This window comes from Ornithorhynchus anatinus, chromosome 2, assembly GCF_004115215.2.
Source record: "Ornithorhynchus anatinus isolate Pmale09 chromosome 2, mOrnAna1.pri.v4, whole genome shotgun sequence".
Classification (NCBI taxonomy): domain Eukaryota; kingdom Metazoa; phylum Chordata; class Mammalia; order Monotremata; family Ornithorhynchidae; genus Ornithorhynchus; species Ornithorhynchus anatinus.
This window is the reverse complement of record NC_041729.1, coordinates 141,531,794-141,675,972: the sequence shown is the minus strand read 5'-3', so window position 1 is coordinate 141,675,972 and position 144,179 is coordinate 141,531,794. Positions and strand designations below refer to the sequence as shown.

General features: G+C 48.6%; 1 protein-coding gene and 2 non-coding genes across 3 annotated transcripts; all 3 read right to left on the bottom strand.

Annotated features, from left to right (window-relative positions):
* Positions 1-43,704: 43,704 nt before the first annotated feature.
* Positions 43,705-122,917, bottom strand: CHRDL2 (chordin like 2). The gene is made up of 12 exons (XM_039914727.1): positions 122,907-122,917; positions 121,289-121,386; positions 112,647-112,834; positions 104,353-104,446; positions 92,955-93,097; positions 87,869-87,962; positions 76,048-76,103; positions 66,224-66,374; positions 64,534-64,728; positions 53,138-53,311; positions 51,545-51,637; positions 43,705-43,808 (listed from the first exon to the last, which is right to left on the bottom strand). The coding sequence occupies exons 1-12, from the start codon at positions 122,915-122,917 to the stop codon at positions 43,729-43,731; spliced, it is 1,377 nt and encodes a 458-aa protein (XP_039770661.1). The 3' UTR covers positions 43,705-43,728.
* LOC114809854 lies at positions 69,201-69,338 on the bottom strand. Its single transcript, XR_003757627.1, has one exon. It is a non-coding gene; the product is annotated as a small nucleolar RNA SNORA7 (small nucleolar RNA).
* On the bottom strand, positions 78,841-78,978 carry LOC114809345. The gene has a single exon (XR_003757132.1). It is a non-coding gene; the product is annotated as a small nucleolar RNA SNORA7 (small nucleolar RNA).
* Positions 122,918-144,179: the final 21,262 nt, after the last annotated feature.

Below are 144,179 nucleotides of genomic sequence, written 5' to 3'. Positions count from 1 at the left end.
CCTCTCACCCACATCCTACCTCTGGCCTGGATCGCACCCTCCCTGCTCATATCAGACAGATAATTGCTCTCCCTCACTTCAAAACCTTATTGAAGGCCCATCTCCTCCAAGAAGCCTTCCCTGCCTAAGCCCTCCTCTCCTCTTCTCCCACTCCCTTCTGCACCGCTCTTCCTTGCTCCTTCATTCATCCTCCCTCCCATCCCCACAGCACATATGTATAGATCTGTAATTTATTTATTTACTTATTTAAAACAATGTCTGTCTCCTCCTCTAGACTGTGAGCTTGTTGTGGGCAGGAGTGGGTCTGTCTTTTGTTGTACTGCACTCTCCTAAGCGTTTAGGACAGTGCTTTGCCCACCGTAAGCACTCGATAAATACGATTGAATGAATGAGTGAAGTGCTTAAAGGGTACAGTTCCCAGTGCGTAAGCAAACCAGAAGGGAGTGTACTCGCCCGTGATTTATTTATATTAATTGTCTATCTCCCTCTCTAGAGTGTAAGCCCGTTGAGGGCAGGGAACATGTCTACCAACTGAGTTATATCGTCCTCTCCCACACGCTTAGTTCATTGCTCTGCTCACAGCAAGCGCTCAATGAATATGCTTGATTGATTGATTGGAGAGGGGGAATGAGGGCTTAGTTGGGAAAGACCGCTGGGAGGAGATGGGACTTTAAGAAGGCTTTGAAGGTGGAGAGAGTGGCGGAGTGTGCGTTGGACTGTTGGTCTGTTGAGCGTCCAGAGGGCAGGCAGACTGTGGGCTCCAGAGACGGGCTCGGGCGGAGGGCCAGGGCGATGAGGCAGATTCAGCCGACGCTGTCACTGATGCTTAGGGTGGGTAGGAATATTCTCTCATTCTCTCAAAATATCCCGACTGGACAACTGCATCAGCCTCCTTTCAGATCTCCCATCCTCCTGTCTCTCCCTGCTCCAGTCTATACCTAACTCTGCTGCCCGGATTCTCTTTCTGCAGAAACGCTCTGGCATGTCACTCCCCTCCTCAAAACCCTCCAGTGGTTGCCTAGTAACCTTCGCATGAAGCAAAAACTCCTCACCCTTGGCTTCAAAGCTGGCCATCCCCCCTTGCTCCCTCCTACCTCACCTCCCTTCTCTCCTCCTCCAGCCCAGCCCGCACACTCCGCTCCTCTGCCGCCTCTCACCTCCTCACTGGGCCTCGTTCTCGCCCGTCCCGCCATCGACCCCGGCCCACGTCCTACCTGTGGCCTGGAACGCCCTCCCTCCTCACACCCGCCAAACTAACTCTCTTCCCCCCTTCAAAGCCCTACCGAGAGCTCACCTCCTCCAGGAGGCCTTCCCAGACCGAGCCCTCCCTTTCCCTCTGCTCCTCCTCCCCTCCCCATCGCCCCGACTCCCTCCCTCTGCTCTACCCCCTTCCCCTCCCCATAGCATTTGTGTATATTTGTACATATTTATTGCTCTATTTTATTAATGATGTGCATTCATCTAGACTTCTAGCCTGTGAGCTCGTTCTTGGGTAGGGATTGTCTCTGTTGACAAATTGTCCATTCCGAGAGCTTAGTACAGTGCTCTGCACACAGTAAGTGCTCAATAAATATGAATGAATGAGTGAATGAAAGGGGGGGGGGCTTAAGGAAGGGGAATGGGAGGGAGTCGTGGGGCATCAAGCAGCCTGCTTCCCCCGACCTTTCAGTCTCCTTTTCTGTCATCTGGAGACAGCGGGGAGGAAGGAGAGGGAGAATCCATGAGAAGGTAGTCTGTTCTCCCGCCTTGGTTCTCTATCGGCCTCCTTGCTGATCCTCCCTGCCTCCTGTCTCTCCCCACGCCAGTCCACACCTCACCCTGCAGCTGCCCGCATCATTTTTCTACTTAAACATTCAGAGCATTTTTCCCCACTCCTCAAGAAATTCCAGTGGTTGCTCCCCCTCCTCTGCATCAAACAGAAACTCCTCACCGTCAGCTATAAAGCCCTCCATCACAGCGTGGCTCGGTGTCAAGAGCCCGGGCTTGGGAGTCAGAGGTCACGGGTTTGAATCCCGGATCTGCCACTTGTCAGCTGGGTGACTGTGGGCAAGTCACTTCACTTCCCTGGGCCTCAGTGACCTCATCTGGAAAATGAGACTGTGAGCCTCACGTGACACAACCTGATTACCCTGTATCTCCTCCAGCGCTTAGAACAGTACTCTGCATGTAGTAAGCGCTTAACAAATACCAACATTATTATTCTGCATCAACCTGACTAGCTCCCTGTATCCATCCTCATCCCAGCCACACAGTGCTTATGTACAAATCTGTAATGTAATTTATATTAATGTCAGTCTCCCCCCCAGACCGTAAGCTCATTTTGGGCAGGGAATGTGTCTGTTATATATTGTTGTATTGTACTCTCCCAAGTGCTCAGTACAGTGCTCTGCACACAATAAGCACTGGACAAATACAATTGACTGACTGACTCTCCTATAATGGGTTTTTTCACGACATGCTTTAGCTAGAATATTGTTAGGAAATGAAGGAATGTTCATCCTATAACACATATAAGCTCAATGTGGGCAGGGAATGTATCTGTTATATTGTTGTGATGTACTCTCCCAAGAGCTTAGTACAGTGCTCTGCCCCCAGTAAGCGCTCTCAGTAAATGCAATTGGTTGATAAATAGGGCATGATGTCAGAAGAAACAGTTGCACTTATGACATTAAGTCAAGACACATGTATGTAGCTTTTCCTTACACAGAATTCTACTTAGACTGAGCATCCCAAGTGAGAAATTGACCGTGTCCAATCTTCACCACCATAGTAAGTGCCAAACGAATATCATTATTATTACAGGAGAGTTAATTGTATTTAATTGGGTAACCATTAGGGGAAACAGAGTGTAAAGAGGGGCAACATCAATCAATCAATTAGTGGTACTTATTGAGCGCTTACTCTGTGCAGAGTACTGCACTGAGCCTGGGAAAGTACAATACAACAGAGGTGGTAGATACACTCGCTGCCTACAGCGAGCTCACAATCTAGAGGGGGAGACAGATATTAAAATAAATAATTTATAGATGCATATGAATGTACATAAATCGATCATATTTAGTAATAATTATGACATTTGTTAAGCACTTACTATATGTCAAGCACTGTTCTGAGCGCTGGGGTAGATACAAGATAATCAGGTTGGACACAGTCCCTGTCCCACAAGGGGCTCACAATCTTAATCCCCATTTTACAGAGGAGGTAACTGAAGCCCAGAGATGTTATTTGACTTGCCCAAGGACACACAGCAGATAAGTGGCAGAGCTGGGATTAGGACCCAGGTCCTCTGATTCCCAAGCCCATGCTCTTGCCAATAAGCCATGCTGCTCTGTGTGCAGAACACTGTACTAAGCGCTTAGGAGAGTATACTATAACGGAGTCGGGTAGACACGTTCCCCGCCCACAACGAGCTTCCAAATTCTGTGGGCTGACGGTTGGGGGGTGAACACCAGATGCCCAAAGGTGACACGTCCACGTGCATAGTGCATAGGAAGCTGAGGAAAAGAGGGCTTAATCGAGGAAAGCCTCTTGAAAGAGCTTTGACATACCTGGAATACTAGAGCACTGTCACACGGAAGGCTCCAGGAGGCTTGTGTAGGAGGAATGGGATGGAGGGAAAAGGAAATAGCGCACCGGTTCACTGAGTCTGGAAATTGTTTAGATCTTTTTGGTCCTAAATCCCACTGAGACTATTTTAGCTGGAACCCTTGGGGTTTTTCACTTGTGTCTGAAAGAAGACCAGCTAATATAAAAGCTCTCAGTGCCCCGCTGTCTGCCATGGAGAGAATTCTGGACAGAACTGACGCCATAATATCGAGCTGGGCAATCATTTCATCTGGAGGGCTGTGTAACAAGCCTAGGAGGAAAATAGTTGATGCCTACAGTACATATTACTACTACTACTACTAATAATTTTGGTACTTGTTAAGTGCTTACTATGTGCCAAGCTCTAAATGCTGGGGTAGATCCAAAGTAATCAGATTGAACACATTCCCTGTCCTCTACAAGTCTTCAAATCCAAGTAGGAGGATGAAGGATTGATCCCCATTTTACAGATGAGGAGCCTGAGGCCCAGAGCAGTGAAGTGACTTGTCCAAGTCCATCAGCCAATCAAGTTTATTGAGCGCTTCCTGTGTGCAGAGCACTGTACTAAGCACTTGAGAGAGTACAATACAACAATATAATAGACACATTCCCTACCCACAACGAGCTTACCGTCTAGAGGGGAAACAGACATTTAACACATAAATAAAATGACAGAGATGGATGTAAGTGTTGTGGGGCTGGGAGGGGAGATGAACAAAGGGGGCAAGTCAAGGCAGCACAGAAGGGAGTGGGAGAAGAGGAAAGGAGGGCTTAGGCTGGGAAGGCTTCTTGGAGGAGACGGGCCTTCGATAAGGCTTTGAAGCAGGGGAGAGTCACTGTCTGGCGGATTTGAGGAGGGAGGACGTTCCAGGCCAGAGGCAGCCGTGGCCGAGGAGTCGGCGGCGAGGTAGACAAGATCAAGGTACAGTGAGAAGGTTGGCATGAGAGGAGAGAAGTGTGCTGTCTAGATTGGAGAAGGAGAGTACAACCCACGTCCTCTGACTTCCAGGCCCGTGCTCTTTCCACTAGGCCACGCTGCTTCTCTACTAAAATGGCTAGGGTGTTTATTGTTTTTTATTAAAAACACTTCATGGTGATTCCACATAAATTTACAACCCGTAAACAAGCTGATAGATTGACTCGGTACAGATATTTTTATATATTTTTACTCTTGCTGGACATAATAGTAGGCCAATTGTGACCTCAGCCCTCCTGAAATAGTATTTCCATTAGGCTTCATGGTTCTCAATCAGCACTCTCTCTCTTCTCTACTTATCCTTGCTCTCCTCTCACCACATCCCGGCCTTCACGCTTTGCTCCTCTAATACCAACCAAGAAGCAGCACTGCCTAGTGAAAATAGTCCGAGGACCTGGGTTTGAGCCCTGGCTCTGCCAATTGCTTGCTGTGTGAACTTGGGCAAATGGCTTAACTTCTCTGAGACTGTTTCCTCAACTGTAAAACGGGGATTAAATCCGACTCCCTTCTACCTTGACTGTGAGCTCCATGCGGGTCGGGGACTGTGTCCGACCCGATTCACTTGAACCTACTCCGACACTTAGAACAGTGATCGACACATAGTAAGCACTTAACAAATACCAAAACAATATAATAATAAAGAACAGCACAGTGGATAGAGCACAGGCCCGGGAATCATCATCATCATAATAATAATGTTGGTCTTTGTTAAGCGCTTACTATGTGCAGAGCACTGTTCTAAGGGCTGGGGGAGATACAGGGTAATCAGGTCATCCCATGTGAGGCTCACAGTTAATCCCCATTTTACAGATGAGGTAACTGAGGCACGGAAAAGTTAAGTGACTTGCCCACAGTCACACAGCTGACAAATGGCAGAGCTGGGAGTCGAACCCATGACCTCTGACTCCGAAGCCCAGGCTCTTTCCACTGAGCCACGTTGCTTCCCCAGAAGGTCAAGGATTCTAATCCTAGCTCTGCCACTTGTCTGCTGGGTGAGCTTGGCAAGTCACCTCTCTTCTCTGGGCCTCAGTTCCCTCGTCTGTAAAATGGGGATTAAGACTGTGAGCCCCACGTGGGACAGGGACTGTGCCCAACCTGGTTTACTTGAGTCCACCCCAGCACTCAGTACAGTGCTTGGCACATAGGAAGTGCTTAACAAATCCCATAATTTTTATTAACCTGCTCACCATACCTCGCTCTTGTCTCTCTCACCGTCATTTCTTTGTTCATGCTCTCCCTCCTGCCTGGAAATCCCTCCTCTTTAATATCCAGCTGACTATCGCTCTTTCAAAGCCTATTAAAATTATACCTCCTCCAGGAAGCCTTCCCTTATGAACTGCTCATCTCCCACACTGTTCTCCCTCCATAGCCTCACCTATATTTGGGCTCAAACTGGCAATTAAGGAGATGGAGGAGGGTGGGTGAAAATGTGAGCATTGAGCATCTCCAGGTAGAATAATAATAACAATAATAATACGGATGGTAGTTTTTAAGCACTTACATTGTGCCAAGCACCATTTTACGCAATGGGGTAGATACAAGCTAATCAAGTTGGACATAGTCCCTGTCCCACATGGGGTTCCCAGTCTTAATCCCCATTTTACAGACGAGGTCACTGAGGCACAGAGAAGTGAAGTGACTTGCCTGAGGTTAAACAGCCGGCAAGCAGCAGAGGCCGGATTAGAACCCAGATCCTTCTGACTCCTTAGGCCCATGATCTATCCACTAGGCCAAAAAGGGAAGATGTTTCAAGGGGACAACAAAATGAAGAGATAGATGGTCTGTATTCCCCTGTAGACTTTAAGGTCGTGGTGGATAGGGATCATCTCTACCAACTCCATAATATTGTACTATCCCAAGTGCTTAACACAGTGCTCTGCACACAGTAAATGCTAAAAATAGTCCATTATTTGATTGACGTGGCTGTCTGCCTCCACCTGTAGATTATAAACTCCTTGTGGGCAAGACATCATGGCCCGGTGAAAAGAGCATGGGCCTGGGAGTCAGAAGACATGGGTTCCCATCCCGGCTCTGCCACTTAATTTTTTTAATAGTATCTGTTAAGTGCTCACTATATGCCAGGAACTGTACTAAGCGCTGGGGTGGATACAAGATCATAATAATGGTGGCATCTGTTGAGTGTTTACTATGAGCAAAGCACTGTTCTAAGCTCTGGAGGGGAGGGATACAAGATAATCAGGCTGTCCCACGTGGGGCTCACAGTCTTAATCCCCATTTTCCAGATGAGGTCACTGAGGCACCGAGAAGTGAAGTGACTTGCCCAAAGTCACACAGCTGACATGCGGTGGAGCCAGGATTAATAATAATGTTGGTATTCGTTAAGCACTTACTATGTACAGAGCACTTGTTCTAAGCGCTGGGGTAGTTTCAAGGTAATCAGGTTGTCCCACGTGAGGCTCACAGTTTTAATCCCCATTTTACAGATGAGGTCACTGAGGCACGGAGAAGTGAAGTGACTTGCCCCAAGTCACACAGCTGACAGGTGGCGGAGCCAGGATTAGAACCCATGACTCCTGACTCCCAAGCCCAGGCTTTTCCCATTGAGCCACACTGCTTCTCTGTATCAGGTTGGACCCAATCCCTGCCCCACATTGGATCACGGTCTTAATCCCCATTTTCCAGATGAGGTCACTGAGTAACAGAGAAGTTAATTAGAAGTTAAACGAATTGCCCAAGGTCACACAGCAACGAGTGGTGGAGCTGGGATTCTTCATTCATTCATTCATTGAATGGTATTTATTGAGCACTTACTGTGTGCAGAGCACTGGACTAAGCGCTTGGAAGCCTGCAATATAACAATGAACGGACACATTCCCTTCCCACAACAAGCTTACAGTCTAGGGAAGCAGCGTGGCTCAGTGGAAAGAGCCGGGGCTTGGGAGTCAGAGGTCATGGGTTCGAATCCCAGCTCTGCCACTTGGCAGCTGTGCGACTGTGAGCAAGTCACTTCACTTCTCTGTGCCTCAGTTACCTCATCTGTAAAATGGGGATGAAGATTGTGAGCCCCACGTGGGACAACCTGATTCCCCTGTACCTACCCCAACGCTTAGAACAGTGCTCTGCACATAGTAAGCCCTTAACAAATACCAACATTATTAGAGGGGGAGACGTGAATATAAATAAGAAAATGACAGTTACGGACATAAGGGCTGTGGGGCTGGGAGGGGGGAAGAACAAAGGGAGCCTGTCAGGGTGGTGCAGAAGGGAGGGGGAGAAGGGGAAAGTTGGGCTTAGTCTGGGAAGGCCTCTTGGAGGAGATGGGCCCTCAATAAGGCTCAGAAGAGGGGGCAGAGAAATTGTCTGTCAGATATGAGGAGGGAGGGTGTTTCAGACCAGAGACAGGACTTTGGCGAGGGGTCGGCAGCGAGATAGGCGAGATAAAACCCCAGATCCTTCTGACTCCCAGGCCTGTCCACTTTTGCAGTGTGACCTTGCATAAATCACTTAACTTCTCTATGCCTCAGTTTTCCCATCCATAAAATGGGAATTCAATCCTAATCCCTCCCGACTAGACTGTGAGTCCCTTGTCTGTGTCCAACCTGATTATCCCAGAAGTTACCCCAGTGTTTAATACAGTGCACGACACATAGTAAGCATATAACAAATACTAAAATTATTATTATCACCAATTTTGTCATATCGTACTCTCCCAAGTGCTTAATACAGTGCCCTACACATAGTAAGCGCTCAATAAGCAGCGTCGATTGACTGCATGAACTCTAGTTCACCCCTTGAGCTCATGGCCATAATTACCATATCTTATCATAGCTCGCAATGTTCATCCCCACCTTACAAGGTGACAGGTGGCGGAGCCGGGATTAGAACCCATGACTCTGACTCCTTACTTTACAATTCATTCCTTCATTCATTCGATCGTATTTACTGAGCGCTTACTGTGTGCAATGCACTGTACTAATCGCTTGGGAGAGTACAATATAACAACAAACAGACACACTCCTGCCCACAATGAGCTCACGGTCTAATAATGATTGTATTCATTAAGTGCTATGTACCAAGCACCGTGCTAAGCCCCATGGTAGGACTTTGTTGGGTCGGCCCCCCGGGCAGAGGGAGAAGCTGAAGTGGGGAGCGGGGGCTGGTTGCCGGCTGGAGGCCTCTTCCTCCTCCTCCTTCCCTTCCTCTTCCTCCTCCCCCATACCAATCAATCGCTCAAAGATATTTAGTGAGCGCTTACTGCGTGCAGAGCACTGTACTAAGTACTTGGGAAAATAAACAAAAGAGAATTAGTAGTCACGTTCCCCCATCATCTCCCTCCCACCCCAGCAGCACCAAGACTAGACCGTAAATTCACTGTGGGCGGGGAATGCGTCTGTTATTTTATGGTACTGTACTCTCCCAAGCGCTCAGCACGGTGCTCTGCGCACAGTAAGTGCTCAATAAATATGATTGACTAGCCGATTGGTGGCAATGGCAGGAATAGGGGAGGCTGAAATCCCCTCCCCGGGCAGGGCCTGCCCCCGACCATCGGCCTGATGCTAAGCTTGGACTCGGTCTTCCCTGAGCCCTCAGGACGGGGCAAGGGTCAACATAATCCTTGACCTCCCAACACCCAGTGGATTTCTCCTCACCTCCTGCCCCATCACCTGTAAAATGACTGCAAATTCCCCTCTAATAAAAATGATTATTGTGGTATCTGTTAAGCGCTGCTGGAGTGGATACAAGCAAACCGGGATGGACACAGTTCCTGTCCCACTTGAGGCTCACAGTCTCAATCCCCATTTTACAGATGAGGGAACTGAGGCCCAGAGAAGTGAAGTGGACTTACCCAAGCTCACACAGCAGACAAGCGGCAGAGCCGGGATTAGAACCCAGGTCCTTCTGATTCCCAGACCCAGGGTCTATCCAATATGCCATGCTGCTTCTCTAAGCACTCAAAAAATTCGATTGAATGAAAATGGGGACGAAGACTGTGAGCTTCGTGTGGGCCAGGGACTGTATCCAACCTGATTAGCTTGTGTCTACCCCAGCGCTTAGTAATAATAATAATAATGATGATAGCACTTATACGCTTACTATGTGCCAAGCACTGTTCTAAGCGCTGAGGAGGGATACAAGGTAATCAGATTGTCCCACATGGGGCTCACAGTCTTAATCCCCACTTTCCAGATAAGGTAACTGAGGCCCAGAGAAGTTCAGTGACTTGCTCAAAGACACACAGCTGACAAGTGGTGGAGCCAGAATTAGAACCCATGACCTCTGACTCCCAAGCCCGGGCTCTTTCCACTGAGCCATGCTGCTTCTCAGGTACAGAGAGGCAGTGTTGCCTAGTGGATAGAGCATGGGACTGGGAGTCAGAAGGGCAGGGACTGTGTCTAACCTGATTATCTTGTATGAACTCCAGCACTTAGTACAGTGCCTGACACATAGTAAGCATGTAACAAATACCACAGATATTATTACTATTATTAGAGAAGCAGCGTGGCTCAGGGAAAGAGCACAGGCTTAGGAGTCAGAGGTCATGGGTTCTAATCCCAGGTCCGCCACCTGTCAGCTGTGTGACTTTGGGCAAGTCACTTTAGTTCTCGGTGCCTCAGTGACCTCATCTGTAAAATGGGGATGAAGACCGTGAGACTTACGTGGGACAACCTGATTACCCTGTATCTACCCCAGCGCTTAGAACAGTGCTCTGCACATAGTAAGCGCTTAACAAATACCAACATTATTATTATTATCATTTCAGTGCACATACCAAGTGCTTAAAAAGTACCACTAAAAAAGGCGATGACTATTTTACTCTCCAAAGCACTTAGTAGAGTGCTCTGCGCAGAGTCAGCGCTCAATACACGCCATTGGGGTTTTTTGTCTTTTTTATGGTATTTGTTAAGTGCTTACTACCAGGCAATGTTCTAAACCCCGGGGTAGATACAAGATAATCAGGTTGGACACTACCTTGCCCCACGTGGGGCTCACAGTCTTAATCCCCATTTTACAGATGAGGTAACAGAGGTACAGAGAAGTTAAGTGACTTGCCCACAGTCACACAGCTGACAAGTAGCAGAGCCAGGAACAAGTGCCAGTAAGCACTCAAAAAGTACAAGTGAATGACTCTCCTTCCTCAGCGTGAATGTCCATCTGTGCCTTTTCCTTTGTTTCAGTGGTATTTGTTGATCAATCGATCAGTGTTATTTATTGAGCACTTTCTATGTGCAGAGCACTGTACTGAACACTTGGGAGAGTACAATACAGCAGAACTAGCAGACACATCCCCAGCCCATAAGCAATTAATAAGTGCTGGGGGTAGAGAAGCAGTGTGGCTCAGTGGAAAGAGCACAGGCTTGGGAGTCAGAGGTCATGGGTTCTAATTCCAGCTCCGCCACTTGTCTGCTGTGTGACTTTGGGCAAGTCACTGAACTTCTCTGTGCCTCAGTTTCCTCATCTGTAAAATGGGAATTAAGACTGTAAATCCCATGTGGGACAGCCGGATTACCCTTCATCTAACCCAGCGCTTAGAACAGTGCTCTGTACATAGCAAGCACTTAACAAATACCAGCATCATCATTATCCAAGGTGATCAGGTCAGGCACAGTCCCTGTCCCACATAGGGCTCACGGTCTTCATCCCCCTTGTACAGATGAGGTAACTGAGGCCCAGAGAAGGGAAGCGACTTGCCTAAGGTCACCCAGCAGATGAGTGACAGGGCCGGGATTCAGGCCCGGGCCTTCTGACTCCCAGGCCCGTGCTCTTTCCACTAGGCCTCGCTGCATCTTATTGCTTGTCACGGTTACCTGAAATGGTAAGGTCTTCCATGGGGTGGTGATGGGGTGCTGAAATTTAGGGGGGAGGCCCTCCCCTTGTCCCCCACTATCGTACCTCTGAAAAGCGGCTCATGCCAGCACCCTCCCAACCCCCCTGCCCTCACGACCAGCGAAGGGCGTCGGGAGGGATGACCAGAAACCTCAACGCCCGGCCGATCGAAAAGCCCCGGAGGATCCAGGATCTCCGGCCCTCCCCACGCCTCGGCCGTCGGGGACCCCGCTCGACGTCCAGGCAGTGCGGTGGGGGGTGGGTGGGGGAGGCTCTTTTCTGGTCCACTCCCCCCCCCCTTGCCCCTCTGGTTCCCGAGGGCCGGTGGGAATAAATAAACAGGCCAACAGGCTCTGGCTGTTTACCTCGTGTGGCTCGCTCCTCCCGGTCACCGTGCTCTGGATCCCGTGGTGCCGCCTCAGCCGGCTGGCCCCCGGCCACGTCTCCGCCGGGCCCACGGTTCCCAGACTCCCGTAAAAGCCAGCTTTGTCTGGACCCCTGGAGCTCGCGGCATACGATTTTAATTAGAGTCTGGTTACACGGCTCAGCAGATGGGGAATGCATTGCTTAGCTGAGGTGGAATAAATCTCGGGCCATAAAAATCAAAGCCCCTGTTATTAAAACGGGGCGTGTAAATAGCACGGGATTGAAGGGGACTCTGACCACCCCCCACCCCCCACCCCCTTTTTCCCCTCCCGTCCCCCCGCCAACCTCATTCCCAAACCGGCCTCCTGTCCCTCATCCCACCAACCCCACCTCTGGGCCCTTAAAATGCCGACCTGTTTTTCTAAGCACTTAATAAGTTTTAATTTTATGATGTTTCCTCAGGCCGAAGCGGGCAGGGCTGGGCCGTGTGGGACCGGGAGAGAAGGGGGGAAGGGAGATGAGGTTGGGTGGAGGGGGTCGCTCCGGGGCGGGCCTGGAGAGGAGGAGGTCTGGGATTCCTCTCTCTACGCCGGGAGGGGGAAAGTGTTGCTTCTCAGAAAGCTTCGGAGGGAAGCTGAGCATCAGCCCACGCTGGTTTCCTCCCTCAGGGCCGGCTGAGGTCAGGAGCGATAGGTTCCCTGTCCTGGGAGAGCGAGGAGTCTGGGGGTCACTCAGACCCTGGAGACCCCAAATGAGGAAGCAGCCGTGAAACTCCCCACCGGTGCTCCAGGCTTGTCTCCCTGGAGCGGGGGGATCTGCTGGGCCTAAGTGGTCTGCAGGGAGGAGGACGAGGAGGAAAAGGACGAGAAGGGTGGCACACAGAGAGAGAGAGAGGGAGACGCAGAAAATACCAGATTCCCTCGCTATTTCGGGTTGGAAGATCCGAATGGGCAGGAACCGGGTCTGGAGGTTTGGCCCAGACCTGAGTCAGGCCCTGGGTGGCTGGGGACTTGGATCAGCAGACACATGTAGACTGTAAAATAATAATAATGATAATAATAATAATAATAATGGTATATGCTAAGCACCTATTATGTTCCAGGCACTGTACTAAGCACTGGGATGGATACAAGCAAATCGCTAAGCGCTTGAGCGGGTACTATGGGCTCACAGTCTTAATCCCCAATTTCCAGATGAGGTAACTGAGGCCCAGAGAAGTGATGTGACTTGCCCAAGATCACAAAGCAGACAAGTGGCCAAGCCAGCATTAGAACCCGTGACCTTCTGACTCCCAGGCCTGTGCTCTAATCTACTATACCAGTGCTCTGCACATACTAAGCGCTTAACAAATACCAACATTATTATTATTATTATTATTACGCTATGCTGCTTCTCTGCCGTAAGCTCACTGTGGGCAGGGAATGTGTCCGTTTACTGTTGTGCCCTCCCAAGCGCTTAGAACAGAGCTCTGCATATGGTAAGCGCTCAATAAATACGATTGACCGCCTGTATGACCTGCAAAGGAGTTTCAGTTTTCATTCATTCATTCATTCATTCATTCATTCGTTCATTCATTCAGTTGTATTTCTTGAGCAGTTACTGTGTGCAGAGCACTGTTCTAAGCCTTTGAGAGAGGACAATATATCAATAAATAGGCACATTCCCTGTCCACAATGAGTCTAGAGGGAGAGTCAAACATGAATATAAATAAATTAGAGATATGGATATAAGTGTGGTAGGGCTGGGAGGGGGAATGAATAAAGGGAGCAAGTCAGGGTGACACAGAAAGAGTGAGAGAAGAAGAAATGAGGGCTTAGTCAGGGAAGGCTTCTCGGAGGAGATGGGCCTTCAGCGAGGCTTTGAAGTGAGGGAGAGTCATTGTCAGATTTGAGGAGGAAGTTCTTCCACTTTTCCTTTGTTATTTTCTGTAACGACATTACCTGGCATTCCCTGGCTTAGTACGGTGTTTTGCACACTGTAAGCACTTAATAAATATTATTACGACTAGAAGCAGCATGGTGTAGTGGATAGAGCACGGGCTTGGGAGTCAGGAGGTCATGGGTTCTATTCCTAGCTCTGCCACTTATCTGCTGTGAGACCTTGGACAAGTCACTTCGCCGTGCCTCATTTTACCTCAGTTGTAAAATGGAGATTGAGACCGTGAGCCCCACATGGGACAGGGAGAGCGTCCAACCAGATTTGCTTCTATCCACCCCGGCACTTAGTACAGTGCCTGGCACACAGTAAGCATTTAACAAATATAACAATAATAATAAAACTGCCCAATCGGGGGGGGGGCAGGATCTAGGCATGATGGTTGTCCTCTAGACTGGGCACAGGATTGGCCAAGGAGCCAGTGTTCCTCCAGGGCAGAAGCACGTAAGGTACAGCAGATTAGCTGTGCAGCCTAAAGAGCCCTCATCATGCTAGCCAGGCCCAGTCTGACCAGAATACACCAGTCCATCCCAGTCCAAACCTGGGTAACCCCAGTCAACCAAGCCCAAACCAGACCAGAGAACCGAGCCCAGAGTGACTCAGGCCATCTCATCTCCCGTGATCAGACATCTTGCTGCAGGTGGACAGTCGTGATCTGGGGGGGAATCCGCCCACCTGGAAAGCTCTCATCAATCGGTGGGGGCCGTCGGGCGGAGCCTCTGAACAGGCCCTTCCTCCTCCTCCCCTGCTCCTCAGGGGATGGAATGGTGACATCCAGCACTGACCGGAAACCCGCCATTGCTCAACAGCAGAGGTTGTGTGGGTGGGAGTTTCACCTGCTCTGTGTGCGTGTGTGTATTTGTGGGTGTGTCTTTTTGCAGGGGATTCCTGGGTCTTGCCCTACAGAGTCAGTCAGTGAAATTCTCCATCTACACTCACTCCCTCGGCGAACTCATTCACTCCCACGGCTTCAACTACTATCTCTATGCGGATGACACCCAAATCTGTATCTCCTCTCATGTTCTCTCTCTCCCTCTCCCCAGGTTCGCATCTCCTCCTGCATTCAGGACATCTCTACTTGGATGTCCTCCCACCACCTCAAACTCAACCTGTCCAAGGCAGAGCTCCTTATCTTCTCTCCCAAACCCTGCTCTCTCCCAAACTTTCCCATCACTGTAGGCGGCACCACCATCCTTCCCGTCTCATAAACCCGTAACCTCGTTGTCATCCTTGACTTCACTCTCAATCAACCCAAATATCCAATCCGTCACCAAATCCTGTCAGTCTCACCTTCATAACATCGCCAAGATTCACCCTTTCCTCTCCATCCAAACTACCTCTTTAGTATAATCACCTCACTTCTCGGTGCCTCAGTTACCTCATCTGTAAAATGGGGATGAAGACTGTGAGCCTCACGTGGGACGACCTGATGACCCTGTATCTACCCCAGCGCTTAGAACAGTGCCCGGCACATATTAAGCGCTTAACAAATACCAACATTACTATTGTTATTATTATTATAATCACTCATCCTATCTTGCCTAGTTTACTGCATCAGCCTCCTTACTTTCATCTCAACTTCCTGCCTCTCCCAACTCCAGTCCATACTTCTTCCCGCTGCCTGGATTATCTTTCCACAGAAACGTTCAGGATATGTCACCCCCCTCCTCAAAAATCTCCTGTGGTTTTCTCTCCACCCCCCATCAAACAAAAACTCCTATTTGACTTAAAGCTCTCCATTACCTTGCCCCATCCTACCTCATCGCCCTTCTTTCCTTCTACAACCCAGCCTGCACTCTCCGCTCCTCTGCCACTAACCTTCTCTCTGGGCCTCCATCTTGCCTGTCTCACCGCCGACCACTTGCCCACATCCTGCCTCCGGCCTGGATCATCCTCCCTCCTCAAATACTCCAGATAATGACTCTCCCCACCTTCAAAGCCCTAATGAAGGTGTACCTCCTCTAGGAGGCCCTCCCAGGCTAAGCCCCACTTTTCCTCAGCTCCCACTTGCTTCAGCGTCACCCCGACTCGCTCCCTTCGTTCTTCGCCTCCCTCCCAATCCCACAGCACTTATGCACACACCTATAATTCTCTTTATTTATACTGATGCCTGTTTACTTGTACTGATGTCAGTCCGCTCCCCCAGACTGTAAGCCAATTGTGTGCAGAGATTGTCTCTCTGTATTGCTGTATTGTACTTTCCAAGCATTTAGTACAGTGTTCTGCACACAGTAAGCGCTCAATAAATATAATTGAATGAATGAACGAATTTATTGAGCGCTTACTCTATGCAGAACACTTGGGAGGGAGAGTACAATAGAACAGTATTACAGACACAGTCTCTGCCCACAAGGAGCTTACAGGGTGGGGGAGAGAAAAGTGTGGGTTGGCAGCAGTCAGCAAGAAGCCCTCTCCCTTTTTTCTTCTCTTTCATTCATTCAATAGTATTTATTGAGCGCTTACTATGTGGAGAGCACTGTACTAAGCGATTGGAATGTACAAATCGGCGACAGATAGAGACAGTCCCTGCCCTTTGACGGGCTTACGGTCTAATCGGGGGAGACGGACAGACGAGAACAATAGCAATAAATGGAATCAAGGGGATATAAATAGAATCAAGGCTCTGCTCCTTTCCATTTTCCCAATTCCTCCCTCTCCCTCTTTCCTTTCCTCCTCTTCCTATTTCCCCACTTTCCCTTTTCCCATCTCCCCACCATATCCTCCTTTCCTCCTATTTGCTCTTCCCCCCTCTTCTCCTTTTCTCTTTCTCCCACTCCTTTTCCTCCTCCTTTTCTCCATCTCCATTCCTCTTTCCTCTTTTGTCCAGCCCCCAGGCCAAACCAGCCCGGACCAGCACAGATCAACCGAATCCAGAATGCATTAGGTCTGGATGGATTATTCATTCATTCAATAGTATTTATTGAGCGCTTACTATGTGCAGAGCACTGTACTAAGCGCTTGGAATGTACAAATCGGTAACAGAGAGACAGTCCCTGCCCTTCGATGGGCTTACAGTCTAATCAGTCAGTCAACCTAGATTAGTTTAACACGGCCTAGCACACAGAGGCCAGAGCCCTGTGGATGGGTAGGGTAGAGTGGCCATTTGTCCAGTTTTCACTGGACACCTCCACGTCTGGTATTTTTATTTCAGGGCCGTCTTCCTCTCTGACTCCTTGATGCTTCTGTGTTCTGCAGGGCCCTGCTTAGGAACGTAAAGACCCTGGAGGACACTGGATCAAGCGATCAATCAGTCAATCAATGGTGTTTTTTAACGGTATTTGTTAAGTGCCTACTACACGCCAGGGACTCTACTAAGCACTGGAGTTGATCCAAGCTAATCAGGTTGCACAAAATCCCTGACCCACATAGGCCTCACAGTCTTAATCCCCATTCTCCAGATGAGGAAACTGACACACAGAGAAGTGAATTGATTTGCCCGAGGTCACACAGCAGGTAAGCGGCAGAGCCAGGATTAGAACTCAGGTTCTGTGATTCCCAGACCCGGGCTTGATCCACTAGATCACACTGCTTCTCATGGCCTTTTTTGAGCACTTACTGTATAAGGAACACTATATCAAGGATTTGGGAGAGTACAATATGACACAGTTGCTAGACACGTTCCCTGCCCACAAAGAGAGAGAGAAGAGGCGTGGCTTAGTGGAAGGAGCCCAGGCTTGGGAGTCAGAGGTCAAGGGTTCTAATCCTGGCTCCAACACTTGTCAGCTATGTGACTTCTCTGTGCCTCAGTTACCTCCTCTGCAAAATGGGGATTAAGACTGTGAGCCCTGTTTGGGGCAACCTGATTACCTTGTATCTACCCCAGCATTTAGAACAGTGCCTGGCGCATAGTAAGTGCTTAACAAATACCAGCATTATTATTATTTTTGTTAAGGAGCTTATGATCTAGAATGGGACAGACAGTAATAAAGGCATAGAATGTGTCTGCTTATTGTTGCACTGTACTCTCCCAAGCACTTAGTACAGGGCTCTGCACACACAAAGTGCTCAATAAATATGATTGGTTGAATGAATGAATGAATGTAAATGAATTAATTACAGCTATGGACACAAGTGCGGTGGGGCTGAAGTGGGTGAATACAAAATGCTCAATGAGTTCAGATTCAAGTTGGAGTGATGGGGAGTGACTGGGGCTGGGAATGTGATAAGTGCTTCCCAAATAGCACAGTTATTATTATTAATTATTATAAATTAAGAATTACGGTATTTGTTAAGCACTCCCTATACGGCAGGCACCTTACTAAGCACTGGGGTGGATTCAAGCAAATCGGGTTGGACACAGTCCCTGTCTCCCATAGGGCTCACAGTCTCAATCCCCATTTTACAGAGGAGGGAACTGAAGCCCAGAGAAGTGAAGTGTCTTGCCCAAGGCCACACAGCAGACAAGTGGCAGAGCCAGAATTAGAGCCCATAACCTTCTGACTCCCAGGCCTGTGGTCTATCCACTCACCATCCTGCTTCTCTTTGTTTGAGTTGGGTTTCCACAGAATGGAGTGTATGTTAGGATTGTGTTTTGCTGCGTGATCAGTCTGAGACATGTGCATCTGGGTGTCCAGTAGCCCACAAGGTACATCACTGGTCACCCTATTGGATAAAGTGAGACAGAAGGACTTGTGGGGAGTGGGGAGAAAGGGAGCTGCTGAGTGGGTAAAGATTTTGTGGGTTAATTTGAATAATTGAACCTAATTGGTGTATTTTGGTGATGATTTATGTTTCTGTGTTTATGATTTACTACTACTAATAAAAATGGTATCTGTTAAGCGTTTACTATATGCCAGACACTGTACTAAGTGCTGGGGTAGATACAAGCAAATCAGGTCAGACAGAGTCCCTGTCCCATGTGGAGCTCACAGTCTCAATCCCCTTTTTACAAATGAGGTCAGTGAGGCACAGAGAAGTAAAGTGACTTGCCCAAGGCCACACAGCTGACAAGTGGCAGAGCTGAGATTAGAACCCATGATCTTCTGACTCCCAAGCCTGTGCTCTATCCACTACATCATGCTGCTGATTTAGGATTTATGTTTCCCTTTAGACTGTAGGCTCGTTGTGGACCGGGAATGGGTCTGTTCATTGTTATATTGTAGTCTACCAAGCACTTAGTACAGTGCCTTAGTACAGTACAAGCCCTGCCCATTGACGGGCTTACGGTCTAATCGGGGGAGATAGACAAAAACAAGATTAGTGGGGGAGCTTACAGCCTGGGGGCAACGGGGGAATTGTCTCTACCAAATGTTTAGTGCAGTGCTCTGCATTTTTACCCTTTCATTCATTCATTCATTCATTCATTCATTCATTCAATCCTATTTATTGAGCTCCTACTGTGTGCAGAGCAGTGTACTAAAAGCACTTGGGAAGTACAATTCAACAACAAATAGAGACGATCCCTGCCCACTGACGGCTCACAGTTTTGCTGCTGAACCGTTGGCTACGAGTTAGTTCCTCGAATGAACCCCCCCGATAGTGATTTGGTCCAGCTTGGTTTCTCAGCCCTCCGCCTCCTACCTCAGCTCACTGCTCTCCTACTCCAAACCAGGCCCCACCCTCCGCTCCTCTACCGCTCACCTCCTCTCCATACCTCCACCCCATCTATCTCATCGCCAACCCCTCTCCCACATCCATCTTCTGGCCTGGCACTTCCTCCCGCTTCATATCCGATAGTCCACCACTCTCCCCACCTTCAAAGCCCTCCTAAAATCAGATCTCCTCCAAGAAGCCTTCCCTGACTTAGCCCTCATTTCCCTTACTTGCCTTCCCTTCTGTGTTGCCTAGGCGTTTGGATCTGTACCCCCTCTAGACTGCAGACGTCTCCCGCTGCACGTGAGAAGCAGAGTGGCCTAGCGGTTAGAGCCCAGACCTGGAGGTCAGAGGATGCGGGTTCTAATTCCTGCTCCGCCACGTATCTGCTGTGTGACCTCGGGCAAGTCACTTCGCTTATGAGAAGCAGCATGGCTCAGTGGAAAAGTCCGGGCTTGGGAGTCAGAGGTCGTGGGTTCTAATCCCGGCTCTGCCGCTTATCAGCTGTGTGACTGTGGGCAAGTGACTTCTCTGTGCCTCAGTGACCTCATCTGTTAAATGGGGATTAACTGTGAGCCTCACGTGGGACCAACTGATCACCCTGTATCTACCCCAGCGCTTAGAACAGTGCTCTGCACATAGTAAGCGCTTAACAAATACCAACATTATTAACATTATTCTCTGGGCCTCAGTTACCTCATCTGGAAAATGGGGATGAAGACTGTGAATCCCATGTGGAATAGGGACTGTGTCCGACCCGATTTCCTTGTATCTACCCCAGTGCTTAGACCAGTGCTTGGCACATAATAAGCGCTTAAGAAATACCATATTTATAATTATTACTGTACCTACCCCATCTCTCCCTCTAAACTCTTGATATTTACACGCCATTCTCAACCATAGCACTTTTATGCATATCCTTCCACTTAACCATTTCCCCTCTCTGTAATTTATTTTAATGTCTGCCTCGCCGTCTAGGCTGCAATCTCCTCATGGGACGAGATCACGTCCACCAACTCCACTGAAGCCTTCGATAAATACCGTTGATCGACTGATCGATTGATTCTCACCTAGCCCTCGGGCAGCGGCACCTGGGGCGGGGATGACTCTGTCCATCGCTCAGAGGGGGAAACTGAGACCCAGTGAGGCCCACTACTTGTCCCATGTCACACGGTAGTTCAGGGGCAGTTAGACCCAACTTTTCCGACTCTCGTCCCCCCAGTTTTCCCTCCAAAGCCGAAGACCAGCTCTCAGCGCTGTGGGAGGAATAGTATGAATTTTGTTATGTCTAATCCCGTGTTGAGTTCGGAACTAGACGGGGAGACAGCTGGGAGCCAGGTGAGAGCAGCTGGGAGTCTTTCTCTGCTGACCCTCTTGCAAAACCAGGTCTGGGCAAGCTGCTGAGTCACAGCAGCTGCGCTGGTGGGAATGCGAGCTATCTGGACGCCACCGATGAGGAACCGCCCTTCCTTCTCCCTCCCGTTGACCCCAGATGGTTCAGCTCATATAGGACTTCCAGACCCACCCAATCCATCCCCTTGACTTGGGAAAAGCCAGAGGCTTAGCCAAAAGAAGGAAGGGACCTGGGTTCTGATTCCGACTCCGCCACTTATCTGTTGTGTGAGCTCGTTGTGGGCAGGAATGTGTCAGTTTGTTGTTATACTGTACCCTCCCAGGTGCTTAGTACAATGTTTTGCACACAGTAAGTGCTCAAAAAATATGATTGAATGTTCCGTTGCTGAATTGTACATTCCAAGTGCTTAGTACAGTGCTCTGCACTTAGCGCTCAATAAATACTACTATTGAATGAATGACCTTGGACAAGTCAGTTTACTTCTCTGAGACTCAGTTCCCTCATCTGGAAAATGGGATTTAAGACTGTGAGCCTTGTGTGGGACATGCACTGTGTCCAAACTGATTAGCCTGTATCTACCCCAGAGCTTACTATTACTTTTTACTACTAATAGTAATAATGATGGTATTTAATAATAATAATGTTGGTATTTGTTAAGCACTTACTATGTGCAGAGCACTGTTCTAAGCGCTAGGGTAGACACAGGGGAATCAGGTTGTCCCACGTGGGGCTCACAGTCTTAATCCCCATTTTACAGATGAGGTAACCGAGGCACAGAGAAGTGAAGTGACTTGCCCACAGTCACACAGCTGACAAGTGGCAGAGGTGAGATTCAAACCCATAGACCTCTGACTCCAAAGCCCGGGCTCTTTTCACTGAGCCACAGCTGTTTCTCAAGTGCTTTAAGTGCTTACTATGGCCAAGCACTGTTCTAAGCTCTGGGATAGATACAAGAAAATCAGGTTGTCATATGTGGGGCTCACAGTCTTAATCCCCATTTTCCAGATGAGGTCACTGAAGCACAGAGAAGTGAAGTGACTTGCCCTTAGTCACACAGCTGACAAGTGGCGGAGCTGGGATTAGAACCCATGACTTCTGACTCCCAAACCCGTGCTCTTTCCACTAAGCCATGCTGCTTCTCTTAGTCCAGTACTTAGTACAGTGTCTGACACATAGTAAATGCTTAACAAATATTTAAAAAAAAAAGCTGGGGTGGGGGGTTTTGTAATATCCTCCCTGTCAGGAAGTTCTACCTTATCATGAGGGGCTTACAATCAAGTAGGGGAGACAGACATTAAAATCAATTCAAGGAAGGGGAAGCAATCAAATGTATAGCTATGTGCATAAGTGCAAGAGGGTTGGGGTGGGAACCTAAGTCTTAGTGGGACAGAGACTCAGACAGCATGGTGGGAAATAAGGTGGGGAGATGAGAAGTTAGTCATGGAAGACTCCCCGGAAGAGATGTGATTTATTCATTCATTCAATCGTATTTATTGAGCACTTACTATGTGCAGAGCATTGTACTAACTGCTTGGAGTGTACAATTTGGCAACAGAGACAATCCTTGCCCAACAATATCCCCGGCCTCTCTCTCACTGATTCCAAAAGAACCTGTCCCCGGTGACGGGTGACAACCATCCCCCGTTCTCGCCTATCTCGCCATCGATCCCTAGCCCACGTCCTCCCTCTGTCCCGGAATGCCCTCCCTCCTCACCTCCGCCAAACTAACTCTCTTTCCCTCTTCAAAGACCTACTGAGAGCTCACCTCCTCCAAGAGGCCTTTCCAGACTGAGCTTCCCCTTTTCCCTCTGCTCCCTCTGCTGCCTCTCTGCCCCCGCCCTCCCCTCCCCTCATCTAAGCCCCCTTTTCCCCCCCGTTTCCCTCTGCTCCTCCTCCTCTCCCTTCCTCTCCCCTCAGCACTGTGTTCGTCCACTCATGTGTATATATTTTTATTACCCTATTTATTTTATTAATGAGATGTACCTCCCCTTGATTCTATTTATTGCAATTGTTTTTGTCTGTCTCCCCCGATTAGACTGTGAGCCCATCACTGGGCAGGGACTGTCTCTATCTGTTGCCGAATTGTGCATTCCAAGTGCTTAGTATAGTGCTCTGCACATAGTAAGTGCTCAATAAATACTATTGAATGAAACACTATTGAACAACGGGCTCACAATATAAACAGGGGAGACAGACAACAAAACAAATAGTCTGGCATCAATATCATCAAAATAAATAGAATCATAGATATATACACATCATTAACAAAATAGAGAAATAAATAATATATACAAATATGCACTAGTGCTGGGGAGAGATGCAGCATGGTGTAGTGGATAGAGCACAGGCCCGGGAGTAAGAAGCTCAGAGGTTCTAATCCTGACTCTGCCGCTTGTCTGCTGTGTGATCTTGGGTAAGTCACTTCACTTCTCTGTGTCTCAGTTACCTCATCTGTAAAATGGGGATTGAGACTTTGAGCCCCTCATGGGATAGGCACTGTGTCTGAAACAATCTGCTTGTATCGACCCCAGTGCTTAGTACAGTTTCCGGCACATAGTAAGCGCTTCACAAATGCCATTATTATTATATGGAGGGGGAGGGAGTTACAGGCAGGAGGGAGGGTGGGAGCAAGAGGTTGACGGTGAGAGAGAGCTCCTTCCACAACCCAGTCCTCACACTGATTGGTTAGAGAGTCACCTGTTAGTTTGTTTGCCACCTGAACTTCATTAGTATATTTTTTTTGAGTGATCTGCTTCAATTTTTCATTTTCCACCAAGTGCCGCAGAACCTTTTGCTACTGTCCTCAAACGGATCCAAACTCACCAACTGGGGATCTGGGCCATCTTGGGGGTTAATAATTATAGTATTTAAGCTGTGTGACTGTGGGCAAGTCACTTAACTTCTCTGTGCCTCAGTTCCCTCATCTGTAAAATGGGGATTAAGACTGTGAGCCCCACGTGGGACAACCTGCTTCCCCTGTGTCTACCCCAGCACTTAGAACAGTGCTCGGCACATAGTAAGCGCTTAACAAATACCAACATTATTATTATTATTATTATTACTATGTGCCAGACACTTTACTAAGCGCTGGGGTAGAACAAGTTAATCAGGTAGCACACAGTCCCTGTACCACATGGGGCTCACAGTCACAATCCTCGTTTTAAAGATGAGGTAAGTGAGGCACAGAGAAGTGAAGTGACTTGCTCAGGATCACACAGCAGATAAGTGGTGGAGTGGGTTAGAAACCATGTCCTCTGACTCCCAAGCCTGTGTTCTTGCCACTAGGCCATGCTCCTTCTCTTAGCTCTCCCCCTGCTACCTTACTTCACTATCTCCTACTAACCCCCAGCCCGCACCGTGTTCTTCTAACACCAACCTACTCTCCATATCGCAACCTCATGTATTTTGCCACTTATTTCTTGCCAACACCTTCCCTCTGGCCTGGAACTCCCTCCCTCCTTCGTATCAAACAGTCCACTGCTTTCCCCACATTCAAAACCTTCCTAAAATCCCATCTCCTTCAAGAGGTCTTCCCCAATTAAACCCCTCATTTCCCCTCCTCTCTCTCCTTTCTGCATCCCTTTCCAGATTTGGCTAGAAGGAGGTTATTGGTGACTTTAGAGAGAGCAGTTACCATGAAGCCAAGAGGGCAGAAGCCAGATTGGAGGGGATCAAAGAGCGAATTAAAGGAGAGTAAGTGGAGGCATCAGGTGTAGACAATTTATTCAAGGAGTTTGGAGAGGAACGCTCGCGGGGAGATGGGGTGAAGACTGGAAGGAGCCGTGGGGATGGAGAGAGGGTTTTGATTTTTTTGAGGAAAGGGCAGGCATGAGCATGTTTGAAAGCAGTGGGGAAGAAGCCACAGGAAAGGGAATGTTTAAAGATAGTAGTCAGGGAGGGAAGAAAGGAGAGGGCAACTGTTTTGATAAGTTGTGAATGAATAGGATCAGAGGAGCAGGTGAAAGGGCTAGACTTTGAGATGAGGCAGGAGAGCTTCTCTTGAGATTCTGCTAGATACCTCAGTCACTGAGGTGCTTGAGAACAGCGATGGTGTTTACCTATATTTTATTGTATTACACTCTCCCAAGTGATCAGTCTCAGCCCTTGACTCTCTCCCTTGCCGTGGCTGCCCAGCACAGGTGAGTTTTGACTTGTTGCAGTTTGCCTGCCACTCACTAGCCACTGGCCAAGCTAGGAGTGGAATGGACAGGCCCCTGCTTGACTCCCCCTCCCAGAGCCGAGACCGGTAGAGGACTGGAAACTCTCCAGGTGCCATTCTGAGAGGGGATTTGGGAGAGTGAGAAGCAAATTGCTGGCCGGCAATTTGAGTGTGTATGTGTTTGTGTCCTTCGGTTTGTATGAGAGCATTTGTGTACATATGTGTACCCTGTGAACCTCCTCAGACTGTCGATATGTGTATGTCCTGTCTCTGGATGTGTGTATCCCGTGTTCCTCATCAAACTGTCAGACTGTGGCTATGTATGTACTGTCTTCCCCACCACTATGTGTGTGGGGCATGTGGGTGTGGGTGTGTCCTCTCCCCTGTTGAACTGCATCTCCTTGAGGCAGCATGGCCTAGGGGAAAGAGCACAAGCCTGGAGTGGAGAAGACCTTGGTTCAAATTTTGGCTCCACTACTTGTCTGTTATGACCTTGAGCACATCCTTTCAGTTCCCCAGGCTTTGGTTTCCTCATCTATAAAATACTCTCTGTTTTCTCTCTCTGACTATGAGATCTGGGAAGGACAGGAACTGGGTCTGCTCTGCTCATGTTGTATCTACCCCAGCATTTAGCTAATGATAAGTGCTTAATGAATACCATTATTAGACTCTTCCCTCTGCACCCCCTGGAGCCCTTTGAACCCAACAGGACCATGAGAGCCTCCCACCCTTCCATAAAAAAAATGTCACTTAACTTCTCTTTGCCTCAGCTACCTCATCTGTAAAATGGGAATGCAAGGCCTTTTCTCCCTCCTACTTTAAGTGAGCCCTATATGGGCTAGGGACTGTGTCTAATCTGATCCCCTGTGTCTTCCCCAGCGTTTAGAACAGTGTTTGACACATAGCAAGTGCTTAACAAATACCACAGTTATTTTTCCTTTGACTTAGATTTGAGCAGGAGAGAATGTCATCAGACTTAATATTTGATTGATATTATCTCTGCTCTCAGGAGCCTACAATCCTTATAGACCCTGAGCTCGACGAAGGCAGGTAATGCGCCTACCAACCCGGTTATATCGTACTCTTCCCAGAGCTTAGTGTGGTGCTCTGCACACAGTAAGCGATCAGAAAATACTATCGATCTATTGATTGAGAAGCACTATCTCTGCTCTCAAGGACCTTGCAGTTCTCCTACACTGTAATCTCGAGGAGGGCAGGGAACGTGTCTACTAACTTTGTTATACTGTATTCTCCCAAACACTTCAGTGCTCTGCACATAACACTCAATAAATACGATTGATTACAGTCTACTAGGGGAAACTGACATTAAAATAAAAATCATAGTTGAGGAAAACAATCAAGTATAAGGATATGTACCAAAATGCTGTGGGAGGGGTCGGTGAGCCTAAGTGTGGGTGAATCAGTGGGGAGGGAAAATAGAGTGATGAGATCTTTCTTAGTCAGGGAAGGCTTCCTGGAGGAGATAGGATTTCAGTGAGGCTTTGAAGATGTGGAAAATAGTGGTCTGTCAGGTAGGGGGTGGGAGTTCCAGGCAGGAGTCCACAGCTCTCCCCATCTTCAAAGGCCCCCTAAAAACTCACCTCCTCCAGGAGGTCTTCCCAGGTGGAATCAATCTACAAACATTCGTATAACCCAAGGGAAAGAATATTAAGCCAGCTGACCTGAGAGCCAGGTTATTAGACTGTAAGCCCGTCAATGGGCAGGGATTGTCTCTCTCTGTTGCCTAATTGTACATTCCAAGCACTTAGTACAGTGCTCTGCACATAGTAAGTGCTCAGTAAATATTATTGAATGAATAATACACACACACACACACACATATTTCTGTTAATTAACTCTTGTTTAACCCTGCCTTACTCCTACTATCAGTAGTTTCAGCAGCGTCTTGTCTCCGGATTCTACTATTTTAAATATTTTGGGTCTACCTGCTTCCCTCATTGGACTGTAAGCCCCTCGAAGGCGGGATCTATATGTTATACTTTGGTTATTCTCTCCAAAACAGTTAATACCTTGGTCTTCCTACAATACATGCTCAGTGAACACCACCAGTTAGCTGATTTGAGCGTAGGAAGGAGAGTCAGGGAGACAAAAAGGGAGTTGATTATCTTTAGGAGGAGCTTTAGAGGCAGAGGCCTTCTGCTATACAAAAGTAGCATGACCTAAAGAAACATGGTCGGTCAGTCAGTCAGTCAATCATATTTATTGAGCTCTTACTGTGCACAGAGCATTGTACTTAGTGCTGGGGAGAGTACAATATAACAGTGTTACAGACACATTCCCTGTCTATGACCTAATGGAAAGCACATTCATTCAGTAGTATTTATTGAGCGCTTACTATGTGCAGAGCACTGTACTAAGCGCTTGGAATATACAGTTCGGCAACAGATAGAGACAATCCCTGCCCAGTGACGGACTTACAGTCTAATCGCATGGGCGTCGGAGTCAGGGAACCTGAGACAATTTATTGTTATATATTATTAGAATAATAATATTTAAGCACTTACTATGTTCCAAGCACTGTTATAAGCACTGGGGCAGATACCAAATATTCAGGTTGGACACAGTCCCTGTCTGACATAAGGCTAACAAAAAGCCCCCCCAAAATTACAGTATTTGTTAAGTGCTTACTATGTGCCAAGCACTGTTCGAAATGCTGGAGAAGATACAAGGTAAACAGGTTGTCCCACACGGGGCTCATATTCTTAATCCTCATTTTACAGATGAGGTAACCGAGGCACCGAGAAGTTAAGTGGCTTGCCCAAGGTCAAACAGCAGACAAGCGGCAGTGCCGGGATTAGATCCCATGAGTTCTGACTCCCAAGCCCGGACTCTTTCCACTAAGCCACACAAGTATGAGGAGCAGGATTTAATCCCCATTTTACAGAGAGGAAACTGGGGCACTTCTCAGTGCCTCAGTTTCCTCATCAGGAAAAATGAAGATGAGATACCTTTTTATGGTATTCAAGCACTTACTATATGCCAGGTACTGTTCTAAATGCTCTTTCTCACCTCTTAGACTGTAAGCCCCATGTAGGACAGGAACAGTCTGATCTACTTATCTTGTATCTCCTCTAGCTCTTAGCACAGTGCTCGGCCTGTAGCAGGCACTAAACAAATTCCACAAGTATTATCCTTTGCTTCCTTTGCGTCCAATCCCCATCACTCAAACAATGGTATTCATTGAGCACTCACTGTGTGCAGAGCACTGAGACTGAGCCCTGCTCTCATGGGCTCAGATTGGGCACCTCAATCAATGGTATTGATTGAGCTCTTACCGTGTGCAGAGCACTGTACTAAGCACTTGGGAAAGCATGGTACAACAGAGCTGGTAGGTTCCCTGGCCCCAAAGAGCTCACAGTCTGGGGAGGGAGATAGACATTAATATGAATAAATAAATTACAGCTCTGGACATAAGTGCTAAGGGGCTGAGGGAAGGGTGAATAAGGATGAAATCAATTGGTCCCAGACATTTAGAGCCCATTTCCTCCAAGAAGCCCTCCCTGACTAAGCCCTCCTCTCTTCTTATCCCACTCCCTTCTGCGTCGCTCCGACTTGCTCCTTCATTCATCCTCCCTCCCATCCCCACAGCACATTTGGATAGATCTGTCATTCATCTGTTTATATTAATGTCCATCTCCCTCTCTAGACTGTGAGCTTGTTGTGGGCAGGAACGTGGCTGTTTTTTTTTTTTACTGTACTCTTCCCAAGAGCTAATACAGTGCTTTGCACATGTAAACGCTCAGTAAATACGACTGAATGAATGAATCAACCGATGGTATTTACTGGGCACTTATTCCATGCAGAACAGTGATCTACTCTCCCCAGACCTGGGGGAGGGTGGGTAGGGAGTGCGATAATTTCCCCCAGCTTCCAGTGGCCCTTCTGTGCAGCCTCAGAGTCAGGTGAACAAGGTGAGATGCGGGAGAGAGAGAATGTTAGGCAGTGTAGCCTGGTGGAAATGGGCATGGACTGGGAGTTAGAATACCAGGGTCCTAATCCCAGCTCTGCTGCAAATTATATTAATGTCTCTCTCCTCCTCTAGACTGTGATCTTATTGTGGGAAGGGAACTTGTCTACCAATTCTCTCGTATTCTCCCAAGCACTTTAAACAGTTCTCTGCACACAGTTAATGCTCATTGAATACCACTGATGATGATGATGTAAGATTCTGTGTGACCCTAATGTCTCTTTACTTCAGTTTCCTCATCTGTACAGTGGAGATTAAATTCTCATTCTCCTTCCTATGTCTACATGAGTCTATGTGGAACAGGGATTGGGTCCCACCTGATTATCTTGAAGCTACCTTAGTGCTCAGGACAGTGCTTGGCACATGGTAAGTGCTTAAAAAATCCATCAACCATTAGCACTTACTGTGTGCAGGACACCGTACTAAGTGCTTGGGAGAGTACAGTACAATAGCGTTGGTAGACACAATCCCTGCCTGCAAGGTGTTTACAGATTATTATAATAATTATTATTGTCATTATAATAATTATTACATTTATTTAGAGTCAAGCACTATTTTATGATTCCCTTTACCCCCAGGGTCCCCTCTGAGAGTCAGAGGATCAAGTGTACCAAGCACCTGGGTAGAATCAACATAATCAGGTCTGGCAGAGTCCTTGTCCCAGATGGAGCTCACGGTCTAAGTAGGAGGGAGAATAGGATAACCGAAACCCCATTTTAAGAATGAGGAAACTGAGGCCCAGAGAAGTGAAGTGTCTTGCCCAAGGTCACACAGCAGGCAACAGACAGAGCTGGAATTAGAACCCAGATCCTCTGGCTCCCAGTTCCGGGCTCTATCTACTAGACCAGGCTGCTAGACTAGAAGAAGAGACAAATATTAAAATGGGTATGTACGTAGTACTGTGGGGGTGGGGAAGGGTGAATATCAGTGTTTAAGAAATACAGAGCCAAGGGTAGAGATTAATCAGTCAGTTGTATTTATTGAGCGCTTACTGATTGAAGCAGCGTGGCTCAGTGGAAAGAGCCTGGGCTTCAGAGTCAGAGGTCATGGGTTCGACTCCCGGCTCTGCCACTTGTCAGCTGTGTGACTGTGGGCAAGTCACTTGACTTCTCTGTGCCTCAGTTACCTCATCTGTAAAATGGGAATTAACTGTGAGCCTCACGTGGGACAACCTGATTACCCAGTATCTGCCCCAGCGCTTAGAACAATGCTCTGCCCATAGTAAGCGCTTAACAAATACCAAGATGATGATTATGCAGAGCACTGTGCTAAGCACGTGGGAACAAGAGATGTAACAAGAGATGACTAGGAGGGAGGGCAAACAGGGGCTGTAAGGGCTTAATCAGGGAAGACTTCTTGAAGGAGATGAGGTATTTATTATTATTATTATCTTGGAAGAGATGTGATTTTTATTATCAGTATTATTGTCATTATTATTAATAATATTTTCATGACTAAACTTCTCAATGAGCATCACCAACAGCCCCCTTGCTGCAGGAAAAGGATTGCACTGATTTTCAGTCTCTGTCACAGGCACCTCCTCCCCCTGCCATCCCCTGCCTATGGGGGTCCTTCAAGGTTCAGTTCTGGGTCCCCTTCTTTTCTCCATCTGCACCCACTCCCTTGGAGAACTCATTCGCCTCCATGGCTTCAACTCCCACCTCTATGCGGATGATACCTGTATCTCCATCTCCTGCCCTGATCTCTCTCCCTCTCTGCAACCTCACATTTCCTCCTGCCTTCAACACATTTCTACTTGGATGTCCTGCCATCACCTCGAACTTATCTTGTCCAAAGCAAGACTCCTTATCTTCCCACTCAACCCCTGTCCTCTGCCTGATTTTCCCATCACCACCATCCTTCCTGTCTCACAAGCCCTTAAACCTGGCGTTATCCTTGACTCATCTCTCTCATCCAGTGCAGAAGGAAGTACCAGAAATGGAAAGTTTAGTCAGGGAAGGTCTTTTGGAGGAGATGTGCCTTTAATGAGGCTTTGAAGATGGGGACGGTCATTGTCAGATATGATTGTCCGGCATTCCTGACCAGAGGCAGGATGTGGATGAGAGGTCAGAGATGAGATAGGTGAGATCAAGGTACAGTGAATAGTTTGGTGTTACAGGAATGAAGAGTGTGGGCTAGTTTATAGTAAAAAAAGGATCAAGGAAGTAAGAATGGGGACAAAATGATCGAGTGCTTTAAAGCCAAAGGTGAGGAGTTTCTGTCTGATGCAGAAGTGCATGGGCAACCTCTGGAGTTTCTTGAGGAGGGGGGAAACGCGATCTGAATGTTTCTGTAGAAAAATGATCCGGGCAGCAGAGTGAAGTGTGGACTGGAGTGGGGAGAGACAGGAGATTGGGAGATCAGCAAGGAGGCTGGTGCAGTAATCAAGACAGGATAGGATAAGTACTTGGATTAACATGGTGTCACTTTGGATGGAGAGGAACGGACAGATTTTTGTGATGTGAACTGACAGAATTTGGTGACATTGAATATGTGGATTGGATCAGATAGGTAAATAGAGGGTAACACCAAGGTTATGTGCTTGTGAGACAGGGAGGGTGATGATATTGTCTATAGTGATGAGAGAGACTGTAGAAGGACAGGGTTTGGGTGGGAAGATGAGGACCTCTGATTTGGACGAATTAAGCTTGAGATGTTGGCAGGACATCCAAGTAGAGATGCTCTGAAGGCTGGGGAAAATATGAGACTGCAGAGAGAGAGAGGGAGAGAGAGAGACCAGGACTAGAGATGTAGATTTGGTCCGTATAGAAGTGGTAGTTGAAGTTGGGGGAGCAAATGAGTACTCCAAGGGAGTGGGCGAAGACGGAGAAGGGGACCCAGAACAGAACCTTAAAGGACCCCCACAGTTAGGGGTGGGTGGCAGAGCAGGAGCCTGCATAAGAGACTGAGAATGGGTAGCTCTACTCAAAGCCCTACTGAGAGCTCACCTCCTCCAAGAGGCCTTCCCAGACTGAGCTTCCCCTTTTCCCTCTGCTCCCTCTGCTGCCTCTCTGCCTTCCCCTTCACCTCCCCTCAGCTCAGCCCCCTTCCCCCCGCACTTTCCCTCTGCTCCTCTCCCTCTCCCTTCCCCTCAGCACTGTGCTCGTCTGCTCATTTGTATATATTTTCATTTCCTATTTATTTTGTTAATGAGATGTACATCCCCTTGATTCTATTTATTGCTATTGTTTTTGTCTGTTTCCCCCGATTAGACTGTAAGCCCGTCAATGGGCAGGGATTGTCTATCTGTTGCCGAATTGTACATTCCAAGCGCTTAATACAGTGCTTTGCACATAGTAAGCTCTCAATAAATACTACTGAATGAATGAGCAATGAGCGAGCTAGGAAGAGAACTAAGAAAGGAGAATATCGGTGAAGCCGAGGTTGGATAATGTTTCCAGAAGAAGGGGGTGGCCTACAGTGTGGAAGGCAGCTGAGAGGTTGAGGAGGATTAGAATGGAGTAGAGGCTTTTAACTTGGGGAAAAAGTCCATTTGGAATGAGATGCCCCTCATCCTCCCCTTGCAGGGCTGCAGTCCAGGACAGGGAAGCTTTTTTTTCTTTATCTTAAAAAAAGACAGGTATTTGTTAAGCACTTACTATGTGCCAGGCACTGTACTAAGCACTGGAGAAAATACAAGCTGGTCAGGTTGGACACAGACAAGTCCCACATGGAACTCACAATCTTAATCCCCATTTTACAGATGAGGTAATTGAGTCCCAGAGAATTGAACTGACATGTCCAAGGGCCCAGAGCAGACAAGTGGTGAAGCTGGGATTGGAACCCATGTCTCCTGATTCCCAGGCCTGTGCTCTTTCCACTAGTCCACACTGGGGAGAAAGGCAGTGATGCACTTTGGACCAGATTCCTCCTCCTTCATCCTTGTCAGAAGTGGAGGTGACTGCGGGATAGGCAGAGGAAGAAGCCTTGGGGAGAGATGTTGACCACCTTGCCTCCTTTCTCTCCCTACTTCACTCTGCTGCCCAGATCGTTTTTCTACAGAAATGTTCAGGCCATGTTTCCCCACTCCTCAAGAACCTCCAGTGGTTGCCCACAACAAAAAAAACTCCCCACCATTGACTTTAAAGCACTCAATCACCTTTCCCCCTCCTACCTAGCCATGCTGCTCTCCTACTACAGCCAAGTCCACACACTTCGCTCCTCTCTCCCTGTACCTCGATTTCATCTGTCTCATTGCCGACCCCTCACCCCCGTCCTGCCTCTGTCTAGAATCCCCTCCCTCCTCAAATCCGACAGACAATGTCTCTCCCCCTCTTCAAAGCCTTATTGAAGACACGTCTCCTCCAAGAGGCCTTCCCAGACTAAGCTCTCCCTGCTCTGTCACTCTGACTCGTTCCCTTTATTCATCCCCCCGCCCCATCCCCACAGCACTAATGTCCATAGCCATAATTTATTTATATTAAAGGTATTTGTTAAGCACTTGCTATGTGCCAGGCACTGTATGTACTAAGAGCTGCGGGGGCTACAAGCAAATCGGGTTGGACACAGTCCCTGACCCACATGGGGCTCACAGTCTCAATCCCCATTTTACAGATGAGGTAACTGAGGCCCAGAGAAGCAAAGTGACTTGCCCAGTGTCCTTCAGCAGACAAGTGGGATATCCAGGAAGAGGTGAGTTTTATGGCAAGTTTTGAAGGATGTGGCTTTGCTGTGATGGGAGGTGGGTGAGTTTTGTGAGGGGGAACAGGTCTCGGGGTGCCCTGAAGGAGAGGCTGAAGTGCTGCCTGGGGTGTCAGGAGCCCTGCTCCCCCTTGACCTTTGGTTCAGCTGTTTGATGGAGGGAATGGGGTGATGGAGGGAATGCTGGGATGGAGGGGCAGAGGATGGACTGAGGTTTTGAAGTGGGAGAATCCTGAGAATGGAGGGACTGGGACCAGGCCTCACACAAGCCAAAATCATAGTACCCAGCAAGTGAGCAGCAGCATGGGATGCTGAATCCATAGGTGGGCATCTGGATGTGCAACTTTTATTTAGATAATAATAATAATTGTGATTTTTATGTGCTTACTATGTATCAAGTATTCTAATATTATTAATGCTTATTATTATTACTATTATTATTATGGTATTTGTTAAGTGCTTACTGTGTGCCAGGCACTGTTCTAAACACTGGGGTAGGTACAAGATAATCGAGCTGGACACAGTCTGTCCCCCACATGGGGCTCAGATGAGGGAAGTGTAGCCCAGAGAATAATAATAATAACGGTATTTGTTAAGCATTTACTATATGCCAAGCACTAAGTGCTGGGGTAGATACAAGGTGATCAGGTTGTCCCACGTGGGGCTCACAGTCTTAATCTCCATTTTACAGATGAGGTAACTGAGGCCCAGAGAAGTGAAGTGACTTGCCCAAAGTCACACAGCTGACAAGTGGCAGAGTTGGGATTAGAGCCCACGACCTCTGACTCCCAAGCCTGGGCTCTTTTCATTAAGCCATGATAAGAGACTTGCGCAGTGTCACACAGCAGACAAGTGGCAGAGCCGGGTTTAGAACCCATGATCTTCTGACTCCCACACCCATTCTCTATCAATCAGGCCACGTTGTACTAACCGCTGGGGCAGACACAAGATAATCGGACCTCCCAGGGACTCAGTGGTCTGCATACGGTAAATGCTCAATAAATACGATTAACTGACTAGGAAGGAGGTCAGGTAGTGAATCCCCATTTTGCAGATGAGGGAACTGAGACCCCGAGAAATGAAGTGACTTGCCCAAGGCCATACAGCAGACAAGTGGCTGAGTCAGGATTAGAACCCAGGTCCTCTGACTCTCAGGTCCGTGCTCTTTCCACTAGGCCATACTTCTTTTCATGAACATATCTGTAATTTATATACTTATATTAACAACGTGTCCCCCTCTAGTCTGTAAACTCATTGTGGGCAAGGAACGTGTCTGTTTTTTAGTAAATTGTACTCTCCTAAGTGCTTACTACAGTGCTGCACACTCTGTAAATGCTCAATAAATATGATTGATTGATAGGTCCCTCCCTCTTCTGCCTGCTGCTCTCTCAGTCTCCCCTACTGATGCCACCCCCTCCTCCCCGGGTCCTGGTTTCTGTTCCTTCCATCCCCATGGCAGAGCAGGGGGTGGGGTGAGGTGGGTAGTGCCCATGGTCTCTGGGTTCAGACATCACCCCTTCCCCCACGGCCCGCCTGGTCATTGTGGATCTTCCCAGAAGGCAGGCACCCCTCCCGGCCCCCCCCTTTCACCACAGGGGATGGCTGCCTCAGGCCCCGGGCATGGTCTGGGAGCTGGAAGGTGGGCGGGGGGGGGGTGGATTGGCAGGGTGGGTGTTTACCGAGCTGGCCCCAAAGAGAGCCTCGATTGTGTCCAGCCCGGCCCCCAGGGCATCGCCGTGGGCAGTGTTTCCTCTTGTGATTCTTGGAGCCTCGGGGAGGGTCAGAGCCAGCCGCCGCGGCCCAGCTCTGCAGCTCCTCAGCCATGGCCCGGAGATGGGGGTCGGGGGCTGCGGACAGGTGGGCCGAAGGCCAAGGCCCGAGAGAGGAGGGCCGGGCGGAAGGGGTTCTGTGCACTTCTGAGCGGCTCTGGGGCTCTTTGCGCGGTCCTCTGGCTGGGACTCCTGGCCACTGGCCACCCTGCTCTGACCCTCAGCGAGTGCCTGGGGGGCCTTCGGCCTTCGGATCCTGAGGAGAAGACGGTGGGCGGGGGGGGGCTCATCAGGATCTCCTGAGCAGCTGTGAGGCTTGTTGGGGCCTGTCTGGCTGAGGTGGGCCCAGGGAAGGCGCCGTCCTCGGGCTGGGGCTCCCGACAGTGACCATCCGACACTGACCACCCTGCTCTGACCCTCAGCAAATGCCTGAAGGAAACTTCGCCCCAGGGATCCTGAGGAGAAGATGGGGGGCGGGGGTCATCAGGATCCCCTGAGTCTCAGAGGGGGTCCTGAGGGTGAGGGGCAGGAGGTCGAGAATGGGGAGGGGTTCGAGTTGGGGGAGAAAGTGGGTCAGCTCTCTTTCCTGCTCCCTCCCTTCTCCCTGTCCCTTGCTGGTGGGGTGGGGCCTCCAGAGGTTCCAGCCACACTGGGCTGGACAGGCCTGACCCTGGCCAGGTCAGTTTCTGTCTTGCCCCGTCCTCTAGGCTGTAAACTCACTGTGGACAGGGACCATATATAATAATAATAATAACGATAACTGTGGTATTGGTTAAGCCCTTACTATGTACCATGCACTGTTGTAAGCATTGGAGTGGATACAAGCAAATCGGGTTGGACACAGTCCCTGTCGCCCATGGGGCTCACAGTCTTACTCTCCATTTCGCCGATGTGATAGCCGAGGCACAGAGAAGTTAAGTGACTTGCCCAAGGTTGCAGAGCAGGACTAGGTTTCTGATTCCCAGGCCGGTGCTCTATCCACTAAGGCGTGCTGTCTATCAACTCTGTGGCATTGCACACTTCCAAGTCCTTAATACAGTACTCTGCACACAGTAAGCACTCTATAAATATGATTGATTGATTGGAGCTTCCAAACCTCTGGGGAAGAAGCCGGCGGGGGGGAGACAGAGAGCGAGAAAAGAGAAGAGGAGGGAGAGGAGAGGAGAGAAGCCTGTCGTGGGTAGGAATCCAGAAAGAAATTGTGCTTCCCTTTGGCTGTTCAACCAATAGTATTCATTAAGCACCTACTGTCTGCAGAGCACTGTACTCAGTACTTGGCAGAGTACAGTGTACATATATTTATATTGTAGATGATAAATTATTCATTCATATTAATGTCTGTCTTCCCCTCTGGGCCCCAAACTCATTATGAGCAGGAAAGATGTCTGCTAATTCTATTGTACTCTTCCGAGCAGTAAGTACAGTGCTCTGCAACATGGTCTAATGGATAGAGCACAAACCTAGGAGTCAGAAGAATCTGGGTTCTAATTCTGACTCTACCACTTGTCTGCTGTGTGACCTTAGGTAATTCACTTCACTGGGCCTCAGTTACCTCATCTGTAAAATGGAGATTAAGACTGTGAGCCCCATGTGAGACAAGGACTGTTTCCAACTTGATTAGCTTGCGTGGCTCGGTGGAAAGGGCCGGGGCTTGGGAGTCAGAGGTCATGGATTCGAATCCTGGCTCTGCCACTTGGCAGCTGTGTGACTGTGGGCAAGTCACTTAACTTCTCTGTGTCTCAGTTACCTCATCTGTAAAATGGGGATTAACTGTGAGCCTCATGTGGGACAACCTCATTACCCTGTATCTACCCCAATGCTTAGAACGGTGCTCTGCACATAGTAAGCGCTTAACAAATACCAACATTATTATTATTATCTGCCCCAGTGCTTAGTACAGTGCCTGGCACATAGTAAGCGCTTAACAACTATCATTAAAAAAAACCAAATAAATAAATACCACTGATTAATATAATGTATGCAGAAACAGGGAACGTGTTAACCAATTCTGCTGTATTGTACTCTCCCAGGCACTTAGTAGAGTGCTCTGCACTCAGTAAGCATTCAGTCAACACCATTGGTGGACTTGATCCCTGCCCTCAAGGAACTTACAGTCTATGGATGTCAATCTTGGGGGCGACCCGGCAGTCCAGTTGGAGAGCCTGGGGGGCACTGAGTCAGTCATGCGGATATGACTTGGGCTGTTATTCTGGCCCCTCCATCTTCCTCCAGGGCTTCCTCAACCCAGATTCCTTCCCTTACTCCTTCCATCCCTGGAAAATGGGGATTGAGACTGTGGGCCCCACATGGGACAGAGACTGTGTCCAACCCGATTTGCTTGCCCTCTTGCTCCCTCCTACCTCACCTCGCTACTCTCCTACTACAACCCAGCCCACACACTTCGCTCCTCTAATTGCCAACCTTCTCACTGAATCTCGCCGCTGACCTCTCGCCCACCTTCTACCTCAGGCCTGGAATCTCATTCCCTCCTCATATCAAACAGATAATTGCTCTCCCCCTCTTCAAAGCCTTATTGAAGATACATCTCCTCCAAGAAGCCTTCCCGGACTAAGCCCTCCCCTCCTTTCCTCCCACTCCCTTCTGCCGCTCTTACTTGCTCCTTCATTCATTCTCCCTCCCAACCCCACAGCACATATGTATTTATCTGTATATAGCTGTCATTTATCTATTTATCGATTTATTTATGTTAATGTTTATCTCCCCCTCTAGACAGGGAACTCATTGTGGGCAGGAATTTGTCTTTTTGTTATATTGTACTCTCCCAAGCGCTTAGTACAGGGCTTTACACACAGTAAGCACTCAAGACTGTGAGCTTGTCATTAGGCAGGGATTGTCTCTATCTGTTGCCGAATTGTACATTCCAAGCGCTTAGAACAGTGCTCTGCACATAGTAAGCGCTCAATAAATAAAAAAATAAATACTATTGAATGAATTAATGCTTGTATCCACCCCAGTGCTTAACCTTCCCCCACTGGAGTGCTTACTAAGCTTACTATGTGTCAAGCACTGTACTAAGCAGTCAGTCAATCGAATTTATCCAGACTTTACTGTGTTCATTCATTCATTCAATCATTTGTATTTATTTGTATTGTATTTATTACTGTGTGCAGAGCACTGTACTAAGCTCTTGGGTAAGTACAATACATCAATAAAGAGTAACAATACCCACCCACAACGAGCTCACAGTCTAGAGGGGACTAGGGTAAATACAAGTTAATCAGGTTGGAGACAATCCCTGTACCACACTGGGGCTCACCATTTAAATTGGAGGGAGGAGGATGTAATCCCCATTTTCCAGATGAGGTAACTGATGCCCAGAGAAGGTGAAGCGACTTGACCAAGGTCACACAGCAGTGGGCAGACCCGAGATGAGAACCCAGATCCTCTGACTCCCAAGTCCGTACTGTTTCCACTAGGCCATGCTGCTTCTCATTTCTCAATGATCCTCCCCCTTCTCCTTCATCCCCAGGTATGTCCTGTCCTCTCTATTGCATGCTCTCCCCTCTCGAAGCCCTTGTAAATAGCTTGGATTGGCTATGTAGCAGCGTGGCTCAGTGGAAAGAGCCCGGGCTTGGGAGTCAGAGATCATGGGTTCTAATCCCAGCTCTGCCACTTGTCAGCTGTGTGACTGCGGGCAAGTCACTTCACTTCTCTGGGCCTCAGTTACCTCATCTGTAAAATGAGGATTAACTGTGAGCCTCACGTGGGACAACTTGATTACCCTGTATCTACCCCAGCGCTTAGAACAGTGCTCTGCACATAGTAAGCGTTTAGCAAATATCATTATCAAGAAGGTTGCGTCAGTTTTAAGTGTTTAGTACAGTGCTCTGCACACAGTAAGCACCCAATAAATACGATTGAATGAATAGTCTCTTGAGTGAAAGGGGACAGACACGCATAAACATGCACACTCTGATTCTCCACCCTCCTTTCAAAGGCACATCTCCTCCAAAAGGCCTTCCCTGACTAACCCCTCCTTTCCTCTTCTCCCACTCCCTTCTGTGTCGTCCTGACTCTCTTTCTCTCTGTTCATCCCCCATCCTGCCCCACCCCACAGCACTTATGTCCATTTAAGTCATTTATTTATATTCATGTCTGCCTCCCCAACTAGAGTGTAAGCTCGTTGTGGGTAGGGAATGTGTTTATTGCTCTAGTGTACTCTCCCAAGAGCTTAGTATAGTGCTCTACACACAGTACAAGCTCAATAAATGCGATTGATTGACTCACGCACCCAAGCACGTACTTATCCCCTCTCCTGGCCACCTAAATGCAGTCAAAACCCCACAGACTTCCACATGGGTGCAGCCTTGGAAAAGCAGTTGCCGAAAAAGTATTAATACGACACGTCAGACCCGTCCAGATCCCCAAATAAATAGATTGGTGGAAAACATATCCCAACGGAACATTCCAAAACATCTGAGCCCAGGGACTGCCCCCCCTTCCCATCGGCCCCCGTGCCCCCACCCCACCCCGAGGTCGACCCACATTCAATCCACTGGGAAGAAGGACGGCCCTGCTCTGGTGGCTGGGCTGCCGGCAGCGACCCATCGTTCAGCAGAAGGTCCGCCCGTGAAGTTTGCAACTGGTCCCGACTTCCTGCCAGGACTGGGGCTGGCCACCTCCCGCGTTGGACAGGGTCTCGGTCCCCATGGTGCAGCTCTGTCCCCGCGGGCCTCCAGGAAGCACTGAGAGGCCAGGCCGTGCCAGGCCTGATTGATGGCTTAAGTGGAGAAAGAGGGAGTTGAGGGCTCCAATAGAGGTTTGCCGCCCATCCACCTCTGTATTAAACAAAAACTCCTCTCCATCACCTTGCCCCTTCCTACCTCACCTCACTACTCTTCTGCTACAACCCAGCCAGCACCCTCCTTTCCTCTAATGCCAACCTTCTCACCGTACTTCCTTCTCACCACCAAACCTCACCCACCTTCTGCCACTGGCCTGGAAAGCCCACCCTCTTCAAATCCGACAGACAATGACCCTCCCCCTCTTCAAAGCCTTATTGAAGGCCATCTCCTCCAAGAGGCCTTCCCAAACTAAGCCCCACTTTTCCTCATCTCCCACTCCCTTCTGCGTCACCCTGACTTGCTCCCTTTGCTCTTTCCCTCTCCCAGCCCCAAAGCACTCATGTACGTAGCTGTCATTTTATTGATTTGTACTGATGTCTGTCTCTCCCACTCTAGACAGTGAGCTCACTGTGGGCAGGGAATGTCACTGTTTATAGTTGTATTGTAGTTTCCCAAAATTTTAGTATAGTGCTCTACACACAGTAAGTGCTCGATAAATACAATTGAATGAATCAGTGTCCCAGATTCTGGCTTCCCAGCATCAACGGCGGAAGTAGCAGGTGAGTGGGAAGAGAGTCTGGAAGCCCCCCGGGAAAGGCAGATGGAAGCTTCTGGGCCCATTTATTGGAAGACCTAGGGGAGCCTCCCCCCCGGAGGGCTGATTGGAGACTGGAGACTGCAAGCTCATTGTCTCTAGTCTGTAAGCTTGTTGTGGGCAGGGAGTGTATCCGTTTATTGTTATATTGTACTCTTCCAAGTGCTTAGTACAGTGCTCTGCAGGCAGTAAGCGCTCAATAAATATGATTGAATAAATGAATGAATGATTCCCTGTCCCCTCTGGGGCAATGCTGGTGGGAGAACAGCTTTGGGGCTGATATCGTCATGCTAGTGGCTTCCTTGGGTGGGCTGCAAGTTTCTTCAAGAGTTTGTGTCCTGGGGAGCAGAAACCCCCCACCCCCCTTTCTGGCCAACTGCACCTCTCAGATCTCACTACCGGAATGTCCCCCCGCCTCTTCACCGTTCTCTCAGTGGGTGGGAGACCAATCAGTCCTACCTTCAGCCAAGTCCAGTGTGGCGATCTCCCTATGTTCCCTGACTCCCTGGATCCAGCCAGCCTCAGAGCCAGATCCATCCCCCTAGGCTCTAAGCTCCTCCTCTAGACTGTAAGCTTCTCTAGACTGCCAACTCTTCCTCTAGACTGTCAACCCCGTCCTCTAGACTGTAAGCTCGTCCTCTAGACTGTATGCTCCTTTTCTAGACTGTAAGTCACTCATCTAGACTGTAAGCTCCTCCTCTAGACCGAAGCACCTCCTCTAGACTGTAAGCTCCCCACTGGGTTGTAAGCTTCTCTAGACTCTCAGCTTTTCCTCTAGACCGTAAGCTCATCCTCCACACTGTATGCTCCCCCCTAGACTGTCAACCCCGTCCTCTAGACCGTAAGCTTGTCTTCTAGACTGCATGCTCCTCCTCTAGACTGCACACCACTCTTCTAGACTGTAAGCCCCTCCTCCAGACTGAAGCACCTGCTCTAGAAGACCGTAAACTCCCCCTCTAGACTGTAAGCTCCTCCCTAGATTGTAAGCTTCTCTCTAGACTCTCAGCTCTTCCTCTAGACTGTAAGCTTCTCCTCTAGACTCTCAGCTCTTCCTCTAGACTGTAAATGCCTCCTCCAGACTGTAAGACTCTAGGCTCTTCCTCTAGACAGTAAACTCTCTGTGGGTGAGGACCATCTCTACTAACTCTTTTCCCCCCTTTCCCTCTGCTCCTCCCCCCTCCCTTCCCCTCCCCTCAGCACTGTACTGGTCTGCTCAACTGTATATATCTTCATTAACATATTTGTTTTGTTAATGAGGTGTACATCACCTTGATTCTATTTATTTGCTGTTGTTTTAATGAGATGTTCCTCCAACCCCTTGATTCTATTTATTGCTATTGTTTTTGTCTTTCTCCCCGATTAGACTGTAAGCCCGTCAAAGGGCAGGGACTGTCTCTATCTGTTACCGATTTGTCCATTCCAAGTGCTTAGTACAGTCCTCTGCACATAGTAAGCGCTCAATAAATACTATTGAATGAATGAATAACTCTGTTCTACTGTAATAATAATGATAGTATTTAAGTGCTTACTATGTGCCGAGCACTGTTCTAATCCCGGACTCTCCCAAGCATTTAGTACAGTGTTCTATGCAAAGTAAGCACTCAGTAAATACAGTTTATTGATTGACTGATTCCCAGCCAGCACAGAGCTGTGGGGTAAAACGGTGAATGAGGTCTCCATCCTCCCAACCTCTGTGGAGGGGGAGAGGATGGATTCTGGGATTTTAGGAAGGGCGATATTTCTGCTTGGAGATAGGGGACACAGACCACCTTAACTAACTCAGAGCTGCCATGAGCCTGAGGGGGAGCAGACATTAGTCAGAATGGTATGTGAAGAGACCAGGGATGTGCTGCTAGAAGCGGTGTGGCTTAGTGGATAGAGCCTGGGAGTCAGAAGGACCTGGGTTCTAATCCCAGCTCCTCCACATGTCTGCTATGTGACCTCGAGCAAATCACTTCACTTCTCTGGCTCTCAATTTCCTCATCTGCAAAGTGTAGATTAAGAGGGTGAGTCCCTTGTGGGACAGGGACTGTGTCCAACCTGATTAACTCATATCTACCCCAGCACTAAGAAGAGTTCTTGGCACATAGTAAGTGCTTAACCGATGCAATTGTTATTATTATTAACCCTGCTCAACAGTGGGGAAGGGGCCATCCTGGCAGGGGGCCAGAGAGGCGCTGAGGTTGATCCTCAGCAGGAGAAATCCCAGACCCCATGGGGCCAGAAAGGCCTTGCAAAGCCAACATAGTCTATCCCCCTGCTCTTGCGATAGACTTGCTGCAGGGAAAGAATCACCATTATCCCTTCACCCCTTCCACATTTCTGGGTCTCTGAACCATCCCTACAGTAAGTTCTTTGTTCTTTCTAGCTCAAATCCCTCCTGCTGCAGCTTCAACCTGTTCAGCTATTCTTTTTCTTGGGTGAACCTGTCTATGTGTGGCTTAATTAATTCATTCATTCATTCAATCGTATTTATTGAGCATGTACTGTGTGCAGTGCACTGCACTAAGCACTTGGAATGTACAATTTGGCAACAGAGACAATCCCTGCCCAACAGCGGGCTCACAGTCTAAACGGGAGAGACGGACAACAAAACAAAACAGTAGTCTGGCGTCAATATCATAGTAGTCTGATGTCAAAGCCGGGGCCTGGAAGTCAGAGGTCATGGGTTCTAATTCCGACTCCGCCACTTATCCGCTGTGTGACTTTGGGCTGATAACTTAACTTCTCTGTGCCTCAGTTATCTCATCTGTAAAATGGGGATTGAGACCGTGAGCCCCACACGGGACAATCTGATTACCTTGTATCTATCCCAGCGCTTAGAACAGTGCTTGGCACAGAGTAAGCGCTTAACAAATACCATCATTATTATCCCCATGGCAGCTTCTGTGCTGAGAGAGGAGGAGGAAGGGAAGAGGGAGAGGAGAAGAGGGAGAAAAGGGAGGGGGTGGAGGAGGAGGTGGAGGAAGAAGAGGCAGAAGAGAAGAGAGAGAAAAGGGAGGAGGAGGCAGTGAGTTAATTCTACCCTTACGTCTCTCTCTCTCTCTCTTTCTCTTCAGTCCCTCAGCCAGGGGCTATTATTCCTTTGCTAGAATGGGGCATGCTTTGGGTTGCTTGAAGTTTTCACATCCATCTCTCAGTCATTTAATAATGATGAAATTTAATTATTAATGCATATATTATATATATATAATCTATATATTTATGGGAGTTGGGGTGCAGATGGAGAAGTCCGTACTACAAGTTCTTTGTCTCTTCCTCTGGACTCGCTGTCATTCTAAGCTCCGGGGCTTGTGCTCGAAGGATGTTCCAGTGACCTAGAGGAAAGCAGAGGAGAGGAGAGAGTAGGTCAGAGAGAGGGAATCAGAGACCTCGGTTCCCACAGGGACATCCAAGGCCCTGACTGTTCAAAACAACGGTGTTCAGGTTATGCCAGGAAGGCTGATTCCCCATTGTCAGGAAAGATGATTCCCAGCTATAGCCAGGAAAGCTGATCGCTACTCTGGTCAGGAAGGCCGATCCCTGCCATAACCAGGAAGGTTGATCCTCATCATGGCCTGGAAGGCTGATTTCTCCCATTATCAGGAGGACTGAACCTCTAATGTTTGAGAGGCTGGTCATTCATTCATTCATTCATTCATTCATTCATATTTATTGAGCACTTACTGTGTGCAAAGCACTGTACCAAGAGCTTGGGAGAATAGTAATAATGCCATGACCTATCCAGCGCTTAGAACAGTGCTCGCCACATAGTAAGCGCTTAACAAATACCAACATTATTATAAGGTTGATCCCCTCCATGGACAGGAAGCTGGTCCCTGCCTTGAGCAGGAAGGCTGGTCCCCCATTGTTAGGAAAGATGATTCTTAGCAAGGCCAGGAAGACTGATTCCCCCACTGTCAGGAAGGTTGATCTCCTCCATGGCTAGCTAGGCTGTGGCCAGGAAGGTTGATCCCTACCATAGTGAGGAAGGCTAGATTCCCTATTCTCAGGAAGGCTGATCGCTGCAATGACCAGGAAGGTTGAACCCCCACTGTCAGAAGGATGATCCCTGCCAAGGTCAAGAAGGTTGATCCCCTATTGTCAGGAAGGATGATCCCTGCCATGATCAATCAGGTTGATTCCCCCATGGTCAGGAAGGCTGATAATAATAATAACAATAATAATTATGGTATCCATTAAGTTCTTATTATGTGCCAAGCACTTTACACCTCATTAACAAAATAAATAGGGAAATAAAAATATATACAAATGAGCACAGTGCTGAGGGGAGGGGAAGGGAGAGGGGAAGGAGCAGAGGGAAATGGGGGGAAAGAGGGCTTAGCTGAGGGGAGGCCAAGGTGGGGGCAGAGAGGCAGCAGAGGGAGCAGAGGGAAAAGGGGAAGCTCAGTCTGGGAAGGCCTCTTGGAGGAGGTGAGCTCTCAGGAGGGCTTTGAAGAGGGGAAGAGAGTTAGTTTGGCGGAGGTGAGGAGGGAGGACGAGGGAGGCCAGAGGGAGGACGTGGCCCAGGGTCAACGGCGGGACAGGCGTGAACGGGGGATGGTGAGGAGGTGGGCGGCAGAGAAGCAGAGCGTGCAGGGTGGGCCGTAGGAAGAGAGAAGGGAGGTGAGGTAGGAGGGGGCAAGGTGATAGCCTTGAAGCCCAGAGCGAGAAGTTTTTGTTTCATGCGAAGGTTGCTAGACAACCACTGGAGGGTTTTGAGGTGGGGAGTGACATGCCCAGAGCGTTTCTGCAGGAAGATGATCTGGGCAGCGGAATGAAGAATAGACTGGAGGGGAGGATAGGAGGAAGGGAGAAGAATAGGGAACAAGAATAGATAGGAGGAAGGGAGATCAGAGAGAAGGCTGACACAATAATCCAGCCGGGATAGGCTGACACAATAATCCAGCCGGGATATTATGAGAGCCCGTACCAGTAAGATAGCCGTTTGGATGGAGAGGAAAGGGTGGATCTTGGCGATATTGTAACGATTCTATTTATTGCGATTAAGTTGTCTTGTTTTTGTCTGTCTGTCTCCCCCGATTAGACTGTAAGCCCGTCAATGGGCAGGGATTGTCTCTATCTGTTGCAGAATTGTACATTCCAAGCGCTTAGTACAGTGTTCTGCACATAATAAGTGCTCAATAAATACTATTGAATGAATGAATGAATGAATGTTCTAAAAGCTGGAGTAGATACAAGGCAATCAGGTTGTCTCACCTGGGGTTCACAGTCTTAATCCCCTTTTACAGATGAGGTAACTGAGGCCCAGAGAAGTTAAGTGGCTTGCCCAAGGTCACACAGCAGACAAGCAGCAGAGCCAGGATTAGAACCCACATTCTCTGACTCCCAAAGCCGGGCTCTTTCCACTAAACCACGTTGATAATCCCTGCCATGGTCAGTCCGGTTGATTCCCCCATTGTCAGGAAGGCTGATCCCTGCCAGGTCAGGAAGGTTCCCCCCATGATGTCAGGAAAGCTGATCCCTGATTGTCAGGAAGGCTGATCCTTGCAGTGACCTGGAAGCAGCATGACCTGGGTACTAATCCCAGCTCCACCACTTGTCTGCTGTGTGACCCTGGAGAAAGTCACTTCACTTCTCTGTTCTCAGCTCCCTCATCTGTAAAATGGGGATGAAGACTGTAAGCTCCACGTGGAACAGGGACTGGATCCAACTTGATTAGCTTGTATCTACCCCGGGGCCTAGTACAGTGCAAGTGCTTATCGAATACCATAAAAAAGAGATTGACTCCCTGCCATGGTCAGGAAAACTGGTCCCTGCCTTGACAAGGAAAGCTGATCTTTGCCATGGTCAGGAAGACTGATTCCCTTCCTGGTCAGGAAAGTTGATCCTCCCGGCTCTTACGTTTGGAGATGGATCGCTGGATCCCCGGGGGAGGGACTCTAGATCGGAAGCTCATTCTGGGCAGGGAATGTGTTTACTATTCTATTGTACTCTCCCAATCGCTTAGTACAGTGTTCTGCGCACAGTAAGTGCTCAATCAGTGCAACTATCTGACGGAGGGGAGTTGCTGGGTTTAAGGGCTTAAAACAGAGTCCCAAGTCTCAACAACCCAAATTTGAGAGTTTGTGGCCAAGTGGGAAGCCAAGAGATTTGGGCAGCACTGGACCAGCTTCAGGGAGGCAGGGCAGCGTGGCTCAGTGGAAAGAGCATGGGTTTGGGAGACAGAGGTAATGGATTCAAATCCCAGCTCTGCCACTTGTCAGCTGTGTGACTGTGGGCAAGTCACTTCACTTCTCTGTGCCTCAGTTACCTCATCTGTAAAATGGGGATGAAGACTGTGAGCCTCACGTGGGACAACCTGATTACCCTGTATCTACCCCAGCGCTTAGAACAGTGCTCTGCACATAGTAAGCGCTTAACAAACACCAACATTATTATTATTACAGGTTTGTGTTTGGCATGGCATAGCCCGGGAGTCAGCAGGTCAGGAGTTCTGATCCCCACTTTGCCACTTGTCTGCTGTGTGGCCTTGGGCAAGTCGCTTCACTTCTCTGTGCCTCAGTTACCTCAGCTGTACAATGTGGATTGAGACTGCGAGCCCCATGTGGGACAGGGACTGTGTCCAACCCAATTTGCTTGTATCCACCCCAGGGCATAGTAGAGTGCCTGGCACATAGTAAGCGCTTAACAGATACCACAGTTATTATTAGGTGGTGAAAGCTGGTCACAGCCTGGCTGATACTCCGATATGTTAGCCACCCTCCTGTCTGTATAGATTATGAATTTGACTTCATATGTCTGAAGCATTCAGATATACACCTCAGCCCCACAGTACTTATGGAAATATTCTTATACTTTACTATTTCCCCTGTCCTTAATTGATTTTAATGTCTATCTCTCCCCGCAGACTGTAAACTCCTTGTGGGCAAGAATTTTGTCTACCAACTTGAAAAGCAGCATGGGCTAGCGGCTAGAGCCCGGGCCTGTGAGTCAGAAGGTCTGGGTGTCATTCTGGGCTCCGCCACTTGTCTGCTGTGTGACCTTGGGCAAATCACTTCACTTCTCTGTGCCCTCAGTTCCCTCATCTGTAAAATGGGGGTTAAGACCTTGAGCCCCACGTGGCTCAGGAGCTGTGTCCAAACTGATTATCTTGTATCTACCCCAGTGCTTAGTAGAGTGGCTGGTATATAGTAAGTGCTTAACAAATGCCAGAAAAAAACCCCAAACTTTGTTGCATTTTCGCAAGCACTTAGTACAGTGCTCTATAAACAGTAAGTGATCAATAATTACCATTGATTGATTAATGAGCTGGGAGGGGGCGATGAACCATCCTCTGCCTTCTCTGGGCTGACTTTTCCCTAGCAGTCAGTTGGAAATGATGGTGATGTTGACTGGCCTAGCTGGCCTCTGAGTAGTCTGTTGTATTGGACTCTCCCAAGTGCTTAGTACAGTGCTCTGCACATAATAAATGTTCATTGAATCCCATTGATTGATTGATTGATCGAATGACTGCCCTGGGTGCTTAGCTGGATTTGGACAGGTTGGAAAAGCCCCCATGCCTCCCACCCCTCTGTGGCCGGAAGGCCTGGGGGCTGCTGGGCCCAGGAACCCCTTCAAGGCCTGGGAGTCAGATGATCATGGGTTCTAATCCTGACTCTGCCACATGTCTGCTGTGTGACCTTGGGCAAATCATTTCACTTCTCTGGGTCTCGGTTACCTGATCTGGAAAATGGGGATTAACTATGAGCCTCACGTGGAATAACCTGATTACCCTGTATCCACCCCAGTGCTTAGAACAGTGCTCTGCACATAGTAAGTGCTTAACAAATACCAACATTATTATTATTATTATTATTATTACCTCATCTGGAAAATGGAGATTGAGAGTGTGAATCCCATGTGGGACAGGGACTGTGTCCAACCCAATTTGCTTATATCCACCCCAGTGCTTAGTATAGTGCTTGGTACACAGTCAGTGCTTAACAAATACCACAGTTATTATTATTGGTAGTAGTAGTAGTAGTAGTAGTAAGCACTCAATAAAGACCATTGATTGGCTGATTGAAGAGGGGTCCCGTAGCCAAGGAGGAAAGTTTTCACCAGTCATTCCTCTCCCGCTGCTTGTGAAATCCTTGACTAGTCCTCCCCTCCTTCAAATCACAACATTGGGGCCTGGCACGGCCTCTCCCAGCCCCCTGGGGCTTGGCTCTCCCTCGGCCTAACCTGCCTGTGCCACCGTCAGCCTCCCCTGATCCATCTTTCCTGTAAAGGTTCAGCCTGGGGCTTTCCTCCTCCAGGAAGTCCTCCTGGAATAGAGAGTGCATTCTCCCCTTGCCAGGGTGAGAGGCGTTGGCAGCCTCTAGGTTGCAGGCCAGCAGAGCGCCAAGGCCTGGATCTAAAGCAGGGACAACTCCAGGCCTTGGCCGTCTCTCTGCTAGAGTCGGTCAGTCAGTCATTCATATTTATTGGAAGCTTACTGTGTGCAGGGTACCTACTAAGCACTGGGGAGAGTATGATATAAAAAAAACTCCTCACCACTGACTTCAAAGCACTCGACTACCTTGCTCCCTCCTACCTCACCTTGCTACTCACCCACTACGACCCAGCCCACACACTTTGCTCCTCTAATGCTATCTTTGTCACTCTACCTCAGTCTACGAGGTAGAGTGTTGTTGAAAATGCAACAAAGTCTGGGCTTCACCTCCTACCCCTGCCCACGTCCTGCCTCTGGTCTGGAAGGCTCCCCCTCATCAAATCCTACAGACAGTGACTCTCCCCCATTTCAAAGCCTTATTGAAGGCCCATCGCCTCCACGAGGCCTTCCCAGACTAAGCCCCACTTTTCCCCTTCTCCCACTCCCTTCCACATCGCCCTGACTCACTCCCTTTATTCATCCCCCTCCCCGCCCCACAGCACTTATGTCCATATCTGTTATTTACTTATTTATATTCATGTCTGTCTCCCCCCCTAGACTGTAAGCTCAATGTGGGTAGGAAATGTGTCTGTTTATTGTTGTATTAACCCAAGTGCTTAGTACAGTGCTCTGCACAGAATAAGCGCTCAATAAATATGATTGAATGAATGAATGAGCCATATAACAGACACATTACCTGCCTACAACGAGCGTACAGCCTAGAAGGGGAGACAGACATTAATAGAAATAAATGACACATATGGACATAAGTGTTGTGGGACTGGATACGAAACCTGCTGAGTCCTGCGGGCAAGGGTCAGGCAGGGACTCTTTACCTCTTTCCCCAACCAAACACAGTGTCATGGAATGGCCTAAGTACCCAGTCGATCTACTCAGGGTAATCAAGTGGACTTAGTAATATAAGAGACAGGTCTTGTTATGGCCCCTTTTGCCTTATTTTTGTGTCTATCATGCTGCTAAGGTGTTTCATGGGCTGGGTTTGGGTTCCAAGCCAAATTACAATAATAATAATAATAACTGTGGTATTTAAGTGTTTACTATGTGTCAGGCACTTTACTAAGCATCGGGGTGGATGCAAGCAAATTGGGTTTGGTGTGACTCGATGCCGAGTCCATGATGTTCTTTGGTCAAGGGCTCAGGAGGACTTTGGGTAGAGTCCTGCCAACCATGGAACCCAGGGAGACTCTCCCGGAGTTTTCACAGTCAATTCTCCTCTTCCCTCTAGACCGTAAGCTCGTCTCTAGACTGTAAGATCATTGTGGGCAGGGAATATGTCTGTTCTACAGTACTCTCCCTGTCGCTTAGTTCAGTGCTCTGCAGAGTAAGCACTCAAATACACTTTACAGACTGACAGCTGGTCATTGACTGCTGGAAAATGGTGATTACTCTCCTGTCCTTCATGTCCTTAGCATTTTGGGGTGGTTTTTTTTCCACTAAAGGTACTGAGGCAAAGCCTGATTAATCCCTTCTCTCCCCAACTTTACTGCCCCCCTATCCTCTACCCCTCTGCCATTTCAGCATTTCCAAGTCATCTGAGCACTTGGGCAAGCAATCCCCTCACCACTGCACTAATAATAATAATAACAACAACAACAGTGGTATTTGTTAATCACTAAATGTGTACCAGGCACTGTTCTAAGCACCTAAGGACATACATTTATATTCTGTTGCTTACTCCTACCTCTAATTTATTTTATTGTCAGTCTCCCCCTCTAACCTGTAAACTCCTTGTGGACAGGGATCATGTCTACCAACTCTGTTGGATTGGACTCTCCCAAGTGCTTAGTACAGTGCTCTGCACATGGTAAGGGTTCGATAAATAAGCTGTTCTCCCTCCTGCTTAGACTATGAACCCTTTCTGGGACTGAGACTGTGTGCAACTTAACGTGTATCTATCCCAGTGCTTAGAACACATAGCAAGCACCTAACAAATAGCATACAAATAAATAAAAATATTAAATTCCACTGATTGATTGTGTGATAATAATGATTATACTGATAATAATGGTATTTGTTAAACACTTGCTAGGAGCCAGAGCATAGTAATAAGCAGTGGGGAAGATAAAAGCTAATCAGGTTGGACACAGAGCATGTCCCACATGGGGCTCACAGCCTAAGTAGAAGGGAGAGTAGGTACTGAACCCCGACTTTACAGATGAGGAAACTGAGTCACATCTAGACTGTGAGCCTGTTGTTGGGTAGGGATTGTCTCTATGCTGCCGAATTGTACTTTCCAAGTGCTGAATACAGTGCTCTGCACACAGTAAGCACTCAATAAATTTGACTGAATGAATGAATGAGGTACAGAGAAGTGAAATGACTTGCCAAAGGTTACCCAGCAGGCAGGCGGTAGGGCCAGGATTTAGAACCCAGGTCTCCTGACTCCCAGGCCCATGCTCTTTCCATGGGGTCACACTCCTTCTAGAAGAGACCAAAGCAATAAGTTTTGTCCTTGGGGGTAGACTATCAGATCAGATCAAGATGCTTCACCCTTGTCTCTTATCCACTGCTGGGACTAGGGTAATGACTCCCTCAGAATTCCAAGCAATTGCCTCATCTTCCCATTCTGGGTGATTCTCCCCCTCTTTTTTCTATGATATTTGTTAAGCGCTTACTATATGCCACGCACTGTCCCGCCCCTTTTCCCTCACCCAGGGGGCCGGCCCGCCGTCTTACCTTCATTTGTCTGTGGAAGCGTCCAGGAGCTCTGGTCCTCTTGTTGGAACTCTTCCTTCTTGCCCTTCTTGATCTGCATCAAGTGAAAGATTCCTGGGGGCAGAAACATTGGCATGAGTGGTGGCCGGGAGTAAGGCCATCCCGGCAGCCCTCAGCTCTGGGGGCTCCAGGGCCCCCAAAATGGACTAGAATCCAACTCCATTCCTATCCCCCCCAGCCCCTCTCCTGGGGAAGGAGTAGGGAGCGGTAGTTGGTGGTCGGAGTTCTTTGGCAGGACTGAAAGTGGAAAAAACTTGTCCCAGGAATCAGGGGCCCTGGATTCTAATCCCGCCAACTGTGTGACCTTGGAGAAATCATTCAACTTCTCTGGGCTTCTGTTTCCTCATCTGTAAAATTGGGGGATTAGATTGGGGGCCTTGTTGGAACAGGGACTGTCTTCAAATTGATAAGCTTGTATCTCCCCTAGCACTTAGAACAGTCCTCCCCCGATTAGACTGTAAGCCCGTCAAAGGGCAGGGACTGTCTCTATCTGTTACCGATTTGTACATTTCAAGCGTTTAGTACAGTGCTCTGCACATAGTAAGTGCTCAATAAATACTATTGAATGAATGAATGAATGCTTGGCACATAGTAAGATCTTAACAAATACCTTAGACTGTGCGCCCCAGGTGGAACCGAGAATGTGTCTGACCTGACCATCTTGTATCTATCCCAGTGCTTATTGTAGTGGTCGTCACATACTAAGTGCTTAACAAAAAAGCAGAAATTATTATGGAGTCCAGGGGATTCAACCTTCATCTGTAAAATGTAAAATATGCCAGCTGTCCCTCTTACTGTGAGCCCCGCATGGGACTTCATTCTAAGCACTGTGGTAGATACAAATTAATTAGTTCCAACCTAATTAATTTGTATCTACCATAGTGCTTAGAACAATGCTTACCAATTTAATAATTATTATTATTATTATTTGAATGGATGGTCAGAATGTAGCACACCATTTTTTATGGTATTTGTTAAGCACTTATTGTATGTCAAACACTGTTCTAAGTGCCAGAGTATATACAAGATAATTAGGTTAGGCACAATCTCTGTCCCCGTTAGGGCTCACGGTCTAAATAGGAACGAGAACAGATATTTAATCCCCATTTTACAGTTAAGGAAAGTGAGGCCCAGAAAAGCGAAGTGACTTACTCAAAGTCGCACGGCAAGCAGTTGGCAGAGCCCGGTTTAGAACCCAGGTCCTCTGATTCCCAGGCCCATGCTCTTCCCACTAGGCCATGCTGCTCCTATACTGTAAGTTCATCCTCTAGACTGTAAGCTCGTTGTGGGCAGGGAATGTGTCTGTTTATTGTTCAAGCTCTTAGTATAGTGCTCTGCACACGGTAAGCGCTCAATAAACATGGCTGACTCACCTTGGATTCTTCCCAATTTTAGGACAGCTTCTCCACCCCACCTGGGAGAAATCCATTCAGAAGGTGGGCGGATCTGCCCTTTGCCCCCCCCCCCCCCGGGACTATCGGCCTTGAGCCTGTTAACGCTCCCCTCTAAGACCCCAGTGCAAATATGAGGCATCCACCCCTACTCGGCTCTGACCTTTGACCAGCTTCCAGACGAAGACCTCCACCTCCTCTGTTCGCTCCTTCTCGGGGAGGACCTGAGGCCGGACCTCGGGGGTGGCGGACGTGAGGGCGTGGGTCGGGACCCTGCTGGGGCGCTTGGGGCATTTGGTGGAGTTGATCTCCTCCTCATTCGGCTTCGCTCTGTCCTCTGGGCAAGACAAGGTGGCTTGTTACTCGGCACCCTTATCGGCTACATCCCCGCCGGCCTCCCTCATCAATATCACCCACCCCCGCCGTGGCCGTCTAATAATAAATGGTGGCATTTGTTAAGCACTTACTATATGCCAAGCACTGTACTAAGCTCTTGGTAGATAGAAGATCATCAGGTTGGATACCAGGGCCTGTCCCACATGGGGCTCACGGTCTAAGTAGGAGGGAGTGAGATTTAATCCCCATTTTACAGATGGGGGTAACTGAGACACAGAGACGTGGTGATTTTCCTAAGGTGACACAGCGGGCAAGTGGCAGAGCTTGGATTTGAATCCAGGTTCTCTGACTCCCTTTCCATTAGGCTCCACAGCTTCCCCACATCACAACCATCAACTCAAAGGGGTTCAGTGAATATGAATGAATGAAAGAATGAAATGAATTTTGTAGTCTTGAGTGGGTACAATATAATAGAGTTGGTAGACACATTTCCTGCCCACAACAAGCTTACAGTCTAGAAGACAGACATGATTATAAATAAATGCAATACAGTTATGGACATAAGTGCTGTGGAGCTGAGGGAGGAGCGAATAAAGCCTGCAAATCCAAGTGCACAGTTGATGGAGGAGGGAGTGGGAGAAGAGGAAATGAGGAGTTGGGGAATTCCTCGTGAGGGAGATGAACCTTTAGTAAGGCTTTGAAAGTGAGGAGAGTCGTTGTCCGTCAGATATGAAGGAGAGGGCATTCCAGGCCAGAGGCAGGCCGTGAGCGAGAAGTCAGCCATGAGATAGAAGAGCTCAAAGTACATTGAGTCGGTTGGCATCAGAGGAGCAAAGTGTGAGGATTGGGTTGTAGCAGCGAAGTAAGGTAGAAGGGAACAAGGTGACTGAGTGCTTTAAAGCCAATGGGGAAATGTTTCTGTTGGATATGGAGGTGGTTGGGCAACCACTGGTGGTTCTAGAGGAGTAGGGAAACACGGACCGAGAGTTTCTGTGAAAGAATGATCCATGCAGAAGAATGAAGTATGGACTGGAATGGGGAGAGACAAGAGGCAGGGAGGTCAGCAAAGAGGCTGATACAAAATCAAGGCGGGATAGGATAAATGCTTGGATTCACACAGGAGCAGTTTGGATGAGAGGAAAGGGCAGATTTTAGCGAGGTTGTGAAGGTTGAACTGACAGGATTTAGTGGCAGATTGAATATGTGAGTGAATGAGAGAGATGAGTCTAGAATAACGCCAAGGCTACAGGCTCGTGAGACAGACAGGATGATGGTGAGAGGAAAGTCAAGGGGAGGAACAGGTTTCGGTGGGAAGATAAGGAGTCCTGTTTTGGACGCGTTAAGTTTGTGGTGCCAGCAGGACATCTAAATAGAATGAATGAAGTATAATAGTTCGGTTCAACCCAACTCCTTCCCACCCCAGGATCCTGGGACTAGAAGACCACAGTCTCATTGTCCAGTCCCCTGCCTCGCTCTTCCAGGCAGGCCTCTTTCAGATAGATTTGGTGCAGATTTGCTCGACTCTCACTGTTGGGAAGGTCATCTGGAGGTCTGATCTAAATCCTCCATGCTGCAGAGTAAGCTCTTAACCCTACAAGAAACATCCAGTAGTACTGACTGAATGCCCGGTGGGCTGAAGTTAGGGCAACCCACCCCAATCATACTCAGAGTGAGAAATTCCTAGAAGCCACAAATTCGGGCTAGAGCCGAGGGAGGGCGGGGAGACGTCCAAATTAGCTTCAAGTCTCTCCGCCGTCTGGCCTGTCCTTCTGCTCTTTTCACCCGCTATTCCCCGACTTGCAATGCCTGTTTATTCATTTTGATGTGTATATATCTAAGAGAAGCAGCGTGGCTCACTGGAAAGAGCACGGGCTTTGGAGTCAGAGGTCATGGGTTCAAACCCCAGCTCTGCCACTTGCCAGCTGTGTGACTTTGGGCAAGTCACTTAACTTCTCGGTGCCTCAGTTCCCTCATCTGTAAAATGGGGATTAAGACTGTGAGCCCCACGTGGGACAACCTGATTCCCCTGTGTCTACCCCAGCGCTTAGAACAGTGCTCGGCACATAGGAAGCGCTTAACAAATACCAACATTATTAATTCAATTTATACTGATGCCTGCTTACTTGTTTTGATGTCTGTCTCTCCCCTTCTAGACTGTAAGCATGGCGTGGGCAGGGATTGTCTCTCACTGTCGCTTTTGTTGCTGAATTGTACTTTTCAAATGCTTAGTACAGTGCTCTGCACACAGCAAGTGCTCGATAAATGTGATTGAATGAATGAATGAATGCTTGGGAAGTAGCATGGCCTAGAGGAAAGAGCTTCTCCTGAGAGTCAGAGGACTTGGGTTCTAATCCACATTCTGCCAATTGCTTGCTGTATGATCTTGGGCAAGTCACTTCACTTCTCTGAGACTCAGGTTTCTCAACATTATAATGGGGATTAAATACCTCCTCTCTCCCCTAAACCTAGACTGTGAGCCCCGTATGGGACAGGGACTTTGTCCGACCTACTTAACTTGTAACAGTAATAATTTCGGTACTTGTTAAATGCTTACTATGTGTCGGGCACTGTACTGAGCTCTGAGGTGGATACAAGAAGATTGAAAAGATAGAAAATCAGCGTGGCGCAGTGGAAAGAGCCCGGGCTTAGGAGTCAGAGGTCATGGGTTCTAATTCTGGCTCCGCCACTTGTCAGCTGTGTGACTTGGGGCAAATCACTTCACTTCTCTGTGCCTCAGTTACCTCATCTATAAAATGGGGATTAAGATTGTGAGCCCCACATGGGACAACCTGATCACCTTGTATCCCCCCAGCACTTAGAACACTGCTTCACACATAGTAAGTGTTTAACAAATGCTATCGTTATTATTATTACATGCAAATAGGGTTGGACACGGTCCCAGTTCCATGTGGAGCTCACAGTCTCAATACCCATTTTACAGATGATGTGATTGAGGCCCAGAGAAGTGAAATGACTTGCCCAGGGTCACACAGTAGACAAGTGGGTGGAGCCGGGATTAGGACCCATGACCTTCTGACTTCCAGGCCCGTGCTCTATCCACTACGCCATGCTGCTCTCTAACCCAGTGCTTAGAATAGCGTCTGTCACGTAGTACGTGCTTAACAATCACCACAATTATTATTTTTATTATTATTGAACATCCACTTGGCGGGGTCCACTGCATTAGGTGTTTGGAGAATAAGAAAACAGAAGAAATAAGTGACATATTCCCTGCCCACAAGGAACTTCCACTCTTCCGTGGGAGACAAGCTTAAAAACATTTACAAGTAGCGAGGTCAAAAATAAATAAAGCGGACATATATCCACGAGGGCTGAGGAGGGCTTAAGTTCCTAAGTACCGGAGGGGGCTTCATTCAGGATGCTGAGAAATTAACTGAAGAAGCCTTGTTGGAAGTGGTGGGATTGTAGGAGGGATTTGAACAAGGGGCGAGTTGGGGGTCTGTCCGATGTGGGGAGGGAGGGGGGCTCCAAGCTGGGGCCGAGTGGCTGAGTCGGGATTAGAACCCAGGTCCCCTAACTCCCAAGTCCTTGGTCTTTCCACTAGGCCACGCTGCTCCTCTATTGCTACTACTTGAGTTAGACCTGGGCTATCCGGAAGGGGAGCAGGATTGGTGGGGGGAGGGGAGGGTCTTCTTCCTTCTGGGTAGAGTTGTGTGGCTTTTGAAGTGGTTCCTGTAACTCGGCAACCCACACGGGCTGGGGCGAAGCCAGCTGCCCCAGCCCTTTCCAATTGGGCCTGTTTTCCGGCCTCTCCGCGATGCCAGGGTGCCAGGATCAGTTATTGAGCCACCGTGGCCTCAGGAGGTGGGTGAGCTTCCTGAAGTGCAAGATGGAGCTGATTACCTGGAGCGGAGGGATGGGGGAGGTGTCAGCTGCCCTGTTTTGGACCCCCCTCCCCTTCAATACATCATCTGGGGCTCTTACATAATTATAATAATAATTGTGGCATTTCTTAAGAGGCTACCTGCTTCCTATGTGCCAGGCACCGTTTTAAGCTCTGGGGTGGATGAAGGGCAGTGACCGGGTTTCTAATCAATCGATCGTATTTATTGAGCGCTTACTGAGTCCTGAGCACAGTACTAAGAGCTGGGGAGAGTACCATCTAAGAGTCGGTAGATACGTTGCCTGCCCACAAGGAGTTTCCAGTCTAGAGAGAGCTTTCCCCTCACTTCCAGCTGCTGGCATTAAGCCTTATTTGATAATCTCCCCTTCCTCTCCCTGAAAAAACATTTTCCTTCTTCCCTGCAAAACTACACATAAAAAACCAGCGTGGTCTAGTGGATAGAGCCTGGACCTGGGAGTCAGAAGGACCTGGGTTCTAGTCCCAGCTCTGTCACTTGACTGTTGTGTGACCTTGGGCAAATCATTTCACTTCCCCATTCCTCAGTTACCTCATCTGTAATAATAATAATGTTGGTATTTGTGAAGTGCTTACTATGTGCAGAGCACTGTTCTAAGCGCTGGGGGAGATACAGGGTAATCAGGTTGCCCCACGTGAGGCTCACGGTCTTCATCCCCATTGTACAGACGAGGTAACCGAGGCACAGAGAAGTGAAGTGACTTGCCCACAGTCACCCAGCTGACAAGTGGCAGAGCCGGGATTCGAACGCATGACCTCTGACTCCCAAGCCCGGGCTCTTTCCACTGAGCCACGCTGCTAAGACGGTAAGACCCATATGGGTCATGGGCCCTGTCCAACCTGATTAGCTTATATCTCCCCCAGAGTTTAGTTCAGTGCCTAGCACATAGTAAGCGCTTAACAAATACCGTAAAAGCCACCTCCTCCAGGAAGCCTTCCGAGATCAACCACCCCTCCCCCCGACCCTGGTCTGTTGGGAAATCTCTCAGCACTATCGCTGGATGTGGTCGTTGTGGGCAGGGAATGTGTCTGTTGTTATATGGTACTCTCCCAAGTGCTTAGCACAGTGCTCTGCACTTAGTAAGCACTCAATAAATACGATTGAACAACTGAATGAATGAATGAATGAATGTTGTGGGTGTGTGCATTGGATGTGGTGCCCCAGCACTCTTCTCCACACCCTCTGACGTCAGAACTAGCAGCTTGGCATATTGGAAAGAACAGGGGCTTAGGAGTCGGGGGAGGTGGGTTCTAATCCTGGCTCCACCACTTGTCAGCTGTGTGTCCTTGGGTAAGCCACTTTACTTCTTTTTGCCTCAGTTACCTCATCAGTAAAATGGGGATGAAGACTGTGAGCCCCACGTGGGACAACCTGATGACCTTGTATCTACCCCAGCACCTAGAACAGTGCTTGGCACATAGTAAGTGCTTAACGAATGCCATCATCATGATTATATTATTAACTTGTATCTACCCCAGCACTTAGAACGGTGCTTGGCACATAGTAAGTGCATAACAAATACCATTATTATTATTATTATTAAGTCACAAGGTCAACCTGCAGAGACTGCTGGGGCGAGACATTTCTTGGAAAGGTGAGCGAAGGTTCTCCTCAGGTAATTTATTTTACTCTCTCCCCCGCTAGGACTATAAGCACTTCGAAGGCGGGGATCATGTTTCTCTACACGGTTACATTGGACTCTCCGAAGTGCTCAGTACAGTGCCGTGCATCCAATATACACCATAGTGTGTCGATTGATGGATTGATTCAGCCCCAGTTTGGGGACCTAAAGGAAATGGAAGCCTGCTTCTCCCCAAGTAACTTTAAAACTGGGACAGATTTTCAATTGCCACGTTTGGGGGCAATTGGGAGGATGGAGACCGCCATACCAGTCTGCCCACGAAGCTGAGGATGGTCCCAGGCTGGTCCTGGAGCCCATCTGGGGAATTCTGAGTTCCAGGGAGTGTAGTAGATCTTGGGCACAATGGACCCTGCAGGCTTGGTTGGGTTACATCCTCCCTGGAGGTGGGGGGATCGATTAATCCATCAATTGATAGTATTTATTGAGAGCTTACTTGTGCAGAACACTATGGTTTCTTCAGTGGGTAGAGATGGGTGGTATGTGTCTCCTCTGGGAGGGGGCCCTGAAGAAAGGGTGAAGGTAGAGGATATGCCCAGGGGGAATCCCTCAATCTTGCCCTTGGTGTAATGGATAGAGCACAGGCCTGGGAATCAGAAGGTCACGGGTTCTAATTCTGGCTCCACCACTTGTCTGCCGTGTGAGCACGGGAAAGCCACTTTATTTTTCTGTGCCTCAGATACCTCATCTGTAAAATGGGGATTGAGACCGTGAGACTCAATGGGATAGGGACCGTGTCTGACCTGATTTCCCTGTATCCATATCAGTGCTTAGTACAGTGCCGGGCACAAAGAAAGCGCTTGACAGATATCACGATTATTATTAACATTATAGCCCTCAGCCATAGCAGCTCCTGAGCCAAGGGATTGGGGCCTAAATGTACAATCTGAGGGAGCCTCAGCTCTTCTCTGATGCCCCACTGTTGCTATCCCTAAGATGCTACCCTAGGGCAGGGGGAGATGAGCTAGGGAAGCAGCGGGGCCTCGTGGAATGAACACGGGACCTGAGTTCTAATCCCACCTCTGCCACTTGTCTGCTTTGTGACCTTGGGCAAGTTGCTTAATGGCTCTGTGCTCCAGTTTCCTCATCAATCCATTGGGGAGTCAATTCCTGTTCTCCCTCTCCTTTAGGCCGGGAGGCTCATGAGGGACAGGGACTGTGTCCGACCTGATTATCTTCCATCTACCCCAGCGTTTGGCGCAGACTTTGACACAATACCACAGTTATCGTTAATTATTGGCCGACGCCTCTTTCGGGGAGACCGCGGTTCCAGTGTGCCCACGAAGCTGAGGATGAGCCTCCATCCCAAACTACCAAACTGCTCTTCATCCCCACTCATCCCTTCCACTGGCCGCTGCTCCTTCTGTAGTTTGGGGTGGGGGTTTGGCGGCTGGGAGGGAGAATTCCTGGAAGCGTCAGTCTCTGTTCAGCCTCATGAGAGACTTCCCTAAAGGAGCAGCATGGCGTAGTGGGTAGGTCACGGGCCTGGGAGTCTGAAGGTCATGGGTTCTAATCCTGGCTCCGCCACTTGTGTGATCTTGGGAAGTCACTTAACTTCTGTGCCTCAGTTACCTCATCTGTAAGAAGGGGATTGAGACTGTGAGCCCCACTTGGGACAGGGACTCTGTCCAAACTGATTTGCTTGTATCCACCCCAGTGCTTAGTACAGTGTCTGGCACGTCGTAAGTTCTTAACAAATACCATAATTATTATTGCGGTCTCTCCAAGTAGAAACTCTCCCCCACTTGACTTCAAGGCTCTCCACCACCTCTCCTTCCTTCCTACATGTCTGCTCTCTTCACCGGCTTCATCACCTCACACTCTGTCCCCCTAATCAATCAGTCAGTGATATTATTGAGCGCTTACTATGTACAGAGCACTGTACTGAGCGCTTGGGAGAGAACAGTACAACAGAATCTAGCCCCACTGTGCCTTGCCTTTGACTCTTCCATCTCCACCCCCTTCCCCGGCCCGTGGCTCCCTCCCGACTTAAAAATCTGCCAGACCAAAGGTCTCAGCGTCTTCAAACCTCTTTAGAAATTTCAGTAAGCGTTTCCCCATCCATTTTCCCTGATCCCAAGCTTAGGACAATAGTCTCCAAACAATAGGAAAGCAGCGTGGCTCAGTGGAAAAGAGCCCGGGCTTGGGAGTCAGAGGTCATGGCTTCGAATTCCGGCTTTGCCACTGTGACTGGGGGCAAGTCACTTAACTTCTCTGTGCCTCAGCTACCTCATCTGTAAAATGGGAATGAAGACTGTGAGCCTCACGTGGGACAACGTGATTACCCTGTATCTACCCCAGTGCTTAGAACAGTGCTCTGCACATAGTAAGCGCTTAACAAATACCAACATTATTATTATTAGGTGCTCAGTAAATACCACTGATTGATAGACAGCATCCTAAAGCCATCTTTAGCGCAATCCAGCTGGGTTTTGATCCCTGAAAATGTGTTTGCAGAATGGACAGTGATATCGTGATATCCTTCTAGACTACAGGCCCCTTTAGGCTGTACCACAAGGGCAGAGAACATGTCTACCAACTCTGTTGTTTTAGGGAAGCAACGAGGCGTAGAGGATAGAGAAAGGGGCTGACAGAAGGTCATGGGTTCTAATTCCGGCACTGCCACTTGTTTGCTGTGTAACCTGGGGAGAATCACTTCTCTGTGCCTCAGTTCCCTCATCCGTATAAATGATGATTGGGACTGAAAGCCCCACGTCGGACAGGGACTGTGTCCTACCCGATTTGCTTGTATACACGTCGGCGCTTAGTACAGTGCCTGGCATATAGTAAGCATTTAACAAATACCACAATAATAATAATATTATTACACTCTCCCCAGCTCTTAGAAAGCACATAGTAACTGCTCAATAAATACTTTTGAAAAATACTCTCTCTCCAGACTGTAAGCTCCTTGTGGGCAAAGAATATATCTATCGAATCTGTCGGCTTATACTCTCCCAAACACTTAAAAACTGTGCGCTCTGCGCACAGTAAGCACTCGATAAATACCATCACTCGATCGTGGGGTATGTTTTCCCAAATAATCTTCCCGGTGTGAAATTCCTTTCCAGGCTATATACCATCAACATCATTAAACTGTTTTTTAATCTTCATTAAGGAATTCAAAGCAGAACATCACAACATTAAGTGAGGAGTTATAATAAGATTATGAGTCTTTGCCGGAGGCTTCAGAGAAAGAGGTCTGTTCTGCTGACTGCGGTAGGGTTTTTTCATCTTTAGAGAAGAATCTGTCCAATTTAGGTTGAACACCGGCCTTCTTCTTCTCTTCGTAAAGAGCCTTGTAGCGGGCCAACTCCTTCTGAACACCTCTGAGGGCCTTGGACCTCCTCTCCCTATCAGGGTCTTCTTCTTCGATCGTTTTTAAAAGTTCATCCGCTTTCTTGAAAATGGACGCGAGACTTCTCCATCCCAAGATCCGAGAGGGTGGCGGAGAGGCCTCGATTTTTCCTTCCCCTCTCTCGGCCGGCCGGGGTTCGAGGTGCTCCTCTGGGGGCTGCGGTTCCTCTGAACGAGACGTAATGAACCCATCAACCCCCTGCGCCGTCCATGCCGAGAGCTGAGCCTCTGTGGTTCTCTGCTCAGGGGGGGACTTTCTCTCGCCTTGAAAATCTGACAGCAGCCATCCCCTGGACTTCCTCCGAGAACCAGTTGTCGTTGATTGCTTAAGGTCAGCTGCCCCCCCGGGGTGGGAAGGAGGCTGGGGGAGATTCACTTACCGGAAGGGTTCACCCCGAATGTCAGGACGGTGGGGCTTTCGCATGCGGTAAAGACATTGCGTGTTCCAGGTTAAATCCCTGGGATTGATCATGGGCAGTTTGGAACCTGAGGTAAGATCTCAACTAATGTCGGTTGTACCCCAAGTTGGTTATATCAGGAGACTCCATCTCTCTCTTCCCCCTCCCCACCCTGGGGAAGCTCACTGTGGGAAAGGAATGGGTCTGACAACTCTGTTGTACAGTATTCATTCATTCCATTGTATTTATTGAGCACTTATTGTGTGCAAAACACTGTCTTAAGAGCTTGGGGGAGTACATTATAACAATAAACGGACACATTCCCTGCCCACAAGGAGCTCTCGGTCTAGCCCCACTCTCCCAAGGCCTTGGTACAGTGCACTGCACATAGTAAAGCGCTCAGTAAATACCATTGATGATCATATGGTTATATCTAAATAAATATATATGTCTATGTGTGTATTTATGTATGTATGTGTAATACCTGGGTCGGTCTAGCCCCACTCTCCCAAGGCCTTGGTACAGTGCACTGCACATAGTAAAGCGCTCAGTAAATACCATTGATGATCATATGCTTATATCTAAATAAATATATATGTCTATGTGTGTATTTATGTATGTATATGTAATACCTGGGTCGGTCTAGCCCCACTCTCCCAAGGCCTTGGTACAGTGCACTGCACATAGTAAAGCGCTCAGTAAATACCACTGATGATCATATGCTAAAATCTAAATAAATATATATATGTCTATGTGTGTATTTATGTACGTATATGTAATGCCTGGGTCGCTATTTATGTGTGGGCAAAGGGTAGTTTTATATATAAAAATCACGTAATCACTTATTCATTAAAAAGTATAATACAAGGATCACTGTATGCCCATGTGCTAAAAATAGCTTTTTTACATATATATGCATGTTTATATTTAATTATCTTTAGCACATATGCCTAGAGAAGCAGTGTGGCTTAGTGGAAAGAGCACGGGCTTGGGAGTCAGAGGACGTGGGTTCTAATTCTGGCTCCGCCACTTGTCGGCCGCGTGACCTTGGGTAAACCACTTTACTTCTCTTTGCCTCAGTCACCTCATCAGTAAAATAGGGATTAAGACTGTGAGCCCCTTGTGGGACAACCTGATGATCTTGTATCTACCCCCAGGCTTACAGCAGTGCTTAGCACATAGAAAGTGCTTAACAAATACCATTAGTATTATTATTACTGTATTTTTAAATCGCTTCTTCATTCATTTATTCTTCTTTCCAGCTGTACTTCTGGTTAGCTTATCCCACTATCTATAAATGTGTTTATGTCTACCTGTCTCCCCCATTCAATACATTGATTGGACACCTATAAGTGCTTCAGATAATGCTCAGCACAACGTAGATGCAAAATTAATACTAATGATGATTACGAATGTGTCTACCACCACCGTCATAGCACACTCTCCCAAGCATTTGTCCAGTGCTCTGCACACAGTAAGTGCTCGAGAAACACCACAGATCAATAGATTACGAGGAGGAGGATGGGGATGCTGTTCTGTGAATCTAACACTAAGCCACCTCAGTTCAGTGTCTCGGCCTCTGCCATCTTGTCACCATTTCTCCCCCCAGAGCTCAAACGGCAGGTCCGGGTAGCACCCCAGGGACTCGGCTCTCTGGTCCCTGAGGCTGGAAGGGACGGCTAGGGGTAATTTTCTCTAGAATGCAGATGGGGAAACAAGTTCACGTGGGGCTACTGCCGGGAACGTGGTCCCACAGCTGGTCGGGAGAGAGCCCAGGACCCAGGAATCCCGGAGGACCACTTATTAGAACTTACAAGTGGGGTGAGACTCAAAGACCTCCTATAGCCTCTGTCCCCTCCCACCTCCCACCCCTCCTCCTCCAACCCACCGCCCGCCGATCTCTATCCTTCCACCCCCTCGGTGGGGAGGGGGGTGTCTGACCCCCTACCTGGGCAGATTTTGCAGCATTTGCCCTCCACCCGCTCCGGGTCCTTGCAGGGGTACTCCAGGGGGCAGGTGACCCTCTGGCAGGTCTGGCTGCCGTCCTGGCAGGTGCAGAGGATGCAGGGCAGGGAGCCGAAGGAGCGGAAGGCGGGGTGCCACACCTCGCCGTGGGAGTAGGTCCTCCCGTTGTAGGCACAGGCTGCAGGGGGCAAGGAGAAGGGATGAGTTGGGGGGGGACATCCGAGTGGGCGGTCTCCGCCCCGGCCCTCCAGGAAAGGCCCTGCCCTCTCCAAACTGCAGGAAGAGGAATCGGAGGAAAACAGATTCCAACATCCAGAGGGAAAGAGAGTTCCATAACAATGTCCCCGGTCCTTTCCACAGCCCCATCGCGGCACACCCGGATAACCCCAATTTCATTCAATAGTATTTATTGAACGCTTACTATGTGCAGAGCACTGTACTAAGCGCTTGGAATGTACAAATCGGTAACAGATACAGTCCCTGCCCTCTGACGGGCTTACAAGGGTCAAAGAAATAGAATTATTGAATAAAGATCTTTTTATCAGCAGAAGGGTTACCCAGTAACCACCCCAACCCTGACTGCTGCTCCATCTCCCTGCCTGTCTCCCTCACACTCTCCCTCTAATCGGGCCTTACCCACATCCACAACCCTAAACTTAATCCAGGCCCCTCCTGCGCTGCCCTTCCTCACTGGGCCTCGGCCTCCCCGCTACATCTCCCGGGGCCCAGAGACCCTGGTTCTGCCTGAATCCTCGCCAAGTGGGTTGTTCGGAGAGAAACAATTTTCCTCGGGGTGAGTTCTTCTCCAGGCCCATGGCCTGATTGCCATAGCAGCCCCTGCCTGGTTTCCTCTGAGTTGTACTTGGTTTCTGGCAGGCCTCGGTATGGGACCCTGTGGCACTCGAGGCAGTTCCGGGGACGCGCTGCAGTGCATCAAGCATTTCACTTCAGAGGTCGCCGCTGGCCACGAGCCTGGACATCTTCCCATCCCCGCTGGCATGTGCCATCGGGGTCACCCCGCACGCCCATCCTCCCGCCGTGAGGAGATTTCCGGGGCTGCGGCCCGTGGCAGCTAGCCAGTCCCCGTGACGGCGTTCCCCGGAAGCGAGTACTGCCCTCTCCCCCGCTTCCCTCTGGCCGAGGTTGCCCTGATGGGCCTTGGGGGACTGCGAGTCCTCCGAATGAGACTCAGTGGACCCATCAAACCTCCTGCACCGTCCGTGTCGAGAGACCGTGAGCTTGTCGTGGGTGGGGAATATATCTGTTTATTGCTATATTGTCCTCTCCCGAGTGCTTAATACTGTGCTTTGCACAAGTAAGCGCTCAATAAATACGATTGAATGAATGAATGAGCTAAGCCTGTCGCCCAGGTCAGCCACCCCTGTGGTTCTCTGTTCAGGGACTTTCTCTCGCCTTGAAAATATGACAGCAGCCGTGCCCAGGGCTTCCTCCAAGAGCCCTTCGTGGATGAGGGTGGAAGGAGCGGGCCAGGGGTGGCTGGGGGTGGCTGGAGGCAGACTCCTGTGAGTGGGAGAGCGGGGAGGCTTCCATGGTCACCCCACTCTGGGACCCCCGGGCTACTGTCTGTTCCCCGGAAGGACCCGCAGCAGGGCAGGTGGAAGGGGAGAGGGGCTAGTTCCAGCAGAGGCCCCTTCCCGGTCCCCCAGCTTTACCTTTCTTGGGTTTCTCCTTCAAGACGATCCTGACGGTGGTGCTCCCTCCTTTCTGCTTGAAGGGTGGGGGGCCGAGGCCTGGCGCGGGGCTGGTGGACCCTAGGGCTCTCCTGCCCGATGCTTCACGTGGGCACGGGTCTTGGGGGCGCCTCTGCAAGTGGAGGGGAACAAGGAAGGGCAGTTGCACGGAGCCGGGGGGACAGTAGTTCTAGCATTTATTAAGCGCTTACTGCGTTCAGAACCCTGTATAAGAATATAATGCTACATGTTAAGCTCTAACTATGCACCAAGCATTGCTCTATAAGCGCTGAGGTAGATACAATTTAATCGGGTTAGACACAGTCCCTCCCCCTCATGGGGCCCACACTCTTCATCCCCATTTTACAGATGAGGGAACTGAGGCCAGAAGACGTTAAGTGGCTTGCCCAAGGTCATGCAGCAGTCAAGTGGCAGAGCTGGGACTAGAACCCAGATCTTTCCGACTCCCAGGCTCATGTTCTATCCACTACTCCGTGCCGTTTCTCCTACGTAGAATTAGAACCAGCCCCTGTCCCTCTCGGGGGCTCGCAATCTGAGAATATGAAGGGGGAAAGAGGGGCCTGGAGACACGTAAGAAAGGGAGAAACAGTAAACCACTAAAACAAAAGACAAGATAGATACAGAAAATATAACGAAAATCAGGAGGGTGCCGGGGATTGGGGAGCAGAGTTTCTGCCTCCTCGTGGCTCAAGTCAGCACAGAGGAACAAACAGGGGTAGAACGTTAACTGCAGAAGGATGGATTTAGGATTCAGGAAGAACTCCAGGCTTTGAGAATTTATTAGGCAGGAAGAGAAGCAGTGGAAAGAACCCGGGCTTGGGAGTCAGAGGTCATGGGTTCTAATGCCGGCTCCGCCACTTGTCAGCTGTGTGGCCTTGGGCAAGTCACTTAACTTCTCTGTGCCTCCGTTCCCTCATCCGTAAAATGGGGATGAAGACTGTGAGCCCTGCGTGGGACAACCTGATTACCTTGTATCTACCCCAGTGCTAAGAAAAGTGCTTGGCACATAGTAAGCGCTTAACAAATACCAACATTATTATTATTATTATTATGGCCTGGTGGGTAGAGCACAGGCTTAAGAGTCAGAAGGACCTGGGTTGTAATTCCGCTGAGCCACTTGTCTGCTGTATGACCTTGGGCAAGTCACTAAATCTCTCTGGGCCTCATCTGGAAATTGGAGATTAAGACTATGAGCCCCACTGGGACAGGGACTGTGTCCAACCTGATTAGGTTCATTCAGTAGTATTTATTTAGCACTTACTATGTGCAGAGCACTGTACTAAGTGCTTGGAATGTACAATTCAGGAACAGATAGAGACAATCCCTGCCCAATGACGGGCTCAGGTTGTAGCTATCCTAATGCTGACAACAGTGTTCAAACACTGTTCTGACACATAGTAAGCACTTAACAAATACCATTATTATTATTATTACTATTAGGCACATATGCACATATCTTTAAATTATCTATTATAAATTGCTTATTTATTCATACTAATATCTGTTTCCTCTAGATGCAAGCTCGTTATGAGCAAGGAATATGCCAGCTAATTCCACTGAATTGCATTCTCCCAGGTGCTTAGTACAGTGCTCTGTAAGCGCTTAGTAAATACCACTGATTGATTGAGTGATAGGCACGAGTGGAGCGGGAGGGGAAGTTTCCCATCAGATCCAGACCCCATCAGCCTCTTGTTCCAATTTCCCTCCTCTCCCCTTCCCTTCCAGCCGGCTCCAAACTCTCATTAGCTAGTCGGGAGTCTCAACTGAGTCAGTTTCCAGTGACCTGTGGCTTAATGGTGTGTGTAGTGGATAGAACATGGGCCTGGGAGTCAGAAGGTCATAGGTTCTAATCCCAGATCCACCCCTGATTTACTGTGTGACCCTGGGTAAGTCACTTCACTTCTCTTTGCCTCAGTTACCTCCTCTGTAAAATGGGGATTGAGACTGTGAGCCCCATGTCGAGCAGGGACTGTGTCCAACCCGATTTGCTGGTACCCACCCAGAGCTTAGTACAACGCCTGACACACAGTAAGTGCTTAACAAATACCACAATTATTATTGTTATTGTTATTATTGTTAATAATAGGACGCAAGCTCCTTGAGGGCACGGATCATATATGTCAACTCTATTGTGCTCTCCCAACCAATTAATCAGTGGTATTTATTGAGAACTTTTTAATGGTATTTTTTATGCATTTACTACATGTTAATCACTTATCTAAACTGGTGTAGGCATAAGCTAATTAGGTGGAACTCAGTCCCTGCCCACCTGGGGCTTACAGGCTAAGTAGGAGGGAGAACAGGTATTGAATCCCCCTTTTACAGTTGAGGGAACTGAGCCACAGAGAAGTTAAATGATTTGCCCAAGGTCGCACAGTGAACAATTGGCAGAGTCAGAAATAAAACACATGTCCTCTGATTCCCAGGTCCATGCTCTTTCCACTAGACCATTCTGCTTCTGTTGATTTACTCTCCCAAGAGCTTAGTACAGCGTTCCATACACAGTAAGCACTCAAAAATTGCCAGTGATAGATTGACTGAATTGAGTCCCTCTAGGCCTGAATCTTTCCAGATAGAAGAGCCCTAACTCGTTCAGTCATCTCCAACCCCTTGAACATCCCGATCAACTTCTAAATCCCTTCCCACCTTCCCGAGGGGCAGTGGCATGGTTCTATTTGTCCATTAATCGATCTTATTTACTGAGCACTTACTGGCTGCAGAGCACTGTCCTAAGTGCTTTCTTGTCTTACTCTATTGAGTCAGTTCTGACCCATAGCGACACCACGGATACATCTCTCCCAGAAGGCCCCGCCTCCATCTGCCATCGTTCTGGTAGTGGATCCAGAGGGTTTTCTTGGTACAAATCCAGAAGTGGTTGACCTTTGCCTTCTTTGTGCGACTCTCCTGTGCCTCTGCTGCCCAACACAGGTGAATTTTGTCTTGTAGCAGATTGCCTACCACTCGCTAGCCACTGCCCAAGCCAGAAATGGAACGGACAGGCCTCTGCTTGACTCTTCCTCCCGTAGCCAAGGCTGGGAGAGTACTGGAAACTCTCCAGGTGCCATCCTGAGAGGGGTCTAAGTGCTTGGGTACAATATAGCAAAGTTTGTGTGTTTGTTTTACAGTATTTGTTAAGCACTTAGTATGTGTCAAACACTTTATAAGTCCTAGCATAGGTGCAAGTTAATCTGACTCAATCTCCATCCCACAAGGGGCTCACCATTTAAGTAGGTGGGAAAACAGGTAACCTCACTTTGCAGATGAGGAAACTGAAGCACAGAGAAATTAAGAGACTTGCCCAAGGCCACACAGCAAGCATTTGGCAAGGCTGGGATTAGAACCCAGACTTGTGCTCTCTCTACTAGGCCATACTGCTTCTCTGGTAGACACACTTCCTGCCCACAGTGAGCTTACAGTCTAATAACAATAATAATTATGGTGATTCTTAAAGAGCTTACTATGTGCCAAGCATTTCTAAGCACTAAGTAAATACAAGTTAATCAGGTTGGACACAGTCCTGTCCCACATGGGGCTCACAGTCAGCATGGCTTAGAGGAAAGAACACGATCTTGGAAGTCAGAGGTCATGGGTTCCAATTCTGGCTCCTCCATTTGTCTGCTGCATGACCTTGTGCAAGTCACTTAACTTCTCTGTGCCTCAGTTCCCTCAGCTGTAGAATGGGGATTAAGACTGTGAGCCCCACATGGGACAACCTGATGACCTTGTATCTACCCCAGCATTTAGAACAGTGCTCGGCACATAGTAAGCACTTAACAAATACCATTATTATTATTATTATTATTATTATTATTAACCTCCATTTGACAGATGAGAGGACTGAGCCTCAGAGAAGTGAAGGGACTTGCCCATAGCCAAACAGCAGACAAGTAGCAGAGCCGTGATTAGAACCCCGATCCTCTGATGCACAGCCCCACGTTCCATCCACTAAGGCATGCTGCTTCTAGAGGGGATGCCTTCGGTCCAGGGGGGTCTCTCTGCTCCTGCCCAGTCGACCTGGTCACCCCCCTCACCCTACTCTCACCCCCGTAAGTCCTGCCAGCTCCTCCCTTGATGTCCTCAGTTAATTCTTCCAACTCCAGGACTCCCAGGACCCCAGTAATATTCCAGAGTAGCCCAGTGCCAGGGAGCTGGCCAGGAATCAGTCAATCATATTTATTAAGCGCTTATTCTGTGCTGACCACTGTACTAAGCGCTTGGGATAGTACAATATAACAGACGGATTCACTGCCCACAGTGAGCTTACAGTCCAGAGGGTGACAGACATTAATATAAATAAATGACAGATATGGACATAAGGGCTGTGGGGCTGGGAGGGGGGATGAATAAAGGGAGCAAGACAGGGTGACGCAGAAGAGAGTTGAAGAAAAGAAAAAGAGGGCTTAGTCAGGGAAGGCTTCTTTGGGGATTCGTGTAATCTGTAATTTTAGTGTCTGTTTATTCCACGAGACTGTAAGATCCTAAGGGCAATGATTAGATCTACTAACTCTCCTGGATTCTTTCAAGCTCTTAGTACGGTGTTCTGGCATACAGCAGGTGCTCAATAAATCCCATCGACAGATGGATGGTTGAGATGCTATGAGAAATACCTTCTCAGAAAAACGGAAAATTATCATTGTCTTGAATGAGATCACCTACAGCCCAACAGTTTGTGACTTTTCTCTTTAGTCAAAATGAGCGTATTAATTTTCCATCACCAGATCAAGTACATAACCTGCTTTCTTGAGAAGGGGTAGGAAGAGAAAAAGGAGCAGAGAAAAGGCCTCTCAACTGGAAGCTCGTAGAGAACATGTCTGCTAATTCTGTTGTACTGCAGTCACGCAAGGAGTGAGGGGGGTAGTGTCGGGTAGATCCTAGCTGGGAGGGAAGAGGAAGCAGGAGGCAGAGATGGGGCGAGGGGATGGAACCAGGGGAGAATGTACAACCAGGACCCCCAGGATGGATGGAACCAGGGGAGAATGTACAACCAGGACCCCCAGGACCCCCCAGGACACCTCATCAGTGCTCAAGGAAGAGCGGTCTCTTCCAAACAGAGGCCAATCCCAGGATTCTCGCTGGGCCATATTAGATTTGCCCCTGACAAGCTCAGAGGGAAATGTCAGTCAGTCAGTCTTATTCATTGAGCACTTACTGTGTGCGGAGCACTGTACTCAGCACTTGGGAGAGTACGTTTTTAACAGACATGTTCCCTGCCCACAGTGCACCTGTTTCGGGCCTGCGGGTTTGGATTCTCCCTTTGTCTGGGAGCTCCTGGGTTTTTTCTGACCATCCCCAGACATCTTATGCTACAGTGGAAGCTTCCGACTCTAATCAATGTTGTGGGATCAAGAATCAGGATGAGCCTGAGAAATGGGAATGGACAGGATCCAATTCCCGGAATCCCTGTCTCCTAATGTCCAGGCAACCCAGGCCCAGAACATAGTGTACACCTTCGTTCCGCTTTAGGTTCTAGGTGAAAATAGCCGTGTGGATCCAAGCCACTCATAAATCGATCAATCGTATTTTTTGAGTACTTTCTGTGTGCAGAACTTGGGAGAGTACAATATAATAATAATAATTATGGTATTTTATCAGAGTGGGTAGACACGTTCCCTGCCCACATTGACACATCATCCCTCTGGAGGATCCTGGGGGTTAGCAGACACAAGAGGCAAAGGTCATGGGAGGACAAGGCCTAGGCTTTAGCCACGAAAAGCAGTGCAGCCTAGTGCAGCCTAGTGGACGAAGCTTGGGAGGCAGAAGGACCTGAGTTCTAATCCTGACTCTGCCACATGTGTGCTGTGTGATCTTGGGCAAATCATTTCACTTCTCTGTGCCTCAATTCCCTCATCTGTAAAATAGGGCTTAAGACTGCAAGCCCCACGTGGTACAGGTTCCAAGTCCAATCCGATTTGCTTGTATCTACCCCAGCACTTAGAATCGTGCCTGGCACAGAATAATTGCTTAACAAATACTGCAATTATTATTATTATTAGTTGCTGAGGCCTGGGGCCACAGCCCCAGTTTCCCTGGATTTGAGGCCAGAGATGACTAGGACAAAGAGGAGGGGGGGGGAGAGGAGGCCTAGTCTGGCCCGGGACCAGGGCAGGAGTTTCTGAGAAATGAATCAACCTTCAACCTGCACTTCCTGAGCCACAACAATGGACTGCAAGGATCCAAGCCTCTTTCCTTTCAGCTTCTCCCGCAGGCAGCCAAAGTCTTTCCAGTGACTATGTCTTCTGGGAATCTGGTCCCTTCAGGAGATGCCGGGAAGAGAAGGTTTTGGCTCAGACACAGCCCGCTTTCTGTCAGCCTCGTCCATTGAAGCCACTGGGGTCCATTACGCCCCGGGGACCTTCTCTGGAGTGAAGATGACGTCTCAAGTCCCTTCCTGTGTGCTCTCCAGCAAATTTCTACTTTGCCAAATGTCTCCTTGAAAAAGATTGTAAGATATGGAGAGGGAGGGGGTTGTTTTTATGGGTCACACATCCTACGGGATGCGATCAGATTAGACCAGTTCCAAGGTAAAGCTGGGCTGACATCGGAAACCCCTCCGGGAGAAAGTGGGGTGACATCGGAAACCCCTCCGGGAGAAAATCATTGGCAATTTCACAGGCGCAGTTTCACGGGCTCCGCCCCACTGCCTGCTTTCAGGAATCGTGTCTACCAGCTCCATTGTATTGGACTCTCCCAAGCATTTAGTATAGTGCTCTGCACTGATGGTTTGATTTGTTTCTCCTCCACTAGACTGTAAGGGTCTTGAGGGTGGGGAAAATGTCTTGCTTTGGTCATATTCTTCCGAGTGCTTAGCAGAGAGCTCCACCCTGAGTAAACACCACTGATTGATTGATGGATGGATTATTAAATAGACAGCAAACAGTCAGGAAGGCCAAGGAACAGAGACACCAGGCACTGAGCTAGATGAAGTCACATGCAAAGTTATGTGGTATGATGAGGTTCTCTTCATCACCAACATCCTCATCATCTTTGTGGTCTAAATCCCGACATCGATGGCGTGACCTCTCACCCACGTCCTGCCTCTGGCCTGGAACGCCCTCCCTCCTCATATCCTCCCCCCCCCTTTTCAAAGCCTTATCGAAGGCCCATCTCCTCCAAGAGGCCTTCCCTGACTAAGCCCCCCTTTCCTCCTCTCCCACTCCCCTCAGCATCTCCCTCACTGGCTCCCTTTATTCATCCCCCCTCCCAGCCCCACAGCACTTATGTCCATATCTGCCATTTATTCTTTAGTATTGATGTCCATCTCCCCGACTCTAGACTGTAAGCTCATTATGGGTAGGGAATGCGTCTGTTTATTGTCCTCTCCCGAGCGGTTATTACAGTGCTCTGCACACAGTAAGTGTTCAATAAATACAGTTGAATGAGTGAATACTCAATTGAGTGCTTTCTGTGTGCAAAGCACTGGATTAAGTACTTGGGAAAATACTATTGGTAGACAAGTTCCCTGCCCACGGTGAACTTACAGTCTAGTTATATGTAAATTTTATATTTATATTAATATTAACTAATATTAATATATTAGTATAGTAATATAAATAAATCAGAGAGATAGGTGCCTCAAAGCCCCGCTCCATCTTTCCCTGTGACTGTTGGGGAATGAGGGGAAGTTAGGGAAGGAGAGAGAGGGAGGTGGGAGTGCAAGCCTCACGCCCCTAAGACTCAGGATTCCCATTTTAGAGGGAATCTAGGCCTCTCGTAACGGTGGGAGAGTGAGAGGGCGGGGCTTGGCCCATCCAGCCTGCTAGGAATGGTACACAGATCAATCAATCAGTGGTATTTAGGGAAATGTCACAGCCTAGGGGATACAGCACGGTCCTGGAAATCAAAAGGACCTGGGTTCTAATCCCTGCTCCTCCACGTGTCTGCTGTGTGGCCTTGGGCAAGTGACCACTTCTCCGGGCCTCAGTTACCTCATCTGAAAAATGGAGATTAAGCCTGTGGGCCCCACATGGGAGAAGGACTGTATCCAATCTGATTAGCTTCTATTTACGTGCCTAGAACAGTGCTTGATACATAGCACTTAACAAATACCATTTGTTAAGCAATTAATAATAATTACCATTATTATTTACTGAGTGCTTACTGTAAAAAAGGTATTTATCGAACTCTTACTATGCGCAGAGCACTGTACTAAGCACTTGTGAGAGTACAGTGCAACAGAGTTGGGGATGTGTTCCCTGCCCACATGGAGGGCTCTGGACTGTGAGCTCATCGTGGGCAGGAAATATGTCTGTTTGTTGTTATAGTGTACTCTCCCAAGCTCTTAGTACAATGCTTTGCACGTAGTAATAATAATAATAATGTTGGTATTTGTTAAGCGCTTACTATGTACGAAGCACTGTTCTAAGCACTGGAGTAGATACAGGGTCATCAGTTTGTCCCACATGAGGCTCACAGTCTTAATCCCCATTTTACAGATGAGGTAACTGAGGCACAGAGAAGTTAAGTGACTTACCCACAGTCACACAGCTGACAAGTGGCAGAGCCTGGATTTGAACCCATGATCTCTGACTCCCAAGCTCGTGCTCTTTCCACTGAGCCATGCTGCTTCTCTGTAAGCGCTCAATCAATACGATTGAATGGATGGAGTTTACAGTCTCAAGTGGAATAATATGTGTGTGTGGACCTGCCTGTATTTATCAGTCAGCAGTCAGGTCCTTGAAAATAGGAACTATTTCTTCTCCCTGGCTGTCCCTTCCGGAAATAACCTAGTCTGAGGTTCTGCACAAAGTAGGTATTGCAAGAATTTTTCCTGCCTGACGAAAAAACTGACTATAATTTGAGTGACTGACAAGAGGCATTGGCTGTGCAGATAGCTAATAATAACAGTTGTGGCATTTGCTAAGCACTTATTATATGCCAGGAGTAGTACTAAGCGCTGGGGGTGGATACCAGAAAATCAGGTTGGACACAGTCTCTGTTCCACATAGGGCTCACAGTCTCAACCCCTATTTTACAGATGAGGTAACTGAGGCCCAGAGAAATGAAGTGACTTGCCTCAGATCACACAGCAGACACAGCAGAGAAGCAGTGTGGCTCATTGGAAAGTGCATGGGCTTGGGAGTCAGAGGCCATGGGTTCTATTCCCGCCTCCACCACTTGTCAGTTGTGTGACTTTGGGTAAGTCACTTAACTTCTCTGTGCCTCAGTTCCCTCATCTGTAAAATGGGGATTAAGACTGTGAGGCCCACGTGGGACATCGTGATTACCTTGTATCCACCAGTGCTTAGAACAGTGCTTGGCACATAGTAAGCACTTAATAAACACCATCAGCATCATTATTATCAGTGGCAGAGCAGGGATAAAAAAAAATTAAATTGTGGTATTTGTTAAGCGCTTACTATGTGCAAAGCACTGATTAGATTAGCACTGATTAGAACCCATGACCTTCTGACTCCCAGGCCCGTGCTCTATCCACTAAGCCACGCTGGAAATAAAGAGTTATAATTATGGTGCTTGTTAAGTATCTACGTAGCACTGGGGTAGTTACGAGTTAATCAGGTTGGACACAGTCCCTGTCCCACATGGAGCTCACAGTTTTAATCCCCATTTTCCAGATGGGGGAACTGAAGACCAGAAAAGTGAAGTGTCTTGCCCAAGGTCACGCAGCAGTCATGTGGGGGAGTCGGGATTAGAACCCAGGGCCTTCTGCCTCCCAGGCCCGTGCTGGCATGCGGCTTAGGGGATAGAGAGCTCTCCCCGAACCCACCACCCCTTTGGGAGCACGTGTAGCCAGAGCGTGACCCATCCCTCTCCTGGGCGTCACCTACCACCCCTCTGGGCGACTCCATGGGTTCCTCCTCCGCCGACTTCTCGCCAGTTCTGTCTGGAACACACAAAGTGGCAACAGAAAGTGTCGATTGCGGTTGATCGATATCACATCATTCCATAATAATAATAATAATTGGGGTAATTGTTAAGCACTTACTATGTGCCTGGGTACTAGACTAAGCTCTGGGGTGGATACAAGCCAATCGGATAGGACACGGTCTCTGTCCTATGTGGGGCTCTCAGTCTTTAATCCCCATTTTATAGATGTGGTAACTGAGTCCCGAGAAGTGAAATGACTTGTCCAGGGTCTCACAGCAGACAAGTGGTGGAGCCGGGGTTAGAACCCATGACCTGACTCCCAGGCCTGTGCTCTAACCACTACACTGGGCTGATTCCAAAACCGTCTGTGGTCCCCCGAGCTCCTCGCCTGTGCCAGAGGGAGGAAGAGACACCTCCATCTCCACTCAACTAGGAAGCTCAATCAGTCTGTCAATCAGTGGTATTTCTTGATTGTTTACTGTGTACAGAACACTGTACTAAGTGCTTAGAGAAGCAGTATAGTCTAGTGGATTAACTTGTATCTATCCCAGAGCTTAGAATAGTGTTTGTCACATAGTAAGAAGTTAACAAATCTCGTCTTTTCTCGTGCTGCCCACTTGTTATCGACCCATAGCGACTCCACAGATGCATCTCTCCCAGAAGGCCCCAACTCCGTCTGCCATCGTTCTGGTAGTGGATCCACAGAGTTTTCTTGGTTAAAATCATTCATTCATTCATTCAATAGTATTTATTGAGCGCTTTCTGTGTGCAGAGCACTGTACTAAGCGCTTGGAATGAACAAGTCGGCAACAGATAGAGACAGTCCCTGCCGTTTGACGGGCTTACGGTCTAATCGGGGGAGACGGACAGACAAGAACAATGGCACTAAACAGCGTCAAGGGGAAGAACATCTCGTAAAAACAATGGCAACTAAATAGAATCAAGGCGATGTACAATTCATTAACAAAATAAATAGGGTAATGAAAATATATACAGTTGAGCGGACAAGTACAGTGCTGTGGGGATGGGAAGGGAGAGGTGGAGGAGCAGAGGGAAAAGGGGGGAAAAGAGGGTTAAGCTGCGGAGAGGTGAAGGGGGGGGGTGGTAGAGGGAGTAGAGGGAGAAGGGGAGCTCAGTCTGGGAAGGCCTCTTGGAGGAGGTGAGTTTTAAGTAGGGTTTTGAAGAGGGGAAGAGAATCAGTATGGCGGAGGTGAGGAGGGAGGGCGTTCCGGGACCGCGGGAGGACGTGGCCCGGGGGTCGACGGCGGGACGGGCGAGACCGGGGGACGGTGAGGAGGTGGGCGGCGGAGGAGCAGAGCGTGCGGGGTGGGCGGTGGAAAGAGAGAAGGGAGGAGAGGTAGGAAGGGGAAAGGTGACGTAGAGCCCTGAAGCCTAGAGTAAGGAGTTTTTGTTTGGAGCGGAGGTTGATAGGCAACCACTGGAGGTGTTTAAGAAGAGGAGTGACAGGCCCAGATCGTTTCTGCGGGAAGATGAGCCAGGCAGCGGAGTGAAGAATAGACCAGAGCGGGGCGAGAGAGGAGGAAGGGAGATCAGAGAGAAGGCTGACACGGTAGTCTAGCCGGGATATAACGAGAGCCCATAGCAGTAAGGTAGCCGTCTGGGTGGAGAGGAAAGGGCGGCTCTTGGCGATATTGTAAAGGTGAAACCGGCAGGTCTCGGAAACGGATAGGATGCGTGGGGTGAACGAGAGAGACGAGTCAAGGACGACACCGAGATCGCGGGCCCGAGAGACGGGAAGGACGGTCGTGCCGTCCACGGTGATGGGGAAGTCTGGGAGAGGACCGGGTTTGGGAGGGAAGATGAGGAGCTCAGTCTCGCTCGTGTTGAGTGTTAGGTGGCGGGCCGACATCCAGGTGGAGACGTCCCGGAGGCGGGAGGAGATGCGAGCCTGAAGGGGGGTGGAGAGGACAGGGGAGGAGATGTAGATCTGCGTGTCATCTGCGTAGAGATGGTAGTCAAAGCCGTGAGAGCGGATGAGTTCACCGAGGGAGTGAGTGTAAATGGAGAACAGAAGAGGGCCAAGAACTGACCCTCGAGGAACTCCAACAGTTAAAGGATGGGAGGGGGAGGAGGCGCCCGCGAAGGAGACCGAGAAGGACCGGCCAGAGAGAAACGAGGAGAACCGGGAGAGGACGGAGTCCGAGAAGCCAAGGTGAGATAAGGTATGGAGGAGGAGGGGACGGTCGACAGGGTCAAAGGCAGCAGAGAGATCAAGGAGGATCAGAATGGAGTAGGAGCCATTGGATTTGGCAAGAAGGAGGTCACGGGTGACCTTAGAGAGAGCGGTCTCGGTAGAGTGGAGGGGACGGAAGCCAGATCGGAGGGGGTCCGGGAGAGAATGGGAGTTAAGGAATTCTAAGCAGCGATTGTAGACGACCCGTTCTAGGATTTTGGAAAGGAAGGGTAGTAGGGAGATAGGGCGATAACTGGAGGGGGAAGTGGGGTCGAGAGCGGGTTTTTTTAGGATGGGGGAGACGTGGGCATGTTTGAAGGCAGAGGGGAGGAGCCATTAGAGATTGAGTGGTTAAAAATAGAAGTTAAGGAAGGGAGGAGGGCAAGGGCGATGGTTTTAATAAGGTGAGAGGGAATGGGGTCCGAGGCGCAGGTGGAGGGGGTGGCACTTGCGAGGAGGGAGGAGATCTCTCAAATCCAAAGCGGTCGACCACTGCCTCCTTCCGCGCAGTCAACTTGAGTCTCCGCCCTCGACGCTCTCCCAGCACAGGTGAGTTTTGACTTGTAGCAGATGGCCTGCCACTCACTAGCCGTTGGCCAAGCTAGGAATGGAACGGACAGGCCTCTGCTTGACTCTCCCTCCCATAGCTGAGACTGGAAGAGGACTGGAAACTCTCCAGGTGCAATTCTGAGAAGGGGCGCTTAACGAGTGCCATAATTATTATTATTAGTTGGGTGAATATAATCTACTTGGTAGACACGATCTCTGACCCCAGTGAGTTTACAGTCTAGTGGGCCCAGCCTGACCATGTTTTGGGCACTGCTTGAACCCTTGAAATTGGAATTATCCCATAATGATGATGGTATTTGTTAAGCACCCCCTATGTGCCAAGCACTATCCTAAGCCCAGGGGTAGATACACGGTAATCAGGTTGTCCCAAATGGGGCACACAGTCTGAATCCTCATTTTAGAGATAAGGTAACTGAGGCATAGAGAAATGAAGTGACTTCTCCATTGTCACTCTGCAGACAAGTGGAGGAGCTGGGATTAGAACCCACGCCCCCTGACTCCCAAGCCCATGCTCAGGTTGGACACAGTCCCTGTCCCACATGGGGCTCACAGTCTTAATCCCCATTTTACAGATGCGGTCACTGAGGCCCGGAAGGGTTAAGTGACTTGCCCAAGGTCACACAGCAGACAAGTGGCAGAGCCAGAATTAGCACCCAGGTCCTTCTGACTCTTAGGCCGGTGCTCTAGCCACTAGGTCATGCTGTGCCTGACTGCCTGTCCCGCACCCTGACTTTCACAGGGCTGCTCGAAGGGTCATGGACACCCCAGGTGGCAGAGGGGGGCAGAATGCTGGAAAGGGAGCACAGATTAGACCTGGAAACTGGGCTGTGGGATTATGTGGCAGATACAGTGCGTAGTGGCTAGAGCCCAGGCCTGGGACTCAAAAGGTCATGGGTTCTAATCCCGGCTCCTCCCCTCATCTGCTGGGTGACCTTGGGCAAGTCACTTCACTTCTCTGGGCCTCAGTTACCTCAACTGTAAAATGGGGATTGAGACCGGAAGCCCCTTGTGGGACAAGGACTGTGTCCAACCCGATTTGCTTGTATCCACCACAGCACTTAGTACAGTGCCCGGCACATAGTAGGCGCTTAACAAATACTAAATTTATTATTATAGGGTGGCCTCCACTCATCTTCCAGCAGAGTGGTTTGAAGTCAGAATAGGATCTAGGGCAGGAAGAAGTTTCTGTTACTAGTACCAGTTAGCTAGTTCTAGTAGTCTTGCTATTTATGGCCTTTTTTAACTAGGCCATGAGAAACAGTGTGACCTAAGAGAAAGAACTTGGGCCTGGGTGTCAGGAGCCCTGGGTTCTAATCCCTACTCCACCACACGCCTGTTGTGTGATCTTGGTCAAGTCACTTAGCTTCTCTGTGCCTCAATTTCCACATCAGCAAAATCTGGATTAGTTTATTGTGTGCAGGGAATGTCACTGTTTATTGTTGTACCATACTTTCCCATGTGCTTAGTATAGTGCTCTGCACACAGTACGTGCTCAATAAATACGATTGAATTAAATATCTGTTCTCCTTACCCCTTAGACTGTGAGCCCCATGTGGGTCAGGGACTGTGGCCAACCTGAATATCTCGTATCTACCCCAGTGCTTAGAACAGTACTTGGCATATATTAAGCATTTTACAAATACCGTAATTATGATTGTTTTTGTTGTTCATTCATTCAATAGTATTTATTGAGCGCTTACTGTGTGCAGAGCACTGTACTAAGCGCTTGGAATGAACAAGTCGGCAACAGATAGAGACAGTCCCTGCCGTTTGACGGGCTTACGGTCTAATCGGGGGAGACGGACAGACGAGAACGATGGCAATAAATAGAGTCAAGGGGAAGAACATCTCGTAAAAACAATGGCAGCTAAATAGAATCAAGGTGATGTACAATTCATTAACAAAATAAATAGGGTAATGGAAATATATACAGTTGTTAATAAGCACTATGTTCTAAGTATTGTATTGAGCACTGGAGCGGATCTAATCTTGTCGCTCCGTAAAGAGCCGAGCCCAGACAGTATTTTGACTCAGGTGATCCCCTACTTCCTGATTTTGGAGGGACAGTCCCAAAATCTCAGAGTCCATCCCGACTCTAACCTGGGTTCTTTGGGACATGTCCACATCCCAAAAACCAAAGAAAGAGAAAAGGTCAGCTGAGAGAACATGTCGATCAACTTACCAGGTGCTAAACCCCCTTCTCAGGATGGCACCTGGAGAGTTTCCAGTCCTCCACCAGTCTCAGCTATGGGAGGGAGAGCGAAGCAGAGGCCTGTCCATCCCATTCCTAGCTTGGCCCGTGGCTAGCGGGCGGCAGGCCATCTGCTACAAGTCAAAGCTCGCCCATGCTGGGCAGCGGTGGCACGGGAGAGAGTCGAGGGCAGAGACTGACAGATCGATAGCTCTTTCTCGATTCTGTGGATGGTGGTGCCTGGCCGTTCTTAGTTGGTGGAGTGATTTGTCTGGTTAATTCCGAAAATGAATGAGACTGTGGCATGCTAACTAGCTACACGACCGCTCCCCGCCCCGAGCGGATGACACCCAAATCTCTATCTCCTCCCCTGTTCTCTCTCCCTCCCTCCAGACTGGCATCTCCTCCTGCCTTCAGGACATCTCTACTCGGATGTCCTCCCGCCACCTCAAACTCAACTTGTCCAAGACTGAGTTCTTTATCTTCTCTCCCAAATCCTGACTTCCCCCGAACTTTCCCGTCACTGTAGATGACACAACCGTCCTTCCCGTCTCACAAGCCCGGAACCCTGGCGTCATCCTTGACTCCGCTCTCTCATTCACCCCACGTATCCAATTCATCACCATATATTTGTCACCTTCACCACATCGCCAAGATCCACCCTTTCCCTTCCATCCAAACCACTACCACATTAGTACAGTCACTCATCCTATCCCGACTGGATGACTGCGTCAACCTCCTCTCTCACCTCCCAACCTCCTGCCTCTCCCCACTTCAGTCCATACTTCACTCTGCTCCCCGGACTATCTTTCCCCAGAAATGGTCAGGGCATGTCATCCCCCTCCTCAAAAATCTCCAGTGGCTGCCTATCAACCTCCGTATCAAAAAAAACCACTTCTCACTCTTGACTTCAAAGCTGTCCATCCCCTTGCCCCCTCCTTTCTAATAATAATGTTGGTTTTTGTTAAGCGCTTACTATGTGCCGAGCACTGTTCTAAGCACTGGGGTAGACACAGGGGAATCAGGTTGTCCCACGTGGGGCTCACAGTCTCAATCCCCATTTTACAGAGGCGGTAACCGAGGCACTGAGAAGTTAAGTGACTTGCCCGAAGTCACACAGCTGACAAGTGGCCGAGCTGGGATTCGAACCCATGACCTCTGACTCCAAAGCCCGTGCTCTTTCCATTGAGCCACGCTGCTTCTCAGCTCCCTTCTCTCCTTCTCCATCCCAGCCCACACACTCTGCTCCTTTGGTGCTAACCTTCTCACTGGGTCACGATCTCGACTGTCTTAACACCGACCCCTGGCCCACATCCTACCTCTGGCCTGGAATGCCCTCCCTCCTCAAATCCACCAAACAAGGACTCTTCTCCCCTTCAAAGCCCTACCGAAGGCTCACCTCCTCTGAGAGGCCTTCCCAGACTAAGTCCCCTTTTCCTTGGCTCCCCCTCCCTCTGTGTCCCCTCGACTCGCTCCCTTTGCTCTTCCCCCCCACTCCCACAGCACCTATAAATATATATATATACATATATATATATGTGTGTGTATATATCTATAATGCTATTTGCTTATACTGATGTCTTGTTACTTGTTTTAATGTCTGTCTTCCCCGCTGTAGACTGTAAGCCTGTTCTGGGTGGGGATTGTCTCTCTTTATTGCAGTATCGTACTTTCCAAGTGTTTAGTACAGTGCTCTGCACACAGTAAGTGCTCAATAAATACGACCAAATGACCAAATACGACTCAGGTTCACTGCGCGGAAGGAGGCAACGGTAAACTACTTCTGGATTTTTTTCCAAGAAAACTCTGTGGATCCACTACCAGAAACGATGGCAGATGGAGGCGGGATTTTCTGGGAGAGATGTGTCCATGGAGTCGCTGTGGGTCGGAGATGACTCGACGGCATAAGACAAGACAAGGAGCGCTTAGTGGAGTGCTCTGCATGCAGCAAGTGCTCAGTAGATACGACTGATGGATTGACTAACATAATCCATTACCCTCTCTAGGTATCGGGGAGGGATGCGGGGAAGAGAGTCTGGGTTGCTGGCAAGTTCTGGTCCCGTGGGCCCAATATTCCCAGCTCTGGTCCCAGGAATCAGTGTTGCCTGCTCCAGTCCCAAGGTCCTAGTGCCGCCACTTGTCCGCTGGTGACCTTGCGCTAACCACTTAACTTCTCTGTGCCTCAGTTACCTTATTTGTTAAATGGGGATTAAGACTGTGAGCCCATGTGGGACAACCTGATTACCTTGAGTCTACCCCAGTGCTTAGACAGTGCTTGCACATAGTAAGCACTTAACAAATACCATCATTACTATTATTATTATTATTATTGTTAACTCCAGTCCCATGGATCCAGTGCTCCCAGCTCCAGTCCCATTGAGCCAGTGCTCCCAACTCTAGTCCTATGTCCCGAGGGCCAGCAACTCCAAGTCCGGTGTCCCCGGCAGAGCCATAAGAAGCAGTAGTGCTGGCCCCGGCGAGCTGGCCCATCCTGCTCTTTGCCGGTTATCATTATTATTATTATTGTTATTATTTTGGTATTTGTTAAACATTTACCATATGCCAAGCTCTGTTCTAAGCACTGGGATAAATGCAAGGTAATCAGGTCATCCCACATGGGGCTCACAGTCTTAATCCCCATTTTCCAGATGAAGTAACTGAAGCAAAGAGAAGTTAAATAGCTTGCTAAGGTCACACAGCGGACAAATGGAGGAGCCGGAATTAGAACCCAGGTCCTCTAGCTCCCAAGCCTGTGCTCATTCCACTGAGCCACGCTTCTTCTAGGTTTGCCAGGCCCAGGACCACCAGCTGGAAGCCATGGACCCAGACCCCATTTTCTCAAAGGAGGCCCTAGCACAGGAAGAAGGAGGAAAGCTTCCCATCTCCACCTCCATGCACACCTCTCTTCTTTGCCCCTTTCTCTCCCTCTCCTTTTTTCCTTCTCCCGTTTCCCATTCTCCCATTTTCTTCTCTGCCTTCTCATCATTCACCTCCCTAGACTCTGAGCTCCATGGGGGACAGGGACTATGTCCACCCCAATTAGCTTGTATCCACCCCAGCACTTAGTACAGTGTCTGGCACATGTAAGGGCTTAACAGATACCATGATTATTATTATTATTATTCCTTCTCAGGTTCTGCCCCATTTTGACTCATTCTGGCTCTGTCTGCTCCCATCTGTCAGTCATTCAGTCAGACAATGGTATTTACTGAGCACTTACTGTTTCCAGAGCACTGTACTATGTGCTTGGGAGAGTACAGTCTAACAATATTATAGAGACATTCCCCGCCCTGCTGTCAGTGTCTAGGGTCCACCTTATTTAGCCTGGAATTAGAAGAGATGAGCCAGGCCTTCCTAGTCTCTGTTCCCAAACCAGTATACTTTTGCAGAGAAGTAGAGACTCATTCTCTCCCGTGGCCTAGTGGTTAAAGCCCGGACCTGGGAGTCCTAAGGACCTGGGTTCTAATCCCGGCTCTTCTACTTGTCTGCTGTGTGACCTTGGGCAAGTCCCCTCACTTCTCTGGGCCTCAGTTCCCTCATCTGGAAAATGGAGATTAACACCATGAGCCCCACGTGGCACAGGGACTGTGATCAAGCCACTTAACTTGTATCGACCCCATCACTTAGTTCATAGTAAGCATTTAACAAATACCACAATTATTATTACTATTATTATTATTCTCTAGACTATAAGCTAGAATGGACATACATTTATTCAGTCATATTTATTGAGAGCTTACGGTGTGCAGAATTTATTGAGAGCTTACGGTGTGCAGAGCACTGTACTAAGCGCTTGGGAAAGTACAATACAACAATAAACAGACAGGTTCCCTGCCCACAGTGAACTTGCAATCCATTCATTCATTCAATAGTATTCATTGAGCCCTTACTATGTGCACAGCACTGTACTAAGCGCTTGGAATGTACAATTCGGCAACAGATAGAGACAATCCCTGCCTAATGACGGGTTTACAGTCTAAACTGGGGATGGGGAGATAGACATCAATACAAATAAATGAAATGACAGCTATGTACATAAGAGCAGTGGGGCTGGGGGGGGTGCGGGAGAGCAAAGGGAGCAAATCAGGGTGAGAAAGAAGGGAGTGGGAGATAAGATAAAGGGGGGCTTAGTCTGGGAAGGCCTCTTGGAGGAGATGTGCCTTCAGTAAGGCTTTAAGCGGCGGGAGGGAGAGTAATTGTCTGTCAGATTTGAGGAGGGAGGGGTTAGTGGCTGCCAATTTTGTTGTACTCTCCCAAAAGCTTAATACAGTGCTCTGCACATAGTAAGGGCTCAATAAATACAGTGATTGATTGACTGATTCTCTCTCTGCTCTACTCAGGCCCTGGGTCACCAGCACCAAAGCCGCCCTGCAATTTCTAATGGTGGCCAAGCTAGCGACCGCAGTGAGCACGTGTAGGACGGTAGCTCCACACTGCCTTTCGACGGTGTCCCCTTCCCCTCCATCCTCCGATGGAGAGCTCTGGGCATCTTCCAGCCGGGCAGCAGCCTGGGGTACGGGCAGAGGGAGACCTTGACCCTGTGACCTCTGTGCCCCTTCTGGCCATGCAGACACTGGCCCTGTGGCCCAATATAAGGAGCCTGGATCCAGAAGTCCTATTAAAAATTTGGGTCCTACTTGGCCTGGGAGCCTCATGTGGGACAGGGACCATGGCCAACCTGATTAACTTGGACCTACCCCAGTGCTTAGTAAGGTGCTTGGCACGTATTAAGCGCTTAACGAGTACTGTAATAATAAGAATGATAGTAATGATAATAATAAAAAGTCAGAAAACCTGGCTTCTAATCCCCACTGTGCCGCTCACCCGCCGTGTGAACTTGGGTAAGTCACTTGGCTTCTGCTGCCTCAGTGTCCTCATCTGCAAAATGGGGATTATAGACCTGTTCTCCCTCCCAGTAGACTGAGCCCCATATGGGACAGAGTGTCTGGTCTTGTGTCTACCTCAGTGCTGAGTACAGTGCTTGGCATATAGAAACTGCTTAAATACCATTAGTATTAGTAGTAGTAGTATCATTATTATTATTGTTATTAAATCGTTCAGTCTATGTTTCCCTACTCCTCAAGAACCCCCGGCAGTTGCCCATCCACCTCCACATCAAACAGACACCCCTCGCCATCGGCTTTAAAGCAGTCACTCACCTTGCCCCTCCAATCTTACCTCCTTGATTTCTACTACATCCCAGCACTCTCACTTCACTCCCAAAACCAACCTACTCTCTGTGCCTCGATCTCATCTGTCTCGCCCCCGATCCCTCATCCATAGCCTGCCTCTGGCCTCTTCATAGCCAACGGACCAGCACTCTCTCCACCCTCAAAATCTTAAAATCCCATCTCCTCCCAGAGGTCTTCCCCGACTAAGCCCTCATTCTCTCTCCTCCCTCTCTCTTTGGCATCTTCCTTGTGCTTGGATTTGCACCCTTTATTCACCCCACTTTCAGCCCCACAGCACTCACGTCCATATCTGTAACATTTATTTGTATTAACGTCTGTCTCCCCCTCTAGACTGTAGGCTCCTTGTGGACAGGGAACATGCCTAAGAATGATAATAATGATCATGGTACTTGTTAAACGCTTACTATGTGCCAAGCACTGTTGTAAGCTCTGGGGTAGAATATAAATTAATCAGGTTGGACAGTCCCTGACCCCCATGGGTCTCACATTCTTAATCCTCATTTTCCAGATAAGGTAACTGAGGCCCAGAGAAGTGAAGTGACTTGCCCGAGGTCACGCAGCAGACACGTGGCAGAGCCGTGATTAGAACCCAGGTCCTTCTGGCCCCCAGGCCCGGGCTCTATCCGGTAAGCCACGCCGCTTCCTCTGTTCCGGTGAACTCTCCCAAGTGCTTAGGATGGTGCTCTGCACACAGTCAGCGCTCAATAAATAGGATCGATGAATTGATTATTATTAGAAGGGAGAGAAATTGCAAGAAGACAGGTAAGGGGAAAGTTGAGGTGCGCCTCCACGTTGGGGGAAAGGTTTGGAGAGTGATGGGAGGAGGTGATGGGGTGAATAATAATAATGTTGGTATTTGTTAAGCGCTTACTATGTGCTGAGCACTGTTCAAAGCACTGGGGGAGATACAGGGTAATCAGGTTGTCCCACTTTGGGCTCACAGTCTTCATCCCCATTTTACAGATGAGGTAACTGAGGCACGGAGAAGTCAAGTGACCCACTCAGTAGGTTTTGAAGGGAAGCCCCATCCTGTTTGTAGGTTCATTCATTCATTCAATCGTATTTATTGAGCGCTTACTGTGTGCAGAGCACTGTACTAAGTGCTTGGAAAGTACAATTTAGCAAAATATAGACACGATCCCTACTCAACAACGGGTTTAGCCTCACGCGGGCCAGGGACCATGTCCATCCCGATTTGTTTGTATCCACCCCAGCGCTTAGTACAGTGCCCGGCACACTGTAAGCGCTTAAGAAGCAGAGAAGCAGTGTGGCTTAGTGGAAAAGAGCATGGTCGTGGGAGTCAGAGGTTGTGGGTTCTAATCCCAACTCTGCCACTTGTTAGCTGTGTGACTTTAGGAAAGTCATTTCACTTCTCTGGGCCCCAGTTCCCTCATCTGGAAAATGGGGATTAAGACTATGAGCCCCACATGGGACAACGTGCTGATCTTGTATCTCTCCCACTGCTTAGACAGTGCTTGGCACAAAGTAAGCGCTTAACAAATACCATCATTATTATTATTATTAACGAATACCACAATTATTATTATTATTATTACAATAAAGCAATGCAACAGACACCTGGGATCCTGTGCCCCGCAACCCTGCCCCACCCCAGGCTGGCAAAGTGCACTGACCTTGGCAGGCCGGGCAGCAGGAGCCGGGCCCCGGGAGCGGAGAGGAGCAGCCAGGCTCGGGACACGTCATCAAGGCACAGTAGATCTGACCTTCCTGGGGACAGAGAAACAGGAAGTCTTAGTCTGCGAGAAGCAGCGTGGCCTAGTGGATGGAGCACGAGCCTGGGAGTCAGAAGGACTTGTGTTCTAATCCTGACTCCGCCACTGGTCCGCTGTGTGATCTTGGGCAAGACACTTGGCCTCTCTGGGCCTCAGTGAGAAGCAGCGTGGTTCAGTGGAAAGAGTCTGGGCTTGGGAGTTAGAGGTCTTGGGTTTGAATCCCGGATCTGCCACTTGTCAACTGTGTGATTGTGGGCAAGTCACTTCACTTCTCTGGGCCTCAGTTCCCTCATCTGTAAAATGGGGATTAAGACTGTGAGCCTCACGTGGGACAACCCGATTACCCTGTATCTACCCCAGCGCTTAGAACAGTGCTCTGCACATAGTAAGCGCTTAACAAATACCAACATTATTATCTGTAAAATGGGGATAAGACCGTGAGTTCCCTGTGGGACAGGGACTGTGTCCAATCTGAGTAGCTTGGATCTACCCCAGCCCTTAGGACGGTGCCTGGCACTGTCTAGACTCTAGACTGTAAACTACTTGTGGGTAGGAATGTGTCTGTTTGTTAGTATAGTGTACTCTCCCAAGTGCTTAGTACAGTGCTTTGCATACAGTCTGCACTCAATAAATGCAATTGAATGAATGAATGAATGGCACTTAGTAAGTGCTTAACAAATACCATTAAAAAAAAAAGAAGTGTCAGTAATCCAGCCAGGCAATCAATTTAGTCATTCAGTCATATTTACTGAGCACTTACTGTGTGCAGAGCACTGAACTAAGCACTCGGGACAGTAGAATATAACAATAAACAGACATATTCCCTACCCACAAGGAGCTTACAGTCTGGAGGTGAAGACAGAACCCATGACATGCTGATTCCCAGGCCTGTGCTCTATCCATTAGGCCATGCTGCTTACATCGTACTCTCCCAAGCGTTTAGTACAATGCTTTGCACACATTAAGCATTTTATAAATGTGATGACTGACTGATGGACCATGTGGAAAAGCGGAGGACTTTATTATCCCAACCCGGAAAATAGCAGTCGCAAGGGGGTTTGCTCTCTGGAAGCAGAGACTTAAGGTAAGTGAGGAGACCAAGAGGGAGATTCCAAAGCTGCAAAAGAGATGACTTAATAATTACAATAATTATGATATTTGTTAAGTGCTTACTATATGCCAAGCACTGTTCTAAGTGCTGACATGAGCCGGGGAGTCAGGACACCTGAATTCTAGCCCAGCTGTCCCTCTAATGGATTGTGTAAACCACCCATTTTCTCTCTCGCTGAGCCTTTTTCAGTCAGTCAGCCACTCAGTTGTATTTATTGAGTCCCTACTGTGAGCAGAGCATTTGCCCGAGAAGCTGCGTGGCTTAGTGGGTAGAGCCCGGGCCTGGAGTCAGAAGGACCTGGCTTCTAATCCCAGCTCTGCCTCATGTCTGCTGTGTGAACTTGGGTAAGTCACTTCACTTCTAGGAAGCTCATCTGGAAAATGGGGATTAAGAGCCCCATGTGGGACAGGGACTGTGTCCAACCCACTAACCTTGTAGCTATCCCTTTGTTTAGAACAGTGTTTTTCACAGAATACCATAATTATTACTGGAAGAGTACAGTAGAGCAGACACATTCCCTGCTCACAAAGAGCTTTCAGTCTAGAGCTTACAGTTTCCTCATCTGTAAAGTGAAGGTAATAACAGCTCTCTCTCCCTGCCTTGCAGAGATGCTCTGAGGTTGAAAATGAAAGTACTGAAAGGACAGTTGCCCCTATTATGTATGTATTCATAATAATAAAATAATTGTGGTATTTGAGAAGCATTTACTATGTGCCAAACACTGTACTAAGGTCTAGGGCAGGTATAGGATAATCAGGTCTCGCATGAGGCTCACAGGCTAAGTAATCAATCACTCATATAATGATGATAATGATAATACTACTACTAATAAGAATAATAAAATGGCATTTTTAAGTGCTTATTATGTGCCAAGTGTTACCTTCACTGTACTAAACACTGGGGCAACTATGAGATAATCAGGTCAGATGCAGTTCCTGTCCCACGCAGGGTTCACAGGAAGGAGATTAGAAGCATGAGAAGCATTAGAATATGAGAAGCAGCACGGTGGAGGGACTAGAACCTGGGCCTGGGAGTCAGAAGGTTGTGGGTTCTAATCCCCGCTGCACCACTTGTCTGCTGTGTGACCTTGGGCAAGTCACTTCACTTCTCTGGGCCTCAGCTACCTCATCCGTAAAACAGGGATCGAGACTGTGAGCCCCACATGGACGGTGTCCATCTCGATTTCCTTGTCTCCACCCCAGTGCTTAGTAAAGTGCCTAGCACAGAGTAAGTGCTTAACAAATACCATAATCTTCATTATTATTTTTATTAAAGAAGCAGCATGGCCTAGTGGATAGAGCATGGGCCTGGAAATCAGAGGGACCTGGGTTCTAATCCCAGCTCTGTCGCTTATCTGCTATGCGACCTTGGGCAAGTCACTTTACTTCTCTGGGCCTCAGTTACCTCATCTGCAAAATGGGGGTGAAGACTGTGAACCCCATGTGGATAGGGACTGTGTCCTATCTAATTACTTTGTATCTACCTTAGCTTAATAAATACTTTTTAAAAAAACTTTAAAAATCCCCCTTTTATAGATGAGGAGACTGAGGCATGAGGAAGTTCAATGACTTGCCCAAGGTCACTCGGTATACAACAAGCAGAACCCAAGTCCTCTGCCTCCCAGGCCCGGGCTCTTCCAGTTGGCCGCTCCCATTGGAATGGCACCGTTTGAGGTCCCGGGACTGGTTGGTTGTTCCAGATGTACAGGTGATAATAATAATAATAATGATGGGATTTGTTAAATGCTTACTATGTGCCAAGCACTGTTCTAAGCACTTGGGTTGATACAAGGACATCAGGTAGTCCCATGTGGGGCTCACAGTCTTAATCCCCATTTTACAGATGAGCTCACTGAAGCACAGAGAAGCGAAACGGCTTGCCCAAGGTCACACCGCACACAAGCGGCGGAGCCGGGATTAGAACCCACATATTCCTTTAAACTGGAGCGTATTTCTTTCTCTTCTCCCTCAGCCTCCCGGTGCAGAACGATAATGATTCTATCTCCCTAGCGCTGCTGGTCTCGGGACCTTCCTGTCCAGGGAATTTTGCCGGAACATTCTCCTGATTCCCAGGGGGTGGACGCAGGCCGCTGACCTCCCTCCCTCCTGGGCCTTTGATGTGTACATCAGTACGTCTCCCTATCCATCATTTATTTTAACAACTGTTTCTCCCCTGCAGATTGTTAGCTTCTAGTGGACGGGGATTACCTTCTACCAAATCGATTATATTGTACTTTCCCCAGCACTTAGTACAGTACACACAGTACTGAGAAAGAGCATGGCCTAGTGGTCAGAGCACGGGCCTGGGAGTCAGAAGGCCCTGCGTTCTAATCCTTGCTCCCCCACTTGCCTGCTGTGTGACTTTGGGCAAGTCACTTCACCGCTCTGGGCCTCAGTTACCTCATCTGTTAAATGGGGATTTAGACTATGAGCCCCATGTGAAAATAAATAAATGACAGAAATGGACATAAGTGCTGTGGGGCTGGAAAGGGGGAAAAATAAAGGGAGCAAGTCAGGGTGACTCAGAAGGGAATGGGAGAAGAGGAAAAGGAGGGCTTAGTCTAGGAAGGCCTCTGGGAGGAGATGTGCCTTCGATAAGGCTTTGAAAGGTGGGAGAGTAATTGCCAGATTTGAGGGAGGAGGGCGTTCCAGGCCAGGGACAGGAGGTGGGTAAGGGGTTGGTGGCAAGACAGGCGAGATTGGGGCACAGTGAGAAGGTTAGCGCTAGAAGAGCAAAGTGTGTGGGTTGGGTTGTAGAAGGAGAGAAATGAGGTGAAGTAGGAGGGAGCAATCTGATGGAGAGTTTTAAAACCCATGGTGAGGAGTTTTTGTTTGATGCAGAGGTGGATGGGCAACCACTGGAGTTTCTTGAGGAGCAGGCTGACGTGTTCTGAACGTTTCTGTAGAAAAATGATCCAGGCAGCAGAGTGAAGTATGGACTGGAGTAAGGGAGAGACAAAAAGCTGGGAGATCAGCAAGGTGGTTTATGAGGTAATCCAGGCGGGATAGGATGAGTGATTGTATTCATGTGGTAGCAATTTGGGTGGAAAGGAAAGGGTGGATATTAGCCATGCTGTAAAAGTGGGATCGACAGGATTTAGCGATGGATTGAATATGTGGGTTGAATGAGAGAGAGGAGTCAAGGATGATGCCGAGGTTACGGGCTTGAGAAACGGGAAGGATGATACAGTGAAGGGAAAATCAGGGGGAGGACAGAATTTGTGTGGGAAGATAAGGAGTGCTATTTTGGACATATTAAGCTTGAAGTGATGGGAGAACATCCAAGTAGAGATGTCTTGAAGGCAAGAGGAAATTCGAGACAGTAGAGAGGGAGAGAGATCGGGGCTGGAGGTGGAGATTTGTGTATCATCTGCATAGAGGTGGGAATTGAAGCCTCAGAAGCGAATAAATTCCCAATCCCAAAATGGTGTGGCCCACGAAGAGGCTGGGGAGGAAACTCTTAGTCACTCAGTCGATTGTATTCACTCAGTCGATCGTATTTATCGAGTGCTTACTGCATGCAGAGAACTAAGTGCTTGGGAGAGCACACTGGAACGATAAACAGATTCTCTGCCCACAAGGAGCTTTGACGGGGAGCAGCATGGCTCAGTGGAAAGAGCCTGGGCTTCGGAGTCAGGGGTCATGGGTTTGACTCCCGGCTCTGCCACTTGTCAGCTGGGTGGCTGTGGGCAAGTCACTTCACTTCTCTGTGCCTCAGTTACCTCATCTGTAAAATGGGGATTAACTGTGAGCCTCCACGTGGGACGACCTGATTACCCTGTATCTACCCCAGCGCTTAGAACAGTGCTCTGCACATAGTAAGCGCTTAACAAATACCAACATTATTATTATTATTAGAGATAACTGAATTACTTACCGTGCAAGAGCACTGGACGCACTGATTGGACTGGCGGGACGGAAAGGCCTCGGGCTCGGAGAAGGTGGCCCCGGGCTGGTAGGTGGTCCCGTTGTACTGGCAGAGTTTCAGCGGTGCCCGCAGCCCGGAAGGCAGGGGAGGGTCTGCAAGGCCAAGAAGAAGATGGGGGTAGGGCAGAGCAGGGCGGGGGGGAGAGAGGGGAGAAAAGAAATGCATTTGAGGCCTTGTTGTTCCCTGCCTGGCCGTGCCCGACCCACAGACAGAAAGCAGGCCCCGGCGGCAGGACAGCGCTTGGGACAGGGCCTTTCCTGGAAACGAGGAGCAGAATTCCTCCCCCATTTCCATCCCATCTCCCTCCCCACCGGAGCCCGCCTGGCCCGGACCTTCTTTGGCTCAGAGCCCCTGAACCTTTCTCCATCTCCCTGCAGATTCCGACGGGGTCGTTCGTTCAATCGTATTTATTGAGCGCCTACTGAGGGAACTGTACTAAGCGTGTTTTCCCTGTCCACAACGAGCTTAAATAATGCAGGGAGTGAGTGGGTTTGGCGTAGGAGAGAAAGGGAGATCTAGGGGGTCGGGAACAGCGGTGTGAGCTGGGAGGAAGGAAGAAGATACTATAAACAGACACATTCCCCGCCCACAATGAGTTTACAGTCTAGAAGGGGAGACAGATGTTAATATAAATAAATCAATGACAGGTATAATAATGATGGTATTTGTTAAACACTTACTATGTGCTGAGCTCTATTCTAATCGCTTGCTGTGGGGCTGGGACCGGGGTGAATAAAGGTCCAAACCAAAGGCTCCTGGGTCACTCCAGGCCTTCGTCTTAGCCCTTGGCAAACCCACCCTCCTCACCGTCCCTCATCCACTCCCTAAAGATCAGTTGGTTTGTTTTATGGTATCTTTTAAATGCTTACTATGTATCAGGCACTGTATTAAGCACAGGGGAAGATTAAAACTAATCAGGTTAAACAATATCCATGTCCCATAAGGGGCTCACAGTCTTAATCTTCATTTTACAGATGAGGGAACAGAGGCACAGAGAAATTAAGTGACTTGCCCAAGTCACAGCAGACAAGTGGTGGAGCCCAGATTAGAATCCAGATCCTTCTGATTCCCAGGCCCATACTCTACCAACTAGACCATGCTGCTTCTCCCAGGGTGAGTGGGAAATTATTCCAGATCCACGGGGAAGCTGTTGAGCCAGAAGCAGCGTGGCGTAGTGGAAAGAGCCCGGGCTTGGGAGTCAGCTTAATCCCAGCTCTGCCATTTATCAGCTCTGTGACTTCGGACAAGTCACTTAACTTCTCTGTGCCTCAGTTCCCTCATCTGTAAAATGGGGATTAAGACTGTGAGCCCCACCTGGGACAACCTGATTACCTGTAACCACCCCAGTGCTTAGAACAGTGCTTGGCCCATAGTAAGTGCTTAACAAATACCATTATAATTATTATTATCACTGATGTCATTTCTTTTCCTTCAGGTATCCCTCCTGCTAGGTTGTAAGTTCTTTGAGGGCAGGGAGCATGTCTACTCAATAATAATGATGATAATAACAAGAATGATAATAGTATTTAAGCATTTATTACATACCAGGCACTGTACTGAGCACTGGGAGAGATAGAAGATAATAATAATGTTGGTATTTGTTAAGCGCTTACTATGTGCAGATCACTGTTCTAAGCGCTGGGGTAGACACAGGGGAATCGGGTCGTCCCACGTGGGGCTCACAGTCTTAATCCCCATTTTACAGATGAGGTAACTGAGGCACAGAGAAGTTAAGTGACTTGCCCACAGTCACACAGCTGATAAGTGGCAGAGCCGGGGTTCAAACCCATGACCTCTGACTCCAAAGCCCGTGCTCTCTCCACTGAGCCACGCTGCTTCTCTATAATCAGATAATCAGGTCCTGCATGGGGCTCACAGTGTAAATAGGAAGGAGAGGTATTGAATCCCCATTTTACTGATGAGGGTACTGAGGCACAGAGGAGAAGTTAAGCGAGGTGGTGCCCAAGTGGTGCCCAAGGCAGGCTCCACGTGGTAGAGCCAGGATTAGAACCCATGTCCTCTGACTCCCAGGCCCGTGCTCTTTCCAGTAGACCTTGCTGCTTCTCTACGGTACCCTCTGTTCCAGTGGCATTTAGTCCAATGCTCTGCGCACAGTAAACCCTCAATAAATATCACTGCTGACAGTCGGGGAGCAGCCTGCTCAGAAGGGACACCGTAGTGAATGAGTCTGTAATTCAGTCGATCGTATTTACTGAGTGTTTACTGTGAGCAAAGCACGTACTAAGCATTTGAGAGAGTACAATATAACAATGACCAGGAACATTCCCTGTCCACAACGAGCTTAAATAATGCAGGGAGTGAGTGGGTTTGGCGTAGGAGAGACAGGGAGATCTATGGGGTCGGGGACAGCGGTGCGAGCTGGGAGGAAGGAAGAAGATGCCGTTGGTCTGGCAGGTGGATCACAAACCCGACTAGTAGAGAGGAGAAAAGGAGAAGGGACAAGATCCAGGAGGTGGAATGCAGTTAATAATAATAATAATTATATTTATTAAGTGCTTACTATGTGCCAGGCACTGTACTAAGCCCTGAGGTGGATACAAGTAAATCAGGTTGGGCACAGTCCCCATCCCAGGTAGGGCTCACAGTCTCAATCCCCATTTTACAGATGAGAGAACTGAGGTCCAGAGAATAATAATAATAACGTTGGTATTTGTTAAGCACTTACTATGCGCAGAGCACTGTTCTAAGCGCTGGAGTAGTTACAGGGTAATCAGGTTGTCCCACATGAGGCTCACAGTTAATCCCCATTTTACAGATGAGGGAACTGAGGCACAGAGAAGTGAAGTGACCTGCCCACGGTCACACAGCAGACAAGTGGCTGAGCCGGGATTAGAACCCACGACCTCCTGACTCCCCAGCCTGCACTCTATCCACTATGCCAACAAGATGGTACTTCAAAATGGAGGGCTGTTTGAAGGCAGAGATGAAGGAGCCAGAGGAGAAGATGATCATAAGTACTTTTCTTGAGGGCGGCTGTCGTTTCTATTCATTCATTCCTTCAGTAGTATTTATTGAGCGCTTAATATGTGCAGAGCACTGTACTAAGCGCTTGGAATGTACAAATCGGTAACAGATAGAGACAGTCCCTGCCCTTTGACGGGCTTACAGTCTAATCGGGGGAGACGGACAGACAAGAACGATGGCAATAAATAGAATCGAGGGGAAGAACATCTCATTAAAACAATAGCAAATAGAATCAGGGCGATGTACATCTCATTAACAAAATAAATGGGGTAATGAAGACATATACAGTTGAGCCGACAAGTACAGTGCTGAGGGGATGGGAAGGGAGGGGGAGGAGCAGAGGGAAAGGGGGGAGAAGAGGGTTTAGCTGTGGAGAGATGGGGGGGTAGAGGGAGCAGAGGGAAAAGGGGAGCTCAGTCTGGGAAGGCCTCTAGGAGGAGGTGAGCTCTAAGTAGGGTTTCGAAGAGGGGAAGAGAATCGGTTTGGCAGAGGTGAGGAGGGAGGGCATTCCGGGATCGCGGGAGGACGTGGCCCGGGGGTCGACGGCGGGATGGGCGAGAACGGGAGACGATGAGGAGGTGGGCGGCAGAGGAGCGGAGCGTGCGGGGTGGGCGGTGGAAAGAGAGAAGGGAGGAGAGGTAGGAGGGGGCCAGGGGATGGAGACCCTTGAAGCCTAGAGTGAGAAGTTTTTGTTTTGCATGGAAGTCGATAGGCAACCACTGGGGGGTTTTAAGAAGGGGAGTGACAGGCCCAGAGCGTTTCTGCAGGAAGATGAGCCAGGCAGCAGAGTGAAGAATAGACTGGAGTGGGGAGAGACAGGAGGAAGGGAGATGAGAGAGCAGGCTGACACAGTAATCTAGCCGGGATATAACGAGAGCCCGTAGCAGTAAGGTAGCCGTTTGGGTGGAGAGGAAAGGGCGGATCTTGGCGATATTATAAAGGTGAGACCGGCAGGTTTTGATAATGGAGTTTCTACCAACTCTGTGGTTCTCTCCCAACCTCTTAGTGCAGTGCTCTGCACAGGGTCAGCACTCACTGATTTACCTTTTATTGAATGACTGAAGATGGAGAGGAGAGAGGGGTGTGAGTGTGGGAATTAGGATTTTCAGGAGATGGCATCTGAGGTGCAGGGGAAGGGGTTGGTCCGGTGGAGTTCAGGGAAAACCTCCTGATTGGAAGGAGGGAACATAATCCCTCTTCTAGCCCCTCACATTGTCCTGAGAGGGAGAAGGGGACGGCATAGTGGCTAGAACACGGGCCTAGGAGTCAGAAAGTCATGGGCTCTCATCCTGGCTCCGCCTCTTGTCTGCTATGTGGCACTGGACAAATCACTTCACTCCTCTGGGCCTCAGTTACCTCATCTGGAAAATGGGGATTGAGACTGTGAACCCCACGTGGGACAAGGGACTCTGACCTGATTTGCTTGTATCCACCCCAGCGCTTAGTATAGTGCCTGGCACAAAGTAAGCATTTAACAAGTACCATAATTCCTCCCTTCAAGACAGTGAGCCCGTTGTTGGGTATGGATTGTTTCTATTTGTTGCTGAATTGTACTTTCATTCATTCATTCAATCATACTTATTGAGCACTTCCTGTGTGCAGAGCACCTTACTAAGCACTTGGGATGTGCAGTTCGGCAACAAATAGAGACAATCCCTGCCTAACAACAAGCGCACCGTCTAAACCGGGGAGACAATAATGATGGCATTTGTTAAGTGCTCACTATGTGCCAAGCACTGTTCTAAGCACTGGGAGGGATACAAGGTGATCAGGTTGTCCCACATGAGGCTTACAGTCTTAATCCCCATTTTACAGATGAGGGAACTGAGGCCCAGAGAAGTGAAGAGACTTGCCTAAAGTCACACTGCTGACAAGGGGAGGAGCCGAGAATAGAACCCACGATCTCTGACTCCCAAGCCCGGGCTCTTTCTATGGAGCCACGCTGCTTCCCTATAAGCGCTTAGTACAGTGCTCTGCACACAGTAAGCGCTTGGTAAATGTGAATGAATGAATGAATGAATGAATCCCCTGCTTTAGCCCCTCATACTGTCCTGTTATGGAGGAAGGGACACCGTCCCTTCTCTAGCCCCTCACATTGTCCTGAGGGGGAGGAGGGGACAAAGTTTCTGCTCTAGCTCCTCACACTGTCCTGAGAAGACGGAGGGGATGCCATCCCTGCTCTAACCACTGCTCTAACCCCTGCTCTAGCCCCTTATACTTTCCTGAGGGGGAGGAGGGGATACGGTCTCTGCCCTGGCCCCTCACACTGTCCCTGGAAGTGTGGAGGTCCCGCTGAGCAGTGATAGTGTCCCATCACTGCCGTAGTGACTAGAGCACGTGCCTGGGAGTCAGAAGGTCATGGGTTCTGATCCTGGCTCTGCCACTTGTTTGCTGCAAGATCTTGGGCAAGTCACTTCACTTCTCTGTCCTCAGTCACTTCATCTATAAAATGAGGATTGACACCGTGAGCTCCATCTGGGACAGGGATTGTGTCCAACTCGATTTGCTTACATCTGCCCCAGCACTTAGTACAGTGCCTGGCGCATAGACTGTAAGCCCATCATAAGGCAGGAACTGTCTCTATCTGTTACTGATTTGTTCATTCCAAGCGCTTAGTACAGTGCTCTGCACATAGTAAGCACTCAATAAATACTATTGAATGAATAAGCACATAGTAAGTGCACAAAGTAAGCACAACAAAAGCCATAATTGTTATTATTATTTTTATTATCTGTCGCATGACTTTCTACAGCATCCCTATCGGCCACATCACTATCTCGTCTCTCTTGCTGCCACCTCTCCCCCACATCCTGCCTCTGGCCTCGATTGTCCTCCCTCTTCATATACAACAGACAATTACTTTCCTAATAATAATAATAATAATAATTGTGGTATTTACTATGTGCCAGGTACTGTACTAAACACTGGGGTGAATACAAGCAGGTTGGACACAGTCCCTGAGTTAATTGATCAGTCATTTAATCGTATTTATTGACACTCACTGTGTGCAGAGCACTGTACTAAGAGCGTGGGAGAGTACAAAACAACAGAGTTGGCAGAAACATTCCTTGCCTACAATGAGCTCATAGTCTAGAGGGGGAGACAGACATTAATAAAAGTAAATAAGTGACAGATATGTACATAAGTGCTGTGGGGCTGAGGGAGGGATGAATAAATGGAGAAAATCCAAATGTGTGGGTGATGCAGAAGGGAGGGGGAGAAGAGGAAAGGAGGGCTTAGTCAGGGAAGGCTTCTTGGAGGAGATGGGCCTTCAATAAGACAATTGACTGATGGCCGCATAATAATAATTTGGGTATTTGTTAAGCACTTACAATGTGCAGAGAACTGTTCTAAGTGCTGGGGGAGATACAGGGGAATCAGGTTGTCCCACATGAGGCTCACAGTTAATCCCCATTTTACAGATGAGGAGCTGAGGCGCAGAGAAGTGAAGTGACTTGCCCACAGTCACACAGCTGCCAAGTGGCAGAGCCTGGATTCGAACCCATGACCTCGGGCATCTCTAACTGTAGCATTCATTCATCCATTCAATCGTGTGTATTGAGCACTAACTTTGTGCAGAGCACTATATTAAACGCTTGGAAAGTACCATTCGGGAAGCAGCATCGCCAGCTGCAGCATTCCTGGCTGCTGCATCACTGTTCAGTTCAATCGTATTTATCGAGGGCTGTGTGGAGAGCCCTGTACTAAGCGCTTGGGAGAGTACGATCCAACAATAAAGAGACACGCTCTCTCCTGCATCCCCAGCTGCAGCATCCCTAGCAGCTGCATCACTATCGGCTGCATTCCTAACTGCGGTTTCCCTAGCTGCAGATTACCCGAGGCGCAGCACCCCCGTCTGCAGGTTTCAGAGATGTTTCTTTGGGTCAGGAGACGAGGCGGCCTGGGGATTGAGCAGGAGGGTGGTGGTAACTAATCTGGGTCCATCAGAGGCGGCCGGCTCAACTCAGGGTTCCCCAGGTCCCAAGGAACTCTCCCCTGTGACCCCTCAGAAAGTCCACTCTAGTTTCAGAGAGATGTGTCACTTTTTAATAGGCCTAGGAAAGGGGAGTTGAGTCATTTGTTTGTTTTAATTGTTTTATGGTATTTGTGAAATGCTTACTATGTGTCAAGGACAGTTTTAAGCGCTGGGGTAGATACAAATTCATCAGGTTGGACACAGTCCCTGCCCCACATGGGCCTCACAGTCGAAGTAGGAGGGAGAAGGATTTAATCCCCATTTTATTGTTGAGGAAACTGAGGCTCGGAGAAGTTAAGGGACTTGCCCGAGGTCACTCAGCAAGCAATCGGCAGAACTCAGGTCCTCCGACTCCCAGGCCTGTGCTCTTTCCCCTAGGCTCCACCCCCTCCTCCAGCCCCAGTCCCACCAGCCCCCTCAAGAGCCCCACCTTCGAACTCCCTTCCGTGAGATTATCAATTAATCACTCTGCTTCTCTGGAGGCAGACTCCTCCAGAACGGTGTCCAGGTGGTCCCCACCCACCCCTGCCTCTCACAACCTGTCCCCAATCCCGGCTCTGTCAGCTCTTGTAGCCCTGAGAAGAGTGAAGGCGCCATTTACCACCATGCTTTCCCCTTTGATCTTTTCTCAACCTAAGGCCTCCAGACCATCTGTCAATCCCCGATGCTATTTATCGAGTGCTTACTTTGTGTGGCTTAGTTTGGGAGACAGAAGATGTGGGTTCTAATCCCCCGGCTCCACCACTTCGGGCAAGTCATTTAACTTCTCTGTGCCTCAGTGACCTCATCTGGAAAATGGGCATTATGACTGTGAGCCCCACGTGGGACAACCTGATAACCTCGTAAATACCCCAGCGCTGAGAACAGTGCTTGGCACATAGTAAGAGCTTAACAAATACCATCATCACCATTATTATTACTATTATTACTCAGGGCTACGGAGACCACAATAAGAAAAAGTTGGCAGACACATTCCCTGCCCGCAACGAGCTTGCAGTGAAACGGGAACAGTAGCCACATTCCCGCCGCCTTCTCCAGCCCCAGTCCCACCAGCCCCCCTCAAGAGCCCCACCTCCAAACTCCCTTCCATGAGATGATCAATCAGTCAAGCCAACGGTGGTATTTCTTGAGCACTTACTGTGTGCAGAGCACTGTATTGAATGCTTGGAAAAATACAATCCGGTTGGCAGACACGATCCCTGCCCACCAAGGAGCTGACTGTTTATGAGGCGAAGCGGACATTAAAATCAGTTCCAGGTAGGGGAAATAGTAGAGTGTGAGACTGTGGACATTATTGCTGTGGGACTGAGGATGGGGTGGGTATCATAACGCTTAAAGGACACACAGCCAAGTGCATAGTCGACACAGGGAGGAAGGCGGATAGGGGAAATAATAGTGGTGATGGTATTTGTTAAGCGCTTACTTTGTGCCAAGCACTGTTCTAAGCTCTGGGAATTAGGTCAGGTTAGGCCTCTTGGATGTGATGTCCTCCCCCAACTTTCCCACCTCTCTAGACATCAGCGCTATCCTCCTTATCTCACAGCCCATAACCTTGGCATTGTCCTCGACTCATCTTTCTCATTCAACCCGCGTATTCAATCTGTCACCAAATCCTGTCCGTTCAACCTTCAGGACATCACTAAAATCTGCCCTTCCTCTCCATTCATTCATTCATTCAATAGTATTTATTGAGCGCTTACTATGTGCAGAGCACTGTACTAAGCGCTTGGAATGGACAAATCGGTAAGAGATGGAGACAGTCCCTGCCCTTTGACGGGCTTACGGTCTAATCGGGAGAGACGGACGGACAAGAACAATAGCAATAAATAGAATCGAGGGGATGAACATCTCCTGTTACTGTGCAGATCTAAAGCACTTATCCTATCCTGTCTTGATTAGGGCACCAGCCTCCTTGCTGACCTCCCCGCCTCCTGTCTCTCCCCACTCCAGTCCACACTTCAGTCTGCTGCCCGGATCATTTTTCTAAAAAACCATTCAATTAAAGCATTCCCCCTTCTCATTAACTTCCAGTGGTTACCCATCCACTTCCACATCAAACAGAAACTCGGTAATATTGGCTTTAAATTACTCAATCAGTTTATCTCGCTACTCTTTTACTACAATCCAACCCATATACTTACTCCTCCGATCCCAATCTACTCACGGTACCTTGATCTCTCACCTGTCTCGCCATCAACCCCTTTCCCACATCCTCCCTCTGACTGGAATTCCCTCCCCTTCCATATCTGACCTTCTCTGGATTCAAAACCTTATTAAGGTCACATCGCCTCCAAAAGGTCTTCTCCAATTGAGCCCCCTTTTCCCCCGACTCTCTCTGCCTTCTGCATCGCCACTGCATTTGGATCTGTACCCTTCAAGCACTCAATATTCCTTCATTCAATCGTATTTATTGAGCGCTTACTGTGTGCAGAACACTGGACTATTCACCCCGTCCTCAGCCCCTCGGCACTTATAGATCCATAATTTATTTACTTGAATATTCGCCTCCCCCTTTAACCTGTTAGCTCCTTGTGATCGGGGAATGTTGTCTACCAATTCTATTGTAATGTACTCTCCCAAATGCTTAGTACAGTGCTCTGCTCCGCTTAAGTGCTCAAGAAAAGCAGTGTGGTCTAGTGGACAGAGCACGGGCCTGGGAGTCAAATGGATCTGGGTTCTAATCCCGGCTCTGCCAATGGTCTGCCATGTCACCTTAGGCCAAGTCACTTGATTTCTCCGAACTTCAGTTACCTCATCTGTAAAATGGGGATTAAAATGGTGAGCCCCATCTGTCAGGACTGTGCCTGACATGATTAACTTGTATCTATCCCAGTGCTTAGTCCAGTGCCTGGCACATAGTAAGCGCTTAACAGAGATCATAAAAAAATACAATTGATTGACTGATTGACTGATTTGATTTTAGGAGTCTTTTGAAGTTGAGGAGAGTGGTGATCTGTCATTTATGAAGGGGGAGGGAGTTCCAGGCGAGAGGGAGGGTGCGGAGAAGGGGTTGGTAGTGAGATAGATGAGATCAATGTACAAAGAGTAGGTTAGCTCCCTGATGCCACAGATTTGGACCTGGGGGGTTGGATGTGGGGAGAAGAGGGAAAGTATGGAACTGTGGCCCTAGCTCAGTGGAAAGAGCCCGGGCTTGGGAGTCAGAGGTCATGGGTTCGAATCCCGGCTCTGCCACTTGGCAGCTGTGTGACTGTGGGCAAGTCACTTGACTTCTCTGGGCCTCAGTTACCTCATCTGTAAAATGGGGATGGACTGTGAGCTGCACGTGGGACAACCTGATTACCCTGCATCTCTCCCAGCGCTTAGAACGGTGCTCTGCATATAGTAAGCGCTTAACAAATACCAACATTACTATAATTAACCTTGGGAACCCTACTTAGAGAAGCAGCGTGACTCAGTGGAAAGAGCCCGGGCTTGGGAGCCAGAGGTCATGGGTTCTAATCCTCATCTGATCCTTAGAACAGTGCTTTGCACATAGTAAGCACTTAACAAATACCATTATTATTATTACTTCAGCAGCCTCACCAAATTGGAAACCTCCAAGGACTGGGACCATTCATTTATTCAATCGTATTTATTGAGCACTTACTGTGTGCAGAGCACTGTTCTCCAGGGACCGAGATGAACGAGTGTCCTCGGGGAACAGAGACAAACAGCGTGGCTCAGTGGAAGGAGCCTGGGCTTCAGAGTCGGAGGTCATGGGTTCGACTCCCGGCTCTGCCACTTGTCAGCTGTGTGACTGTGGGCAAGTCATTTAACTTCTCTGTGCCTCAGTTACCTCAACTGTAAAATGGGGATTAACTGTGAGCCTCACGTGGGACAACCTGATTACCCTGTATCTCCCCCAGCGCTTAGAACGGTGCTCTGCACATAGTAAGCGCTTAACAAATACCAACATTATTAATGATAATAACAATAATAATAATAATGGTATTTGTAAAGTGCTTATTATGTGCCAGGTACTGTACTAAGCCCTGGGGTGGATACAAGCAAATCGGGTTGGATGCAGTCCCCGTCCTATGTGGGGCTCACGGTCTCAATTCACATTTTTCTGATGAGGTCACTGAGGCCCAGAGAAGAGAAGTGGCTTGCCCGAGGCCACACAGCAGGCAAGTGGCGGAGCCAGGATTAGAATCCATGAGCTCCTGCCTCACGGGTCCGGGCCGTAGCCACTGCTCTATGCTGCTCCTAACAAGCGTCCTCGGGAGATCGAGACAAACTGGAATCCTCCAGGGATCGAGATGAACAAGCGTCCTCCAGGAAACAGGACGATAAAGTGTCCTCCAGCGATTGGGATAAAACAAGCATCCTGCAGAGTCCGGATTGGGCCAAAGAAGCGTTCAGCAGGGACCGGGAAAAGCCACTTACCTGCACAGCGTGGGCAGCAGCGTTGGGGCTCCGTGACAGGGCTGGCACAGTGGATCGGCGGGCAGTGGATTTGGGAACAGCTGACGTGGGTGTTCTGGAGGAGCAAAGGACTCGGTTAGCTCCGCCTCAGGTCAGTCGGCTTCACGGCACGTTCTGCAGAACGTGCAGACTACGGCTCTCTCGGGTTGGGGTGGCCGGGGCCGGGGGAAGAACACAGGACTGGAAGTCAGGAAGCCTGGGGTTCCGACCCCAACTCTGCCACTTGCCAGCTATGTGACACTGGGTGAGTCACTTTCCTTCTCTGGGCCTCAGTTTCCTCATCAGTAAAATAGAGATTAGACCTCTAGTCTCTGTCCCCTTTAGACTAGGGACAGGGACTAAATCTGATCTGATTACCTTGCATCTAGCAGCGTGGCTCAGTGGAAAGAGCCCGGGCTTTGGAGTCAGAGGTCATGAGTTCGAATCCCAGCTCTGCCACTTGTCAGCTGTGTGACTGTGGGCGAGTCACTTCACTTCTCTGGACCTCAGTTACCTCATCTGGAAAATGGGGATGAAGACTGTGAGCCCCACGTGGGACAACCTGATTCCCCTGTGTCTACCCCAGCGCTCAGAACAGTGCTCTGCACATAGTAAGCGCTTAACAAATACCAACATTATTATTATTATTATTACTTAGTATATAATACAAAGTAGCAGCATGGCACAGTGGACAGAGCACAGGCCTGGGAGTCAGAAGGTCATGTTTTCTAACCCCGGCTCTGCCACTTGCCTGCTGTGCGACCTTGGACGAGTCACTTAACTTCTCTGGGCCTCAGTTACCTCATCTGGAAAATGGGAATTAAGAATGCGAGTCCCATGTGGGACAACCTGATTACCTTGTATCTACCCCAGTGTTTAGAACAGTGCTTGGCACATAGTAAACGCTTAACAGATACTACCATTATTAGTATTAAAGTGAGTGCTGAATGAATATTATTGTCATCATCATTATCGAAAATCCTACTGTGGCTCCCGAGCCTAAGCTTCCACTGTCCCCTCTTTCATGCCAACTGGAACTGCGCAATGGATGGGTGACATCTGACTGGTCTGAAATGCCCTCAAAATAAAGTCTCCTGGCAGAACCAGTAAGTAAGGACAGTAGGTTGAGGATTCAAAGCTGTGGACAGAGACCCCGGATAGGCAGTGGCAAGGGGGTGATAGGGATCAGAAAGGTCATCCCTGGCAAAAATAACAGGGAACCATTAAAAAAAAAAATGAGGGGCCACTCCACAATCCCAAAGGCTGTAGTCATCTGATAGAAAGTTGTGTTCTGCTCTATGGAAACCATCAATTATTACAGACACGGTTCAGCATGGCCTAGTAATAATAATAATGTTGGTATTTGTTAAGCACTTACTATGTGCAGAGCACTGTTCGAAGCGCAGGGGTAGATACAGGGTAATAATAATAACAATAATGTTGGTATTTGTTAAGAGCTTACTATGTGCCGAGCACTGTTCTAAGTGCTGGGGTAGGCACAAGAGAATCAGGTTGTCCCACGTGGGGCTCACAGTCTTAATCCCCATTTGACAGATGAGGTAAGTGAGGCACAGAGAAGTGAAGTGACTTGCCCACAGTCACACAGCTGACAAGAGGCGGAGCTGGGATTCGAACCCATGACCTCTGACTCCCAAGCCCGGGCTCTTTCCGCTGAGCCACGCTGCTTCTAGTGGATAAAGCAAGGACCTGGGAGTCAAGAGGACCTGCGTTCTAATACCGACTCCACCACTTGTCTGCCGTGTGACCAAGGACAAGTCACTTCTCTCGTCTGGGCTTCAGTTATCTCATCTGTAAAATGGGGATTAAGTCTGCAAACCCCATACAGGACAGGGACTGTGTGCAATCTGACTAGATTTTATCTACCTCAGCACTTAGGACAGTGCCTGGCCCATAGAAAGCACTTAATAAATACAATAGAAAAACTATAATGAGGGATAACTCACTGAAAAAATAATGAAGTGTCATTCACTTGGCCTTGGGAATTCCAGTACTCTATCAGGTTTTTAATCATGAATTAAATGCTATGGTGAGATGCTTTTCAGCTGTATCCAGGTAGTGTGCTTAGAAGAGGAACACTGTAGCCTAGTGGGAAGAGCACAGGTCTGGGAGTCAAAGGACCTGGGTTCTAATCCCAACCTCATCAAGTGCCCGCTGTGAGAACTTGGGTAAGTCACTTCACTTTTCTGGCCTCAGTTCCCTCTTCTGTAAAATGGGGATTTAATACCCGTTCCCCTCCCTGCTTAGACTCTGAGTCCTATGTAGGACAGGGACTGTGTCTGACCTGATTATCTTGTATCTTCCCCAGTGCTTAGAACAGTGTTTGACACGTAGTAAGTTTCTAACAAATACCAGAGCTATTATTACCCTGAGATAAAACATGGTCACGTGAACATTTGACAAGTAGAAAGGAAATCTGTAATAGGGTGGCTTTCCTACCGTTTTTATTTTTATTTTTTATGGCATTTGTTAAGTGTTTACTATGTGCCAGGCTCTGTACTAAGCGCCAGGGTAGAGATCCCATTATTGGGCAGGGATTGTCTCTATCTGTGCTATCTATTGTCTCTATGCTGAGAAGCAGCATGGCTTAGTGGAAAGAGCCCGGGCCTAGAAGTCAGAGGTCATGGGTTCTAATCCTGACTCTGCCACTTGTCAGCTGTGTGACCTTGGGCAAGTCACTTCACTTCTCTGGGCCTCAGTCACCTCATCTGTAAAATGGGGATGAAGACTGTAAGCCCTACGTGGGACAATCTGATTACCTTGTATCCCTCCCAGTGCTCAGAACAGTGCTTGGCACATAGTAAGCGCTTAACAAATACCAACATTATTATCTGTTGCCGAATTGTACATTCCAAGCGCTTAGTATAGTGCTCTGCACATAGTAAGCACTCAATAAATACTTTTGAACGAATAAAAGCTTTCTTTCTTTTTGTGGCATTTAAGTGCTTACTATTTACCAGGCACTGTTCTAAGCGCTGGGGTACGTACAAGTTAATCAGGTTGGACACAGTCCCTGTCCCATGTGGGGTTCACAGTCTTAATCCCCATTTTACAGTTGAGGTAACTGAGACCTAGAGAAGTTAAGTGAAGTTCAGGATGAATTAGGCTGGTAGGTAGGTTGGTCAGTGGCAAATCTATGGGGGAAAGGGCACCAAGATTGGATGAGATTAAAGGGAAAAGGGGACGAGTTACGGAAGGGAAAGGAAGCATTCACCAGCCACCGTCTGTTGAGAGTAAGATACTTGGGCCGGGGGTTGTGGGGTGAACAAAATGGTTTCGAGAGAAAATGGGCAAATGGATACATTAATCGATTGATCGATGGATCAATAAATGGTATTCAGTGCTTACTATGTGCAGAGCAGTGCACTAAGTTCTTGGGGGAGTACAGTACAACAATCTTAGTAGAAATGTTCCCTGCCCATAACAACTAGTAATAGAAAGATTAACCAATGATGGATGGGGAAAGAAAGCACGAGGAACAAGATAATATGAAAGAGGAAGGAAACGGAGAGGGACAATATACATAAATATGTAGGGAGGTACATTATCCTTCCTCCTCAAAAAAGATGATACTGACTGTGTATCAGACTGACCTCTGAGTGCAGATCTGAAAAGACCCATCAGTGCACGATCCACAGCCCCAACCATAATGTGGATGACCTACGGCAGTGGAGAAGCAACGTGGCCTAGCAGAAAGAGCGCGGGCCTGAAAGTCAGAGGACCTGGATTCTAATCCCGGCTCTGCCACTTGCCTGCTGTGTGACCTTGGGCAAGTCATTTAACTTTTCTGTGACTCAGTTACCTCAGCTGCAAAATGGGAATTAAATCCATCTCACTCTGACTTGGACTGTGAGCCCCACGGTGATTACCTTATATTCATTCATTCAATCGTATTTATTGAGCACTTGCTGTGTGCAGAGCACTGTACTAAGCACTTGGAAAGTACAATTCGGTAACAGATAGAGACAATCCCTACCCAGCAGGGGGCTCACAGTCTAGAAGGGGGACACAGACAACAAAACAAAACAAGAAGACAGGTATCAGTAACATCAAAATAGATAAATAGAACCGTAGATCACTATTCATCATAAATAGAGCAATAAATATGTACAAATATATACAAGTTCTGTGGAGAGGGGAAGGGGGTAGAGCAGAGGGAGGGAGTAGGGGCGATGGGGAGGGGAGGAGGAACAGAGGGAAAGGGAGGGCTCGGTCTGGGAAGGCCTCCTGGAGGAGGTGAGCTCTCGGTAGGGCTTTGAAGAGGGGAAGAGAGTGAGTTTGGCGGATGTGAGGAGGGAGGGCGTTCCAGGCCAAAGGTAGGACGTGGGCCAGGGGTCGACGGCGGGACGGGAGAGAACGAGGCCCAGTGAGGAGGTGAGCGGCGGCAGAGGAGCGGAGCGTGCGGGCTGGGCTGGAGGAGGAGAGAAGGGAGGTGAGGTCGGAGGGGGCGAGGGGACGGACAGCTTTGAAGCCAAGGGTGAGGAGTTTTTGCTTCATGAGAAGGTTGATAGGCAACCACTGGAGATCAGTGAGGAAGGGAGTGACATGTCCAGAGTGTTTCTGCAGAAAGATATCCACCCTAATGTGTAGTACAGTGCCTGGCACATAGTAAGAGCCGAGCAAATACCATAAAAAAATTCTCGAATGACTGTCTCTAGGAATCTGTGTCATGCTTGAAGTCTATTGAGTTGAATGAGGTTTGCAGAAGAGCAAAAATGCATTCTAACACCTGCACCCAGCTCTCTTGTTGACTCTTCCAGCACAGCTTTGTAGAACGATTTGAACAAGACCAGACCCAGTATTACTACTGTTAAGAATAATAATAACAATAATAATGATGATGATAATAATAATAGTCCTTTTCAAGCGCTTACTATGTGCCAAGCACTGTAATAAATGCTGGGGCAGAAATAATAGAATAGGTCCGACACAGTCCCTGTCCCACCTGGAGCTCACGGTCCAAGTAGGAGGGAGGAAAGGCACTTAATCCCCATTTTAAAGATGAGGTAACTAAGGCAGAGAGAAGTAAAATGACTTGCCCAGGGTCACACAACAAGGGAGTGACGGAGCTGGGATTAGAACCCAGATCCTCTGGCTCCCAGGACTGTGCTCTTTTCACTAGTCCAATCCTGCTTTACCCCTTGTGCAATGGGGTCTGTACCCCTAATTCTGACCCAGCCAACCATGTGGCCACAAAATAGCCTCAGAATCTCACAAACGTTTTGGGACAGCCAAGTTGATTGAGCTGTAACCAGGGTTCAGATCTTTCTACGGTTTTCTGCACTTTTCCTATATCTGACATGCAGAAAAGATCATCATCAATCATCAGCATAGCTTAATGGCAAAAGCACAGGCTTGGGAGTCAGAGGACGTGGGTTCTAATCCCGGCTCTGCCACTTGCCTGCTGTGTGACCTTGGGCAAGCCATTTAAGTTCTCTGTGCCTCAGTTTCCTCCTCTGAAGACATGAAGACTTTGAGCCCCACGTGGAACAGCCTGATTACCTTGTATCTACTCCATAGTAAGTGCTTAACAAATACCATAATAATAATAATTATTATTATTAACGGTGGGATTTGTTGAGGGCTTATTGTGTACAGAGCACTTAGGAGAGTCCGAGTACAACAGAGTTGGTAGACACGTTCCCTGCCTACGGTGACCTTACAGAGTCTAGATGAGGAACTTGCAGTTTTGTCTGCTAAAGCCCGTTACGATCGGAAGTAACATATTCTCCAATTTACGCCTCCTCTGATAGACTGTGAGCTTCTTAAAGACAGGGATCACGTCTACTAATTCTACTCAATCATCCCAAGCACTTAGTGGAGAGCTCAGTAAATTGATTAATGGTTGATCCAGGAGAATTCTAGCTAGGATCTTACTGGCAATGAGAGAGCGATGCCATCTCTCAGCAACTCCCAAAATCTGATCTATCATCTTTCTTTTCGAATTTTTAGACTGGTAGCATCTCTGACATCTGATGGTACGTCCTCAGTGTTGTACATATTGAAGAAAAACTTGTGTCAGGGTTTAAGCAGGGGTCCCCAATGTGCTTGTAGATCTCAGGTGCTTCCCCATTCTTTTTTTATGATACTTGCTCAGCATTGACTATATGCCAGACACTGTACTAAGCGTTGGGGCGGCTACAAGCTAATCAGACTGGACAGAGTCCATATCCCAGATGGGGCTCCCAGTCTTCATCCCCATTTTACAGATGAGGTAACTGAGCCACAGGGGAAGTGCAGTGACTTGCCCAAGGTCACACAGAGGACAAGTGGAGGAGCTGGAATTAGATCCTCTGACACCCAGGCCCGAGCTTTTTGCATTAACAATAATAATAATGTTGGTATTTGTTAAGCGCTTACTATGTGCAGAGCACTGTTCTAAGCGCTGGGGGAGATACAGGGTGATCAGGTTGTCCCACGTGAGGTTCACAGTCTTCATCCTCATTTTACAGATGAGGGAACTGAGGCCCAGAGAAGTCAAGTGACTTGCCCACAGTCACACAGCTAAGTGGTAGAGTGGGGATTCGAACCCATGACCTCTGACTCCAAAGCCCGTGCTCTTTCCACTGACCCATGGCCTTGATGCTTCCCGACTGTAAGTTTGTTTCGAGCAGGGAACCGTATTGTACTCTCCCAGGTGTGTAGCACAGTGCTCTACACCCAAGGAGCGCTCAATAATAATAATAATAATTATGATATTTGTTAAGCATTTACTATATTCCAGGCATTTTACTAAGCACTTAAATACAACTGATTGATTGATTCATCCTGTGACTGCTGAGGAGGCTTTCTCAGTACCATATCTTCACATACCAGATGGTTTTCTATGGTTTGAAGCGCCTCAACTTCAATAACAGAAGGCGCATTGAGAAGAATAGTGAAATGAGCAGAAGGTGTACTGAAGAGAATATTATAATGGGAAAGACAAGATACTTTAAAAAGATCCATTGTATTTACCCCAGTGCTTAGTACAGTGGGTTCGGCACATAATAATAATAATAATAATGTTGGTATTTGTTAAGCGCTTACTATGTGCCGAGCACTGTTCTAAGTGCTGGGGTAGACACAGGGGAATCAGGTTGTCCCACATGGGGCTCACAGTCTTAATCCCCATTTTACAGATGAGGTAACTGAGGCACCGAGAAGTTAAGTGACTTGCCCAAAGTCACACAGCTGACAAGTGGCCGAGCAGGGATTCAAACCCATGACCTCTAACTCCAAAGCCCGTGCTCTTTCCACTGAGCCACGCTGCTTCTCTAGTATGTATTAACATAGTAAATGCTTAACAAATACACAGTCATTATATATTATTATATATTATATTATTATATATTATTTAAACGGGGGAGGTGAAGCAGCGCAGTCTAGGGGAGAGAGCGTGGGCCTGAGATTCCGAGGCCCTGGGTTCTAATCATAGCTCTGACAGTTGCCTGCTATGGGACCTTAGACAAGTCATTTAAGTTCTCTGTGCCTCCGTTTCCTCAAGTATAAAATGGGGATTCAAAACCTGCTTGTTTTTTGTTCTTTTTTTTTAATGGTATTTGTTAAATGTTTATTATGTGCCAGGCACTATACTGAGCCACTGGGGTAGATCCAAGCAAATCAGGTTGGACACAGTCCCTGTCCCACACGGGGCTCACAGTCCTAATCCCCATTTTACAGGTGAAGTAACTGAGGCACAGAGAAGTCTCTCTCCTACTTAGACTGTGAGCCCCATGTAGGACAACCTGATTACCTGTATCCACCCCAGCGCTTAGAGCAGTGCTTGTCACATAGTAAGTGCTTAACAAATGCAGTAAGTCAATAGTAATAATGAGGTGATAATGGAGGTCTCTGCTTTCACCCTATCCCCCTTTCCCCAAGTCTGCCTCTTCAATTCATTCATTCAACCCTATTTATTGAGTGCTTACTGTGTGAAAAGCACTGTACTAAGCACGTGGGATAGTACATACAACAACAGACACATTCCCTGCCCACTGAGAGCTCACGGTCTAGAGGACAAGCTAACGGTCTCCTAGTGAGTTGGGGGCCCGGGGTAAGGAGTACAATTCACTCAATCGTACTTATTGAGCATTCATTCATTCAATAGTATTTATTGAGCGCTTACTCTGTGCAGAGCACTGTACTAAGCGCTTGGAATGTACAATTCGGCAACAGATAGAGACGATCCCTGCCCACTGACGGGCTTACGGTCTACCTACGGTGTACAGAACACTGCACTAACCGCCATTATACCAATAAACAGACACATTCCCTACCTCGGAGCAGGTGCAGCGGAGGCAGTACATGAGCCCGTGAGGTTCCAGGTAAGGATGCCAACTCTCTCCAGGGCTGTACCTCTTGCCACGAAAGAGGCAAAACTTGTCCGGGCCTGAAAAAATCAACGGACGGCAGAGGTTTACACGTCGACCCTGCGGAAACGGCCGGCAGACGAGGGGGCCGACTCCTGCCGCCGGGGAACCCGGAGAGGTCGCAGAGGGTCAGCGGGCAATCGCACACGGGTTCCCACTCCACGAGTCCTCTTCTGGTGGATGGAGACACCGCCCCTCCCGTCCCCTAGGACCACGGGTCGGAGGTCTCCGGGCGCGGCTCTTTTCAGGCCCTTCGTGACTGACTGAAGGAACGTGATGCCAGTGGACTTTAGGGAGGAGACCAAGCTGGACCACTGGTCTCGGCCTACTGTATCAGGCTACGGTTTCCTCTCTCCCGTCCATGTTCCACTCCGCTTCTTTCTAAAATGCCGATCTGCACACAACTCCCTCCTCCTCCTCCTCTTCCTCCTCATTCTCTTCCTTCCTCCTCCTCCTCCTTTCTCCTCCTTCTCTTCCTCCTCCTCCTCCTCTTCCTTCTTCTCTTCATTATCATCATCACGAGAAGCAGCATGGTGCAGTGGATAGAGAATAGGCCTGGGAGTCAGAAGGTCATAGGTTCTAATCCCATCTCTGCCACCTGTCTGCCGTGTGACCTTGGGCAAATCACTTCACTTCTCTGGGCCTCAGTTACCTCATCTGGAAAATGGAGAGTGAGAATGGGAGCGCCATGCGGGACGGGACTGTGTCCGACTCAATTTGTTCTTATCCACCCCAGCGCTTAGCACAGGGCCTGCCACAGAATAAGCACTTGACAGATATCATCGTTATCATTATTATATTATTTCTACTGTTATCATCATCAATGTATTTATTGAGGCATTTTGAAGGGCTTTATCTTCAGTAGAAGAAGTATCGAAGAGAATGGGGAAATGAGGAGGTGTGTGGACGAGAATATTATAATGGAAGGGATGAGATTCTTTAAGAAGATCCATTCTATTTACTCCAGCGCTTACACAGTGCTTGATACATAGTAAGTGCTTAACCACTATGCAATTATTATGCATTATTTAACCAGGGAAGGTGGGCTGGGAGCCAGACGACCTGGGTTCTAATTCCAGCTCGGCCAGTTATTTGCTGTGTGACCTTAGGCAAGTCACTTAACTTGCTCTGAGCGTGTTCCCTATCCACAAAAGAGAAGCAGCATGGCTCAGTGGAAAGAGCACGGGCTTTGGAGTCAGAGGTCATGGGTTCGAATCCCGGCTCGGCCACTTGGCAGCTGTGTGACTTTGGGCAAGTCACTTAACTTCTCAGTGCCTCAGTTCCCTCACCTGTAAAATGGGGATGAAGACTGTGAGCCCCATGTGGGACAACCTGATTCCCCTGTGTCTACCCCAGCGCTTAGAACAGTGCTCGGCACATAGTAAGCGCTTAACAAATACCAACATTATTATTATTATTATTAACAAGATTAATCTTAGAGCACACCTCAAATACCTCCAATGATAGTCCACTCCTCTCAGCATCAAGCAGAGGTTCCTCACCCTCCACTTGAAAGTACTCATCAGCTCTCCCCCCTTCCTCTTCTTCCTCTACACCCCAGCTCATTCTTCATTCCACCCCAGCTGTGCCTTCTTTTTTTATTTTAATGGTATTTGTTATGCATTTACTATGTGTCACACTGTAATAATAATAATAATAATAATGTTAGTATTTGTTAAGCGCTTACTACGGGCCGACCACTGTTCTAAGCGCTGGGGCAGATACAGGGTAATCAGGTTGTCCCACGTGAGGCTCACAGTTAATCCCCATTTTACAGATGAGGTAACTGAGGCACAGAGAAGTTAAGTCACTTGCCCACAGTCACACAGCTGACAAGTGGCAGAGCCGGGAATCGAACCCATGACCTCTGACTCCGAAGCCCAGGCTCCTTCCACTAAGCCATGCTGCTTCCCCACTGTACTAAGCGCTGGGGTAGACAGAAGCTAGTCAAGTTGGACACAGTCCATGTCTCATTTGGGGCTCACAGTCTTAATCCCCCATTTTCCAGATGAGGTACCTGAGGCCCAGAGAAGTGAAGCGACTCGCCCGAGGTCACATAGCAGACAAGTGGCAGAGCTGGGATTAGAACTCAGGTCCTTCCTTATGATCTCTCCCACCTCTGACCCTCTGCTCCTGCACTCCTCTTACCTTGAACTCCCTCCTCCATCAAATCTTCCAAACTCTGGCTTTCCCTATCTTCAAACCTTTCCTGAAGACCAATCTCCTCTGGGAAGCTTTCCCCAGCTAAACCCCATTTTTCCAGATCGCTTCCATGCAACAGCGATCCTTAACCCTTACATTTATAAATTATAAACTATATGTTACAAATGACTTATTCATATTCACGTCTGTCTCCCCCTCTAAACTATAAGCTCGTTATGGGCTGGGAAAGTGTCTGCTAATTATGTTGTATTATATTCTCCCAAGCACTTAAAACGGGTCTGCTAATTATGTTGTATTATACTCTCCCCAGCACTTAATACCGCTCTCCCACATCATGCCTCAGGCCTGGAACACCCTCCAGTCTTCATATCTGACAAACTATTATTCCCCCTCTCTTCAAAGCCTTATTGAAGGCCCATCTCCTCCAAGAGGCCTTCCCTGACTAACCCCTCCTTTCCTCTTCTCCCACTTCCTTCTGTGCTGCCTTGACTTGCTCCCTTTATTCATCTCTCCTCCCATCCTTCCTCCTTAAGTGCATATCTGTAATTTATTTACTTATATTAATGGCTGTCTCCCCCAATAGCTCATTTGGGGCGGGGAATGTGTCTGTTGTATTATATTCTCCCAGGAACTTAGTACAGTGCTCTGAACACAGTAAGCATTCACTAAATATGACACACAGACCGACTCTGTCCATAGTAAGCGGTTAATAAATAGCACTAATTGATTAACCCACTGATGTTTATATACCTGAGCACTTTTTTCAAAATGATAGTTGTTAAATGCTATGGGTCAGGCCCTGTACTAAGCACTGGGGTAGATAGAAGGTTGGTGCATATTCTCACTGTAGATTAATTTATTCTTGTTCTTTAAATCTATCCTTCTCTACTTTAGCTGTGAACAACCACTGAGCTTTGCAAATGGCTTGTGCCTGTCAGTCTCCCAGTTAGATTGTAAATTCCTGAAGGGCAGGGACCATTTCTCTAATTCAGCTGTACTCTCCCAAGTGTGTAGTAACAATAATAATGATGATTATGGCATTTGTTAAATGCTTACTAAGTGCTAAGCACTATACTACATGCTGGAGTAGATGTAAGCTCTTCGTGAGCAGGGAATGTCGCCGTTTATTGCCGTACTGTACTTTCCGAGCGCTTAGTACAGTGCTCTGCACACAGTAAGGGCTCAATTAATACAATTGGATGAATGCATATAAGATGTCAGTTTGAAGAAAGTATCTGCCCCACTCCCCTCTCAGGGTCACACCTGGAGAGTTTTCTGTCCCACGTGGGGCAGCCTTAATCCTCATTTTATAGATGAGGAAACTGAGAGTAATAATAATAATAACAATGGTATTTGTTAAACTCTTACTATGTGCCAAGCACTGTTCTCAACACTGGGGTAGCTAGAAGACAATCAAATTGGACATAGTCCATCCCACATGGGGCTCACAGTCTTAATCCCCGTTTTAGAGATGAGGTAAATGAGGCCCCAGAGAAGTAAAGTGACTTGCCCAAGGTCACACAGCAGGCAAGTGGTGGTGCTGGGAATTAGAACCCAGATCTTTCTGACTTCCAGGCCCGTGCTCTATTTATTAGGTCATGCTGCTTCCCTAGATTGCTTGCAGAGATTGTTTCAGCAGTTTAGGGGTTCTATTTGGGGAGATTGGATGCTTGGTATGGGCCAGTTTGTATTATCTTGCCTCAGGTTTTTTGGTTTTTGGGTTTTTTTGGTATTTGTTAAGCATTGACTATGTATCAAGTACTGGGGTAGATACAAATTCAGACAGTTCCCTGCCCCACAAGTAGTTCACAGTCTAAGTAGGAGGGAGGATGGGTATTGCCAGTTATGTGGGAAATGTTCTCCAAACCCTGAAAAACACCTACGATCGATCAATCAACCAATCAATCCATAGTGGAATGAGCATGGGCCTGGAAGATAAAAGACTGGGTTCTAAACCCACCTCCGCCTCTTGGTGTTGTATGACATTGGGCAAGTCACTTCACTTCTCTGTGCCTCAGTTACCTCATCTATAAATTGGGGATTAAGACTGTGATCCCTACTTGGGACATGTCCAATCTGATTAGTTTGAGCTACCCCAGCACTTAGAAAAACGCCCGGCACATAGTAAGCACATAGTAAGTGCTTAATATATTCGATCGATCAATTGATTGATTGAAGTGCTCAACAAATACCACGAGGAAGCAGCATGGCTTAGTGCCTAGAGCACAGACCTGGCAGTCAGAAGGACCTGGATTCTAATTCCAGGCTCTACTGCTTGTCTGCCGTGTGACGTTGGGCAAGTCACTTCATTTCTCTATTGCCACTGTTCTCGTCTGTCTCCCCCGATTAGACTGTAAGCCCGTCAAAGGGCAGGGACTGTCTCTATCTGTTACCGATTTGTAAATTCCAAGCGCTCAATACAGTGCCCTGCACATAGTAAGCGCTCAGTAAATATTATTGAATGAATGAATGCATCAGTTACCTCATCTATTAAATGGGGATTAAGACTGTGAACCCCATGTGAGGCAGGGACTGGGTCCAACCCGATTAGCTTATATCTAACTTAACTTCTCTGTGCCTCAGTTCCCTCATCTGTAAAATGGGGATTAAGACTGTGAGCCCCACGTGGGACAACCTGATTCCCCTATGTCTATCCCAGCGCTTAGAACAGTGCTCGGCACATAGTAAGCGCTTAACAAATACCAACATTATTATTATTATTATATCTACCCCAGCACTTAGGACAGTGCCTGGCGCATAGTAAGCGCTTAGCAGATACCATCATCATCATCATCCCATTAAAAAAAAAAAGCTTAACCTAAAAGACTTGCTTGAGGATGTGTTGCCCATCCCCCAGCCTCTGGGTCACTGGGTGCCTTAATAACTCAGGAGGGACAAAGGCATTTCCTGTTTGAAAGTCTTCCTCAGGGAACTTCTTCACAAACCACTCTCACTTACAGACATATGATTCCAACTTCCCCCAAGGTTAATTCCGTCACCTGCCATCAGCACCTTGATGCCTGTCTACTTGTTTTGTTTTGTTGTCTGTCTCCCCCTTCTAGACTGTGAGCCCGTTGTTGGGTAGGGATTGTCTCTATCTGTTGCCGAATTGTACTTTCCCAGTGCTTAGTACAGTGCTCTGTACAAAGTAAGCACTCAATAAATACTATTGAATAAATGAACGAATGAATGGGGATCCTAGAAGTGCTTTGGCTGGATTATTCATGTATTCATTCATTCATCATATTTCTTGAGTGCTAACTATGTGCAGACCATTCATTCATTCATTCATTCAATAATATTTATTGAGCGCTTACTATGTGCAGAGCACTGTACTAAGTGCTTGGAATGTACAATTCGGCAGCAGATAGGGACCATCCGTGCCCAATGATGGGCTCACAGTCTAATCGGGGGAGACAGACGGCAGAGCAAAACAGAACAAAACAAAAACAAGACATCATTATCAAGATAAAAGGAATCAAGGGGATGGACACCTCATTAACAAAATAAATAGGGTAATTATTTATATAAATGAGCACAGTGCTTAGGGGAAGGGAGAAGGGGGAGGGGGGAGGAGCAGAGGGAAAGGGGGCTCAGCTGAGGGGAGGTGAAGGGGGGAAGGGGGAGGGAGCAGAGGGTGGAGGGGGAGCAGAGGGAACGGGGGGGCTCAGTCTGGGAAGGCCTCCTGGAGGAGGTGAGCTCTCAGTAGGGCTTTGAAGAGGGGAAGAGAGTGAGTTTGGCGGAGGTGAGGAGGGAGGGCATTCCAGGTCAGCGGGAGGATGAGGGCCAGGGGTCGACGGCGGGATAGGTGTGAACAGGGAACAGTGAAGAGGTGAGCGGCAGAGGAGCAGAGTGTGCGGGGTGGGCATTAGAAAGAGAGAAGGGAGGTGAGGTAGGAGGGGACAAGGTGAGACCACTGTACTAAGTTCTTGGGAGAGTACAATATATAACAATAGACATATTCCTTGCCCACAATGAGTTTACAGTCCAGAGGCGGGGAGACAGACATTAAAATAAATAAATAATAATAATAATAATGTTGGTATCTGTTAAGCGCTTACTATGTGCAGAGCACTGTTCTAAGTGCTAGGGTAGATTCCCTGACACGGGAATCAGGTTGTCCCACGTGGGGCTCACAGTCTTAATCCCCATTTGACAGATGAGGTAACTGAAGCACAGAGAAGTGAAGTGACTTGCCCACAGTCACACAGCTGACAAGTGGCAGAGCTGGGATTTGAACTCATGACCTCTGACTCCAAAGCCCGTGCTCTTTCCACTGAGCCACGCTGCTCACATGGTGCTCACAGTCTTAATCCCCCATTTTTCAGATGACGGAACTGAGGCCTAGAGAAATGAAGTGACTTGCCCAAGGTCACACAGCGGACAAAAGGCAGATCCGGGACTAGAACCCAGGTCCTTTTGACTCCTAGGCCTGGGCTCTTAGAGAAGCAGCGTGGATCAGTGGAAAGAGCACAGGCTTTGGAGTCAGAGGTCATGGGTTCAAATCCCAGCTCGGCCACTTGTCAGCTGTGTGACTTTGGGCAAGTCACTTCACTTCTCGGTGCCTCAGTTCCCTCATCTGTAAAATGTGGATTAAGACTGTGAGCCCCACGCGGGACAACCTGATTCCCCTGTGTCTACCCCAGCGCTTAGAACAGTGTTCGGCACATAGTAAGCGCTTAACAATTACCAACATTATTATTATTATTAGGCCACGCTGCTTCTCTCTAGAAGACAGCAGCAAGGAAAAAGGCAGATTCACGCCGGGACCAAAGCCACTCCAGTGAGTGAAGGGAGAAGCCAATCAATCAGTGGTGGCATTTATTGAGCCCTCACTGTGTGCAGAGCACTGAACTAAATGCTCTGGAGAGTACAATGCGACAGAGTTGGTAAACACCTTCCCTGCCCACAGTGAGCTTCCAGTCTAGAGGGGCAGACAGCCATTAATATAAATAAATAAAAATGTATAGATAATAATGTTTGTATTTGTTGGTATTTGTTAAGCGCTTACTATGTGCAGAGCACTGTTCTAAGCGCTGGGTATATACAGGGTCATCAGGTTGTCCCACATGAGGCTCACAGTCTTCATCCCCATTTTACAGATGAGGGAACTGAGGCACAGAGAAGTAAAGTGACTTGCCCACCGTCACACAGCTGACAGGTGGCAGAGCCGGGATTCGAACCCATGACCTCTGGCTCCCAAGCCCGTGGTCTTTCCACTGAGCCACACTGCTTCTATATATAGGATATAGATATATGATCTATGATCTATATGATCTATATATATAGATGAGTACATAAGTGCTGGGGGGGCTGAGGGAGTTGTGCCCAAAGAGTACAGCATTCACTCTGTGCCAAAGAAACTCACTGTGAACAGGGAATGTCTCTTCTCACCTTTATATTGTACTCTCCCAATCGCTTAGCACATTGCTCTGCACACAGTAAGGGTTCAATAAATATGATTGGATGAATGACTAAGTAGATACAAGATAATCAGGTCGAACACAGTCCCTGTCCTACAGGGGACTCACAGTCCGAGATAATGAAGTACAACTATTTAATTCCCATTTTACAGAAGAGGAAACCGAGGCACAGAGAAGGTAAGTGACTTGCCCAGTTTCACAAAGCGGGCAAACGGAGAGCCGGGATTAGAACCCAGGCGCTGCGAAGTCCGGGCCCGTGACCTTTCCACTAGGCCAAACTACGGCTCCAACTCCAACTCTACTAGGCACGGTGACAGACCCAGTTTGGAAAAGACAAAAGAAAAAACCTAGGAACTTTCAAAGGGATGAAAATTGTCCTTGTGCGCATTTTGGTTCCCCTCACCCTCCCGCAGGCTGCCTCGCCTTCCTCCCAGCGCTCTGCCCACTGCAGCTCTTCGGCGGACGAAACCGTATTTGGAGGAAGTCCGTCCGCCCGTCGGGGGCTGCTCCGTGGAGCCAGTTGGCCGACGAGGGGGTTTGAGCCCCTGCCAGCCTCCGGCCGGGCTCTGATACGAGTCCAGCCGCGGGCAGGAGGAGAGGGGGACTTCTCAGCTGATGCCCAGGTGAGGCCAGGGGCAGCGAAGAGGCCTGGAGGGAATAAGGTGCCCGGATAGGGCCGGCCGGGCGGGGCCGACCACCTGACCCCTCGTTCACCCCTCAGGAGGGCACGTGGCGGCCGAGCCGTGGGGCCATCTGGCCCGGGCCCTTGGCAGGAGCTGGGGACGGGGGGCAGGGGGCTCGGCCAGCCGCTGTTCGACTCCCCTGGTCCCCGAACGGGATGATCTTCTCATTTGTGTAGGGCAGACGCCAGGCCCCTCGCCAGCGCTCGCCGAGTAAGATAAATAAATGGGAAAAGACGTTCCAGCCCCCGCAGCCCCGGCACGGCTCGGCCCTCTCCCTCACCTCCCGGAGGTGACCCGCCGTGGACCGGTTTGACCGTTTCTATCCCAGCCGGGGCCCAGGCTTGCTCCGGGGGAGGCCTGGGCCTTTCCGGGGAGTGCCTGGGGAAGAGAACAGAGAGCGGCGAACCCAAGTCTGCTCTCGAAGTGTCACGAGAAGCGGGATGGCCTAGCGGTTCAAGCACTGGGAGACAGAAGAACCTGGATTCTAATCCCGGCTCTGCCGCTTGTCTGTTGTGTGACCTTGGGCAAGTCACTTCACTTCTCTGGGCCTCAGTTACCTCATCCGTAAAATGGGAAATAAGACTGGGTGCCCCATGGGGGACAGGGACTGTGTCCAACTGGATTACTTTATAACTACCCCAGTGCCTAGAACAGTGCCTGGCACATTGTAAGTGATTAACAAATGCCATTAAAAAAAAATCGATCAGTCTATCGGTGGTATTTGTTAAGCGCTTACTATGTGCAGAGCACTCTACAAAGTGCTTGGGAGAGGACAAAATAGCAGAATTAGCAGATACGTTCCCTGCCCATAATGAGGAGGACTCTAGCAGGACCATTACAGTTTTCCCTGACTCCTATCTCTTCCCTGGCTCTTCATTCATTCATTCATTCATTCATTCATTCATTCATTCAATTGTATTGATTGAGTGCTTACAGTGTGCAGAGCACTGTACTAAGGAGCATGGCATAGTGGATAGAGCAGAGGCCTGGGAGTCAGAAGGTCAAGGATTCTAATCCTGGCTCCGCCACTTGCCTGCTGTGTTGCCTTGGACAAGTCTCTTCACTTCTCTGGGTCTCAGTTACCTCATCTGGAAAATGGGGATTGAGACTGTGAGCCCTACATGGGACAGGGACTGTGTCTAACACGATTTGGTATCCACCCCAGCGCTTAGTACAGTGCCTGGTATATAGTAAGCACTTAACAAATGCCGTTATCATCATCATGATTATTATTATTATGCACTTGGGAGAGTACGATATAAGAATAAACAGATTAATTCCTTGCCTACATGAGCATACCATCTCTCTTCTCCAACCCACACTTCACTCGGATCATTTTTCCAGAACATTATTTCGCATGTGTCTTTCCTCTCCTCAGGTCGCCCCCTCCTCAATGGTTGCCCACTCTGCTCTGGTTCAAGACAAAACTCCTGACCGTCAGCTTCCCCGACTCCTACCTCTTCCCTGGTTCTTCATTTATTCAATTGTATTGATTGAGTGCTTACAGTGTACAGAACACTGTACTAAGCAGCACGGCATAGTGGATAGAGCACAGGCCTGGGAGTCAGAAGGTCATGGATTCTAATCCCGGCTCCGCCACTTGCCTGCTGTGTGGCCTCGATCAGCTCACTCCTTCCTACTTATATTGTTGGTATTTTTTTTAAGCACTTACTATGTGCCAAACACTGTTCTAAATGCTGGGGTAGAAACAAGGTAATCAGGTTGTCCCACACAGGGCTCACAGTCTTCATCCCCATTTTACAGATGAGATAACTGAGGAACAGAGAAATTAAGTGACACAAGGTCACACAGTGGACAAGTGGCAGAGGCAAGATTAGAACCCACGATCTCTGACTCCCAAGCCCGGGCTCTTGCCACTAAGCCACGCTGCTTCTCACCACTGCTTCATGCTACCTACAGTAGCTCCAATCCCACAGTGCCCCAGCTTGAATTCCTCCTTTCCCTCCAGCCAACCCACTCACTGGACCTTGTTCTCATCCCTCTCACCCATCTCTTGCTTTTTCATTTTTCAGAATGGTATTTGTTAAGCTCTTCCTATGTGCCAGGCACTGTTCGGAGCACTGACGAAGATCCAGGCTAATCAGGTTGGACAGAGACCCTGTCCCACATGGGGCTCACAGTTTGGATCCCCATTTTACAGACGAGGGAACTGAGACCCAGAGAAGTGCCCACCGTCACCCGGCAGACAAGTGGTGGAGTTGGGATTAGAACTCAGGTCCTTCTGACTCCCAGGCCTGTACTCTATCCACTAGGCCATGCTGCTACTCACACCCTCTCTTCTCCCCTCCACATCTGGCAGACCCTGTTCTCCCCAAAACATGAGGCCCTTCTGAAATCCCATCTCCTCCAGAAGGCTCCTTCTGACTAATCTCTCATTTCCCCTCTCTAGTGACACTCTCACATCACCTAAGGACTTGGGCACTCACATCTTCCTCCACTCAGATCTTCCTCCCACCCCCTGTAGCACTTAGGTGAATATATCTTTTTACTCAGTTGCTTCCCTACCTGTTATCTATTTTAATGTCCATCTCCCCCTCTAATTTGTAAATTTCTTGTAAGAAGGGATTTTGTCTAATAAACCTTTGTACTCTCCCAAGTGCCCAGCAAGTGCTCTGTACAGACAGAAGGAGGAGGAGGAGGAGGAGGAGGAGGAGGAGAAGAAGTGAAGGAAGAGGAGAAGGAAGAGGAAGAAGAGGAGGAGGAGAAAGAGGAGAAAGAAAAGGAAAAGGAGAAAGAAAAGGAGAAGGAGGAGGAGGAGGAGGAGAGGGAGGAGGAGAAGAGGGAGGGGAAAAAAAGGAGAAGGAGGAGAAGAAGAAGGAGAAGAATAGCCTAGCAGGTAGAGCACAAGCCTGAGAGTCAGAGGACCTGGGTTCTAATCCCAGCTCTGCCACTTGTCTGCTGTGTGACCTTGGACAAGTTACTTACCTTCTCTGTGCCCCAGTTCCTTCACCTGCAATATGGGGATTCAATACCTGCTCTCCCTCCCGCTCAGACTATGAGCCCCATATGGAACTTGATTATCTTGTATCTACCCCAGGGTTTAGTACATTGCTCGACCCATATATTCGTTAAGTAAGCACTTAACAAATATCACAAGTAATTATTATATATTAAGCACTTACTACATACCAAGTACTATACTAAGTGCTGGGAAAGATAAAAGATGATCAGATTGGACACAGTCCCTGTCCCATATGGCACTCAGAGTCTTAGGGGGAGGGAGAACAGTTATTGAATTCCCAATAAACATTATCAATGAACAGTTCTCAATATACACTATCACTCCATCAGTGGTATCTATTGAGTGCTTAGTGTGTATGGAGCACCCAACTAAGCACTTGGGAGAGTACAGTAATAATAATTGAGGTATCTGTTAAGTGCTTATGTGCCAAGGACTGTTCTAAGCACTGGGGTGGATACAAGGGTAACTGGGTTGGGTGCAGTCCCACTTGGGGCTCAGAGTCTTAATCCTCATTTTACAGATGAGGTAACTGAGGGACAGAGAAGTGAAGTGACTTGCCCAGTGTCACACAGCAGGCAGGTAACAGAGCCGGGACCAGAACCCAGGTCCTTCTAACTCCCAGGACCATGCTCTATCCATTAGGCCACACTGTCTCTCTAATGCTTTCCGTGACTAATCTCTCATCACCCGACCCCATTTCCCTTTTCTAGTGATACTCCACTGTTTCTCTAATACAGAAGAATAGGGAAGAGTAGGAATTTCTAGTCTAGACTGTCACCTCATTATGGGCAGGGAACGTTTCTGCTAATTCTGTTGTACTGTCTTCTCCCAAGCGCTTAGTACAGTCCTCTGCACATAGTAAACACATAATAAATACCATTGATTGATCGATAGAGGTCACTCAGTATTGCTTGTCTAATTGATATAGGTCACTCAGTATTTCTTGACTGATGGATAGAGGTCACTCAGTATTACTTGACTGATTGATAGAGGTCACTCAGTATTGCTTGACTGATTCCTGGCCCAGCAGAGGATTCCAGTGGGGAAAGGAAGCAGCCTCAGAGAGTTTCAGAGAGTGAGGTTTCTGAGCCAGTTTTTCCACCCCACAAGAAAGAAGTGACTGCAAGCCAAATCAGTCGACCAGTCTTGTCTTACGCCGTCGAGTCGTTTTCGACCCATAGCGACACCACGGACACATCTCTCCCAGAACGTCCCGCCTCCATCTGCCATCGTTCCGGTAGTGGATCCACAGAGTTTTCTTGGTCAAAATCCGGAAGCGGTTGACCGTCGTCCCCTTCCACGCAGTCAGCTCGAGTCTCCGCCCTCGACTCTCTCCCGTGCCACCGCTGCCCAGCACGGGGGAGTTTTGACTCGTAGCAGAAGGCCCGCCGCTCGCTAGCCACCGGCCAAGCTGGGAATGGACCGGACAGGCCCCTGCTTGACTCTCCCTCCCGTAGCCGAGACTGGTAGAGGACTGGAAACTCTCCAGGTGCCACCCTGAAAGGGGCCAATCATCCAGTAGTAGGAGGGAAGTAACATAGTAATAATGCTGGTATTTGTTAAACGCTTACTGTGTGCCAAGGACTGTTCTAAGCGCTGGGGAAGATACAAGGTAATCAGGTTGTCCCAAGTAGGGCTCACAGTCTTCATCCTCATTTTGCAGATAAGGTAACTGAGGCCCAGAGAAGTGAAGTGACTTGCCCGAGGTCACGCAGCTGACAAGTAGTGGAGCGAGGATTAGAACCCATGACCTCTGACTCCCAAGCCCGGGCTCTATTCCACTAAGCCACGCCGCTGTAGTAGGGTAGAAGGAAGAGTGCTAGTAGAAATAAAAATAATAACTGTGGTATTTGTTAAGTGCTTAATATTTGCCAGGCACTGTACTAAGCACTGGGGTGGATGCAAGAAGTAATAATAGAAATAATAATAATAGTTATGGTGCTTGTTAAGCGCTTACTATGTGCCAAGAATTGTTCTGAGTGTTGGAGTAGATACAAGTTAATCAGGTTGGACACGGTCCCTGTCCCACGTGGGGCTCACAATCTTCATCCCCATTTTCCAGATGAGGTAACTGAGGCACAGAGAAGTGAAGTGACTTGTTCTAAATTAAGTGACAAGTGGCAAGAGCATCATCTGTAAGATTGTGAGCCCCACGTGGAACAGCGACAGTGTTCAACCCGATTTGCTTGGATCCAACCCAGTGCTTACTACAATGCCTGGCACATAGTATTCATTCATTCATTCAATAGTATTTATTGAGCGCTTACTATGTGCAGAGCACTGTACTGAGAGCTTGGAATGTACAAATCGGTAACAGATAGAGACAGTCCCTGCCCTTTGACGGGCTTACGGTCTAATCGGGGGAGACGGACAGACAAGAACAATGGCAATAAATAGAATCGAGGGGAAGAACATCTCATTAAAACAATAGCAATAAATAGAATCAAGGTGATGTACATCTCATTAACAAAATAAATAGGGTAATGAAATAGGGTCATAGTAGACTGTGAGCCCATTATTGGGCAGGGACTGTCTCTATCTGTTGCTGAATTGTACATGCCAAGCGCTTAGTACAGTGCTCTGCACCTAGCAAGCACTCAATAAATACTATTGAATGAATGAATGTTTAACAAATACCATTATTATTATTACTGAGTGCTTAGTATGTGCAGAACACTGTACTAAACTCTTGAAAGAGTACTGTGTAACCGAGCTCGTCGGGGACAGGTAATATGTCTGTTTATTTTCATAATAATAACTCTGGTATTTGTTAAGTGCTTACTATGTGTCAGGCACCGGGGGGGATATAAGCAAATAGGGTTGGACACAGTCCCTGTCCCACGGGGACTCACAGTCTTAATCCCCATTTTAAAGATGAGGTAACTGAGTCCCAGAGAAGTGAAGTGACTTACCCAAAGCCACACTGCAGACAAGTGGCAGAGCCGGGATTAGAACCCATGACCCTCTGATTCCCACACCCATGCTCTATCCACTACGCCATGCTGCTTCCTCTAGGCACTGTTGTAGGTCTGCACTGTTATATGTCTGTTTATTGCTGTATTGTACTCTCCCATGCACTTAGTACAGTGTTCTGAGTGCTCAATAGATACAACTGAATGAACAGAATTTGTAGACCCACAGTCTGTTCACAAGTTTACAGTCTAGAGGGACTGTAGGTTACAGATGGGAGGAAGGAGAAGGGGTTGAATCAATCAATCAGTTGCATTTATTGAGCGCTTACTCTAACCAGACCACTGTACTAAGCTCTTGGGAGAGCACAGGCCTGGGAGCCAGGAGGTCATGGGTTCTAATTCTGGCTCCGCCACCTGTCTGTTGTGTGACCTTGGACAAGTCACTTCACTTCTCTGGACCCCAGCGACCTCATCTGAAAAATGAGGATTGAGACTGTGAGCCCCATGTGGGACAGGGACCCAATTTGCTTGTTTTCACCCAGTGCTTAGTATAGTGCCTGGCATATAGTAAGCGCTTAACAAATACCATAATTATTATTATTTTTACAATATAAAAGAGTCGGTTTTTACACATTCCTTGTCCATAATGAGTTCAGAATCTAGAGTTGCCATGTGTGTTAGGGTTCAAATCCACAGTCCTGTTAGAGGCAAAGCCAACCTGGAGGGAGGCTGGGAGGAGGCTGAGGGCAGGGGAAGCTGGGGGGGAGAGTGGAATCAGGCAAGGGCTAGAATAATAATAATAATAAAGTTGGTATTTGTTAAGTGCTTACTATGTACAGAGCACTGTTCTAAGCGCTGGGGTAGATACAGAGTGATAAATAAAAGGTATTTGTTAAGCACTTACTATGTGCCAAGCACTGTTCTAAGTGCTGGGGTAGACACAGGGGAATCAGGTTGTCCCACGTGAGGCTCACAGTCTTAATCCCCATTTTCCAGATGAGGGAACTGAGGCACCGAGAAGTTAAGTGACTTGCCCAAAGTCACACAGCTGACAAGTGGCAGAGCCGGAATTAGAACCCATGACCTATGACTCCAAAGCCTGGGCTCTTTCCACTGAGCCACATCAGGACACTATGCATCCATAGAAACAGCAGAAGGGAAACAGTGTGACCTTGTGGTAAGAGCACGGGGTTCTAATCCTTGGACCTTGGGCAAGTCACAACTTCTCTGTACCTCAGATTCATCATCTGTAAAATAGGGATTCAATACCTGTTCTCCTTCCCCCTTAGACTTTGAGCCCGGGATGGAAGAGAGACCAGGTCTGATCTGAATATCTCATATCCACCCAGCACTGAGCGCAGCGCTTGGTTCACGGTAAGCGCTGGACAAATATCACAATCACTGGTACTATGAGTAGTGATCATTTTTGCAAAAGGCCTAGCCAGATATATAGTTGACCCCGCAGAGCAGAACAAAGTCAGGCTGCCCGATAAAGTACAGCTAATGGTGATAATCGGAGTATTTTGTGAAATGCTTTCTATGTGCCGAACTGTATTAAATGCTAGGATACAAACAAGATGATCCGGTTGGACGCAGCCCCCTACTCAGAGAGTGCTCACAGTGTAAGTAGGAGGGAGAGCAGGTATTGAATCCCCATTTTACAGATGAGGCCACTGAGGTACCAAGAAGTTAAATGGCTGGTCCAAGCAGTAGGCAAGTAGTGGATCTGGGATTAGAACCCAGGTCTTCTGACTCCCAAGGCCATGCTCTTCCCTCTGGACACAGTGCTGCTCACAGAAGTGAGCATGACTTACTTGGGATAGTATGGCGTGCTCGGGAGAAGCAGCTTGGCTTAGTGGATAGAGCATGGGCCTGGGAGTCAGAAGGACCTGGGTTCTAATCCCGGATCTACCACTTGTCTGTGATCTGGGGCAAATCTTGTCACTTCACTGGGCCTCAGTGACCTCACTCGTAAAATGGGGACTAAGACTGTGATCCCCATGTGGGACAGGGCCTGTGTCCAACCTGATTCACTTGTATCTACCCCAGTGCTTAGAAGAGTGTTTGGATCATAATAAGCGGTTAGCAAGTACCATAATTCATTATTAATTATTGGAAGTAGGCACTCTGTTGAGAGATCTTCCCTCTGGATGAAGCCTTGGGTACATGGACTTTGCAGTCAGATAATCGCTTGGCTTAAGTCTTTCAGACTCCTCCCAATCTCCTCCAAGAGGCCTTCCCAGATTAAGCCCCACTTTTCCTCATCTCCCACTCCCTTCTCCGTCACCCTGACTTGTTCTTCCCCCCGACCCAGCCCCACAGCTCTTATGTACAGATCTGTCATTTTATTTATTTATATTGTCTCCCCACCTCTAGACTGTGAGCTCATTAAGGGGGGGGATCGTCACTGTTCGTTTTTATATTGTGCTTTCCCAAGCGCTTAGTACAGTGCTCTGTACACAGTAAGCGCTTAATAAATGTGACTTACTGACTGAATGAATGCATTATTCATTCATTCATTCAATAGTATTTATTGAGCGCTTACTATGTGCAGAGCACTGTACTAAGCGCTTGGAATGTACAAATCGGCAACAGATAGAGGCAGTCCCGGCCCTCTGACGGGCTTACAGTCTTCTGATGGCACCTGCTTCTAAAACAGAAGCATTATCTCACAGTCATCACCCCTTCCGCTCTTCCTCTCTTCCGTCTCTCTCTGGGCTCAGGCACAAGGAAAAAATGAGAGAACAGGAATAGATCTGGATTTTCTAAAATATCCAAAAGAGTACATCCACACCCCCTCAAAAACCTGCACTGGTGTGTCCCCATTGCTTCTTGAATGAAATAAACACAGCCCTCAATGGATTTCATCAGCTGGCTCCCTCTTACCTACCTAGTCGCTTCTCCCACCACACCCCAGCTTCACCTCCTCCTAAGCAAACCTTGATTTTACTCTTGATTTTCCCACCTCCAGCCCCGACCTGGAATGTCTTCCTCCTTCATTCAGCCAAATCTTCCTTCCTATAAAGTCCTCTTAAAAATCCCCTCCTCCAGGAGGAAGTCCATGATTCATTCCTGCATTTACCCGTCATGCCAACTCCCCAGCCACCCCAATACTTGGGTGTTTATCAGTTTATTTATTCAACTGGGTCTATGATTTGATTTAGTTGCCATTGTTTTTACAAGATGTTCTTCCCCTTGACTCTATTTATTGCCATTGTTCTCGTCTGTCCGTCTCCCCCGATTAGACCGTAAGCCCGTCAAACAGCAGGGACTGTCTCTATCTGTTGCCGACTTGTTCATCCCAAGCGCTTAGTACAGTGCTCTGCACATAGTAAGCGCTCAATAAATACTATTGAATGAATGAATGAATGAATTTGATGATAATGATGATGCTATTTGTCAAAAGCTTATTATGTGTCCAGCTCTTTTCTAAACACTGGGATAGAAATAAGCTAATCAGTTTGGATGGAGTCTCTGTCCCACATTGAGCTCACAGTCTTAATCCCCATTTTACAGATGAGGTAACTGAGGCACAAGGAAGTAAAGTAACTTACCCAAGGTTACACAACAGACAAGTGGTGGAGCCACACCATTTTCTTCCCCTCTATTTAGACTAGGATCTGTGACCCCTTTGATATTCACTCCACCCCCAACCCCACAGCACTTCTGTACATCTCTTTAAATTATACATTATAAATTATTTATTCGTACTAGTGTCTGTCTCCCCCTCTAGAATGGTAGCTCGTTGTGGGCAAGGAACATGTCTGCTACTTCTGTTGTACTGTACTCTCCCAAGCGCTTAGTACAGAGCTCTGCACATAGCAAGCGCTCGATAAATGCCATTGATTGATAGATTAATAGTCCGTAAGCCCCACATTGTGTCGACCCCAGTTCTTAACACGGTGTTTGACGCATAGTAGGTGTCAAATAGATACCACAACTATTATTATTATTTTGAACTGTTGGGTTCTAGGCCTCATAGAAAACCACAAGTTCCCAAGAGAGTCTTGAGCCTTGGGATTTCATAGGGAGGGAAAGAAAATGCTATTCCTCCCTCCCCTCCTGCTCCTCTCTCCCCCTGGTCTTCCCCAAATAATCTAGTTTCCAGAAAACCAACCAGACCCAAGAGTCAGATCTTAATCCTTTCAAACAGAATTAGGTTGATCCTGTGAAGTACCAGGCAGTTTTCCTTCCAATCAAAATGGGTTTCAGTTATAGCAAGAGAGACTCAGGTTGGTCATGGGAAGAACTTCCCAGCTATTAGGGGATAAAACACTGGAACAGAGAAAGGGAATGGAGTCCCCTGTCTCAGAAGTCTTTAGTGAAAGATGAGATGCCTGGTGGTAGGAGGTTGTCCAACAAGACTTGTTGAGGTCAGTCAGTCGATTGTATTTATTGAGCTCTTATTGTGGGCAGAGCACTGTACTAAACGCTTGGGAGAGCACTATATAGCAATAAACCGACACACGCCCCGCCCACAATGATGGGCAAACTTACGGTCAAGAGTCTCGGCCCCTTCGAGCCCTGAGGTTTTCTGGATTGAGCTCATCCATACTCCACTGAGGATCGACTAATCCCACTCCATCCCACCTGGGAGGCACGCATCCCCCAAGCCAAGCTCCACACTGTCCATCCTCACACGCTGAGGCCAATGCCCTAGAGATGCAAACAGTTCACCGGGGCCCTGAGTCCTCACTCTTGCCCAGGCCTCGGTCAGGCCTGCCTCAGAGAGCATGTTCTTCAGGGTTCACTGAGGGAACTCACTTCAGGAATCCAGCCTGGAAGTCTACTCTGGAAATCCACCCCAAGTATCTGTTTCGGGATCCAGCCTGGAAATCTACTCTAGTAATCCACCCCAAGTATCCACTCCAGGAATCCAGCTGAGATAGCTAATCTAGTAATCTAAACCAAGTATCCACTGCAGGAATCCAGCCTGCAGTTCTAGTCTGAAAATCCACCTCAAGTATCCACTCCGGAAATTCATTCATCGTCGCGTTTATTGAGCGCTTACTGTGTGCAGAATACTGTATTAAGCACTCGGGAAGGAAGGAAGGAAAAGTCCTCTGACTCTCAGGCCCGGGCTCTTTCTATTGGGCCCCCTTACTTCACTTCCCTGCTGTGTGAGCTTGGATAAGTCACTTCACTTTTCTGTGCCTCAGTTTTCTTCTTCCGTAAAAGGGAGATTATAACCCTGTTCTCCTTCCCCGTTAGATGATTTGCTTCATGTGGAATGGGGATTGCGTCGGACCTGATCATCTCGTATCTGCTCCGGTGCTTAGTACAGCGCTTGGCATGTAACAGGCGCTTAATAAATACCACCCTAGTCATTATTATAATCACTGAGACCCTGAGAATGGGACTGCCAGCTGGTTCTCAGCCCAGCCCAGGTGCTTAGTGTAGTGCTTAGCATCCAGGAAGCACTCCATTAATACCACTGGTTGATGGATTGAGCAGCTGGAGCGGCTGCTGTCTTCCTGTCCCTGTGCTGGACAAGCAGCTTGGCTCAGGGGAAAGAGCACAGGCTTGGGAGTCAGAGATCATGGGTTTGAATCCTAGTAAGCGCTTAACAAATACCAACACTATTATCATTATTCCATGGCTTAGCACAGGGCTTGGCATATAATAATGTTGGTATTTGCTGAGCGCTTACTATGTGCCGAGCCCTGTTCTAAGCGCTGGAGTAGATACAAGATCATCGGCTTGTCCCACGTGAGGCTCCCAGTCTTCATCGCCATTCGACAGATGAGGTAACTGAGTGAAGTGACTGGCGCACAGTCACACAGCTGACAAGTGGCAGAGCCGGGATGGCAAGCACTAAGTAAATGTCACACGTAATGAGTGTAAATATGAGCATGAGAGAGAAAGAGAGAGTGTGTCTGTGTGTGTGTCTGTGTGTGTCTCTGTGTGTGTCTCTGTGTGTGTCTGTGTGTGTGTCTGTGTGTGTCTGTGTGTGTGTCTGTGTGTGTCCGTGTGTGTCTGTGTGTAACAGAGACCTCTGGTGGCCAGAAAGATTAGAAGTGGCTAAACAACCTCTACAGCGGCCGCCACTCCACTGACCTGTGGGGATCCAGGGTCAACACAGTGTCGGAGAGAAAGAATAACAATAATGATCATAACTCTGGTATTCGTTAAGCGCTTACTACGTGCCAGGCACTCAACTAAGCACTGGGGTGGATACAAGCCAGTCGGGCTGGTCCCAGTCCCCGTCCCGCGTGGGGCTCTGAGTCTTAATCCCTGTCTTACAGATGAGGTAAACGAGGCACAGAGGAGTGAAGTGACTTGGCCAAGGCCACCCAGAAGACAAGCGGAGGAGCCGGGGCTAGAACCCATGACCCTCTGGCTCAACGGCCCGGGCTCTGGCCGCTACGCCGCGAAACCCAGATGGCCCCGTCTCGCCTTGAAGGGAGTTAGATGTGGAAGATCTCTCAAGGTTGAGTGGTGTTAACTGGGCATTTCTCTGCCAGTCTAGCGGGGCCGTGCAGACGTGGGCCACCCAGGGGTTGGGCGGGGGTCAGCCAGCCACCTACCTCGTTTCCTTTGACTACGGTTGGCTAGCCGGCCCAATTTCCCCAAGATGCGTGCTCTCTCTCACCCTTTCCTCTCTCCCCCCCTTCCCTTGGTCCCCTGACCTCCACCTCCTCTCTCCTGCAGACACCCACCCCAGAGGGTGACCCTGAGCATGGGAGAGTGGGGAAGATGAGTGTCTAGAAGGGGGTGAGGGCTACCCACTCTCAGTGCCTCAGTGTCCCCTTGTCTTCTGGATGGCCTTGGATAAGTCACTTCTCTGCCTCATTTACCTCATCTATTAAATGGGGATTAAGACTAAGAGCCCCATGCGGGACAGGGACTGTGTCCAACTCGATTTGCTTGTATCCACCCCAGGGCTTAGTGCAAAGAGTTATTCCTGTCCTTGGACATTAGACGGAGGGAGTCCACACTCCCTGCTCTCCCAGTAGACCGGGGAACCCCAGTGACCAATCAAGGACCCGGGACTGGAGGACTTTTAGATCCTAGCCGGCTGACGTGCCGGATGTATTAAAGTCCCGGCCTCCCAAAGTCATAGAATCCCATAACCTTAAGGGCTTTGAGAGGTCATCGGGTCCAGCCCCCTGCCCCTGAGCCAGTGAAGACAAACGATTCTTTCCTCCCTTAAAGATCTAAGGTGTGGGGACCCTAGACTGTAAGCTCGTTGCGGACAGGGAACGTGTCTACCAACTCTGTTATGATAACAATGATGGTATTTGTTAAGCACTATGTGCCAAGCACTGTTCTTAGCGCTGATATTGTGCTTAGTACAATAGAGCAATATTACAAGTGTTTAGTAAGTGCTCTGCACACCGTAAGTGCTCAAACAATAGGATCAGTCGATCGATAGATTGTATATCATCTGTTCCAGTATCCCACCCGACCCCGGACTAGCAGAAAGTTCTTCCCTATGCCCAACCAAAAGCTTCAGGTTCATTTCCTCTTGCTCGGGATGTGGAGAGTAAATGATCGGCATCCTCGGTCTGTGAGTCCCATATGGGACAGAGACTGCCTGAACCGATTATCTTCCGTCTTCCGTAGTGCTCGGCGCACAGTGAGCGCTATCAAACACCCCAGTCGTTACTCTCAATCAGTGGTATTTATTGAGCACATACTCTGTGCAGAACCCTGTACCGAGCACTCGGGAAATGTGATCCTGTCATTCCCCACGCTCAGCCTTCTCTTCTCCAGGCTCCCTTCTTTCCTCAGAAGACCTATATTCCATTCTTTCCATCATTTTCATCTGCTCTCCTCTGAATTCTTAACTGTTGCTATTGGGGTGATCAAAAAACTGGAATTAGGATTCTGTTAAGGGTTGAGTCCATGCAGAACAAAGACGGGGATTTACTTTCTGGCTCTTGCACATCTGGAGAAGCAGCGTGGCGCAGTGGAAAGAGCATGGGCTTTGGAGTCAGGGCTCATGAGTTCAAATCCCAGCTCTGCCACTTGTCAGCTGTGTGACTGTGGGCGAGTCACTTAACTTCTCCGTGCCTCAGTTCCCTCATCTGTAAAATGGGGATTAAGACTGTGAGCCCACGTGGGACAACCTGATTCCCCTGTGTTTACCCCAGCGTTTAGAACAGTGCTCTGCACATAGTAAGCGCTTAACAAATACCAACATTATTATTATTATTATCTTATTTCTCTCGGTTCATCCCAGGATCACATTGGCTTTTCAGTGTGGCCAAATATCATCAACACACTTTCAGCTTGCGGTCCGCTCTGTCTCCCCCATTAAACTGTAAGTTCGTTGTGGGCAGGGAACGGGTCTACCAATCTGTTGAATTGTACTCTCCCAAGCACTTAGCACAGCGCTCTGCATACAGTTAAGCACTCAATAAATACCACTGTTTGATGGATTGCCGCCCAGGTGATTTTTTTTTTTAACCATACCTAACTAGCCTTGCCTCCATCCAGTTCCTGTGCTTCATATTTCTTTCCTAATGGTACCACTTTTCCCATGGCCCTATTAATTCTGGGTTTTTTTTATTTTTTAAATGATATTTGTTAAGCTCTTACTATGTGTCAGGCACTGTTCTAAGCGCTGGGGTAGATACAAATCAATCAGATCAGACACAGTCCCGCATGGGGTTCACGGTCTAAGTAGGAGGGAGAGCAGGAATTGGTTGTAAAGGAATGTTTCCTTTCTGTGCCTGGATCACTCATAAAAATAATAATAATGGTACTTGTTAAGAGCTCTCTATGTGCCGAGCACGGTTCTAAGCACTGGGGTAGATATGAGTTAATCAGGTTGGACACAGTCCCCTGTCCCAGATCGGGCTCACACTCTTAATCCCTATTTTTTACAGATGAAGTAACTGAGGCACAGAGAAGTTAATTGACTTGCCCTAGGTCACACAGTAAGACATGTGGTGGAGTTGGGAATGTCCTGGGAATCAGTCATCACTCAGGAGAGGCAACCCACAGACTGTTGGGAGAGAAGGGAAAGAAGTCGGGGAAGACTCCAGACACTTGGGTTTGTATAGACTGAGGAGAGTAATAATAATAACAATAATAACTGTCATATTTGTTAAGTGCTTAGAATGCACCAGGCACTGTACTAAGCACTGTGGGGGAATACAAGCAAATCAGGCTGGACACAATCCCTGTCCCACATGCTCACAGTTTTAATCCCCATTTTACAAATGAAGTACCTGAGGCACAGAGAAGTGAAGCGACTTGTCCAAGGCCACCACAGCAGACAAGCGGCAGACCCGGGATTAGAAGGTTTCCTCCCGGACTTGCTCCCCATTGGCATTCCCACTCTCTAGCCCCTAAACTGACCTGTAAGCCCGGAAGCGAGGGTCTCACCGGCCGGACCCTGGGAAATTTTTGTCCCAAATCTGCTCTGAATCTTATTCAGAGTAGCAGCAGCGTGGCTCAGTAGAAAGAGCCCGGGCTTGGGAGTCAGAGGTCATGGGTTCTAATCCCGGCTCTGCCACTTGCCAGCTGTGTGACTTTGAGCAAGTCACTTCACTTCTCTGTGCCTCAGTTACCTCATCTGTAAAATGGGGATTAAAACTGTGAGCCCCACATGGGACAACCTGATCACCTTGTATTCCCCAGAGCTTAGAACAGTGCTTTGCACATAGTAAGCACTTAACAAATGCCACCATTATTATCTCTGCTCAGCTTAGGGTCACCTGCCTCCTGGATGAACACGCACTCAGTTCTTCGGTCCCGCTCACTGGTAAAGAATCTCAGGTCTTTACAGACCACTAGTAAAAAACAGATCGGGCTCCAGGAGAAGACCGTTGTACCGCACCCTTCCCCTCAAGAGGGAACCCCAGGATGACCATTCATTCATAGCATTTATTGAGCGCTTACTATGTGCAGAGCACTGTACTAAGCGCTTGGAATGTACAAATCGGTAACAAGATAGAGACAGTCCCTGCCCTTTGACGGGCTTACAGTATCCGGGGGTCTTGAACCCGGCTTTGCCTGTCCCCTACATCTCCGGGCGAGACGATGAGGTGTGGAGTCGGAAGCCCCAGCGTAGTTTAGGATGAAGGATCCCCTCTCTTGCTTCTCTCTTGCCCACGTAACCCATCACTGTCTCCCGGGAGGAGATGCGAATTGTCTGGCACACTATTCCGCACAAGTCCACGGGTCCCTGAACTGGTTAAAGCCTCCAGGGGCGACTTTCCTCCGACTCCTGGCATGGGGTAGAATTCACCAACCCCATTCCATTCGGGTGATAGAAAAGCTGACTCTTCCAAGGGGGATTTTTCTCCCGTGCCTTCACCTCGTAGCTTCCTCAGCATCTTTCCAAGCGCTTAATACAGTGAGTAACGCTCAGTAAATACGATTGAACCAACGAATCCTACAGAGGGAAGGCGTGTGGACCCATCTCTCTGATCAATCGATCGATCAATTAAACGCTGAGAAGCAGTGTTGCTTAGTGGAAAGGAGCCCGGGCTGGGAGTCAGAGGATGGTGGGTTCTAAATGCCGGCTCAGCCACTTGTCTGCTGGGTGACCTTGGGCAAGCCACTTAACTTCTCTGTGCCTCAGTGACCTCATCTGTAAAATGGGGATTAAGACTTTGAGTTTCTTTTGGACAATCTGATTACCTTGTATCTACCCAGCACTTTAGAACAGTGCTTGCACATAGTAAGCGCTTAACAAATGCCATAATAAAATAAAATCGATCAGTGTGTTTATTGAGCACTGACTGTGTGCAGAGCACTGCCCTAAGAGCTTGGGAGAGCACAACATCACAGAGTTGGTAGACATGCTCCCTGCCCACACCAGATCCCAAATCTTCCAGGTGACCCTCAGCAGAATGTCCGGCGCTGCTTCTTCCACAGTGCCCTTTTCAACCCCTCGCCCTCCATGTTTTGCCTCACGGGAGGATGGGGCAGGGCCAATTTTCCCATAGAGAGGGTCAGGGAACCGGATTCAAGTCTCTCTGCTGTCTCTCGTATCTGCCCCGAAGTGCATAATGCTGGATTCCGAGCTGCCCCTGACAGGCGAGGGGAGATTTGGGGTGACCCCCTTCCCAGGGGGAGGAGACTGTTGACAGGCTGTGCTTTAATAATATAATGATGATGATTATGGCATTTCTTAAATGCTTCCTAAGGTGCCGGAGACTGTACTAAGCGCTGGGGTAGATACAAGCAAATCGGGTAGGACACGGTCCCTGTCCCACGTGGAGCTCACAGTCTCAGTCCCCATTTTACAGATGAGGGTACTGAGGTCCAGAGAAGTAAAGTGACTTGCCCAAGGTCACACAGCAGACAAGTGCCTGCTGTCCGACCCAATTATCTTGTATCTACCCCAGCAACTTAGAAACAGTGCCTGCCAACATAGTAAGAGCCTCTAACGACAACCGATAGTATTGTTAATAAAGGGCCAGAGTGGGATGAAGAACCCATAACCTTTGTGAGATTCGAATCCCCTGACCCGGCCTCTTCACAGGACGGTCTCCCATTCCACCTTTCGTGTCCTCCCATCCCGTTCCCCTCCACCCAACGCACCTGCTTCCCTTCTCTCCCTCCTCTGCCCATCGTATACGGGCCAGCTCCCTTGGCATCGTCTGGCTAAGAATGACAGTATATTTGCCCCCCCTTCGCCGATCTGGGGCAGAGAGAAGCCAACAGCTCTCGCCAGGGCCACCCCCAATAAACCTCCCCAAAGCCCCCCATCATCTGCCGGGTTTTACCCTCTCTGCCCAGTTTGATGCCTACCCTCCCCGCCCATCGCCCAGCTCAGAGCAGATGCCCCTTGGGCACAGACCCGTCCGAGCCTGCCTGCTCACCTCGGCTCGTTGCGGGGGGGAACGTGTCCGTTATATCAGCGTGGCTTAGCGGAAAGAGCCCGGGCCTGGGAGCCAGAGGCCGTGGGTTCTCAACCCGGCTCCGCCACTTGTCTGCTTTGTGACCTTGGGTAAGCCACTTAACTTCCCTGTGCCTCAGTCACCTCATCTGTAAAATGGGGATTAAGACCGTGAGCCCCACGTGGGACAACCTGATGACCTTTATCTACCAGCGTGGCTCAGTGGAAAGAGCCCGGGCTTGGGAGTCAGAGGTCATGGGTTGGAATCCCGGCTCTGCCACTTGGCAGCTGTGTGACTGTGGGCGAGTCACTTCACTTCTCTGGGCCTCAGTTACCTCATCTGTAAAATGGGGATTAACTGTGAGCCTCACATGGGATGACCGGATTCCCCTGTACCTACCCCAGCACTTAGAACAGTGCTCTGCACATAGTAAGCGCTTAACCAATACCAACATTACCCCAGCGCTTAGAACAGTGCTTCACAGATACCATCATTATTATTATAATATCGGAGTCTCCCGAGTGCTTAGGATAGGGCTCTGCCTGCGGTAAGCGCTCGGTAAAAGCCACTGACTGACCTCAAACACCTGCTCCACAGTCCGTCCTCCTCCACTGGGCAGCCCACCCCTCTCAGCAGGTGGCAGAGCGCTCCTGGGGCCGCCGATCCACGCCGGTGGACCAAGACGGACGGCCGCAGCCGCCTCCGACCCCCCCACCTCCCGTCCCCTGCCTTCAGCGGCCCAAGCCGGGCTCTCTTTCCTCCACCCGATCCCCTTGATCGTGGTATCTGTTAAACTCTTACTATGTGCCGGGCACGGGGATGGACCCAAGCAAATCGAGTTGGACCCAGTCCCCGTCCCACGCGGGGCTCACCGTCCCGATCCCCCTTTTCCAGCTGAGGTCGACCGAGGCCCAGAGAAGCGACTCGCCGGAGGTCACCCAGCCGACGAGCGGCGGAGCCGGGGTCAGGATCCCTGACCTTCCGAGGCCCGGTCCCTCGCTCCGTCCACTAGGCCAGGCTGCTCCTCTGCCTCCCTCCCCCCCACCCCCGGCATCCCTACCCGTCCGGCCCCATCCTCGGCCCTTCGGCTCTCTCCTCTCCTACTTACGGGCTCGAGCTCTGGCTTGGATCTCAGAGGCGATGAGGAGAACCGAAAAGCCCAACAGAAAGGACACTTCTCTCAGTTCAGCGATCATGCTTCCGTCCGACGGAGGCCGGGGGGACGAAGGAAGAGAAAAAGAAGAGGAGAGGGTGGGGGGGGGGGAGAAGAGGCTGGGGCAGCAGCAAACTGGATGGCAGCAGTAGTAAGAGCCGCAGCAGAGAAAGCGTGCGAACACCCCCACCCACACAAACACACACACACACACCCGCTGTGTGTATGACACACTCATCCACATGCTCTGTCTAATTTGTACTTGGCCGCCGAGCGCCCAGAGGCGGTTTGTTTTACTTTCATCCGAGGCGCCTCCTTTAGGGAAAGTGAAGAACTTTGTTTATTGTTAGCCAAGGAAAAAAAAAAGTTTTACATCCCACTTTTTTTTTTTCTTCCTGGTTTCTCGAAATTCCTTGGGGCTTCTCTGGATGGGGAGGCCGGAGGGACCCAAAGTGCGGGGCGCCGAAACGGTTTAACCCCTTCCTCCCTCCTTTTTCCTCCCGAGTGGACAATTTGCAGGGCGGCGGGAGAGGCTGAGGTGAGACTCTCCTGGGAGGGAGTTGTGGGATCCCTTTCTCATAAAAGAGAGGGGACTTTTTCAGCGCTGACTGTAATAACGGCTGTGGTACTTGTTAAACGCTTACCATGTGCCAAGCACTGGTCTAAGCACCGGGCTAGATCTTCGCTCCCCGCCCCACAGCGCTTCTGTATATATCTGTAATTTTATTTATTTGTACTGATGACTGTTTACCCGTATTGATGTCTGTCTCCCGCCACCTCCCGCGCTGCAGACTGTGAGCTTGCTGTGGGCAGGGATCGTCTCTCTTCGTAGCCGTACTGTACTTTCTAAACCCTTAGTACAGTGCCCTGCACAAAGTAAGCGCTCGATAATACAAATGAATGAGCAAATAAGCGTGACTGAAAGTTAAACAGGTTGGTCACAGTCCCTTACCTACGTGGGGCTCACAGTCTTAATCCCCCTTTTTTACAGATGAGGTAACTGAGGTCCAGAGAGGTGAAGTGACTTGTCCAAGGTCCCACAGCAGACAAGTGGTGGAGCCAGGATTAGAACCCATGACTTTCTGACTTCAGGCCCGTGCTCTATCCACTACACCATGCTGCTTCTCTATGTGCCAAGCACTGTTCTAGGCACTGGGGTAGATAGAAGTTAATCGAGTTCGACGCAGTCCCCGTCCCACATGGGGCTCACACTCTTAATTCCCATTTTACAGATGAGGTAACCGAGGCCCAGAGAAGTGAAGTGACTTGCCCACAGTAGATGTGGCAGAGCCAGAATTAGGATCCAGGTCCTTCTGACTCCCAGGGCCGGGCTCTAGCCACTAAGCCGTGCTGCTTCTCACTAAGCCAACGCTGCTTTCTCTGGAGGGATTTAATGGCCAGAGAGATTCTCATCGGCGTGGGAATAGTAGGGGCCGTCTAGCGTGAAGGCAGGGGAACGGTTGAGACGATTCTTCCACCTTGAAGAGCCTTTATTTCCAGGGTCTCCCCTTTATCCCGCCCTCTCTCTGTAATGCATCTTTCTGTTTTCCCTTTTCTAGTTGTATCTTCTTCTTGCCTCTCTGAGCTGGGTTGGCTCAGGTCCTGCACTGCTGGGAAAGCCCTCCCCACCTGCATTCAGCAATCACAACCGAGAGCCGCCCCCCACATCAAAGTCTCCTACGACCCCAGCTCCTTCAGAGGGCTTTCGTCACTGATTTTCTGTCCCCGAGACTCCCTTCCTCTACAATCCCTACCCCACATATTCCCCAACACCCCCTCACCCACCCCACCATACACAGACACACACACACACTGTGAGTAGAGTCATTAATATTCATTCATTCAATAGTATTTATCGAGAGCTTACTATGTGCAGAGCACTGGACTAAGAGCTTGGAATGTACAATTCGGCAGATACAGACCATCCCCGCCCAATGACGGGCTCACAGTCTAATTGGCAGAGACAGACGGCAGAGCAAAGTAGAACAAAACAAAAACAAGACAACTTTATCACAATAAATAGAATCAAGGGGATGTACACCTCATTAACAGAATAAATAGGGTAATAAATAATATATACAAATTAGCAGAGTGCTGAGGGAAGGGGAAGCGGGGAAGGGGGAGGAGCAGAGGGTGGAGAGGGAGCAGAGGGAAAAGGGGGCTCAGTCTGGGAAGGCCTCTTGGAAGAGGTGAGCTCTCAGTAGGGCTTTGAAGAGGGGAAGAGAGTTAGTTTGGCGAACATGAGGAGATCACCAAATGTATTTTTCACACTGTACTAAGCGTTTGGGAGAGTACAAGCAACGTGGCTTAATGGATAGAGCCTGGTCCTGGGACGCAAAGGGACTCTAATCCCAACTCCATCACTTTTCTGCTGCGTGAGCTTGGGCAAATCATTTCGCATATCTGGGCCTCAGTCACCTCATCTGTAAAATGGGGATAAGAGTGTGAGCCCCGTGTGAGACATGGACTGTGTCCAACCTGATTATCTTGTATCTACTCCAGTGCTTAGTAGAATGCTTGGCACTTAACAAATACCATAACTATCATTATAATACAACAGAGTTGGTAGACACATTCCCTGCATACAGTCAATCATATTTATTGCGCATTTACTATGGGCAGAGCACTGTACTAAGTGCTTGGGAAGCAGCAGGGTAGAGTGGATAGAGCACGGGCTTGAATCAAGGGGTCTTGAGTTCTAGTCCCAGTTCCTCCACTTGTCTGCTGTGTGGATTTGGCCAGGTCACTTCACTTCTCTGTGCCTCAATTCCCTCATATGTAACACGGGGACTAACACTTTGAGCCCTAGGCGGGACAGGGACCGTGTCCAACCCGATTTGCTTGTATCCAGTCCCGTTATCTACCCCAGTGCTTAGTACAGTGCCTAGCACATAATAAGTGCTTAACAGATGACGTACTTATTATTATTATCATTATTGGTAAAGGACAATATAATAATATAACAGCCAGATTCTCTGCCCACAACAAGCTTAGTCTAGAGGAGAGAAGGCTACAGTTTAGTGGTCAGAGCAAGGAGGAGACCTCATCTCTGTCCTCAAGGCAGATCAGACGTGGCTCAGTGGAAAGAGCATGGCTTAGGAGTCAGAGGTCATGGGTTCTAATCCCGGCTCCGTCAGCTGTGTGACTTTGGGCAAGTCACTTAACTTCTCGGTGCCTCCGTTCCCTCATCTGTAAAATGGGGATTGACTGTGAGCCCCACATGGGACAACCTCATTACCCTGTATCTACCCCAGTGCTTAGAACAGTGCTCTGCACATAGTAAGCGCTTAACAAATACCAACATTATTATTATCAGCCTCAGCCCCCAGACACAGGAGAAATAGAAAACACAAATAAAACAGACTAAGAACAGGTTAGGCTGTAAGCTCTTTGCAGGCAGGGAATGTGTCTGCTAATTCTGTTGGATTGTGCTCTCCCGGTGCTTAGAACAGTGCTCTGCACGTAGTAAGCACTCAATAAATACCATTGATTGATTGATTGGTAATAAAGTGGAATTTACATAGTTTAGCTCACATTATTGTTAGTCATATTACATTCTGATCACTCTAAGTCTGTGCTTCACCAAATTAAACTGTGAGCCCCATTTGGGAGTGGCGCTGTGTGTTTGTTCATCTTCCTGTATTTGCCCCAGCACTTAGTAAGAGTGCTTTGCACATCGTTAGTGATAATAATAATAATAATGGTATTTTTTAAGTACTAACTGTATGTCAAGCACTGTTCTAAGCGCTGGGGTAGATACAAACTAATCAGGGTGGACATAGTCCCTGTCCCACATGATGATGATGATGATGATGTTGGTATTTGTTAAGTACTTACTATGTGCCGAGCACTGTTCTAAGCGCTGGGGTAGATACAAAGCAATCAGGTTGTCCCACTTGGGGCTCACAGTCTTAATCCCCATTTTACAGATGAGGTAACTGAGGCACCAAGAAGTTAAGTGACTTGCCCAAAGTCACACAGCTGACAGGTGACGGAGCCGGGATTAGAACCCATAACCTCTAACTCCTAAACCCAGGCTCTTTCTACTGAGTCATACTGCTTCTCTGGGGCTCACAGTCTTAATCCCCATTTTACAGATTAGGTAACTGAGGCTATGAGAATAATAATAATAATAATATTTGTTAAGTGCTTACTTTCTGCCAAGCACTGTTCTAAGCACAGGGGTAGATACAAGGTAATCAGGTTGTCCCACATCGGGCTCACAACCTTAATCCTCATTTTACAGATGAGGTAACTGAGGCACAGAGAAATGAAGTGGATTACACAAGGTCACAGAGCAGACAAGTGAAGGAGCCGGGATT

Coding starts and splice junctions, on each gene's coding strand:
- CHRDL2 (XM_039914727.1), bottom strand. Junction 53,312..64,533: donor ATGCTGCAAAATCTGCCCAG/GTAGGGGGTCAG, acceptor TGTCTTGCCCAG/AGGACAGAGCGAAGCCGAAT. Junction 43,809..51,544: donor GCTTCCACAGACAAATGAAG/GTAAGACGGCGG, acceptor GCTTTCCTCTAG/GTCACTGGAACATCCTTCGA.